The sequence below is a fragment of the Brienomyrus brachyistius genome, unplaced genomic scaffold (genome assembly GCF_023856365.1).
Source record: "Brienomyrus brachyistius isolate T26 unplaced genomic scaffold, BBRACH_0.4 scaffold66, whole genome shotgun sequence".
Taxonomy (NCBI): domain Eukaryota; kingdom Metazoa; phylum Chordata; class Actinopteri; order Osteoglossiformes; family Mormyridae; genus Brienomyrus; species Brienomyrus brachyistius.
In genome coordinates, this window is record NW_026042341.1 from 12005 (window position 1) to 156183 (window position 144179).

Consider the following 144179-nt stretch of genomic DNA (forward strand, 5'->3'; position numbering starts at 1 on the left):
ATACTATTGAAGTAACTGGGGTGAACTTAACAACAGGTAAAAGCAATCGCTTGCGGATTGTTTCCTCAGCATTTCTTTCACGTTATCTAACGGAGATTTTCATCTATGCTGTTACGCTGGAGGAAAGCTATTCTTCTAGCTGCATTTATCAATAATTTTGATGGGATAGCAATATTTGAAAAACTTCTTCTTTTCATTACCTAAGGAAAAGGGTAATTTTGCTGACATGAACAACTTGAAAACACATCTGACTATCTCATTCTTGCTTCCTCAGTTTGTTACCCGAATGGTAATGGATTCCAGTGCAGGTGTGAAGAGCGGTTTGCCTTGTCGTATGACAGCTGTGTTCTGTACACCCATTGTGATGACATCATTCAAGGCACATGCAAATGCATCAACGCAATACCGGCCGATGGACAGTTTTGCCAACCACAACTATGTGAGAACACTTCTTGCTTATTCCTAATATCTTTCTTTCCAAATGTCAGATCAGAGGGAATTGCTGATAATACTTTAATTTCTAATTACATTTAAAAGTATATATGTAGATATCTCCCGTAACATTTAGGATCTTTTATGTTTTCTACATTGCATTCCCTTATATTAAAAAGAAGATTGGAAATGAGTAGGCCTACTAGATGTTCCTTGATGAAATATGAGATGTGACGGCAAACTTAGACTAAAGAGAATTTCAGACCTGAACTATCTTCCTGTCATCTGTAGCGTGGCACATCAAAAACAAGCCTTCATGTCCTCTGCTGTTTAGAATCCCTCATGACATAATAGAGAATGTTACTTATTGGCTTCTGTCTTCAAGTATGATCGACTTTCTGTATGTAGAACCTTTTCGTCTCACCTATCATACAGCTCCCAAAACTGAATTGGACTATGACATTGACATTGAGGTGACCGTGTCAGATATCGCAATGATAAATGATCTGAGGAACCTGCTTGCAACAACATCATTCCCATACCCAATGACTAATGCCATTGAAGTAACTGGAGTGAACTTAACAACAGGTAAAAGCAATCGCTTGCGGATTGTTTCCTCAGCATTTCTTTCACGTTATCTAACGGAGATTTTCATCTATGCTGTTACGCTGGAGGAAAGCTATTCTTCTAGCTGCATTTATCAATAATTTTGATGGGATAGCAATATTTGAAAAACTTCTTCTTTTCATTACTTAAGGAAATGGGTAATTTTGCTGATATGAATAACTTGAAAACACATCTGACTATCTCATTCTTGCTTCCTCAGTTTGTTACCCGAATGGTAATGGATTCCAGTGCAGGTGTGAAGAGCGGTTTGCCTTGTCGTATGACAGCTGTGTTCTGTACACCCATTGTGATGACATCATTCAAGGCACATGCAAATGCATCAACGCAATACCGGCCGATGGACAGTTTTGCCAACCACAACTATGTGAGAACACTTCTTGCTTATTCCTAATATCTTTCTTTCCAAATGTCAGATCAGAGGGAATTGCTGATAATACTTTAATTTCTAATTACATTTAAAAGTATATATGTAGATATCTCCCGTAACATTTAGGATCTTTTATGTTTTCTACATTGCATTCCCTTATATTAAAAAGAAGATTGGAAATGAGTAGGCCTACTAGATGTTCCTTGATGAAATATGAGATGTGACGGCAAATTTAGACTAAAGAGAATTTCAGACCTGAACTATCTTCCTGTCATCTGTAGCGTGGCACATCAAAAACAAGCCTTCATGTCCTCTGCTGTTTAGAATCCCTCATGACATAATAGAGAATGTTACTTATTGGCTTCTGTCTTCAAGTATGATCGACTTTCTGTATGTAGAACCTTTTCGTCTCACCTATCATACAGCTCCCAAAACTGAATTGGACTATGACATTGACATTGAGGTGACCGTGTCAGATATCGCAATGATAAATGATCTGAGGAACCTGCTTGCAACAACATCATTCCCATACCCAATGACTAATGCCATCGAAGTAACTGGAGTGAACTTAACAACAGGTAAAAGCAATCGCTTGCGGATTGTTTCCTCAGCATTTCTTTCACGTTATCTAACGGAGATTTTCATCTATGCTGTTACGCTGGAGGAAAGCTATTCTTCTAGCTGCATTTATCAATAATTTTGATGGGATAGCAATATTTGAAAAACTTCTTCTTTTCATTACTTAAGGAAATGGGTAATTTTGCTGATATGAATAACTTGAAAACACATCTGACTATCTCATTCTTGCTTCCTCAGTTTGTTACCCGAATGGTAATGGATTCCAGTGCAGGTGTGAAGAGCGGTTTGCCTTGTCGTATGACAGCTGTGTTCTGTACACCCATTGTGATGACATCATTCAAGGCACATGCAGATGCATCAACGCAATACCGGCCGATGGACAGTTTTGCCAACCACAACTACGTGAGAACACTTCTTGCTTATTCCTAATATCTTTCTTTCCAAATGTCAGATCAGAGGGAATTGCTGATAATACTTTAATTTCTAATTACATTTAAAAGTATATATATGTAGATATCTCCCGTAACATTTAGGATCTTTTATGTTTTCTACATTGCATTCCCTTATATTAAGAAGAAGATTGGAAATGCGTAGGCCTACTAGATGTTCCTTGATGAAATATGAGATGTGACGGCAAACTTAGACTAAAGAGAATTTCAGACCTGAACTATCTTCCTGTCATCTGTAGCGTGGCACATCAAAAACAAGCCTTCATGTCCTCTGCTGTTTAGAATCCCTCATGACATAATAGAGAATGTTACTTATTGGCTTCTGTCTTCAAGTATGATCGACTTTCTGTATGTAGAACCTTTTCGTCTCACCTATCATACAGCTCCCAAAACTGAATTGGACTACGACATTGACATTGAGGTGACCGTGTCAGATATCGCAATGATAAATGATCTGAGAAACCTGCTTGCAACAACATCATTCCCATACCCAATGACTAATACTATTGAAGTAACTGGGGTGAACTTAACAACAGGTAAAAGCAATCGCTTGCGGATTGTTTCCTCAGCATTTCTTTCACGTTATCTAACGGAGATTTTCATCTATGCTGTTACGCTGGAGGAAAGTTATTCTTCTACCTGCATTTATCAATAATTTTGATGGGATAGCAATATTTGAAAAACTTCTTCTTTTCATTACCTAAGGAAAAGGGTAATTTTGCTGACATGAACAACTTGAAAACACATCTGACTATCTCATTCTTGCTTTCTCAGTTTGTTACCCGAATGGTAATGGATTCCAGTGCAGGTGTGAAGAGCGGTTTGCCTTGTCGTATGACAGCTGTGTTCTGTACACCCATTGTGATGACATCATTCAAGGCACATGCAGATGCATCAACGCAATACCGGCCGATGGACAGTTTTGCCAACCACAACTACGTGAGAACACTTCTTGCTTATTCCTAATATCTTTCTTTCCAAATGTCAGATCAGAGGGAATTGCTGATAATACTTTAATTTCTAATTACATTTAAAAGTATATATATGTAGATATCTCCCGTAACATTTAGGATCTTTTATGTTTTCTACATTGCATTCCCTTATATTAAGAAGAAGATTGGAAATGCGTAGGCCTACTAGATGTTCCTTGATGAAATATGAGATGTGACGGCAAACTTAGACTAAAGAGAATTTCAGACCTGAACTATCTTCCTGTCATCTGTAGCGTGGCACATCAAAAACAAGCCTTCATGTCCTCTGCTGTTTAGAATCCCTCATGACATAATAGAGAATGTTACTTATTGGCTTCTGTCTTCAAGTATGATCGACTTTCTGTATGTAGAACCTTTTCGTCTCACCTATCATACAGCTCCCAAAACTGAATTGGACTACGACATTGACATTGAGGTGACCGTGTCAGATATCGCAATGATAAATGATCTGAGAAACCTGCTTGCAACAACATCATTCCCATACCCAATGACTAATACTATTGAAGTAACTGGGGTGAACTTAACAACAGGTAAAAGCAATCGCTTGCGGATTGTTTCCTCAGCATTTCTTTCACGTTATCTAACGGAGATTTTCATCTATGCTGTTACGCTGGAGGAAAGTTATTCTTCTAGCTGCATTTATCAATAATTTTGATGGGATAGCAATATTTGAAAAACTTCTTCTTTTCATTACCTAAGGAAAAGGGTAATTTTGCTGACATGAACAACTTGAAAACACATCTGACTATCTCATTCTTGCTTTCTCAGTTTGTTACCCGAATGGTAATGGATTCCAGTGCAGGTGTGAAGAGCGGTTTGCCTTGTCGTATGACAGCTGTGTTCTGTACACCCATTGTGATGACATCATTCAAGGCACATGCAGATGCATCAACGCAATACCGGCCGATGGACAGTTTTGCCAACCACAACTACGTGAGAACACTTCTTGCTTATTCCTAATATCTTTCTTTCCAAATGTCAGATCAGAGGGAATTGCTGATAATACTTTAATTTCTAATTACATTTAAAAGTATATATATGTAGATATCTCCCGTAACATTTAGGATCTTTTATGTTTTCTACATTGCATTCCCTTATATTAAGAAGAAGATTGGAAATGCGTAGGCCTACTAGATGTTCCTTGATGAAATATGAGATGTGACGGCAAACTTAGACTAAAGAGAATTTCAGACCTGAACTATCTTCCTGTCATCTGTAGCGTGGCACATCAAAAACAAGCCTTCATGTCCTCTGCTGTTTAGAATCCCTCATGACATAATAGAGAATGTTACTTATTGGCTTCTGTCTTCAAGTATGATCGACTTTCTGTATGTAGAACCTTTTCGTCTCACCTATCATACAGCTCCCAAAACTGAATTGGACTACGACATTGACATTGAGGTGACCGTGTCAGATATCGCAATGATAAATGATCTGAGAAACCTGCTTGCAACAACATCATTCCCATACCCAATGACTAATACTATTGAAGTAACTGGGGTGAACTTAACAACAGGTAAAAGCAATCGCTTGCGGATTGTTTCCTCAGCATTTCTTTCACGTTATCTAACGGAGATTTTCATCTATGCTGTTACGCTGGAGGAAAGCTATTCTTCTAGCTGCATTTATCAATAATTTTGATGGGATAGCAATATTTAAAAAACTTCTTCTTTTCATTACCTAAGGAAAAGGGTAATTTTGCTGACATGAACAACTTGAAAACACATCTGACTATCTCATTCTTGCTTTCTCAGTTTGTTACCCGAATGGTAATGGATTCCAGTGCAGGTGTGAAGAGCGGTTTGCCTTGTCGTATGACAGCTGTGTTCTGTACACCCATTGTGATGACATCATTCAAGGCACATGCAGATGCATCAACGCAATACCGGCCGATGGACAGTTTTGCCAACCACAACTACGTGAGAACACTTCTTGCTTATTCCTAATATCTTTCTTTCCAAATGTCAGATCAGAGGGAATTGCTGATAATACTTTAATTTCTAATTACATTTAAAAGTATATATGTAGATATCTCCCGTAACATTTAGGATCTTTTATGTTTTCTACATTGCATTCCCTACTATTAAGAATAAGATTGGAAATGAGTAGGCCTACTAGATGTTCCTTAATGAAATATGAGATGTGACGGCAAACTTAGACTAAAGAGAATTTCAGACCTGAACTATCTTCCTGTCATCTGTAGCGTGGCACATCAAAAACAAGCCTTCATGTCCTCTGCTGTTTAGAATCCCTCATGACATAATAGAGAATGTTACTTATTGGCTTCTGTCTTCAAGTATGATCGACTCTCTGTATGTAGAACCTTTTCGTCTCACCTATCATACAGCTCCCAAAACTGAATTGGACTATGACATTGACATTGAGGTGACCGTGTCAGATATCGCAATGATAAATGATCTGAGGAACCTGCTTGCAACAACATCATTCCCATACCCAATGACTAATGCCATTGAAGTAACTGGAGTGAACTTAACAACAGGTAAAAGCAATCGCTTGCGGATTGTTTCCTCAGCATTTCTTTCACGTTATCTAACGGAGATTTTCATCTATGCTGTTACGCTGGAGGAAAGCTATTCTTCTAGCTGCATTTATCAATAATTTTGATGGGATAGCAATATTTGAAAAACTTCTTCTTTTCATTACTTAAGGAAATGGGTAATTTTGCTGATATGAATAACTTGAAAACACATCTGACTATCTCATTCTTGCTTCCTCAGTTTGTTACCCGAATGGTAATGGATTCCAGTGCAGGTGTGAAGAGCGGTTTGCCTTGTCGTATGACAGCTGTGTTCTGTACACCCATTGTGATGACATCATTCAAGGCACATGCAGATGCATCAACGCAATACCGGCCGATGGACAGTTTTGCCAACCACAACTACGTGAGAACACTTCTTGCTTATTCCTAATATCTTTCTTTCCAAATGTCAGATCAGAGGGAATTGCTGATAATACTTTAATTTCTAATTACATTTAAAAGTATATATATGTAGATATCTCCCGTAACATTTAGGATCTTTTATGTTTTCTACATTGCATTCCCTTATATTAAGAAGAAGATTGGAAATGCGTAGGCCTACTAGATGTTCCTTGATGAAATATGAGATGTGACGGCAAACTTAGACTAAAGAGAATTTCAGACCTGAACTATCTTCCTGTCATCTGTAGCGTGGCACATCAAAAACAAGCCTTCATGTCCTCTGCTGTTTAGAATCCCTCATGACATAATAGAGAATGTTACTTATTGGCTTCTGTCTTCAAGTATGATCGACTTTCTGTATGTAGAACCTTTTCGTCTCACCTATCATACAGCTCCCAAAACTGAATTGGACTACGACATTGACATTGAGGTGACCGTGTCAGATATCGCAATGATAAATGATCTGAGAAACCTGCTTGCAACAACATCATTCCCATACCCAATGACTAATACTATTGAAGTAACTGGGGTGAACTTAACAACAGGTAAAAGCAATCGCTTGCGGATTGTTTCCTCAGCATTTCTTTCACGTTATCTAACGGAGATTTTCATCTATGCTGTTACGCTGGAGGAAAGTTATTCTTCTAGCTGCATTTATCAATAATTTTGATGGGATAGCAATATTTGAAAAACTTCTTCTTTTCATTACCTAAGGAAAAGGGTAATTTTGCTGACATGAACAACTTGAAAACACATCTGACTATCTCATTCTTGCTTTCTCAGTTTGTTACCCGAATGGTAATGGATTCCAGTGCAGGTGTGAAGAGCGGTTTGCCTTGTCGTATGACAGCTGTGTTCTGTACACCCATTGTGATGACATCATTCAAGGCACATGCAAATGCATCAACGCAATACCGGCCGATGGACAGTTTTGCCAACCACAACTATGTGAGAACACTTCTTGCTTATTCCTAATATCTTTCTTTCCAAATGTCAGATCAGAGGGAATTGCTGATAATACTTTAATTTCTAATTACATTTAAAAGTATATATGTAGATATCTCCCGTAACATTTAGGATCTTTTATGTTTTCAACATTGCATTCCCTTATATTAAAAAGAAGATTGGAAATGAGTAGGCCTACTAGATGTTCCTTGATGAAATATGAGATGTGACGGCAAACTTAGACTAAAGAGAATTTCAGACCTGAACTATCTTCCTGTCATCTGTAGCGTGGCACATCAAAAACAAGCCTTCATGTCCTCTGCTGTTTAGAATCCCTCATGACATAATAGAGAATGTTACTTATTGGCTTCTGTCTTCAAGTATGATCGACTTTCTGTATGTAGAACCTTTTCGTCTCACCTATCATACAGCTCCCAAAACTGAATTGGACTATGACATTGACATTGAGGTGACCGTGTCAGATATCGCAATGATAAATGATCTGAGGAACCTGCTTGCAACAACATCATTCCCATACCCAATGACTAATGCCATTGAAGTAACTGGAGTGAACTTAACAACAGGTAAAAGCAATCGCTTGCGGATTGTTTCCTCAGCATTTCTTTCACGTTATCTAACGGAGATTTTCATCTATGCTGTTACGCTGGAGGAAAGCTATTCTTCTAGCTGCATTTATCAATAATTTTGATGGGATAGCAATATTTGAAAAACTTCTTCTTTTCATTACTTAAGGAAATGGGTAATTTTGCTGATATGAATAACTTGAAAACACATCTGACTATCTCATTCTTGCTTCCTCAGTTTGTTACCCGAATGGTAATGGATTCCAGTGCAGGTGTGAAGAGCGGTTTGCCTTGTCGTATGACAGCTGTGTTCTGTACACCCATTGTGATGACATCATTCAAGGCACATGCAGATGCATCAACGCAATACCGGCCGATGGACAGTTTTGCCAACCACAACTATGTGAGAACATTTCTTGCTTATTCCTAATATCTTTCTTTCCAAATGTCAGATCAGAGGGAATTGCTGATAATACTTTAATTTCTAATTACATTTAAAAGTATATATATGTAGATATCTCCCGTAACATTTAGGATCTTTTATATTTTCTACATTGCATTCCCTTATATTAAGAAGAAGATTGGAAATGAGTAGGCCTACTAGATGTTCCTTGATGAAATATGAGATGTGACGGCAAACTTAGACTAAAGAGAATTTCAGACCTGAACTATCTTCCTGTCATCTGTAGCGTGGCACATCAAAAACAAGCCTTCATGTCCTCTGCTGTTTAGAATCCCTCATGACATAATAGAGAATGTTACTTATTGGCTTCTGTCTTCAAGTATGATCGACTTTCTGTATGTAGAACCTTTTCGTCTCACCTATCATACAGCTCCCAAAACTGAATTGGACTATGACATTGACATTGAGGTGACCGTGTCAGATATCGCAATGATAAATGATCTGAGGAACCTGCTTGCAACAACATCATTCCCATACCCAATGACTAATGCCATTGAAGTAACTGGAGTGAACTTAACAACAGGTAAAAGCAATCGCTTGCGGATTGTTTCCTCAGCATTTCTTTCACGTTATCTACCGGAGATTTTCATCTATGCTGTTACGCTGGAGGAAAGCTATTCTTCTAGCTGCATTTATCAATAATTTTGATGGGATAGCAATATTTGAAAAACTTCTTCTTTTCATTACTTAAGGAAATGGGTAATTTTGCTGATATGAATAACTTGAAAACACATCTGACTATCTCATTCTTGCTTCCTCAGTTTGTTACCCGAATGGTAATGGATTCCAGTGCAGGTGTGAAGAGCGGTTTGCCTTGTCGTATGACAGCTGTGTTCTGTACACCCATTGTGATGACATCATTCAAGGCACATGCAGATGCATCAACGCAATACCGGCCGATGGACAGTTTTGCCAACCACAACTACGTGAGAACACTTCTTGCTTATTCCTAATATCTTTCTTTCCAAATGTCAGATCAGAGGGAATTGCTGATAATACTTTAATTTCTAATTACATTTAAAAGTATATATATGTAGATATCTCCCGTAACATTTAGGATCTTTTATGTTTTCTACATTGCATTCCCTTATATTAAGAAGAAGATTGGAAATGCGTAAGCCTACTAGATGTTCCTTGATGAAATATGAGATGTGACGGCAAACTTAGACTAAAGAGAATTTCAGACCTGAACTATCTTCCTGTCATCTGTAGCGTGGCACATCAAAAACAAGCCTTCATGTCCTCTGCTGTTTAGAATCCCTCATGACATAATAGAGAATGTTACTTATTGGCTTCTGTCTTCAAGTATGATCGACTCTCTGTATGTAGAACCTTTTCGTCTCACCTATCATACAGCTCCCAAAACTGAATTGGACTATGACATTGACATTGAGGTGACCGTGTCAGATATCGCAATGATAAATGATCTGAGGAACCTGCTTGCAACAACATCATTCCCATACCCAATGACTAATGCCATTGAAGTAACTGGAGTGAACTTAACAACAGGTAAAAGCAATCGCTTGCGGATTGTTTCCTCAGCATTTCTTTCACGTTATCTAACGGAGATTTTCATCTATGCTGTTACGCTGGAGGAAAGCTATTCTTCTAGCTGCATTTATCAATAATTTTGATGGGATAGCAATATTTGAAAAACTTCTTCTTTTCATTACCTAAGGAAAAGGGTAATTTTGCTGACATGAACAACTTGAAAACACATCTGACTATCTCATTCTTGCTTTCTCAGTTTGTTACCCGAATGGTAATGGATTCCAGTGCAGGTGTGAAGAGCGGTTTGCCTTGTCGTATGACAGCTGTGTTCTGTACACCCATTGTGATGACATCATTCAAGGCACATGCAAATGCATCAACGCAATACCGGCCGATGGACAGTTTTGCCAACCACAACTATGTGAGAACACTTCTTGCTTATTCCTAATATCTTTCTTTCCAAATGTCAGATCAGAGGGAATTGCTGATAATACTTTAATTTCTAATTACATTTAAAAGTATCTATGTAGATATCTCCCGTAACATTTAGGATCTTTTATGTTTTCTACATTGCATTCCCTTATATTAAAAAGAAGATTGGAAATGAGTAGGCCTACTAGATGTTCCTTGATGAAATATGAGATGTGACGGCAAACTTAGACTAAAGAGAATTTCAGACCTGAACTATCTTCCTGTCATCTGTAGCGTGGCACATCAAAAACAAGCCTTCATGTCCTCTGCTGTTTAGAATCCCTCATGACATAATAGAGAATGTTACTTATTGGCTTCTGTCTTCAAGTATGATCGACTTTCTGTATGTAGAACCTTTTCGTCTCACCTATCATACAGCTCCCAAAACTGAATTGGACTATGACATTGACATTGAGGTGACCGTGTCAGATATCGCAATGATAAATGATCTGAGGAACCTGCTTGCAACAACATCATTCCCATACCCAATGACTAATGCCATTGAAGTAACTGGAGTGAACTTAACAACAGGTAAAAGCAATCGCTTGCGGATTGTTTCCTCAGCATTTCTTTCACGTTATCTAACGGAGATTTTCATCTATGCTGTTACGCTGGAGGAAAGCTATTCTTCTAGCTGCATTTATCAATAATTTTGATGGGATAGCAATATTTGAAAAACTTCTTCTTTTCATTACTTAAGGAAATGGGTAATTTTGCTGATATGAATAACTTGAAAACACATCTGACTATCTCATTCTTGCTTCCTCAGTTTGTTACCCGAATGGTAATGGATTCCAGTGCAGGTGTGAAGAGCGGTTTGCCTTGTCGTATGACAGCTGTGTTCTGTACACCCATTGTGATGACATCATTCAAGGCACATGCAGATGCATCAACGCAATACCGGCCGATGGACAGTTTTGCCAACCACAACTACGTGAGAACACTTCTTGCTTATTCCTAATATCTTTCTTTCCAAATGTCAGATCAGAGGGAATTGCTGATAATACTTTAATTTCTAATTACATTTAAAAGTATATATATGTAGATATCTCCCGTAACATTTAGGATCTTTTATGTTTTCTACATTGCATTCCCTTATATTAAGAAGAAGATTGGAAATGCGTAGGCCTACTAGATGTTCCTTGATGAAATATGAGATGTGACGGCAAACTTAGACTAAAGAGAATTTCAGACCTGAACTATCTTCCTGTCATCTGTAGCGTGGCACATCAAAAACAAGCCTTCATGTCCTCTGCTGTTTAGAATCCCTCATGACATAATAGAGAATGTTACTTATTGGCTTCTGTCTTCAAGTATGATCGACTTTCTGTATGTAGAACCTTTTCGTCTCACCTATCATACAGCTCCCAAAACTGAATTGGACTACGACATTGACATTGAGGTGACCGTGTCAGATATCGCAATGATAAATGATCTGAGAAACCTGCTTGCAACAACATCATTCCCATACCCAATGACTAATACTATTGAAGTAACTGGGGTGAACTTAACAACAGGTAAAAGCAATCGCTTGCGGATTGTTTCCTCAGCATTTCTTTCACGTTATCTAACGGAGATTTTCATCTATGCTGTTACGCTGGAGGAAAGTTATTCTTCTAGGTGCATTTATCAATAATTTTGATGGGATAGCAATATTTGAAAAACTTCTTCTTTTCATTACCTAAGGAAAAGGGTAATTTTGCTGACATGAACAACTTGAAAACACATCTGACTATCTCATTCTTGCTTTCTCAGTTTGTTACCCGAATGGTAATGGATTCCAGTGCAGGTGTGAAGAGCGGTTTGCCTTGTCGTATGACAGCTGTGTTCTGTACACCCATTGTGATGACATCATTCAAGGCACATGCAGATGCATCAACGCAATACCGGCCGATGGACAGTTTTGCCAACCACAACTACGTGAGAACACTTCTTGCTTATTCCTAATATCTTTCTTTCCAAATGTCAGATCAGAGGGAATTGCTGATAATACTTTAATTTCTAATTACATTTAAAAGTATATATGTAGATATCTCCCGTAACATTTAGGATCTTTTATGTTTTCTACATTGCATTCCCTACTATTAAGAATAAGATTGGAAATGAGTAGGCCTACTAGATGTTCCTTAATGAAATATGAGATGTGACGGCAAACTTAGACTAAAGAGAATTTCAGACCTGAACTATCTTCTTGTCATCTGTAGCGTGGCACATCAAAAACAAGCCTTCATGTCCTCTGCTGTTTAGAATCCCTCATGACATAATAGAGAATGTTACTTATTGGCTTCTGTCTTCAAGTATGATCGACTCTCTGTATGTAGAACCTTTTCGTCTCACCTATCATACAGCTCCCAAAACTGAATTGGACTATGACATTGACATTGAGGTGACCGTGTCAGATATCGCAATGATAAATGATCTGAGGAACCTGCTTGCAACAACATCATTCCCATACCCAATGAGTAATACCATTGAAGTAACTGGGGTGAACTTAACAACAGGTAAAAGCAATCGCTTGCGGATTGATTCCTCAGTATTTCTTTCACGTTATCTAACGGAGATTTTCATCTATGCTGTTACGCTGGAGGAAAGCTATTCTTCTAGCTGCATTTATCAATAATTTTGATGGGATAGCAATATTTGAAAAACTTCTTCTTTTCATTACCTAAGGAAAAGGGTAATTTTGCTGACATGAACAACTTGAAAACACATCTGACTATCTCATTCTTGCTTCCTCAGTTTGTTACCCGAATGGTAATGGATTCCAGTGCAGGTGTGAAGAGCGGTTTGCCTTGTCGTATGACAGCTGTGTTCTGTACACCCATTGTGATGAAATCATTCAAGGCACATGCAGATGCATCAACGCAATACCGGCCGATGGACAGTTTTGCCAACCACAACTACGTGAGAACACTTCTTGCTTATTCCTAATATCTTTCTTTCCAAATGTCAGATCAGAGGGAATTGCTGATAATACTTTAATTTCTAATTACATTTAAAAGTATATATATGTAGATATCTCCCGTAACATTTAGGATCTTTTATGTTTTCTACATTGCATTCCCTTATATTAAGAAGAAGATTGGAAATGCGTAGGCCTACTAGATGTTCCTTGATGAAATATGAGATGTGACGGCAAACTTAGACTAAAGAGAATTTCAGACCTGAACTATCTTCCTGTCATCTGTAGCGTGGCACATCAAAAACAAGCCTTCATGTCCTCTGCTGTTTAGAATCCCTCATGACATAATAGAGAATGTTACTTATTGGCTTCTGTCTTCAAGTATGATCGACTTTCTGTATGTAGAACCTTTTCGTCTCACCTATCATACAGCTCCCAAAACTGAATTGGACTACGACATTGACATTGAGGTGACCGTGTCAGATATCGCAATGATAAATGATCTGAGAAACCTGCTTGCAACAACATCATTCCCATACCCAATGACTAATACTATTGAAGTAACTGGGGTGAACTTAACAACAGGTAAAAGCAATCGCTTGCGGATTGTTTCCTCAGCATTTCTTTCACGTTATCTAACGGAGATTTTCATCTATGCTGTTACGCTGGAGGAAAGTTATTCTTCTAGCTGCATTTATCAATAATTTTGATGGGATAGCAATATTTGAAAAACTTCTTCTTTTCATTACCTAAGGAAAAGGGTAATTTTGCTGACATGAACAACTTGAAAACACATCTGACTATCTCATTCTTGCTTTCTCAGTTTGTTACCCGAATGGTAATGGATTCCAGTGCAGGTGTGAAGAGCGGTTTGCCTTGTCGTATGACAGCTGTGTTCTGTACACCCATTGTGATGACATCATTCAAGGCACATGCAGATGCATCAACGCAATACCGGCCGATGGACAGTTTTGCCAACCACAACTACGTGAGAACACTTCTTGCTTATTCCTAATATCTTTCTTTCCAAATGTCAGATCAGAGGGAATTGCTGATAATACTTTAATTTCTAATTACATTTAAAAGTATATATGTAGATATCTCCCGTAACATTTAGGATCTTTTATGTTTTCTACATTGCATTCCCTACTATTAAGAATAAGATTGGAAATGAGTAGGCCTACTAGATGTTCCTTAATGAAATATGAGACGTGACGGCAAACTTAGACTAAAGAGAATTTCAGACCTGAACTATCTTCTTGTCATCTGTAGCGTGGCACATCAAAAACAAGCCTTCATGTCCTCTGCTGTTTAGAATCCCTCATGACATAATAGAGAATGTTACTTATTGGCTTCTGTCTTCAAGTATGATCGACTCTCTGTATGTAGAACCTTTTCGTCTCACCTATCATACAGCTCCCAAAACTGAATTGGACTATGACATTGACATTGAGGTGACCGTGTCAGATATCGCAATGATAAATGATCTGAGGAACCTGCTTGCAACAACATCATTCCCATACCCAATGAGTAATACCATTGAAGTAACTGGGGTGAACTTAACAACAGGTAAAAGCAATAGCTTGCGGATTGATTCCTCAGCATTTCTTTCACGTTATCTAACGGAGATTTTCATCTATGCTGTTACGCTGGAGGAAAGCTATTCTTCTAGCTGCATTTATCAATAATTTTGATGGGATAGCAATATTTGAAAAACTTCTTCTTTTCATTACCTAAGGAAAAGGGTAATTTTGCTGACATGAACAACTTGAAAACACATCTGACTATCTCATTCTTGCTTCCTCAGTTTGTTACCCGAATGGTAATGGATTCCAGTGCAGGTGTGAAGAGCGGTTTGCCTTGTCGTATGACAGCTGTGTTCTGTACACCCATTGTGATGACATCATTCAAGGCACATGCAGATGCATCAACGCAATACCGGCCGATGGACAGTTTTGCCAACCACAACTACGTGAGAACACTTCTTGCTTATTCCTAATATCTTTCTTTCCAAATGTCAGATCAGAGGGAATTGCTGATAATACTTTAATTTCTAATTACATTTAAAAGTATATATGTAGATATCTCCCGTAACATTTAGGATCTTTTATGTTTTCTACATTGCATTCCCTACTATTAAGAATAAGATTGGAAATGAGTAGGCCTACTAGATGTTCCTTAATGAAATATGAGACGTGACGGCAAACTTAGACTAAAGAGAATTTCAGACCTGAACTATCTTCTTGTCATCTGTAGCGTGGCACATCAAAAACAAGCCTTCATGTCCTCTGCTGTTTAGAATCCCTCATGACATAATAGAGAATGTTACTTATTGGCTTCTGTCTTCAAGTATGATCGACTCTCTGTATGTAGAACCTTTTCGTCTCACCTATCATACAGCTCCCAAAACTGAATTGGACTATGACATTGACATTGAGGTGACCGTGTCAGATATCGCAATGATAAATGATCTGAGGAACCTGCTTGCAACAACATCATTCCCATACCCAATGAGTAATACCATTGAAGTAACTGGGGTGAACTTAACAACAGGTAAAAGCAATCGCTTGCGGATTGATTCCTCAGCATTTCTTTCACGTTATCTAACGGAGATTTTCATCTATGCTGTTACGCTGGAGGAAAGCTATTCTTCTAGCTGCATTTATCAATAATTTTGATGGGATAGCAATATTTGAAAAACTTCTTCTTTTCATTACCTAAGGAAAAGGGTAATTTTGCTGACATGAACAACTTGAAAACACATCTGACTATCTCATTCTTGCTTCCTCAGTTTGTTACCCGAATGGTAATGGATTCCAGTGCAGGTGTGAAGAGCGGTTTGCCTTGTCGTATGACAGCTGTGTTCTGTACACCCATTGTGATGAAATCATTCAAGGCACATGCAGATGCATCAACGCAATACCGGCCGATGGACAGTTTTGCCAACCACAACTACGTGAGAACACTTCTTGCTTATTCCTAATATCTTTCTTTCCAAATGTCAGATCAGAGGGAATTGCTGATAATACTTTAATTTCTAATTACATTTAAAAGTATATATATGTAGATATCTCCCGTAACATTTAGGATCTTTTATGTTTTCTACATTGCATTCCCTTATAATAAGAAGAAGATTGGAAATGCGTAGGCCTACTAGATGTTCCTTGATGAAATATGAGATGTGACGGCAAACTTAGACTAAAGAGAATTTCAGACCTGAACTATCTTCCTGTCATCTGTAGCGTGGCACATCAAAAACAAGCCTTCATGTCCTCTGCTGTTTAGAATCCCTCATGACATAATAGAGAATGTTACTTATTGGCTTCTGTCTTCAAGTATGATCGACTTTCTGTATGTAGAACCTTTTCGTCTCACCTATCATACAGCTCCCAAAACTGAATTGGACTACGACATTGACATTGAGGTGACCGTGTCAGATATCGCAATGATAAATGATCTGAGAAACCTGCTTGCAACAACATCATTCCCATACCCAATGACTAATACTATTGAAGTAACTGGGGTGAACTTAACAACAGGTAAAAGCAATCGCTTGCGGATTGTTTCCTCAGCATTTCTTTCACGTTATCTAACGGAGATTTTCATCTATGCTGTTACGCTGGAGGAAAGTTATTCTTCTACCTGCATTTATCAATAATTTTGATGGGATAGCAATATTTGAAAAACTTCTTCTTTTCATTACCTAAGGAAAAGGGTAATTTTGCTGATATGAATAACTTGAAAACACATCTGACTATCTCATTCTTGCTTCCTCAGTTTGTTACCCGAATGGTAATGGATTCCAGTGCAGGTGTGAAGAGCGGTTTGCCTTGTCGTATGACAGCTGTGTTCTGTACACCCATTGTGATGACATCATTCAAGGCACATGCAGATGCATCAACGCAATACCGGCCGATGGACAGTTTTGCCAACCACAACTACGTGAGAACACTTCTTGCTTATTCCTAATATCTTTCTTTCCAAATGTCAGATCAGAGGGAATTGCTGATAATACTTTAATTTCTAATTATATTTAAAAGTATATATGTAGATATCTCCCGTAACATTTAGGATCTTTTATGTTTTCTACATTGCATTCCCTAATATTAAGAATAAGATTGGAAATGAGTAGGCCTACTAGATGTTCCTTAATGAAATATGAGATGTGACGGCAAACTTAGACTAAAGAGAATTTCAGACCTGAACTATCTTCTTGTCATCTGTAGCGTGGCACATCAAAAACAAGCCTTCATGTCCTCTGCTGTTTAGAATCCCTCATGACATAATAGAGAATGTTACTTATTGGCTTCTGTCTTCAAGTATGATCGACTCTCTGTATGTAGAACCTTTTCGTCTCACCTATCATACAGCTCCCAAAACTGAATTGGACTATGACATTGACATTGAGGTGACCGTGTCAGATATCGCAATGATAAATGATCTGAGGAACCTGCTTGCAACAACATCATTCCCATACCCAATGAGTAATACCATTGAAGTAACTGGGGTGAACTTAACAACAGGTAAAAGCAATCGCTTGCGGATTGATTCCTCAGCATTTCTTTCACGTTATCTAACGGAGATTTTCATCTATGCTGTTACGCTGGAGGAAAGCTATTCTTCTAGCTGCATTTATCAATAATTTTGATGGGATAGCAATATTTGAAAAACTTCTTCTTTTCATTACCTAAGGAAAAGGGTAATTTTGCTGACATGAACAACTTGAAAACACATCTGACTATCTCATTCTTGCTTCCTCAGTTTGTTACCCGAATGGTAATGGATTCCAGTGCAGGTGTGAAGAGCGGTTTGCCTTGTCGTATGACAGCTGTGTTCTGTACACCCATTGTGATGACATCATTCAAGGCACATGCAGATGCATCAACGCAATACCGGCCGATGGACAGTTTTGTGAACCTCAGCCACCTAACAGTACATCTTTTTCTTTCCTAATATTCTTCTTTCCAAATGTCAGATCAGAGGGAATTGTTGATAATACTTTGATTTATGATTAAATTAAAAAGTATATATGTAGATATCTCCCTTAACATGTAGAGTCTTTTATGTTTTCTACATTGAATTCCCTTATATTAAGAATAAGATTGGAAATGAGTAGGCCTACTAGATGTTCCTTAATGAAATATGAGATGTGACGGCAAACGTAGACTAAAGAGAATTTCAGACCTGAACTATCTTCCTGTCATCTGTAGCGTGGCACATCAAAAACAAGCCTTTATGTCCTCTGCTGTTTAGAATCCCTCATGACATAATAGAGAATGTTACTTATTGGCTTCTGTCTTCAAGTATGATCGACTCTCTGTATGTAGAACCTTTTCGTCTCACCTATCATACAGCTCCCAAAACTGAATTGGACTATGACATTGACATTGAGGTGACCGTGTCAGATATCGCAATGATAAATGATCTGAGAAACTTGCTTACAACAACATCATTCCCATACCCAATGACTAATACCATTGAAGTAACTGGGGTGAACTTAACAACAGGTAAAAGCAATCGCTTGCGGATTGATTCCTCAGCACTTCTTTCACGTTATCTAACGGAGATTTTCATCTATGCTGTTACGCTGGAGGAAAGCTATTCTTCTAGCTGCATTTATCAATAATTTTGATGGGATAGCAATATTTGAAAAACTTCTTCTTTACATTACCCAAGGAAAAGGGAAATTTTGCTGATATGAATAACTTGAAAACACCGATTACATCTGACTATCTCATTCTTGCTTCCTCAGTTTGTTACCCGAATGGCAATGGATTCCAGTGCAGGTGTGAAGAGTGGTTTTACTTGTCGAATGACAGCTGTGTTTTGTACACCCCTTGTGATGACATCATTCAAGGCACATGCACATGCATCAACGCAATACCGGCCGATGGACAGTTTTGTGAACCTCAGCCACCTAACAGTACATCTTTTTCTTTCCTAATATTCTTCTTTCCAAATGTCAGATCAGAGTGAATTGTTGATAATACTTTAATTTATAATTAAATAAAAAAGTATATATGTAGATATCTCCCTTAACATGTAGAGTCTTTTATGTTTTCTACATTGAATTCCCTTATATTAAGAAGAAGATTGGAAATGAGTAGGCCTACTAGATGTTCCTTAATGAAATATGAGATGTGACGGCAAATTTAGACGAAAGAGAATTTCAGACCTGAACTATCTTCTTGTCATCTGTAGCGTGGCACATCAAAAACAAGCCTTCATGTCCTCTGCTGTTTAGAATCCCTCATGACATAATAGAGAATGTTACTTATTGGCTTCTGTCTTCAAGTATGATCGACTTTCTGTATGTAGAACCTTTTTGTCTTGCCTATCATACAGCTCCCAAAACTGAATTGGACTATGACATTGACATTGAGGTGACCGTGTCAGATATCGCAATGATAAATGATCTGAGGAACCTGCTTGCAACAACATCATTCCCATACCCACTGACTAACACCATTGAAGTAACTGGGGTGAACTTAACAACAGGTAAAAGCAATCGCTTGCAGATTGTTTCCTCAGCATTTTTTTCACGTTATCTAACGGACATTTTCATCTATGCTGTTACCCTGGAGGAAAGCTATTCTTTTAGCTGCATTTATCAATAATTTTGATGGGATAGCAATATTTGAAAAACTTCTTCTTTACATTACCCAAGGAAAAGGGAAATTTTGCTGATATGAATAACTTGAAAACACCGATTACATCTGACTATCTCATTCTTGCTTCCTCAGTTTGTTACCCGAATGGCAATGGATTCCAGTGCAGGTGTGAAGAGTGGTTTTCCTTGTCGAATGACAGCTGTGTTTTGTACACCCCTTGTGATGACATCATTCAAGGCACATGCACATGCATCAACGCAATACCGGCCGATGGACAGTTTTGTGAACCTCAGCCACCTAACAGTACATCTTTTTCTTTCCTAATATTCTTCTTTCCAAATGTCAGATCAGAGGGAATTGTTGATAATACTTTAATTTATAATTAAATAAAAAAGTATATATGTAGATATCTCCCGTAACATGTAGGGTCTTTTATGTTTTCTACATTGCATTCCCTTATATTAAGAAGAAGATTGGAAATGAGTAGGCCTACTAGATGTTCCTTAATGAAACATGAGATGTGACGGCAAACTTAGACTAAAGAGAATTTCAGACCTGAACTATCTTCCTGTCATCTGTAGCGTGGCACATCAAAAACAAGCCTTCATGTCCTCTGCTGTTTAGAATCCCTCATGACATAATAGAGAATGTTACTTATTGGCTTCTGTCTTCAAGTATGAACGACTTTCTGTATGTAGAACCTTTCCGTCTCACCTATCATACAGCTCCCAAAACTGAATTGGACTATGACATTGACATTGAGGTGACCGTGTCAGATATCGCAGTGATAAATGATCTGAGGAACCTGCTTGCAACAACATCATTCCCATACCCACTGACTAACACCATTGAAGTAACTGGGGTGAACTTAACAACAGGTAAAAGCAATCGCTTGCAGATTGTTTCCTCAGCAGTTCTTCCACGTTATCTAACGGACATTTTCATGTATGCTGTTACCCTGGAGGAAAGCTATTCTTTAAGCTGCATTTATCAATAATTTTGATGGGATAGCAATATTTGAAAAGCTTCTTCTTTTCATTACCAAAGGAAAAGGGTAATTTTGCTGATATGAATAACTTGAAAACACCGATTACATCTGACTATCTCATTCTTGCTTCCTCAGTTTGTTACCCGAATGGCAATGGATTCCAGTGCAGGTGTGAAGAGCGGTTTGCCTTGTCGTATGACAGCTGTGTTTTGTACACCCCTTGTGATGACATCATTCAAGGCACATGCACATGCATCAACGCAATACCGGCCGATGGACAGTTTTGCCAATTACAGCCACGTAAGAACACTTCTTGCTTATTCCTAATATTCTTCTTTCTCATGCTTAAATCAGAAGTAATTCCATTTTCTGCTTTAACTTATATTTACTTTACGGAATTTTTTCCCCCTATATCATCTGCATCGTCTGGACTGCGTCATATAATAATTAGGTAAATAATAATTAGTAGTCATACTAGACTTTACTTGATCAAATAGAGCTAACTTACCCTCAATTACTTTCATACCTACCAGAAACATTCATATGCCTTTGCAACACTTTCTCAAAATTTTTGTGGGCGAATTATTCCCTCTATCTGTATGTTCTGCCATTAATGTTCCCCTCATTTTAACATAAAGTAGCACTATTGTTCTTCTTAGTACAATGTGAAATATTTCTTGCCCAGTATCTGAGAATGCTCTTAGTTAGCTAGACTTTTTTTTTTTATTTCCCGCAAAGCATTTAAATTACTTGGGATTTCCTCTGAGCTAACTTTCCAGTTGTTTTTCTGTCTTCTCTAGCTTCAACAATAACAACAACAACTCCAACCACATCAACATCAAGTATGTATGTCATTCTTCACATCCTCGCATTGACTGTAGGATAACTTGGATTATGTACATTTTAAAAAAATCTAAAAATGTGAAGCATACAAAACGTGACACGGTTCCTAACTACACAGACATTTAAGGTTCTGTTCCCTGAAATATGCCTTTGACCTTGACTTCCCTCCAAAACCATTTAAATTATGTTCGCTGATCATTCAGGTCTTCTTTCTGTCTTCGGTATAGAGACGCTCCTCTACTTACGAATAAGGTTGTTCGTAACTTGAAATATTCGTAAGTCGTTATTCAACATTATGTAAGGGTATTTGCCAGTACGAAGAACTAGGATGCTGGGAATACGCAGCAGCAGCGCAGCGTGGTAACGGCCAGAAGTCGTACTAAGCAGAATTTGCGCACAAAAACAAAATTGATGTTGCGGACAGGGAACGGGAACCCAATGAACACGATTTGGACTTACAATCCTCTTCGTTCATATGCCCGAAAGTCCGTAAGTTAAACGTTCGTAAGTAGAAATGCGTCTGTATTCTAAAAGGAACAACAGAATATATTATTTTTATTCCTTCCAACTACAGTTTCTCCCACATCCTCAAGTCAAAAACCCAGTATGTACCATTATTCATCATATTTCTGAGAATTTTTTAAGCTAACCAGACTTTTTATCTTCTCTCCACATCCATTTAATCTAAGTTGAATTTCATCTTAGCTAATCATCCAGTTGTCCTTTCTGTCTTCTGTAGGTCCTGTAACAGACATCACCACTCCAATAGGTAATACAACAGCTGGTATGTATCAGGCGTCATCAGATTCTGTCTGTGGTATTCAAGTCACTATGAATCGTTATATTTCAGAATTGCAAAATTTTTGGTAACTTTTTTAATGTAATTCCATATTCTTTATTAATTCATTAAAGCATTCATAACAAATAATCATGCATTCAAGAAAAATTATGAGGATGGCTATGAATATTTATCAAAAGACATACAATATATTCATGCGAATCAGGCATGAGAAATGCCTTATCCATATATAGTGTATGAATAGACTGGAGCTTCATAATGCACTCTGTTATAATGCATAATTCATGTTTATAATGTGTTATGCCTTTTTATAGAAACTTATAACCGTGTTTGCAATGCTGTATGAATGGAGTATAATGCATTATCTCTGTGTTTATCAACTCGACTTTCTATTTCAAATGCTTTAATTCAGAATCCGAAAAATCACAATAAGTGACCTTTCATCATCCCAAAGGAAATTATTCCTGCCTTCCGCATGTTTTCCCTAAACGGAGCCCTACATATAACATATGATATGTACTATTGTTGTTATTATTACAATGTGACATAATCAGTAGACTGTCTGACTGTGTTCTTAGCCTAACCAGACTTTTTCAATTCCCCCCACAACCATTTAAACTATACAGAATTTTCTTTTCGCTGATCATACAGTTTTCCTTTCTGTCTTTGGTATATTCTAAAACAAACAACTGAATTTGGTATCATTTTCATTCCTTCCTACTACAGTTTCTCCCACATCCTCAAGTTAAAAACCCAGTATATACCATTATTCATCATATTTCTGAGAATGTTTTTAGCTAACCAGACTTTTTATCTTCTCTCCACATCCATTTAGCATAAATTTAATTTCGTCTTAGCTAATCATCCAGTTGTCCTTTCTGTCTTCTGTAGGTCCTGTAACAGACATCACCACTCCAATAGGTAATACAACAGCTGGTATGTATCAGGCTTCATCAGATTCTGTGTCTGGTTTTCAAGTCACTATGAATCGTTATATTTCAGAATAAAAACATTTTTGGTTACATTTTCTGTAAGACCGTATTTTTAATGATATATCAAAACATTTATACCAAAAAATGACGTATTCAAGAACCATTATAAGCATAAATATGAATATTTATCAAAAGGTGTACAATATATCCATGTGAATCATGCCTTATGAATTCTTTATGAATATATAATGCATTATTAACCAGAGCCTTACAAGGCACTCAATCATAATGTATAATACACACGTTTATAATGTGTTATGCCTTTTCATAAAAAATGTATAACCGTGTTTGCAATGTTTTATGAATGGAGTATGATGCATTATCTCTGTGTTTATCAACTCGACTTTCTATTTAAAATGCTTTAAGTCAGAATCTGAAAAATCACAATAAGTGACCTTTCATCATCCCAAAGGAAATTATTCCTGACTTCTGCATGTTTTCCCCAAACGGAGCCATAAATATAACATATGATATGTACTATTGTTGTTATTATTACAATGTGAAATACTCAGTAGACTGTGTCTGACTGTGTTCTTAGCCTAACCAGACTTTTTCAATTCCCCCCACAACCATTTAAACTATATAGAATTTTCTTTTCGCTGATCATGCAGTTTTCCATTCTGTCTTTGGTATATTCTAAAACAAACAACTGAATTTGATATCATTTTTATTCCTTCCAAATACAGTTTCTCCCACATCCTCAAGTCAAAAACCCAGTATGTACCATTATTCATCATATTTCTGAGAATGTTTTTAGCTAACCAGACTTTTTATCTTCTCTCCACATCCATTTAATCTAAGTTGAATTTCATCTTAGCTAATCATCCAGTTGTCCTTTCTGTCTTCTGTAGGTCCTGTAACAGACATCACCACTCCAATAGGTAATACAACAGCTGGTATGTATCAGGCGTCATCAGATTCTGTCTGTGGTTTTCAAGTCACTCTGAATCGTTATATTTCAGAATTGCAAAATTTTTTGTAACTTTTTTAAATGTAATTCCATATTCTTTATTAATTCATTAAAGCATTCATAACAAATAATCATGCATTCAAGAAAAATTATGAGGATGGCTATGAATATTTATCAAAAGACATACAATATATTTATGCGAATCAGGCATGAGAAATGCCTTATCCATATATAGTGTATGAATAGACTGGAGCTTCATAATGCACTCTGTTATAATGCATAATTCATGTTTATAATGTGTTATGCCTTTTTGTAGAAACTTATAATCGTGTTTGCAATGTTGTATGAATGGAGTATAATGCATTATCTCTGTGTTTATCAACTCGACTTTCTATTTCAAATGCTTTAAGTCAGAATCCGAAAAATGACAATAAGTGACCTTTCATCATCCCAAAGGAAATTATTCCTGCCTTCCACATGTTTTCCCCAAACGGAGACCTAAATATAACATATGATATGTACTATTGTTGTTATTATTACAATGTGAAATACTCAGTAGACTGTGTCTGACTGTGCTCTTAGCCTAACCAGACTTTTTCAATTCCCCCCACAACCATTTAAACTATACAGAATTTCATTTTCGCTGATCATGCAGTTTTTCTTTCTGTCTTTGGTATATTCTAAAACAAACAACTGAATTTGGTATCATTTTCATTCCTTCCTACTACAGTTTCGCCCACATCCTCAAGTCAAAAACCCAGTATGTACCATTATTCATCATATTTCTGAGAATGTTTTTAGCTAACCAAACTTTTTATCTTCTCTCCACATCCATTTAATCTAAGTTTAATTTCATTTTAGCTAATCATCTAGTTGTCCTTTCTGTCTTCTGTAGGTCCTGTAACAGACATCACCACTCCAATAGGTAATACAACAGCTGGTATGTATCAGGCATCACCAGATTCTGTCTGTGGTTTTCAAGTCACTCTGAATTGTTATATTTCACAATAAAAACTTTTTTGGTTACATTTTCTGTAAGACCGTGTTTTTAATGATATATCAAAACATTTATACCAAAAAATGACGTATTGAAGAACCATTATAAGCATAACTGAATATTTCCCAAAAGGTGTACAATACATCCATGTGGATCATGCATTATGAATGCTTTATGAATATATAGTGCATTATAGACCGGAGACTTACAAGGCACTCAATCATAATGCATAATACACACGTTTATAATGTGTTATGCCTTTTCATAAAAAATTATAACCGTATTTGCAATGCTTTTTGAATGGAGTATGATGCATTATCTCTGTGTTTATCAACTCGATTTTCTATTTCAAATTCTTTCAATCAGAATCCAAAAAATCACAATAAGTGACCTTTCATCATCCCAAAGGAAATTATTCCTGCCTTCCGCATGTTTCCCCTAAACAGAGCTCTAAATATAACATATGATATGTACTATTGTTGTTATTATTACAATGTGAAATACTCAGTAGACTGTGTCTGACTGTGTTCTTAGCCTAACCAGACTTTTTCAATTCCCCCCACAACCATTTAAACTATATAGAATTTTCTTTTCGCTGATCATACAGTTTTCCTTTCTGTCTTTGGTATATTCTAAAACAAACAACTGAATTTGATATCATTTTCATTCCTTCCTACTACAGTTTCTCCCACATCCTCAAGTCAAAAACCCAGTATGTACCATTATTCATCATATTTCTGAGAATGTTTTTAGCTAACCAGACTTTTTATCTTCTCTCCACATCCATTTAGCATAAATTTAATTTCGTCTTAGCTAATCATCCAGTTGTCCTTTCTGTCTTCTGTAGGTCCTGTAACAGACATCACCACTCCAATAGGTAATACAACAGCTGGTATGTATCAGGCGTCATCAGATTCTGTCTGTGGTATTCAAGTCACTCTGAATCGTTATATTTCAGAATTGCAAAATTTTTGGTAACTTTTTTAATGTAATTCCATATTCTTTATTAATTCATTAAAGCATTCATAACAAATAATCATGCATTCAAGAAAAATTATGAGGATGGCTATGAATATTTATCAAAAGACATACAATATATTCATGCGAATCAGGCATGAGAAATGCCTTATCCATATATAGTGTATGAATAGACTGGAGCTTCATAATGCACTCTGTTATAATGCATAATTCATGTTTATAATGTGTTATGCCTTTTTGTAGAAACTTATAATCGTGTTTGCAATGTTGTATGAATGGAGTATAATGCATTATCTCTGTGTTTATCAACTCGACTTTCTATTTCAAATGCTTTAAGTCAGAATCCGAAAAATGACAATAAGTGACCTTTCATCATCCCAAAGGAAATTATTCCTGCCTTCCACATGTTTTCCCCAAACGGAGACCTAAATATAACATATGATATGTACTATTGTTGTTATTATTACAATGTGAAATACTCAGTAGACTGTGTCTGACTGTGCTCTTAGCCTAACCAGACTTTTTCAATTCCCCCCACAACCATTTAAACTATACAGAATTTCATTTTCGCTGATCATGCAGTTTTCCTTTCTGTCTTTGGTATATTCTAAAACAAACAACTGAATTTGGTATCATTTTCATTCCTTCCTACTACAGTTTCGCCCACATCCTCAAGTCAAAAACCCAGTATGTACCATTATTCATCATATTTCTGAGAATGTTTTTAGCTAACCAAACTTTTTATCTTCTCTCCACATTCATTTAATCTAAGTTTAATTTCATTTTAGCTAATCATCTAGTTGTCCTTTCTGTCTTCTGTAGGTCCTGTAACAGACATCACCACTCCAATAGGCAATACAACAGCTGGTATGTATCAGGCGTCATCAGATTCTGTCTGTGGTATTCAAGTCACTCTGAATTGTTATTTTTCACAATAAAAACTTTTTTGGTTACATTTTCTGTAAGACCGTGTTTTTAATGATATATCAAAACATTTATACCAAAAAATGACGTATTGAAGAACCATTATAAGCATAACTGAATATTTCCCAAAAGACGTACAATACATCCATGTGGATCATGCATTATGAATGCTTTATGAATATATAGTGCATTATAGACCGGAGACTTACAAGGCACTCAATCATAATGCATAATACACACGTTTATAATGTGTTATGCCTTTTCATAAAAAATTATAACCGTATTTGCAATGCTTTTTGAATGGAGTATGATGCATTATCTCTGTGTTTATCAACTCGATTTTCTATTTCAAATTCTTTCAATCAGAATCCAAAAAATCACAATAAGTGACCTTTCATCATCCCAAAGGAAATTATTCCTGCCTTCCGCATGTTTCCCCTAAACAGAGCTCTAAATATAACATATGATATGTACTATTGTTGTTATTATTACAATGTGAAATACTCAGTAGACTGTGTCTGACTGTGTTCTTAGCCTAACCAGACTTTTTCAATTCCCCCCACAACCATTTAAACTATATAGAATTTTCTTTTCGCTGATCATACAGTTTTCCTTTCTGTCTTTGGTATATTCTAAAACAAACAACTGAATTTGATATCATTTTCATTCCTTCCTACTACAGTTTCTCCCAAATCCTCAAGTCAAAAACCCAGTATGTACTATTATTCATCATATTTCTGAGAATGTTTTTAGCTAACCAGACTTTTTATCTTCTCTCCACATCCATTTAGCATAAATTTAATTTCGTCTTAGCTAATCATCCAGTTGTCCTTTCTGTCTTCTGTAGGTCCTGTAACAGACATCACCACTCCAATAGGTAATACAACAGCTGGTATGTATCAGGCGTCATCAGATTCTGTCTGTGGTATTCAAGTCACTCTGAATCGTTATATTTCAGAATTGCAAAATTTTTGGTAACTTTTTTAATGTAATTCCATATTCTTTATTAATTCATTAAAGCATTCATAACAAATAATCATGCATTCAAGAAAAATTATGAGGATGGCTATGAATATTTATCAAAAGACATACAATATATTCATGCGAATCAGGCATGAGAAATGCCTTATCCATATATAGTGTATGAATAGACTGGAGCTTCATAATGCACTCTGTTATAATGCATAATTCATGTTTATAATGTGTTATGCCTTTTTGTAGAAACTTATAATCGTGTTTGCAATGTTGTATGAATGGAGTATAATGCATTATCTCTGTGTTTATCAACTCGACTTTCTATTTCAAATGCTTTAAGTCAGAATCCGAAAAATGACAATAAGTGACCTTTCATCATCCCAAAGGAAATTATTCCTGCCTTCCACATGTTTTCCCCAAACGGAGACCTAAATATAACATATGATATGTACTATTGTTGTTATTATTACAATGTGAAATACTCAGTAGACTGTGTCTGACTGTGCTCTTAGCCTAACCAGACTTTTTCAATTCCCCCCACAACCATTTAAACTATACAGAATTTCATTTTCGCTGATCATGCAGTTTTCCTTTCTGTCTTTGGTATATTCTAAAACAAACAACTGAATTTGGTATCATTTTCATTCCTTCCTACTACAGTTTCGCCCACATCCTCAAGTCAAAAACCCAGTATGTACCATTATTCATCATATTTCTGAGAATGTTTTTAGCTAACCAAACTTTTTATCTTCTCTCCACATTCATTTAATCTAAGTTTAATTTCATTTTAGCTAATCATCTAGTTGTCCTTTCTGTCTTCTGTAGGTCCTGTAACAGACATCACCACTCCAATAGGCAATACAACAGCTGGTATGTATCAGGCGTCATCAGATTCTGTCTGTGGTATTCAAGTCACTCTGAATTGTTATTTTTCACAATAAAAACTTTTTTGGTTACATTTTCTGTAAGACCGTGTTTTTAATGATATATCAAAACATTTATACCAAAAAATGACGTATTGAAGAACCATTATAAGCATAACTGAATATTTCCCAAAAGACGTACAATACATCCATGTGGATCATGCATTATGAATGCTTTATGAATATATAGTGCATTATAGACCGGAGACTTACAAGGCACTCAATCATAATGCATAATACACACGTTTATAATGTGTTATGCATTTTCATAAAAAATTATAACCGTATTTGCAATGCTTTTTGAATGGAGTATGATGCATTATCTCTGTGTTTATCAACTCGACTTTCTATTTCAAATGCTTTAAGTCAGAATCCGAAAAATGACAATAAGTGACCTTTCATTATCCCAAAGGAAATTATTCCTGCCTTCCACATGTTTTCCCCAAACGGAGACCTAAATATAACATATGATATGTACTATTGTTGTTATTATTACAATGTGAAATACTCAGTAGACTGTGTCTGACTGTGCTCTTAGCCTAACCAGACTTTTTCAATTCCCCCCACAACCATTTAAACTATACAGAATTTCATTTTCGCTGATCATGCAGTTTTCCTTTCTGTCTTTGGTATATTCTAAAACAAACAACTGAATTTGGTATCATTTTCATTCCTTCCTACTACAGTTTCGCCCACATCCTCAAGTCAAAAACCCAGTATGTACCATTATTCATCATATTTCTGAGAATGTTTTTAGCTAACCAAACTTTTATCTTCTCTCCACATCCATTTAATCTAAGTTTAATTTCATTTTAGCTAATCATCTAGTTGTCCTTTCTGTCTTCTGTAGGTCCTGTAACAGACATCACCACTCCAATAGGCAATACAACAGCTGGTATGTATCAGGCGTCATCAGATTCTGTCTGTGGTATTCAAGTCACTCTGAATTGTTATTTTTCACAATAAAAACTTTTTTGGTTACATTTTCTGTAAGACCGTGTTTTTAATGATATATCAAAACATTTATACCAAAAAATGACGTATTGAAGAACCATTATAAGCATAACTGAATATTTCCCAAAAGACGTACAATACATCCATGTGGATCATGCATTATGAATGCTTTATGAATATATAGTGCATTATAGACCGGAGACTTACAAGGCACTCAATCATAATGCATAATACACACGTTTATAATGTGTTATGCCTTTTCATAAAAAATTATAACCGTATTTGCAATGCTTTTTGAATGGAGTATGATGCATTATCTCTGTGTTTATCAACTCGATTTTCTATTTCAAATTCTTTCAATCAGAATCCAAAAAATCACAATAAGTGACCTTTCATCATCCCAAAGGAAATTATTCCTGCCTTCCGCATGTTTCCCCTAAACAGAGCTCTAAATATAACATATGATATGTACTATTGTTGTTATTATTACAATGTGAAATACTCAGTAGACTGTGTCTGACTGTGTTCTTAGCCTAACCAGACTTTTTCAATTCCCCCCACAACCATTTAAACTATATAGAATTTTCTTTTCGCTGATCATACAGTTTTCCTTTCTGTCTTTGGTATATTCTAAAACAAACAACTGAATTTGATATCATTTTCATTCCTTCCTACTACAGTTTCTCCCACATCCTCAAGTCAAAAACCCAGTATGTACCATTATTCATCATATTTCTGAGAATTTTTTTAGCTAACCAGACTTTTTATCTTCTCTCCACATCCATTTAGCATAAATTTAATTTCGTCTTAGCTAATCATCCAGTTGTCCTTTCTGTCTTCTGTAGGTCCTGTAACAGACATCACCACTCCAATAGGTAATACAACAGCTGGTATGTATCAGGCGTCATCAGATTCTGTCTGTGGTATTCAAGTCACTATGAATCGTTATATTTCAGAATTGCAAAATTTTTGGTAACTTTTTTAATGTAATTCCATATTCTTTATTAATTCATTAAAGCATTCATAACAAATAATCATGCATTCAAGAAAAATTATGAGGATGGCTATGAATATTTATCAAAAGACATACAATATATTCATGCAATCAGGCATGAGAAATGCCTTATCCATATATAGTGTATGAATAGACTGGAGCTTCATAATGCACTCTGTTATAATGCATAATTCATGTTTATAATGTGTTATGCCTTTTTGTAGAAACTTATAATCGTGTTTGCAATGTTGTATGAATGGAGTATAATGCATTATCTCTGTGTTTATCAACTCGACTTTCTATTTCAAATGCTTTAAGTCAGAATCCGAAAAATGACAATAAGTGACCTTTCATCATCCCAAAGGAAATTATTCCTGCCTTCCACATGTTTTCCCCAAACGGAGACCTAAATATAACATATGATATGTACTATTGTTGTTATTATTACAATGTGAAATACTCAGTAGACTGTGTCTGACTGTGCTCTTAGCCTAACCAGACTTTTTCAATTCCCCCCACAACCATTTAAACTATACAGAATTTCATTTTCGCTGATCATGCAGTTTTCCTTTCTGTCTTTGGTATATTCTAAAACAAACAACTGAATTTGGTATCATTTTCATTCCTTCCTACTACAGTTTCGCCCACATCCTCAAGTCAAAAACCCAGTATGTACCATTATTCATCATATTTCTGAGAATGTTTTTAGCTAACCAAACTTTTTATCTTCTCTCCACATTCATTTAATCTAAGTTTAATTTCATTTTAGCTAATCATCTAGTTGTCCTTTCTGTCTTCTGTAGGTCCTGTAACAGACATCACCACTCCAATAGGCAATACAACAGCTGGTATGTATCAGGCGTCATCAGATTCTGTCTGTGGTATTCAAGTCACTCTGAATTGTTATTTTTCACAATAAAAACTTTTTTGGTTACATTTTCAAAACATTTATACCAAAAAATGACGTATTGAAGAACCATTATAAGCATAACTGAATATTTCCCAAAAGACGTACAATACATCCATGTGGATCATGCATTATGAATGCTTTATGAATATATAGTGCATTATAGACCGGAGACTTACAAGGCACTCAATCATAATGCATAATACACACGTTTATAATGTGTTATGCCTTTTCATAAAAAATTATAACCGTATTTGCAATGCTTTTTGAATGGAGTATGATGCATTATCTCTGTGTTTATCAACTCGATTTTCTATTTCAAATTCTTTCAATCAGAATCCAAAAAATCACAATAAGTGACCTTTCATCATCCCAAAGGAAATTATTTCTGACTTCCGCATGTTTTCCCCAAATGGAGCCATAAATATAACATATGATATGTACTATTGTTGTTATTATTACAATGTGAAATACTCAGTAGACTGTGTCTGACTGTGTTCTTAGCCTAACCAGACTTTTTCAATTCCCCCCACAACCATTTAAACTATATAGAATTTTCTTTTTGCTGATCATACAGTTTTCCATTCTGTCTTTGGTATATTCTAAAACAAAAAACTGAATTTGATATCATTTTTATTTCTTCCAAATACAGTTTCTCCCACATCCTCAAGTCAAAAACCCAGTATTTACCATTATTCATCATATTTCTGAGAATGTTTTTAGCTAACCAGACTTTTTATCTTCTCTCCACATCCATTTAATCTAAGTTGAATTTCATCTTAGCTAATCATCCAGTTGTCCTTTCTGTCTTCTGTAGGTCCTGTAACAGACATCACCACTCCAATAGGTAATACAACAGCTGGTATGTATCAGGCGTCATCAGATTCTGTCTGTGGTTTTCAAGTCACTCTGAATCGTTATATTTCAGAATAAAAACTTTTTTGGTTACATTTTCTGTAAGACCGTGTTTTTAATGACATATCAAAACATTTATACCAAAAAATGACGTATTGAAGAACCATTATAAGCATAACTGAATATTTCCCAAAAGGCGTACAATACATCCATGTGAATCATGCATTATGAATGCTTTATGAATATATAATGCATTATTGACCGGAGACTTACAAGGCACTCAATCATAATGCATAATACACACGTTTATAATGTGTTATGCCTTTTCATAAAAAATTATAACCGTATTTGCAATGTTTTTTGAATGGAGTATGATCCATTATCTCTGTGTTTATCAACTCGACTTTCTATTTCAAATGCTTTAAGTCAGAATCCGAAAAATGACAATAAGTGACCTTTCATCATCCCAAAGGAAATTATTCCCAACTTCCATGTTTTCCCCAAACGGAGCTCTAAATATAACATATGATATGTACTATTGATGTTATTATTACAATGTGAAATACTCAGTAGACTGTGTCTGACTGTGTTCTTAGCCTAACCAGACTTTTTCAATTCCCCCCACAACCATTTAAACTATATAGAATTTTCTTTTCGCTGATCATACAGTTTTCCTTTCTGTCTTTGGTATATTCTAAAACAAACAACTGAATTTGATATCATTTTCATTCCTTCCTACTACAGTTTCTCCCACATCCTCAAGTCAAAAACCCAGTATGTACCATTATTCATCATATTTCTGAGAATTTTTTTAGCTAACCAGACTTTTTATCTTCTCTCCACATCCATTTAGCATAAATTTAATTTCGTCTTAGCTAATCATCCAGTTGTCCTTTCTGTCTTCTGTAGGTCCTGTAACAGACATCACCACTCCAATAGGTAATACAACAGCTGGTATGTATCAGGCGTCATCAGATTCTGTCTGTGGTATTCAAGTCACTCTGAATCGTTATATTTCAGAATTGCAAAATTTTTGGTAACTTTTTTAATGTAATTCCATATTCTTTATTAATTCATTAAAGCATTCATAACAAATAATCATGCATTCAAGAAAAATTATGAGGATGGCTATGAATATTTATCAAAAGACATACAATATATTCATGCGAATCAGGCATGAGAAATGCCTTATCCATATATAGTGTATGAATAGACTGGAGCTTCATAATGCACTCTGTTATAATGCATAATTCATGTTTATAATGTGTTATGCCTTTTTATAGAAACTTATAACCGTGTTTGCAATGTTGTAGGAATGGAGTATAATGCATTATCTCTGTGTTTATCAACTCGACTTTCTATTTCAAATGCTTTAATTTAGAATCCGAAAAATCACAATAAGTGACCTTTCATCATCCCAAAGGAAATTATTCCTGCCTTCCGCATGTTTTCCCTAAACGGAGCCCTACATATAACATATGATATGTACTATTGTTGTTATTATTACAATGTGAAATACTCAGTAGACTGTGTCTGACTGTGTTCTTAGCCTAAGCAAACTTTTTCAATTCCCCGCACAACCATTTAAACTATACAGAATTTCCTTTTCGCTGATCATACAGTTTTCCATTCTGTCTTTGGTATATTCTAAAACAAACAACTGAATTTGGTATCATTTTTATTCCTTTCAAATACAGTTTCTCCCACATCCTCAAGTCAAAAACCCAGTATGTACCATTATTCATCATATTTCTGAGAATGTTTTTAGCTAACCAGACTTTTTATCTTCTCTCCACATCCATTTAATCTAAGTTGAATTTCATCTTAGCTAATCATCTAGTTGTCCTTTCTGTCTTCTGTAGGTCCTTTTAGAAACATCACCACTACAACTGCTATAACAACAGCTTATATGTATCAGGCTTCATCAGAATCTCTCTGTGGTTTTCACGTCACTCTGAATCGTTATATTTCATAATATAAAAATATTTTGGTTACATTTTATGTAAAGCCATATTTTTTATGATGTATCAAAACATTTATAACAAATAATCACTCATTGAAGAACCAATATAAGCATGGCTATGAATATTCATCAATAGGCGTACAATATGTCCATGTGGATCATGCATTATGAATGCTTTATGAATATATAGTGCATTATAGAACAGAGCCTTACAAGGCACTCAATTGTAATGCATAATACACACGTTTATAATGTGTTATGCCTTTTCATAAAAATTATAACCGTGTTTGCAATGTTGTATGAATGGAGTATAATGCATTATCTCTGTGATTATCAACTCGACTTCTATTTCAAATGCTGTAAGTCAGAATCCGAAAAATGACAATAAGTGACCTTTCATCGTCCCAAAGGAAATTATTCCTGCCTTCCGCATGTTTTGCCCAAATGGAGCCGTAAATATAACATATGATATGTACTATTGTTGTTATTATTATAAAGTGAAATACTCAGTAGACTGTGTCTGACTGTTTTTAGCCTAACCAGACTTTTGCAGTTCTCCCCACAACCATTTAAACTATGTAGAATTTCCACTTTCCTGATCATCCAGCTGTTCTTTCTGTCTTCTGTAGGTCGTGATAGAAACATCACCACTACAACTGCTAAGACAACAGCTGGTATGTATCAGGCTTCATCAGAATCTCTCTGTGGTTTTCAGATAATCTGAATCGTTATATTTCAGACTAAAAACTTTTTTGATTACATTTTCTGTAAGGCCATAATTTTATTGATATATCAAAACATTTATAACAAAATATCACGTATTCAAGAACCATTATAAGCATGGCTATGAATATTTATCAAAAGGCGTACAATATATCCATGTGAATCATGCATTATGAATGCTTTATGAATATATAGTGCATTATAGACCGGAGCCTTACAAGGCACTCAATCGTAATGCATAACACACACGTTTATAATGTGTTATGCCTTTTTACAAAAACTTATAACCGTGTTTGCAATGTTGTATGAATGGAGTATAATGCATTATCTCTGTGTTTATCAACTCGACTTTTTATTTAAAATGCTTTAAGTCAGAATCCGAAAAATGACAATAAGTGACCTTTCATCTTCCCAAAGGAAATTATTCCTGCCTTCCGCATGTTTTCCCCAAATGGAGCCGTAAATATAACATATGATATGTACTATTGTTGTTATTATTATAAAGTGAAATACTCAGTAGACTGTGTCTGACTGTGTTTTTAGCCTAACCAGACTTTTGCAATTCTCCCCACAACCATTTGAACTATGTAGAATTTCCACTTTCCTGATCATCCAGCTGTTCTTTCTGTCTTCTGTAGGTCGTGATAGAAACATCACCACTACAACTGCTAAAACAACAGCTGGTATGTATCAGGCTTCATCAGAATCTCTCTGTGGTTTTTAGGTCACTCTGAATCATTATATTTCATAATATAAAAATATTTTGGTTACATTTTATGTAAACCCATATTTTTAATGATGTATCAAAACATTTATAAGAAATAATCACTCATTGAAGAACCAATATAAGCATGGCTATGAATATTTATCAAAAGGCGTACAATATATTCATGTGAATCAGGTATTATAAATGCTTTAGGAATATATACTGCATTATAGACCGGAGCTTCATAAGGCAGTCTGTTATAATGCATAATACACGTTTATAATGTGTTATGCCTTTTTACAAAAACTTATAACCGTGTTTGCAATGTTGTATGAATGGAGTATAATGCATTATCTCTGTGTTTATCAACTCAACTTTTTATTTAAAATGCTTTAAGTCAGAATCCAAAAAATGACAATAAGTGACCTTTCATCATCCCAAAGGAAATTATTCCTGCCTTCCGCATGTTTTCCCCAAATGGAGCCATAAATATAACATATGATATGTAATATTGTTGTTATTATTACAATATGAAATACTCAGTAGACTGTGTCTGACTGTGTTCTTAGCCTAAGCAGACTTTGGAATTCCCCCCACAACCATTTAAACTACGTAAAATTTCCACTTTGCTGATCATCCAGCTGTTCTTTCTGTCTTCTGTAGGTCCTTTTAGAAACATCACCACTACAACCGTTAAGACAACAGCTGGTATGTATCAGGCTTCATCAGAATCTCTCTGTGGTTTTCAGATAATCTGAATCGTTTTTGGTTGTATTTTATGTAAGGCCATATGTTTAGCGATTTATCAAAGCTTTCATGATAAATAATAATCATGCATTCAAGAAACATTATAAGGTTACCCCTTCCTCATTATTCTGAATCATTTTACTTAAGAAGCCTGAATGGTTATTCTTAATGAATTTGACATATTTTTCCTCCCTTATGTAATATGCATACTAGACCTTTCATGATCAAATAAGAGCTACTACACCAAATTAAGCCAAATTAGACTTTCTGACCACAATTTGCATCCTGTTTGCAAGGTATAGCACAGCAAATGGCATATTAAACTATACTTGATGAAATATGAAATACTACAGCAAAATTACCCCAAACAAATTTCAGACTATAACTGGCATCCTGTTATCAACAGTATAGAATATACAACAACAGTCTTTGTTTCTTCTGATCTTTAGAATTTCTGATGATACAATTGACAATGTTACTTAATGGACTGTGACTTTAAGAATGATTGAAACTCATTTTGTATACCTTTTTCCTATTGTAACATTGCATATCTTATAAATAGAAGCAGAATGGTTCTAAAACAGACTTTCTCAACCAATCTAGTATGGTATAGCACAGCAAACAATATATATATATATGTATGTTGTGTCTTCTGATCTTTACACTTTCTGATGATACAACTGGAATATTCCTTCATGGCGTCTGGTTTTAAGAATGAGTGAGGCTTTGTGAATGCAATGTAATATACCATACTGCGAGCAGTCTAGGAAAATTTTATTTAAACGATCTTTCTGTTGAAAGTGTAAAGACTTCCCACTGAAATACACACGTATTTGCTGATTCTTTCTCTTATTAATTTGAATAAATTAGCATGAATGGTTAGTCCTGCCAAGTTTGACATTATTTCTTCCATTTCTAGTTTCTCCCCCGATCCAAAGTTCAAATACCGGTATGTACCATTTTTCACCATATGCAGTATTTTTTCCCTTATATTTTGTTTTGTTTGTGAGTGTTTCTATGGCCTGAAATGTCCATTCGGCTTAGTGTTACTTTCAGAAATGTCAGTTTGAGCTTAATTCCCTGGTCTTCTGCATGATCTCCCCAATGTAAAAGAAAAAATCAATTTAACTTGCAAAAACGTTTCGTTTAAGTGAACAAACTACTACTTTTCTGTTTTTGGAATGAGAAAAAAACACAGGAAATGAACAACAGCTTTGTTTAAGTGTTTTTATTGCATAATCAGTTCTGCTTTTCCCATGAGACTTATGGGTTGTGCCCAGCAAACATCAAAGGTTGTCTGCAATGTTGGGCAGGGGGCTTTCCCAGTTGTCAAAATGTCAAAGTGAATCATGAGGGACCCCTGACCCCCTTTCACTGTCTGGCAAGTTTAAGGAAACCAAACTATTTTTGTAATTTTTCATGGGACGAGAAAACGTATACCCTCGATTTTTTATTTGATTTCATTGCCACTCTCTCCTACATGATTGCATTTCTTAATGACAGGTGATCATGGAAAGCAATTTCTTGATTAAAAAAAAAGTTTTAATTCTCAATGATTTATTATTTCCTTTCATCTTTTAAAGATTTTACAGTGGAAATGTCATTTAAAATTCTACTCCCATTTGACCAAGATTTGGCTAATTCATCAAGCTCAACGTTCAAAAAATTGAAATCACCAATAGAACAAATTGTAAGTATAGGTTCTTAAAATACTTCCAACATTCAGATATACTATACAATACACACATTAGCTTATATATGTTGTGATTGCCTGGGAAGCGGGTGAACGCGCTGGCAGGCGAGCGAGTAGGAAGCAGGCGAGCAGGCAAAAGCAGGGAAAACGGGGATTTATTTAGGTTACGGGGTACGGGAAACATCAGACGCTAACTAACATCAATGACAGACGAAGGACTCAGGCAAGACATGGACTTAAAAAGACAGGACTGGTTGAAAATAATCAGACACAGCTGGGCACGATCAGGGAAGCACACGTGGATAATCAGGGGGGCGTGGCACACACGAGGATCGTAAGAGCTGGGCGTGACAATATATCATTTCTAATGTAATTTATGTTTTGCCAACTATTTTTAAAGCAAACTTTCAGTTTATAATTCTGTGTATTAGATTATTACATTTTGATTAACGTAAAATTTGTTCTTTTACCCAGCTCACTGAACATTACAAAACTTTAAATGGTTTTGTTGCAGTCTATGTCCTTGGCTTCAGGTAAGTTTTCTCCTTTAAACACAGTATATTTAAGTATTCTGCTTGTTCTTGCTGTTTTTTCATCACTATTATTATTAGTAGGAGTGTAGTAGTAATAATAATATTTTCAACAGTAGTACTAATACTCTTAGTACAAATATAGCAGTAGGGGATTTAAGAAAAATAAGACATTTTCTAAATACTCTAAATAATTATTTCTGTAATTTAGACGATATTCCTGTATTTTGTTTGACAGGAGTGGCAGTGTGATTACAGACTTTCGAGTGGAGACAAACAGTGTGAATTCCACTGAGATTGCCATACTGGACAGTAAGGTTGCAGTGGCTCTAAAGACCCAGGGTTACAGTGTTGACCCAATTTCCTTCAGTGGAGTTATTCAAGGTAGGATTAAAATCACAGGCAATAAATGGTTTGTCACTGCAGACAGATATACAAAGTTTCACTTGAAATAATTGAAATTGTGTTGACTAAGTCTTAGTCACCTTAGATAATTTTTTCATTTAGCTGGTCCATCCACACTGAAATGATAATTTAAAAAAAAGTTGTGAATTATGGGTATCACCGTAATTACAGTGATTTAATTTCGTTATTGCTGACAACCAATAAAAAATGTATTGTATTCTGCAGTTGCAAGTTTAAAGTATGTCCTCCTAAAAAGTTTCTACCCAGCAAGATAAAAAATGTTATTACAATGGCAAAGGGGTGAAGTCAATGTTTGGCTGTCAACCTAACCAGCTGACTATCATTTATCAGTCATTTGCCATTTCAAGAATCATGAACTAGTCTAGCCAGGCAATGTACAGTAACCCTTAACATATGCAAACTGGACATTCTCAGTTTCGGTTATTCACAGGGTGGCCGGGAACAGTTAAAGGGAAATATTTCTGCATCTTGCTGGAAGATTGCAGAAACTCACAGACGACGCATAAGCTAAAACATTCCCGAAAATGATGTGGATCGTAGAAAAACTTATAGTATATAAAAATTAGCAATACGTTACATTTGTTGGTATAAGTGCAAACTATGTGTCCTGTAATAACGATCTGAAGTATACAGTGTGACGTGTATAATCCAAGTTCATTTAGGGCGTGGCCAAATACACTTACGCTAGGGGGGAAGCAGTCGCAGTGCCAGGTGCATGGTTCAAAGGGTTGTACTTAGTCTAACTCATTGGTGTGTTTGGGGCATAACATGCTATAAATCAAACACAGTGTCATCTCCCATTCCCTTCAAAAGCCAGGTACACTGGCCCCTTGGCAGACTGATGTTACAATGGCGGATTTTCCAGGTAGCACAAAAAATATTCCTTAGCATAGGAAACGTATCTTCCCCTGTGGAAAATTAAAGCAAACAAGCAGCCTATAATGTTTCTCTTTGTAAAGAACATAATCTCTTACTGCAGGCGAGACTAGCTGTGTTTTACTGTGGCCATCTCACATCAATGTCACTATCTCCAACCCGTTACCTTTCTGTACTCTGTATTTGTAGGATTCCGCCAAAGCTACCAGAGCTTAATAATTAGTGACTGTCACATCTATTTCCTATTAAGGGCACACATCATACTGGGGTGGTATTAACAGTTTCTAACTAATGCAGTTAAACCATTAATGTTCAGGCTCAAGTCAGACAGGCATGCCATGGGCCTGGGCTGGGCTCGAGCTGATATTTCAGACCTGTGCAGGGCTCTAGAATAAAGAATGCCAATGTTTCCCAATCGAGTACTTTTCCCTCCTTCTAGCTCCCAGCCAATCAAGAACTCAAAGTATCTGGTACAGTACAGGTGTGTTAGGAACTGAGAGGGAACAAAAAGACTGAGAAACAGTACACTAATATTTTATGGCAGGTCAATGCTTTTGTCCAGATGGTCGTTGGTTTGGATCCCATGTCCAACAGAGTAACCATATCACTGTCGACCCTTTGAGCAAGGCCATTGACCCCAGCTGCTCCAGGGATGCTGGATGCTGGGGGTTTTGTGCAAAGCACTAGCAGATCTGATTGTTACTGTATGACTGCATGCTAACAGTTTCTTCCCTCCTTATTTCTTTAAGGAAATCAGCCTTTTATTAAGAACTATGATATTATATATCCTGGTACCACTTTGCAGCTGACTTGTGTGGTTCCAGAAACTATGCAAATGGAAACTGGGTCATGGTCTGTGAATGGTCTGCCGGTGTCAAACAATGCAAAGTATTCAATCACCAATTCACCTCCCACACTGACTGTTCAGGGCATGAGCATTGATGACAACGGTAAGTAGATTACCAATTTATGATATTTAGGTTAATATAAATAAGCCATGAGTGAGTGTTAATACACAATAAAGAATGGAAATAGTGATGATATTAGATGATAACGTGGTATACTCTCTCTCTCTTTGGATTTGGTCTATATTATTTTGTGGGGACCAGATGTCCCCCACAATGTAATAAAAACCAGATTTTTTTGATGTTGTGGGACCCATTTTTCATAGTAGAAAATAAAATATACTCAGTGACAAAAAAAAGTTAAGCACATAGATGGAGTGGTGGTAATGAAATGGTCTGCACGTGATGAAAGGTCATGTGACTGTATTGCAATGATTATAATATCTGATCACATGGACGAGATGGCAGTACGGGCACACTGCTGGTCCCATGTCATTAGGGTGCGGCGATATGTTGCAGAAGGGAGTTGTACAGTCGTTGTATCCAGTCCTGTGGCAAGTTGGCCCACAGCTGTTGGAACTGGCCCTCGAGATCATGTGGATTGGCACTCAATTGAGTTTGATCGGGGGACCTAGCTGGGCGTGGGAGGACCTCAACATGACCCAGGCAGACTATCGACACAAGTGCTATGTGTGGACGAGCGTTGTATTATTGAAAAACTGCACCAGGGTGCTGTCTCGGGGGGGTAAGTCATGCAGACTGACGTAGTGCTGTGCCGTCAGAGTCCCCTGAATCACTACCAGAGATGACATGAAGTCATTCTCTATGGCTTCCCACACCATAATGCCTAGAGTATCACCAGGATTTCTCTCCACAACATTGGCAGGATTGATCTGCTGCTCTCAGCACCACCATACGTGCATACAATGCTCATCCATGGTAATGCAGAACCGAGATTCATATGATAGGACGCCACTCATCATCAGTCCATGCCTCCCAGTTATGCCACCACTCCAAACGCAGCCGTCTCTGCGTTGCTGTTAACGGCAGCCTACGTGTGGGACGGCGAACCCATAGTCCGGCTGATACCAATCGTCAACTATGGGATGACATGGGCTGCTGTAGAGAGTCCAATACCTGTGTCTGGATGGCAGGTGCATATGTCATGGGGTTCGGTGTTGCTTGGCGCACAATACGACGATCCTTCCTTGGTGTGGTCTGTCTTGGGGGACTGGAACCTTCACGACGTGTGGGTGGCCTTATGTGCCCCACGTGGGTCCAATGTTGGATGACTGTGACATCTGCATGGCTCACATGGCAGGCAATTGCACGATATGACCTCCCATCTTTATGCAAACCCGCAATGTAACGCATATGAAACTCTGTCAAGTGCTGCTAATGCTGTCTAATGCGTCTACGAGGCAACTTCTGTGTCTCGTTACTAGATGCGCCAGCTCTTTGCAAGTCGAACCATTTACATGCCCATCGCTGGTCTGCCCTTGTACCGTATTACATCCAAATTTGACCATTACTTCTGGGTGCTTTTGTCAATGAGTGTTTATCTATATAAATAAATTAGTAAATATTTCAATGTCATTTTATTTAAAAAATAATTCAAGAAAAAGTATTACATTTCATAATAGCGTGTCTTTATGTACATTTTTTATATAGGCCTACTGTATTTCGCAAAAATTTGATTTTTATTAGTCATATTATTTTACATAATGCAAATGTTTCAAAAATCCTTATCTGAAGGTGTGGTACCTTCTGATTGGAAGCACGCCTTCATAACGCCTATTTTCAAAAAAGGGGATAGAAGTAATTTGTCTAACTATAGGCCAATCAGTCTAACTTGTATAACTGGTAAAGTTATGGAGGCTATAATCAAAGAGAAAATGGTAGATTACCTGAACTCCAATAACATTTTGCGGGATAGCCAGCATGGATTTAGGAGAGGTAGATCCTGTTTAACAAATCTGTTGGAGTTTTTTGAGGAAGCTACTCAGGAAGTTGATGATAAGAAGGCCTATGATGTCATCTACTTAGATTTCCAAAAGGCTTTTGATGTTGTCCCCCACAAGAGGCTCCTACTTAAACTCAAAGCGACAGGTATTTTAGGTACCGTAGCGACCTGGATTGATAACTGGTTAACAGATAGGAAACAGCGAGTAGTTATAAGAGGCACAATGTCACAGTGGGCTTGCGTTCATAGTGGGGTACCGCAGGGTTCGATTTTAGGACCACTATTGTTCCTAATTTACATAAATGATATGGATACCAATATATACAGTAAACTGGTGAAATTTGCAGATGACACCAAGGTGGGTGGTGTAGCAGATACTGAATTAGTGGCTCAGCAGCTACAGCGGGATCTTGATTTAATTACTGACTGGGCCGATACCTGGCAGATGAAATTTAATGTCGATAAATGTAAGGTACTCCATCTAGGGAGCAGAAATATAAAGTACAGGTATTTCATGGGTGTCACTGAAATAAAGGTAGCTGATCATGAGAAAGACCTTGGTGTGTATGTTGATGCTTCCATGTCCCATTCCCATAGTCCGGCTGATACCAATCGTCAACTATGGGATGACATGGGCTGCTGTAGAGAGTCCAATACCTGTGTCTGGATGGCAGGTGCATATGTCATGGGGTTCGGTGTTGCTTGGCGCACAATACGACGATCCTTCCTTGGTGTGGTCTGTCTTGGGGGACTGGAACCTTCACGACGTGTGGGTGGCCTTATGTGCCCCACGTGGGTCCAATGTTGGATGACTGTGACATCTGCATGGCTCACATGGCAGGCAATTGCACGATATGACCTCCCATCTTTATGCAAACCCGCAATGTAACGCATATGAAACTCTGTCAAGTGCTGCTAATGCTGTCTAATGCGTCTACGAGGCAACTTCTGTGTCTCGTTACTAGATGCGCCAGCTCTTTGCAAGTCGAACCATTTACATGCCCATCGCTGGTCTGCCCTTGTACCGTATTACATCCAAATTTGACCATTACTTCTGGGTGCTTTTGTCAATGAGTGTTTATCTATATAAATAAATTAGTAAATATTTCAATGTCATTTTATTTAAAAAATAATTCAAGAAAAAGTATTACATTTCATAATAGCGTGTCTTTATGTACATTTTTTATATAGGCCTACTGTATTTCGCAAAAATTTGATTTTTATTAGTCATATTATTTTACATAATGCAAATGTTTCAAAAATCCTTATCTGAAGGTGTGGTACCTTCTGATTGGAAGCACGCCTTCATAACGCCTATTTTCAAAAAAGGGGATAGAAGTAATTTGTCTAACTATAGGCCAATCAGTCTAACTTGTATAACTGGTAAAGTTATGGAGGCTATAATCAAAGAGAAAATGGTAGATTACCTGAACTCCAATAACATTTTGCGGGATAGCCAGCATGGATTTAGGAGAGGTAGATCCTGTTTAACAAATCTGTTGGAGTTTTTTGAGGAAGCTACTCAGGAAGTTGATGATAAGAAGGCCTATGATGTCATCTACTTAGATTTCCAAAAGGCTTTTGATGTTGTCCCCCACAAGAGGCTCCTACTTAAACTCAAAGCGACAGGTATTTTAGGTACCGTAGCGACCTGGATTGATAACTGGTTAACAGATAGGAAACAGCGAGTAGTTATAAGAGGCACAATGTCACAGTGGGCTTGCGTTCATAGTGGGGTACCGCAGGGTTCGATTTTAGGACCACTATTGTTCCTAATTTACATAAATGATATGGATACCAATATATACAGTAAACTGGTGAAATTTGCAGATGACACCAAGGTGGGTGGTGTAGCAGATACTGAATTAGTGGCTCAGCAGCTACAGCGGGATCTTGATTTAATTACTGACTGGGCCGATACCTGGCAGATGAAATTTAATGTCGATAAATGTAAGGTACTCCATCTAGGGAGCAGAAATATAAAGTACAGGTATTTCATGGGTGTCACTGAAATAAAGGTAGCTGATCATGAGAAAGACCTTGGTGTGTATGTTGATGCTTCCATGTCCCATTCTCGCCAGTGTGGGGAAGCAATAAAAAAGGCCAATAGGATGTTGGGGTATATCTCCAGGTGTGTGGAGTTTAAGTCAAGGGAGGTAATGCTAAGATTATACAATTCCTTGGTGAGACCTCACCTAGAATATTGTGTGCAGGTTTGGTCACCATATCTTAAAAAGGACATTGTGGCCTTAGAAAAGGTGCAGCGTAGGGCCACAAAAATGATTCCTGGTCTTAGAGGAATGTCATACGAGGAACGGTTACTTGAGCTAAATCTGTTCAGTCTCAAGCAAAGGAGATTGAGGGGGGACATGATCCAGTGGCCATAGGTGGAAATTAGCGGGAGAACATTTCAAGCTGGATTTAAGGAAGCACTTCTTTACGCAGCATGTAGTCAGAGTATGGAATAGCCTTCCTGATAATGTAGTGCAAGCTGAATCCTTGGGTTCCTTTAAATCAGAGCTAGATAAGATTTTAACGACTCTGAGCTATTAGTTTAGTTCTCCCCAAGCGAGCTTGATGGGCCGAATGGCCTCCTCTCGTTTGTATAGTTCTTATGTTCTTATGTTCTTACGTTATAAGCATAGAACGTTGAAAATGTAATTGCTTAAATAATTCAAACTATATTTCACAATAAAGTTCAGCTTTTCACATTGATGTGTTTCTGAATGACAGTTCTATGAACCAGCTTTTTATTTCATGATGCCAGAGCGCTCCGTCGATCACTTTGAGGGCGGTGGGACTGAGCCTGTGATTTGGTAATCTTTTGAGATCCATTATTCAGCCAAGCAGACATAGGAAGTAGTTTGAAAAGTCCTGGGAGGCTGTGGAGGATGTAAGGTAGATCAGTAGTTGGATGCATAGAGTAGCGGAGCAAATGCAGGAAAGAGGCTCTGTCAGGCCAAACCTCTTACCCTATGAAACGCTGTCAGGGTATACTCTGCGGGATAGAATACGCCTTCACATGGGATTCCTCTGTGTATGTCTCCACATGACATTTTCCATCTTCTAAACATGGTAAACATTTCCATAAAAAACCTGCCTTTTTTATATTGTGTCAACACAGTAGGAATGTACAAGTTAAGAAAGATCTTTCAGAACTAAGAAATAAATAGCTGGTTTGGAAACCTGACATTCAGGAATACATCAATGTGAAACGTTTTATTAATGAGCTGCCTGGTAATTTATCTGCTGCCAACTGTGAATAATATCCATGTTTTTTGCTGTTGTTTTTCTCTTTATAATCTAGGAATATACAAGTTCACAATGACTCAGTCAATCTTCACATTCACCCGCAATGAATCCATTTCAGTGACAGATGTCGTTCCTCCCATTATTCAGCTGAATAAATTAGCAATTAATGTTCCATGTGGAGCAAATGAAAATATCCCACTGACCTGCTGTGTTACATACTACCTACTTAAAAATGTTACAGCGACATGGATGGACGGTTCTGTTGAAATATCCTCTGGTAATTTTTATTATTTAAAAAAAATATCTAATTGTTTCATTGTGGCAAGTTCCTATAAATTTCTTGATTTGTAATTGGATATGTAATTTACATGGCCATTAATATTATCTTACATTAGTGTATGCATAATTTTATTTAAAGGATGATTAAACTGATTTAATGTCCATGTACTCTGCATGTAAAGCTGGTCTGTTTAGTTAATTTTCAATTAAATTATCCTTTTAAACAGTAATAAATGAACTTTAATAATGTTAATTTAAAAATGACAATGTGTCACTCATAAAGTTTAAAAATTTATGTAAATGTGACAAAAGTATTTGTTTGAATGTTTGAGATGTATAATATTGCAGTTGAATATTATATATTTGATGTTTTTCATTTCACAGTACCGACCACAACAAACATGCTGTGTGTCAGTGTTGCATACCCAGTACCAAAGCAGTGCGATACAAAGCAACTGACATGCCAAGTGATGGTCAGGAAAGCATCTACAACTCAAAGATTCACAGATAATGTAACAATAGCATTTTTCAGGGGAGGTACGATGTTAATGACTGTTTAAAAACAAGTGGCCCTATTCAGTGTGCAGCCCTATTCAAAATGAATTTTCATTCACTTTGATAAAAATGCACAGTGCAATGCATTTTGTACATTGGCAGCATTTCTGAAAAGTACTTACCATGTAATACCAGTAGAAGCATGTGTTTGCTTTTCAACTTAAAGCACTAATCCAACTTTACGTTTATTTATTCTAGCGCCTGCCTGTAATGACATAACATACGGTGCTGGTATGAATGGAAATACATCTACTGTTTCCTGCCCAACCAATTTTACGGGCAGCAGCACTGCAGTTTGTGAAAATGGGAATTGGCACCCTGTGAAGGACAATTGTGTCTTTAGCCTAATAAAGGCACTAGAGCTGTTTTCTCAGGTATCACCTTCTGAATACTAACCATCCATCCACCCACCTGTTATCATACTGCTTACTCAGTATAAGGTGATACAGTACATTAATCATATATACATTGTGTCATTCTGAAGAATTACAATATGTTTCCACACATCATACATGATTATACAGTGATAAGGAGAACATGCAGACTCCACACACACACACACACACACACACACACACACAAACACACACACACAGTCAGGGTGTCAGTGTGGTTTGATTTCCCAGCCCTGTAGATGTGAAGTAGCAGTACAGTACTATTCACTCAACCAGTCATTTCATATAGGTTAAGCTTACATTATGTACATTATTTCAAGAACTATTTACTGTATAGGGAAAGAATCGTGTTTTTTATAAAATTTATTTTAAAGAACCTAATTGCTATATTTTTTGTTTGAATTTTCTGTTATCCATTATAAATTAAAATATTATGGTCATTGAAAATTCCAAGTTTAAATTATGGAAACATTAAAATGTCGTCTTTACCAACAAATTGAGTTATAAACAAGACTGAGTTAGCAATGGGTGAGTCTCTATTTTAATCATACTATTTGTACACACTCAATTAATTGGAAATTATTGACTATTCCAAAGCACTGGTACTTGGTATTTTGCTATGATCATTTGTCTAAAAATCTTCTGTTCTAACCCTAACCCTTCTTTTAAAATTCTTGTTTATCTGTCCGCAGAGTCTGAATCCAGCTAATGTATCATCATTTGTGAATGACCTCAAGACAACTACTATCGATTTTAAATCAAACATAACACAGTCAGCAGCCACCATTTCCTCTATTGTGAACATACTTGGCAATGTTGCAAGTGTTTCACAAAATATAAGCAAAACTTCAATGCAGGTATGTTGAAGCAACAATGTTTTTTGGAGGGGGGTTGTCTTACTTATTTGCTATGTAATGGCTATGCATTATTAATTTCATAATTAACACCATGTTACTTTCATATTTACTCTGTTGTGTAAATATGAAGGAAAGGATGTTTATTTAATACAAATATAATGTCAAATACTGAACTTGAGACCAAGAAAAAAAATGAATGAAAAAGAAGTATACCCTAAAACCTAAAATGATGTATATACTTAATATAATTATTACATTTTATTACAATTTATTTTGTTATTTATTTATTTATTTGCAGGATGTTTTGGAAACCGTATCAGTTTTGGTGTCACCCCAAACTGAGCAATCGTGGGCAGGACTGAACAGTAACAACAGAACCCAAAACACAAGCTCTGCTTTACTGGAGTCAATAGAAAACATCACACACAGTCTATCAAGCAATTCCTTTACAATAAGTACAGCAAACATCGAGCTAATCAAAACAACATTAAACTTCCCTTTCAATGAAACCTTGAATTCATCTCAGATATTCATCCCAAGACAAGGTCTTCCCAACAACACAAGTATCACAACAATCGTCTTTACGACTCTTGAGTTTGTCTTACCTCCTAGGACCACTGAAAACAGTACGAACAACTCTATCAATGGAGTTGTCATGTTAGCCTATGTAACCGAAACCATTAATAATGTTTCAATGACATTTGATAAAACAAACAAAACAAAGGGAAACAACCAGTGCGTGTTTTGGAACTTCAAAGGTTTTAATGGCTCCGGAGGCTGGGACTCTACTGGATGTCAACTGCAATCTGAAACGAATGACAGCGTCACCTGTTCCTGTAACCACCTGACCTCCTTTTCGATATTAATGTCACCTTTCGTACCTGAATCCATTGAGGTTGCTCTGAATTACATCACTTACATTGGAGTCAGCATATCAATGGGATGTCTGGTCTTATGCCTTATAATTGAAGCATTTGTGTGGAGTGTTGTCACAAAGAACAGCACGTCACACATGCGACACGTCGCTATAGTGAACATTGCTCTGTCTCTGCTGATTGCTGACATATGGTTCATCATTGGAGCGGCTGTGTCAAATGTAGGCCAGAGCACACAGAAGAATGCATGCAGTGCTGCAACCTTCTTCATTCACTTCTTTTATCTTGCCCTGTTCTTCTGGATGCTGATCTCGGCTGTCTTCCTCTTCTACCGTACCATGATGGTTTTCTCCCACACGTCAAAGCGCACTATGATGGCCATTTCCTTCACAGTCGGCTACGGGGCTCCACTCATCATTGCCATAATCACCATTGCAGTCACTGCCCCCAAAAATGGCTACTTCAGGCAAGATGATGCATGTTGGTTGAACTGGTACCAGACTAAGGCCCTCCTGGCATTTGTGATTCCAGCCTTGATCATTATCGTTGTGAACCTGCTCATTCTAATCGTGATTCTGGTTAAAGTACTGATGAGGGGTGTTGGTGAGACCCGTCAGTCTGAGGAGAAGAATGCTCTGCTGGTCATCGCAAGGTGTGTCGCTGTTTTGACTCCCATCTTTGGCATCACCTGGGGACTTGGCATAGGGACCATGGTGGCACCTGCAAATCCCGGAGTCCACATTACATTTACAATCCTCAATTCACTTCAGGTATGAGTAAATATTAAGTAATTCCTGCTGTTTCAGTTTTCTGAAATAAAAATAGTATTTTCTTTATAATACATATATAGAACAAAACATATATAACAGCAAAAAGATATAGGAACAAAAAATTGTGGATGATGTCTTCCATTCTCTCACTTCCCAGCTGTCAGATCAAGAATGAACTGCGTAATGTTTAATTATAATTAACAAAAGAAGTTTTATTTTAATAAAGGGAATCCAGTTATTTGGGGGATGAGTGAAGCCAAAACAGCAAACCAAAAATGATAGTAACTAGATGAAAAAAAATTCTCTAAGCAAAACAAAAAGTTTCACACAACCGCAGCTCCCTTTCTAAAGAAAACATGAGAAAAGTTCACTTTAAACGAAAAACATTCACAAGTCTCACAAAATAGTAAGAAATAATTATAAGCAGACATCACGCGCACTGATGCAAACACCTCTGCACCCACAACAGGCAGTGTTGGGTCTGTCACCAGAGAGCACACCCCCCCCCAACACAAAAGCAGCCCTTTTTTTCATTATGACAATTATTTGGACCTACCTTTCATAATTTGCTCATAATTGTAAGGCAAGAGAGAACAATATTGAAATATTGTTATTAAAATAACAAAACATTTCTCAGAATTAAATTAATTTGAAGTTTTGAAGTACATACTGCAAATACTGATTATTATTTTTGCTTTTTTCAAGGGGTTCTTCATTTTAGTATTTGGGACTCTTTTAGACGGCAAAGTAAGTACTGATATTGTATTTGAAATATTGTTGGGTATGTGTTATTATACAGTCGAATGCAAAGACGTTTTATATTGTACCAGTTGCCATCATACACCCCTTTTCATTATACACAGGTTCGATCAGCAGTTGTTGGAAGATTTTCATTTTTGCATTCATTATCTAGCCGAACAAGAGTAAGTTCATATTTGTATTTTGCCTCTCGATTGCAGTTTTCAGCAGACACTTTTTACATATTTTTTTTTCCATTTTAATTAGAAATGTTCCACAGACCCGCAAAACCACTTACACTATGTGTTTTTTTAATGTAAACGGTACATTTTTTCAGGTGATTTAATGTGTCTGTAGCACATACGTTTTTAACCATAAATGACATAATACATTTTTAGGACAACAAAAAGTATTCCATTTAACTGAGAAGTTGTATTACTTTAGGTAAATATAACAAAATGTGTTATTTCGATGATAAGATATAAGATAAATGATGTGTGGTATGTCTCTCTAACAGAGCACAAGTGCTGGTCCATCTTTGTCCTCATTGGCTGAACGTTTTAGGCGAAGGAGACAAAGTAAGTTAAATTGCTCTACTTTATTATTTTATAAATGTTTTTACTGAGATATACACTGCTTCAGGCATGGATGTAGACTGCTCAGGTTGGGGGGGCAATTAGAAATTTTGGGTGGGCAGCTTTTCAAACAATGAACTGTACTACAGTGCCAGACACCAGAGAAGTAGGTGGGGAGCATGTGCATATTCATATTTTATGTTTGAACTATTTATGAACTCTACGTTATCCTCTCATGGTCTTCATGAAAGACAAAGTACTGTAATTATTATGATTATTATTGTTATTATTATTGTTATTATTATTATATGATTTCTCTAAGGTGCTTTGGATAGAAGGGTCTGCTAATGAAACATGAACGTAACATATACATAAGCTTCTCTATTGGCATCTTACAGGCAAATTTGGAGCTCAAACCCATGAACTGGTATATAAGAACATAAGAGCAGAACATGAACAGTAATATAGTGGAAAGATGCTCCTTAAAGATAATTAGCAAACCATAAACAAACCTGCGACCTGCACTGTGCTGGTGTGAAATGGACAGGAAAGGTGTAACATTACTGCCTGAACCGCCCGCAGTAACGGCTCCCTTAGGTCGAAGGCACCGGTTATTCAAAGGCCTGAAGGCTTCAAGGCTTGGTTAATCCAGCTAAGGGCAGCTGCAAATGGATTGCTGGTAGCAAGCTTTCATTTGGGAAGCAAAAATTGCATGTTATATATGGTTGTGTACGACTAATTTAAGTGAATTATAGCATATAATCTATCTAACCAAGTAATTTCATTTATATTGAGCACTGGTAATAAAACTGGTACACAAGTTGTCAACCATGCACTAATATCAACGTTAGCAATCTGTCAATACAGTAGCACATCTGTATCCGCAGGAGATATGTTCCAAGACCTCCCACGGGGATCCGAAACGGTTGATAGTAGTGAATACTATAAATTTCTTGTTCTTCGTAAACCTATGATAAAGTTTAATCTATAAATTACACTGAGATGGTGGCTATCTAATTAGCAGATACGGAGGTTCCACTATACACTATACAGTCTCGTGCCAATAGTAATGTTAGATAGCTAGTTAACTATCTTAGAGTTAACTAAACCACTACTGGAAAAGATCTGTATGCAACACAACATTATAGCAAACTGCAATAAAACATACACTTTAACAAGAAGGAGCTTTGCTAAGAATAACATAAAATCCCTCCTCCATTTTCAGAAGCGACTACAAATGCTCTGCAGAAGAATATCTGATGGAACCAATTAAATAAATGTGATTGGCAGATTCAGAGGGCGTGTGCTAAAGTTGACCAATTGGGTGGTCAGAGCAGAAATTTGGGCGGGCATTGCCCACCCCTGTCCACTTCTTGATCCGGCCGTGCTCTGCTTTCTGATTAGGATGCTTTATAAAGATTTGAGAGACTTGAATAACATCCAATGCTCTTTATTTTTCAGATGTTTCTGCTTCTGAATCTTCAACAAGTCTGAGGGCTTCTGATTCATTAATCAGCGCTTAGCTGTCTGGCTGGTCAACTGATGGTGTGAATTTTTCTCTGAAACAGTAAATAGAGAAGTAATAATAATAATCATAATAGTAACAAGAAATTTGCAAATAACATAAAGGATTTACAAAAAAAATCATACCGTGTTGGCCCGAATACAAGATTTTTTTTGTCTATATGTCTGAAAAAGTGGTGTTATCTTATATTCATGAAATACGATGTATTGTTGCGACTTACTATAGTACAGATTTGCCATATTATTTCTCGCGCGAGAAAAAATAATAATACATTTGGTTTTTGGAACATTGGATGTTTAATACACTTGTAATTCAACTGCCTGTGGTTGCTTTTTAAATTTAATTATTTTGCTTTATAAAGGAAAGATTTGGTATTCCAAAAATGTTTCCATTAAAATTAGTTTAAAAACTATTTAAAAATAGTTGTCAAAAAGTGAGAGTCGTCTTATAATCAGAGTCGTCTTTTATTCAGGCCAATACGGTAATTAGGGTAATTAGGATTTTATAGGGGTTTTGGTTTTTAGTCAGTTTTGAGTCTCTGGATATTTACAGATTCATCTCTTTTATTTCCATGAACACAAACACTGTATTCAATCACTTATGTTTTCAGTAGCAATGTTAGTATCTCTCAATTTTTAATGGAAGTGTAATGAAGTATAATGAAGTATGTATCAATGAAGTATAATGAAATATGTATTCTCTCAGGTTTATCGCATTGTGGTAATTATTCACCCTAATTGAATAATGTAATGTGGTGTCAATAATATTAGCAATTTTCTGTTTCATATTGCGTGCAACATTATCATTAATGAAACTATCACAATGTGTTAAATGTTTCTTTTCAGATTACTAAATGAATAATGAGACGCATCTAAAATATTTTCTTTGTCAATCACTTTTCAGTAACGATGTTAGTCTCTCTCCAATTTTAATGGAAGTATAATGAAGTATAATAAAATATGTACCAATGAAGTACAATGAAATATGTATCATTCTGTCAGATTTATCTCATTGTGGTAATTATTCCGGCTATTTTAATCACGTAATATGGTGTCAATAATATAAACAATTTTCTGTTTAATATTTTGGGCTGTGTAACATTATCTATAATAAAACTATTACCGTGTGTCTGAATGTTTCTTTTTCAGAATAAGGACACAAATCTGGAATATTTAGTTTCTTAGTTTCTAAAGATGTACCACTTTCTCAACCACAAATCAAGGCTCCAGATGATAACATATTACATAAGAACATAAGAAATTTACAAACAAGAGGAGGCCATTCGGCCCATCAAGCTCGTTTGGGGAGAACTTAACTAGTAGCTCACAGTTGTTAAAATATTATTCAGCTCTGATTTAAAGGAGCCCAGGGTTTTAGCTTGCACTACACTAGCAGGAAGACTATTCCATACTCCAACTACACGCTGTGTAAAAAAGTGCTTCCTCAGATTCATTTTAAAATGTTCTTCCGCTAATTTTCACTTATGGTCACAAGTTCTAGTATTTAAACTAATACTGAAATAGCCATTTGGCTGAACAGCATCCCAACCAGTTAGAATCTTATACACTTGGATCATGTCCCCCCTTAGTCTCCTTTCCTCGAGGCTAAACAGATTCAGCTCAGCTAACCTCTCCTCATAAGACTTTCCTCTAAGACCAGGAATCATTCTCGTCGCCCTACGCTGCACCCAATGCAAGGCAGCAATGTCTATGGTGACCAAACCTGCACACAATATTCTAGTTGGGGTCTTACCAATGAATTATATAATCATAGCATCACATCCCTTGACTCCACACACCTAGAGATGTAACTCAACATCCTATTGGCCTTTTTTATTTCTTCCCCACACTGGCGAGAGTGGGACATGGAAGCAACAACATACACGCCGAGGTCTTTCTCGTAATCAGCTACCTTTATTTCCGTGGAACCTATAAATATCTGTACTTTATATTTCTGCTCCCTGCATGGGTTACCTTACATTTATCTATGTTAAATGCCAGGTATCAGCTCAGTCACTAATTAAATCCAGATCCCGTTGTAGCCTCTCTGCTGCTAGATCTGCTACACCACCCACCATGGTGTCATTTGCAAATTTAACCAGTTTACTGTACATATTGGTGTCAATATCATTAATGTAAATTAGGAACAATAGTGGTCCTAAAATTGAACCCTACGGTACCCCATTATGAAAGCAGACCCATTGTGACATTGTGCCTCTAATAACTACTTACTGCTTCCTGTCTGTTAACCAGTTTAATTACCATTTATAAAGTTTTTTATTACATGTTATGAAGTCAAAACTCAATTAAATTATTTTTGTGAAAGAAAATGCCTATAGAATTATACAATAATGCATGATATAGCACATTTTGTCAGAACTCTTATTAGGGAGTAAAATCAAATTAAATTATATTTCGGCAATATTTCCGTGATATATTTAAATTAAAGTAATTTTAATACTAATAATGCTTAGACCCCTTATGATGAGTAATAACATAGATCCATGTTTTCCCTCACCCGGACGCGGGTAACCGGGTCCCCCCCAGAGCCAGGTCTGGGGGTGGGGCTCGATGACGAGCACCTGGTGGCCAAGCTTGCACCCATGGGGCCTGGTCAGCCACAGCCCGAAGAAGGCATGTGGGTCCCCCTTCCAATGGGTTCACCACCTGTAGGAGGGGCCATAGGGGTAGGGTGCATTTTGAGTTAGGCAGTGGCCGAGGGCAGGGACCTTTGCGGTCCGATCCTCGGCTACAGAAGCTAGCTCTAGGGACATGGAATCATCTCTCTGGTGGGGAAGGAGCCTGACCTGGTGTGTGAGGTTGTGAAATTCCGGCTAGATATAGTCGGGCTCAGCTCGATGCACGGCTTGGGCTCTGGAACCAGTCCCCTTCAGGGGGGTTGGACCTTCTTCCCCTCTGGAGTTGCTCATGGGGAAAGGCGCCAAACAGGGGTGGGCATACTTATTGTGCTTTCAGCAAACTTTGTAAGGTTAATTCCAGAATTAATTAAAGTAAACTGCAGAATCATAAGTATTCAAGTGAAAATAAGACAGTGATAGTGTTCATAAAAATCAGAAATATGAAGTGACCATTTATTGCTGTTAATAATTTACAAAATTGGTTTATAACACTTAAACAATACTTAAAATAATAAAAAAAAAAACTACAGTAACTGTTCTACTTAACTCACTGTCACGCCCTGCATGCCTTTTCCCTCTGTGTTCCCTGTGGTGTGGCACTAACGAGCCACACATGTTGCTCGTTTAACCCTGCTTCTCCTTTCGGTCCTCGTGTGGATGATCCCCAGGTGCCTCTCGTCTGCTCCCTCATCTGTGGTGTATATAGTGCCTCCTCGTCCTGAGCTCCCCAGTCCAGTCATTGTATTGTTACGTGTATGATATTGCTGCCTGCCTGTGTTCTCTCCAGATTCACCTTACACCCTTTTGATCTCTCGTGGCCCTTTTCCATTTGCCCTAATTGTTTTGTTTAAATAAAGCCCCTTTGATTTTCCCCACGCCTGCCTTCATTTCCATCTGTCCCATTATGTTAATTGTAATTTTACTGAAATTCTTTGTGAATAACTATGGCCATTTACAGTATGAAGAAGGCCAGACAGGAGTTTAGAATTCTTGATTAAAATGCTCAGTATGTCCAGAGTTAATTAATACTGATTTATATTTACCATTAATAAAAATTATTTAGAGGACTGTAAAACTTCACAACAAATGAAGTGAAACGAGTTAGCCCAGACACAATACATGACCACAGCGGACTTGTGACGGTCATCAACTCTCGAAGGTCTAGACAAGGAAGCATAGGTGTGCCCATACATGCCACCACATACTGTAGAGTTCCCTATGTCAAGATGCCCTAGGTAAGGGGTGAGAGCCAACCATTGTTCTTTTGATATCGGACATGGAAACATACGGTAGGTAGGTTTTGATTTATGGTTTGTTTTTATTTAGGTATTCCATATTTTTTTTTTCATTTCAAAATTTTTGAAAAATCTACATTTGCGAACTAATCGTACAGTATTGATCCTAAGATGCTCAAATTTGGTACATATCATCTACAGAGGGTTCTGATCAAAAATTATTCAAGGAATTTTCTTAGTGCACATGATATGGCTGCTGTCAGTGAATGAATTTCAATAATGAAGCTGGCAAACAGGAAATATACTCATATATCAGAAACACTTTCATGCATCTATGCCAAACTTGGTGGACTAACTGAAGACCCACCCAAAGGAAGTCCAGAAACATTTTCCCGATGGGGGTACCACTTGGGGGTACTATTATTAAAAAAATAACTTGCCAAACAGGAAATAAGCCCACATATCAGCAGCAATTCATCATTCCCTGTTGCACCCCCAATAGACAAGATTACACGAGTACATTTTTGCTCATAGCTTTTGAACCATTTTCTCCTACAGTTGCACCCTTATTTCCCCTGTATCACTGGAGTGGGTGGAATTGAATAAACTAAACTGTATTGAATCTTAAAAAAAAAACATATTTAGAATTTTTCGAAAAATCTACTTTTGCGGACTAGTCCAAGATCATTCATACTATAACTGTCAAAATTGCATGAACCATCTAAGGGACGATTCAGTCTAAAAGAATTTTGATGAATCATCTGATATAACTACAGTGATCAAATGTAATTTGATGGTAAAAGATGACAAAGCAAGAAGTGAGTCACATTTCAGCAATGCTTTCTTGGAATGATGCCAAACTTGGTTCAATTAGTAATACTGGGATTTAGCCACTTGGGGCGCTATACTATTAGGAAAACATTTCAACCCACATTATTCTGGCTTAAAAACAGTTCACTTTCTTCATCCATCTTTGATTGAATCAAAAACACATTTAACCATCTCTTGCAAGATTTATGTCTATACTACCTCTTTAGACCATTTTCTTTAAGAGTTATTAAAGGATAATTACCAGGTTGAAAAATATGGCCACAGTGTACCTACAAAACATACTTAAGGCCATATCTCTGCATTGCTTTTGTTCTTTGGCATACAACCCAGTAGAAATGCTTGCCATGTCGCCTGGGTGGCACACACTGAGATTAGGGAAATTTGGCCACTTTGGGTTGCCATACAAAAAACAGATATAAACACCAGTATATCCATGTACTTAGATTTCAATGACATTTTGTTTCAATGGGCATCACAAGACACAGACCCTACAAGTGAAAACATATTGTCACTGATTTGTTTGTAGATCATTACATTATTACATGCTATGTATAGGTTCTAACTGTGAAATGAACATAACATAGGTCAATGTCTATATAGAATTGTTGTGAATATACAGTTTATAGCACTTACTGTAAAAGATCTCCAAAATATATCAAAATTGTTTTTCCAGTGTGTTTTATGAAATGTTTGTCAAATTAAATTATTTTCTGTTGAATTTAAGATTTTATCTTCAAAATGTCTTTTGCCAAAAAAGTTTTGATAAATCGGGGATGGTTTCCTAATCTGTGACATTTTTATATTAAAGTAATAATGGAATGTTCTCATATTTTTCCACATATTTTGCAAATGCCTAAAAATTCCAGTCCTCCAACAGTGTTGGCACTTCTTATTGCAATATCCCAAGAAGGGACACTGCGTTTTATGGCACTGCTTACAGTGCGTGTTTAAGCTTGATAGATGTGTAACGAGGGAAATGGGTAGCTCTAATGCCTAACAGTGGAGGTGTCAAGTTCGGAGTGTGTCTGCACTCAATTTGCACCTTGCCTTTGTGTTCCTGTAGGTTTCCTCTGGGTACCTGATTTTCTATCACAGTACAAACAGATTGAGTTAGGTTATATTGCCCATAGGTGTGAGTGTAATGGTGGATGTCAATAGGTCTGTACTGGTGTCTTGTTCAGAGGTGGTTCTGATTAGTTGTCCACTCGGTGGCCCAATGATGCTTGGCCGTGCCATACTATTTCAGTATGAGTTTCCAATTTCAGTTGAGGTCCACAAGGTAATAATCCAATTACATATTGCTCTTTATCCATGACCTGTTCATTATATTATTATTCCTAAAATCCACTGAAGTACTTGGCTCAACATTACTACAGTCAGACCTCCCATAGATTAAGACAGATGACTTTAAGACATTTTTTGGTTTTGTTTATATTTTACAGTATCGCTTTGTTATATTAGCCCCTGTTATGGTGACTTAATTGTCTGCTAATCTTAACTGTGCTCTTGTACAAATATAATGACAAACTATTTGAGGCAGAAAATTTTTTCTTGGTGAGTTTCTGATTTTTATAAAATATCTGCTGAAAATGTAATCTCCTGTATAACAAGAAAAGTTATATAGAACAACTTGCCATCTCTAAATCTCTTGAAATGTTAATTATCATAAGAAATGCATACCTTCTCCCTCTAGATCTCTAAACTTGGTCTGGCAGTTCCACTTGTACATATTTACTATCTAATATTATAGCAAGGTTGAATTTCAACATGTTGTTAATTAAAAAAATATCTAGGTTATTCCACTGTATATCAGTCAAACATGTGCTATGAGGAAACATTTTATAATACATCGGTTTGGGTGGTTCTTGCCAAACCCGTATTTCAGATTTCAAGGTAGATTTTTCCCCCACACATTTCTGTGCTTTTCACAGCCTTCAACAGGAGAGATAAGTCAGAAAAGACACTGCACAAAATTAAAATCTAAGCAAGTATGACTTAGGCAAAATTCTAATTTCATTAATAAACTGACTACACTGCAAAAAATGTTCTGTGAAATGTAAGATTAATTGTTTCTGTTTTGAGGCAAGATGGCCTAAAACTAGCAAAATTATTTGCCAGTGCAGTAAGAAATTGTACTTGCTAAGATTTCCTAAAATAGACGATATGCCTAAATGTAAGCAAATTAAATCTTATTCATAAGGTGTGTTTTAGTCATTTATTAATTTAATCATTTCAGTAGTTTATTAATCAAATTAGTGTTTTGTCTAAATATAAGAAAATTACACTTGCTTAAATTTTAATTTTTTTTGCAGTGCAGTAACTATGTGTAACTACTATTTGGGTGAGTTTGTACTTAGAAAGTGATGCTGAGAAAAATGCTTTGAATAGGTGCACACTTTCCTGAAACAACAATTATAGAAATACAAGTAAAATAATTATCCGAGCAAAAACAATAGGTGTCATGACCTGCTCATCCGATCCTCCAGTGTGCCACGCCCCCCTCGTTACCTCGTGTTAATTCCCGATTGTGATCACTTGTTGCCTGTAATTTTCGGCTTGCCCTGTGTATTTAGTCCGCGTCTGAGTTCATATTCCCCAGATCTATCATTAATGTTAGTCGGTTGTTGTTCCCTGTCTTCTCCTAATAAAACCCTGTATCCCACATCCTCGCCTACCAGCCTCATCCTTCCCCGCTTCCTGCTTGTTCGCCGACCAGCAATCATTACAATGGGGACCCCTCAGCTATGCTACTTGGAACCTTGATTAATGGAATTATTCAATTAAAACATGACTAGGCTACACAGCTTTAAATTACAGGTTTGTTTTACATTACATGTGCAACACAAACACACCAGATCAGATTGGAGTCTAATGGTTATTCCTCATTGTCTCATTATGTTTTTGTATCAAAACTCTACTTACGTCAAATTTGGGCATCTTAATTTTCTCATTGTCAGCATGAACAGCACTGAAGCTGCAAAAACGAAAAGCCACAGTCAAATGAGCCCTGGCTTCATCTACTGCTCATTGACTTTTCATTTTCCACTTTGACTTTTCAACTCCCACTTTTTCATTTTCACAACATGCAAATATACGTAAATTGGAGTGTAATGTGCTGTGTGAAACAGTGAGGGAGGTAATGGAGTTGACTGACGATTATATTACTAAGGTGTGCAATCTTAGATAGGAATTCCACACATTGAGGCTATCAATGACAAAGAAATGAATGTTGTTTTATGACAGAATTTACAGGAAGTAGTACATCGCTTACTGTATGTTCCAGACCAGAGAACACGGCTAACCGATCAATGCCAGGTCGGTCTTAATTTTTTCATTCTGTGTAACCAAAAGATCAGAAGCCAGATTTAATAATGAAATATAAACATGTGGGGGTGGCATGGTGGTGCAGTGGTTAGCACTGTTGCCTCACACCTCTGGGACCCAAGTTCAAGTCTCCGCAGGGTCACATGTGTGCAGAGTTTGCATGTTCTCCCCATGTCGTTGTGGGGTTCCCCCCACAGTCTGAAGACTGTGGGCTGAATAAATAAAGCATAACTAAAAGGTTTTGTTTGGTTTTAATCACAATCATCCCCCAATAACTAATGAATTTATATAGGGTTTCTGTTATGGTGAGTGTAGGTAAGCAGGCAATGGGAGCTGTAAATGCGGGCAAAGTCTTCACTCACAGACAACATTAATGACAGACCTAACAAGACAGACTGAACGCGGACTTAAATACAGGACATGACATCAGAATGCATACAGGACAGCTGGTACGTTGGGAGCACACACGAGGGTAACGAGGTGGGCGTGGCACATGAGAGAGCTGGACGAAATGACGTGACGGTTTCCAGCATCAGGTAGCTGGCTGGCGTGTGATTTTCAGTTCGAGACAAGTCCGCACACGCATTTACATATATGTAACAATTTAATTACTTTGAAAATAGTCTTTAGCATTTGCAAACTACCCCAGGACATTTGATGCAGCTTGTTATCATCTTAACAGGATCAAGCATCAAAACTGTCCACTCTCCCCACTGTTGCCCCCTTAATTAATTCAGACTGGTGAATCGTTTTGTGCTTTCCTTAATCCAGAATCGTTTTGTTAGTTTAGTTAGATTCCGTGAACTTGATGTGATGAGACCGGTTGACTAAACTGCTGATTTTCTAGCCATTCTAGCAGTTTGTGCATGCCGACTGGAATGAACTAAGCGAAACCGAAATCAGGTGGGATAGCCGTTTTTTTATCTCCTGATGGTGTAACACAAAGCGTGTTACTGGGAAAGATCAAATCTGCTGTCTAGACATTAAACTGTTCTATCTCCTAACTGAAAACCAGCAGAAGGCAGACAAGTTTAACCTGTTTTAACAACTTTGACATAGAGGCATTAAGCCCAAAAAAAAATCACAGTTAACAATCCATCATACCTTACATGATAAGTTTATGTTGTTCCTTCACCATCAGTCCTGCTTATCGCTGATGGTCAGATTAGTACAGCATTAGAATAGTATTGGCATGAGGAAAAGGCAGCTGACCCCCGCATGCTGAGAGCCAGTGCATATCAGATGGTAGAGAATCTCTCCCTACAAGTACAAAAGGTCCCCCCCATTTGAAAACCATCTAAACAGTACCCAAGCACCCCCAGTGACTTCAGACTAGTAGCACTGATCTTTAGCATTAACTTTATTAACTGGTTCTAAACCCCTCAGACTACACGTATAAGTCTTCCTCGACACTCTATAGTTTGCTTACCGTGCCTAAGTTGGCGTGGAACGTACCGGCCTCTATGCAATTCTACAGAGCATACTTGCATTTGCACATGTCAAGCACTATAGTGAAAAATGTTTTCATTGATTTTCCATTATAATTTTAATTTAATTAATTATTATTATTTTTTATTAGTGTTTTGCTGGCAGCAGTAGCCCACTGGGCTTTGGCGCAGCTATAACTGAGCTTGAAGACCATATCGGTTAACCGTCATTCATATCTCACTTAAATCAGTCTTGGCTGCCCAACACCTTGATAGCAATTTGTGGTTCTTCCCTCCTCAGATCACTCTCAGTAGGTACTGACCATGGCTGACCATGAACACGCCAAATGCTCTGAGCCAGTTTGACCCTAATGATTTAGCCCTTGTCAAAGCCACTCAGATCTTTATCTCTGCCCATTTCTTCAGCATTCATCATGTCAACTATGAGTTACAAATGTTACGGTCTAACACAAGGGTCTCCGGTACTGGTCCTAGAGAGCTAATATCCAATAGGTTTTCTTGGTTAGCTTACAACTAACAAATAGATAAATAATAAATGACCAATATGTATTTTAAATGAACAATATCTACTCAAATAATTAAGATTTAAAGTGGCATTGTACTTTGCTAGAACAGGTGTGTGAAAGGCATTCCGGTGAGACATATGTAGGACAGCAATAATGATGATAGCGTATCAACAATAATAGTAAATTACAAGCAGAATGTGAGTTAATGGATCTTAATTGAAATACACAATGAAATACACAACACTGAAATGCACAATTGACAATGGAGTAGTGTACTGTCCTGTGCAGGTACTAATGAAAGTGTGGATGTCCTGATTGGGGAGCCTTATGACCTGAGGGTAAAAGCTCCTCCTGAGTATCTCTGCCATTTGCCTGAGTTCAGCAGACAGTTACTGGGGTGGGAGGGGTTTTTAATTATCTTGATCAATATGTTCCTGCAACACCCGGTGTTGATGTCCTGCAGGGAGGGTGGATGCTTTGATCACTCTCTGCAGGGCTTTCTGATCTTGGATGGATCAGTTATCAAACCGCGCTGTGATGTCCAAAGTATGAAAAAACGAAAACTAATACTAAAATTAATAAAAACTAACCTACAAATTAAACTAACTAAATTAGAGGGGGAAAAAAGGTCAAAACGAAATAAGTAAAAATCCAAAACTATTATAACCTTGGTTTGTCCTACCCGGAATATATAAAAACGACGAGCTTTCCAACGAGGGAAAATAACATTCTGGATCAGTTCTACACCAACATTCCAGAGGCCTACAAAGCCACCCCTCTGCTACACCTTGGACTTTCAGACCACCTCTCTCTGTCCCTGATACCTGCCTATAAACCTCTAATCTACAGACAAAGACCAACAGTTAAAACAATTCAGGCGTGGACTGAGGAAGCCACCGTAGTCCTACAAGACTGCTTTGACACTACGGATTGGGGAATATTTGCAGAGGGAACAGACCTAGAGGGTCACACCGCTGCTGTGCTCTCTTACATTAACTTATGCACTGAGAGTGTTACCTCAACAAGGACTATTAAAATGTTCCCAAATCAGAAGCCATGGATCAACCGTGAGGTGTTTGCCCTACTGAGAGTACAGGATGCTACCTTTAGCCTGGTATTTATAATAGTTCTGTCATTTTCTGCAGTTTTATTCATACAAATTGATTGCATTTCTAAACAACATACAATTAATGTGAGTGTATTGGATAAAGTCAGCGTCATGATTGTGAGTTTAAAAAGGGAAACTACAGGGAAACTAGCAATGATTTGCCATCGGGTGCCGTCCGTTTACAGGCCGAGCAGAAACATGCACACGCCGTGTCTGGAGCCGCCATGAGAATGTGCGTAGCGATACGCCAAGTTTAGATTTTAAACATCTACATGTGAGTGTGGAAAAGGATGTTTGCAACATTTTCGTGCGTACCACCATTTATACATGAGACCCCAGGTGAGGACGGCACAACAAAGAATGTACTTCCTCAGGCCCACCTCCCCCAAAAGCTTTTGACCAATTTTTACCGCTCGAGCATTGAGAGCCTCCTGACCTACTGCTGCACCGTGTGGTTCAGTAGCGGCACTACTAGTAGGACAGGAAGAACCTGCAGCGGGTGGTAAGGGTGGCAGAGCATGTAATCGGAAAGGCACTACCCTGCCTCAAGGATATTTACACTGGCAGACTCCACCGTAGCGCCAGTAAAATCATCAAAGGCTCCTCACACCCTGGACACTTCCTTTTGTCCCCCCTCCCCTCTGGCAGACGCTACAGGTCAATCAGAGCAAGAACAAAGACACTGAACAAAAGCTTTTACCCACAGAGGGTCAAATGCGCCCACCCCCCACCCCCTGAATGAATGTTTCTGTGAAACAGTATCCACCTCCCTGAATGACTGTCTTCTATGCAGTCTATGCTTTGAGCAGGTCATTAAGCACACACTACCTTGACCGACATATTGTACACATTGTACTCAGACATCCATCCATCCATCCATCCATCCATCCATCATCTTCCGCTTAATCCGGGGTCGGGTCGCGGGGGCAGCAGTCTCAGCAGGGAAGCCCAGACTTCCCTACTCAGACACTCATGCTGTAATAGGACGGCTGTCTCTTTTTGAGTGTTATTCTTATTTCTCTTATTTATTATGTAAACTTATGCTGCTAAACAGAGATCGAGCTGCTAAACTGTTTTTCACTGTTTCTGTAATAGTGACAATAAAGATCTATCTTATATTAGGACATAATATTAGTCACCTTTGCGCTATTACGCATCCGAGTGATTTAAAACTGAGATGAAATTGGTTTTCTTTATTTTTGTTTTTGTGTTAAATGCATATATGCCCATATCACATAAAAAAAATTGTATCTCAAACCCCCTTTGCTACCCATTACGGCTCATTGTAAAACTTGGTTAATTTATTTAGGGAAAAAATGGCTCTTTGCTTTAAAAAGGTTTGCCGACCCCTGCGCTAACTTCTATAGAAAATCTACATTTGTAAGCAGGCAAAAGGAGTTTGTGTTGTACTATGACAATATTCACTGAAGCCTGACAACCTTGGCCTTGAATTATTAAATGTAATTTAGCGCAACTTCTAAAACATGTCAGTCCACAAAATTACAGAAATTTTAGACTTCTGTCTTACAAACACATGGTTTTTAAATATAAATATCTTTAGAACAGCTAATTTCAAAACCAAGAATGCATTAGCTTTTAAAATATAAAACACTGTTTCATACACTCACCAAACCTTAGTTTTATTTTGATAGCAATGAATGTGCAGACCAAACCAACACTGTACAATACATATATTTTATACATTCATGAGTTACTAAACTTTTTGTGCGTCTTCTACTGGCCTTCGCATGTCATTTGTAGCTTTTGCAAAACTCCTGATATGGAATGTTGATTATCTAGATATACAACTTACTGATAATACAGTAAAATTTGAAGGACATACTATATAACAGCCAACTAAAGATGCTCTGAGGTTTAACTTGTGACTCAGCAGGGATTAGATTCAATATATATATTACTAAGGATTTACAGTCATAAGGACGATTAATATTGAGTGCAATTTTTCTTGAAACTGCCAATGTTCATGGAAGAAGAATGAGCATAAAAAATATGAAGAAACAGTTTAAAATAGACCAGTTTGGACGGGTTCCTGACACACACTTATTGTGTTTCAGGAAGTGCAGTTTTTTTTTCACGTCATTCACATCTCTCTGTTGCAGTCACAGGTCTCCTTGTTGTGCTCTTCACTGCCTGCAACAGGTGTCATAAGTGAGAAGGCTACGTGAAGTACAACACAGAGAACAGTGAAGGTAAGCAAAGCTTCTTACGTGCTTTTAATGCTGCACATGTTCTGGTTTCAGTTACTGATAAATAAATGGAAGCATTCTGTGTTTCCTCTAGGAATATTTACATTTTCCTTCAGATTTCAATACATGGTGATCTGTGAGGTAGATTTCATTTGTTTACAATAATCATGGTCACACTTTACTTGAGGGGACATGAATAATGTAGTAGCAGATGCTTACTTAATGCTTACTTACATCCATCCATCCATTGTCTAAACCGCTTATCCTACTGGGCCGTGGGTAATGTTTACTTAAAAATACTATTTAGCTAAAGTACAGATGTGGTTATCTTCGGACCTCTTGTGCAATGCACTTTAACCAAAGAAATAGCCCACGGCAGTACATCGTGACATTTTGCAGTAGCTAGCTTAGTCCTACAAGTTTCTATGTATCCCTAGAAATGAAATGAAGAAAACCTGAGGTAAAATATACAATGGTCACAGAAAGTCTTTGAACGCTTTCATAATTCTGTAAAAATTTATTGCAACATATCTGTACATATCTTCCATACATTTTTTTTATTAAAATGTGAAATTTTTTAAATTCTTTTCATGCAACTGGTCTTTCAGAATAATAAATTTGGGTGTCAGTTTTTACTACTTGATGTCATGCCATGGGGGTGTAAGGCAGGGAAACGTGTATGGAAATCCAAAGGTATGGGGGAAACTGAATTTATTGGGGGTGACACATTCAGGAACCCGGAGAACTAATGACGTTAATGACCAGACTAAGGAAATATTCACAGGGAAGCAATGAAATACACAGAATCATTAGACAAAACTAGAAACAGCTGATAACCAGGAGGATCCCAGACAAGGTAAACGAGGGGGCGTGGCACATAGGAGGAACAGCACGATCAGGGCTGTGAACCTCCCTCCCCGAAAGGCATGCACGGGGGGTCGGTTAAGACCCAGGGACAGATTTGACAACATCACCTAGAGGGAGACAAATGCAAGAACATCAGCAGGAACAGCAATGACTCGCAGAACAGGCATAAAGATGGCAACAATGACACTAACCAGCAAAACATGGGGAACAAAGACAGGCACAAGGGCACCAAAGACGGAAACACAGGACCTGGGGCAACCAAAGGAAAAGAAGACCAGGGGGAACACAACTAGAGGACAGACTAACTGGAGGGACAAAACCAGCAGGGGGCACCCCGAAGCGGACATGAGGACGGACCACTATAGGAGGTGAGAAGGGAGTTGGAGGGACTGCCAGAGAAGGCGAGGAGGTAGTCAGAGCTGCAGCAGACAACTAAGAAGCGACAGCCAGTGGAGGCCCAGGTGACCAATGAGCTGTCACAGGGGAGACAGCAGGCTACCAACGAACCATCAAAGGAGGAGTTCACTTCAAATTTCACTTTTAGCTCTTTAAGAAATTACTGAGGTCCAGACCTCGGTGACTCATATCTGGCTACGACCCTAATTGGGAGTGTTCCCCACATGAAGACATGCCCATTCAAGACGAACTCACAATGACAAGCAAGCATAGGACAACACATACATCCAGATGGAAATTGTAACACAAGGTGGTCGAGTTGCAATCTAATTGAGTGTGAGAGACCTACCAACAAACACATGGACGATCGTGATCTTCCCGCCGACTTTCACATTCATTTTTAAAGGCCCCCTTGCTCAGTATCTCTTCCCGGCCATCCGTGTGCCCTCTGAAGCTGTCCAACAGTGTTATACCGTTGAGGCAGCTAGAAGATGTGGTACATTAAGTAGCTGCTACAAGAGGACAACACAGGAAAATTAATTTCTACTTAGTGAGGGGAAAGAAGCATGTTTGCATATTGATTCAGATACTAAGTTTTGTAATATTTCAAGACTTATAGCTAAGACCAAGGAAAGATCAAGACAAAATGGGCTCAAGTACAAGATTGAGACCAAGACCGGATCAAGTCTGGTATTGATGTTGGGTGATCAGGTCCCTCTCTGTAAGCTTATGTGGCTACCATTTCTCAGCTGATCTTGTTCCCAGGTGGTTCCACTTCACAATCACTTCACTTGCGTTTGACCAGGGCAGCTAGCAGGACAGAAATGAAGAGAACCGACTTGTTGGAAAGGTGTCCAATGGTGTTCAGTGAGTGTGCCAGGTTGACTAACATCTTCTGTATGACCATCCATTCTGCTGCCATTGTTTGATGCTGGAGAATGCATGGCTGTGTGCTTAATTATACACCAGCGTGTCAGCAGTGAGTGGGGCTCATGTACCCGTTTCCTGTACTGTACCCGTTTCCTGCGTGTACCTATACTTTTGTCTGTATAGCATTCATTGAATGTTGCACTTTTATATCAAAAATATGGATTCCTGAAGATAATCTGTATTGTAACTCTATGATTAGAATTACAATTTAGTGATTAATTGTCATTGCTGACACAACACAGCACACAGTGCTCAAGGTACCTCAGCGGTGCCCTGGAGGTCAGGAATTCAAAACGGCAATCTTTAAATTACAAGTGCACTTCCCTAACCATCAAGGCACCACTGCCCACATAACAGATATAACGATCTACACGTCAAGTGAACTAAAACTCAGATTTTCATTAATCCTACCTATCTCTTTATGTATCAGAGAGTTACATTTTACATTACATATCAGACAGCTACATTTACCTTACTCACACATTTAGAATTTTTCTCAAAAGTATGTTTTCCTGGTGTCCTTATGTAACACAGCTTCCTAATAGGTACAACAAGAGTATGCATGCATATCACCTTTTCTGCCACATTTCTCAGTTGAAAGTCCAGTTCCTAATCCACTGTATCATCTGATTTCTGTTGTTCAGTGAATACAGAAAGGATAGTTGTGTAAGAAATATTCAGAAAGCAGCTGTCAAGACAAATACCTTGATAAACATTTATCAGGGGTGTGGTGACCTTATCATCCATTGTCATTCATTCATGCTGAAAGTGAAAATGTTTGAGCAAAGATTAATACAGATAAATAGCTATCTTCCTTACTGTACAGAGATTAAGAGGACAACAAATACTAAATAAATTTAAAAAAAACTCAAACATAATGAGAAAGCTGTATTAAATAAAACTGTTCTGTGAATTTTAATTGCGGAAGATTTAACTTCAAAATCAAGTTTTGAAAAAAAAATGTAACACACATTCTTTCTGTTTTGATCTAGAGATGGCAATACAAAAGCTGTCATTAATCACCATCTTGATGGTAATATGCATTTTTGGATCTGAAGAATTCATGGAAAGCCCACATTATCTTTCCCGGGTAAGTGATCTTTACACTAAAGAATTCTCTCACACTAACACATTCATTTTAGAATTTTCCCTCAGAGTAATAATTAAACTTTAAATAAGAAGTAAATGTGTTGCACTGCCACAGTGAGGTCAAGGCAGAGAACAGCCGCTGCCCTGCAGTGCTATTTGAAAACTGACTCTGCCAACTGGAACTGAGGGCTGCGGCAAACTGTGAGCTGGGTTCTGTCTACAGTCAAGTTTCAGCCACAAGCATAAAAGTGAAGAATCAAGGATCATTATTTTGTTGGTCAGGCTTTAATTCTTAGATACTCATCCTAGATTAGATTATCTTAGAATATCATCCTTTCTTTTTGTTTTCTGGTACTATACAGATGTTGCAATATGTCACTGTTTCATAGGGAACTTGCTGACGACAGTGACATTTAATACTGTATTAATTGGCTAAGTGGGTGACCTCCAGAGCAAACGATTCGATTATTTCCCTCAGGTTCATTAGCAGAGGATCATCCTTTGTTTTCGTTTTCTGGTACTATACAGATGTTATAATCGATGAACAGACATGTTACTTTCTTGAATTTTTGTTGTATCATCAACAGATTCACTGAGGGTTATTACAGATTCGGTCATTTGTGTAGGAGAACAGCAACAAAGGGAGTATGCCTACTTTGACGACTGACAATTATCACAGATCCAGATTCCCCTAACCTCACTTATTGTCTTTTCCCTGTCCAGAAGTTAGTGGTCTTCTGCCAGTTGGAGTTAGGGTAGTTTATAGTGTTGAGGTTCAGGGATGGTGTTAGTAAATGCTGAGCTAAAGTTTAAAAGCAGTGTCCTAACATACCCCAGAGCAGTTGAGGTGTTGAGGGACGTAATGTAGCTGCATTTTGATGGCATCACCCACAGATCTGTTGGCCTAGCAGTGTACTTCAGCCAGGCGAGCACCAGTCTTTCAAGAATGTCATGACTACAGAGGTCATAAAAGAATAACCATTTTACAAAACACAGAAAAGATAAAGGGAAGAAGAATGGTGTTTTAAAAATGTGTTTCCTTCACTGAACCATTATTTGCATAAGTATTAGTTTCCAGACACTAGGCAGTACTAAATAGTATTTCTTCCCAGCTCTTCTGATGCAGTTCTGAAAGATGTAGGATATTTTTGCTTTTCGTAACTTTGTCCAATTTGTCCAATAAAGGTTGAGTGGGGGGCTACTGACTCAGTTCCCTCTAGACGTCTTAATAAACTATGAAGGATCAAAACAACTATGGTGATAATAGATTTCCATGCCATTGAAGAACCCTGTAATAATCATGCCTGGTGCAGCAAATATGTGCAACATAAACGTGTAACGTTGGATTATCATTAAGGAAGGGATCTTGCATTTTTTTAAACATATATTTTTAATATTTATATTTCAGGTAACAAACATTGATGGCAACTTTTCAGCTGTAAAAATCAGGCACAAAAGAGAAGGTAAGGAAATGTGTAATGATTGACCATTATGAATGAGCTCCAATGACAATGTGGATGAATGCTGTCATGTTTGGCTCATTTCATGCTACCAAATACTGTTCTATTTTGAGCAGTCATAAGATGAAAACAAAAAAATGTATAAACAAAATTTCCACAGCATGAATGATTAGGCTAAAAGGGTTGGATATATGTTTTATTCCTTCCTTATGAGGTTTCTCCCAACCCACTAAACAAACAACCCGGTCTTTACAATTATTCCTTGTATGCAATATTTTTCCTAATTAAAAAAAATAAAAAGTGACATTGATTATACAGAATTTCAGAACATTCAACTAAACAGACATTTAGTTTTGTCTATGAATTTCTCTTGCCTGAAATATTCTTACTTATGGTACCACTTTCAGAAAGCCTCAGTATCAGCATAGTTTTTCTTTCTTATGCATGTTCTCCCTCAAAATACTCCTAAATGTAACAATTTTTTTCAGCAGCTAATGTCTGAGAATGATTGTAGCTAACCTGAATTTTTCTCTTCCCTCCACAACCATTGAACCTCCTAGATTTTCCTCTTAGCTAATCATCCAGTTGTCCTTTCTGTCTTCTGTAGGTTATGTAACAAACATCACCACTGCAGGTAATACAACAGTTGGTATATATCGGTCTTCATCAGATCCTGTCACTGATTCCCATATCATCTGAATCTGTACATTTAGGGCCAGATTTGTTACACAGTGTGAATTAACGTGGGGACGCAATCAAAGTAAAACTGGGATTGACCAGTGCTGGCACAAACCGTCAGTAAATCTCGCCTTAAATAATTACCAAATAGTGTGCACATACAATTATGAAATCAATCATCGACCTGTAGCCCCTAGCATGTCCGTACTATCTCCACTTTTGGACACCCTTATGCTCAAACATGGTATTTGTTACGGACAAACCATGCATTGCACAGAAGTCCAGTAACAGAACACCACTCGGGTTCAGATCAGGGAGTCCGTTCCTCCCAATCACCCCCATCCAGGCCACACTGTCATAGCCCATGTGAGCATTGAAGTCCCCCAGCAAAACGATGGAATCCCCTCATGGTGCGCTAACCAGCACACCACTCAGGGAGTCCAAGAAGGTCGAGTACTCCGAACTGTCATTTGGTGCACAAGCGTGAGGGAAACAAGACCTTGCTAGTATTATTTCTCATCAGGGGTCTTGTTGGATTGCTCTTTGTCTGGCTCCTCACCTGGGACCTTTTTGCCTTGGGAGACCCTAGCAGGGGCAATTGCCTCCAACAACATAGCCCACAGGGTCACTGAGGCATGCAACATTCTCTACCACAAAAATGTGGCAATCCAAGGGGGAGTTAATTTATATTTACATTATAACGTATATATGTAGAAATCTCCTGTAGCGATTAGGATCTATTATGTTATAATAATAATAATTCTATTATTATAATAAGAATATTGGAAATGAATAGGGCCACTAGATGTTCCTTAATCAAATATGAGATGTGAGTTCACAATACGATTTTCTCATGATTTTTTAACAGAATGAGTTGCAGACAAATTTCTTCAAAAATATTCCTTTATCTTTCTATCTTTCTGTGCAAAACATGTCCTCTTCTTAACAGTGTAACTGAAATTGAATAAAATACTGTTTACAAAAAAATCTGATATCAAAATAAAAACAAAAAAAAATCTTCAAATAAATAAACAGTAATACTTTGCAGTAACTGCACCTTCGTAATGCTTTTATATCGCATTCATAAAACGTTCAGTACACCTTCATAATGTATTAATTAAGTATTCAGAAATCATTCATAAACATCATGCATGTATACCTATACATCCTAACATCCCTTAACAGCCATAATATACTTTAATAACAAACATTATATAATAATAACAAACATTATAATTGTATAATCATGTAATGTTTCTTATTAATGTATATTAAAGCTGCTAAGGGATGTTAGGATGTTAAAGTGTACTTGCATGCTGCTTATGAATGTTCTATGAATGCATTATGAAAGTTCACTTAATATGAAGCGTTACCAAATAAACTAAGGCTTGCATGTGCAGCTTTTTAGCATGATTTGCCCTTTTAATAATCTTCGCTCTGGAGGTGGTGACTTGAGCTCACTGTGGTGCCAGTGGACATGCTGAGGCATGGTCGTTCTGCTATTTGTGTATGTTATCAGTCTTTTACAATGTTTGCACACGGTTTTTGTCTTGTCTCGCCATTTTTTTAACCGCTGATTTAAGATCGGGGCGGAGGACGGGGGCTGTCCTTAATTACAAATTTGCTTGCCATCTCACGTTTGGTCAAAACCAAACAGTAACGTACGAAATCGACGTGAATACGTCATCGAACTAACATTGTGAAATCAAATGTAATAGTAAATCTATTACTTGTAATATTATTTTCTGTTAAGTAAGGTATCGTGAAGTACTCCTAAAGTAACAATTCATTTTCCACATCAGCCGGTTTGAATCGTCATACATATACTTTCATTCTCCCAAAGGAAATTACCTTTACTCAAGGTAATACTTCAGGCAATATAAGTACTGATAAACAAAATTGTGTTTAATTGACAATACTCACAAATCCTGCATACTCAGTGTTTCAGTTTCTTGACTTTATTGACTATAATTATAGACTAAGGCTTGATTTTTAACCGATTGGCGATTCATCATTACATAACTTAGACTTAAAAGAATATCAGACCTGAACTGCCTTCCTGTTATCAGTAGCATGGCATAACTAAAACTATCCTTAGTGTCCTCTGCTGTTTAGAGTTCCACATGACATGATGGAGAACGTTACTTATTGGCTTCTGTTTTCAAGTATGTTTGACTTTTTGCGTCTAAAATATTTTTGTCTTGCCTATCTTACAGCTCCCATAATTGAATTGGACTATGACATTCAGGTGACCGTGTCAGATATTGCAGTGATAAATTATCTGAGGAACCTTCTTGCAACAATACCATTCCCATATTCTCTGACTAACAACTTTGAAGTAACTGGGGTGAACATAACAACAGGTAAAAGCAATCGCTAGGAGAATGTTTCCTCAGCATTACTTTCAAGTGATCTACAGTAACAAATATTCTAAGATATCTAACTAAGTGTGAGAAAATGTATTACTCTTCAGACTGCATTTCATAGTCATTTTGATGGGTTCCAAAATTTTGAAACAATTCTTCCTTTCATTACCTGAGGAAAAACGTAATCATGCTGATATGAATAAATTGAACCCAGTGATTACATCTATCTCATTCTTGTGTCCTCAGTTTGTTACCTGAATGGTCGTGGATACCAGTGCATGTGTGAAGAACAGTTTTCCTGGTCGTACGACAGTTGTGTTGCGTACACCCCTTGTGATGACATCATTCAAGGCACATGCAGATGCATCAATGGAATACCGTCTGATGGACAGTTTTGCCAACCACAACTATGTATGAACGCATCTTGTTCCATCCTATTATTGACCTTCCCAATCGCAAAATCATACATATTTGTGGATAATATTTAAATTTAGATTTACATTACACGTTGTTTTATCTATAACTCATCTACAAAATTTGGACTGTGTCATATTCACAACATTGCATATATCATTAAAATTAGTTGAACATAAATTAATAGGCAAGCTAGAATTTACTTAATCAAATGTGAAAATACTACAGCAAACTTTCCCTAAACAGAATTTCAGAGCAAAACTTGTATCCTGTTATCAACAGTGTAGCAAAGCCAACAATAGTCTTTGTTTCTTCTATTCTTTTAGTATTTATCATGGTATAATGGACAATGTTATTTCTTGAATTCTGTGTTTAAGAATGATTGAAATTTTCCTTATATACCTTTGTTGTTTCGCAACATTGCACAACTCAAAAACATAAGCAGATTGGAAATGAAAAGGCAGGGTAGATTTGTCTCAATTAAAATATAGGTACTACACTAAATTAAACCAAAACAGACTTTCTGAACCAAACTCACATGCTGTTTCTTGTGGTACAGCATAGCAAACAACATCTGTTGTGTCTTCTGATCTTTGACCTCTTTGGTGATACATCTAGAAGCATAGAAAATTTCAGAACATTCAGAGCTAAACTGTCATTTAGGGTAGTTTGCACACATTTCTGTTCACTGAAATATGCCCTTGATCTCGTGTCACTTTCAAAAATCCTTAGCATCAGCTTACTGTTCATGGTGTTCATCTACCCAATTGACAAGACTTTTTGGAGAAAAGAAGAAATTCTTAGTTTTACTTTTCATATGTTCTAATGCTGACTTGTGTTTTTGCTCTTAGCACAAATACACTGACTACCTAGATAAATAGCTTTAAACTTTTCTTCTGGCTGCCTAAGACCTTTGCACAGTTCTGAATATCTGATGGCTTCAGCTGTCTCTTGTTTCTAACTGAAACTTTTACATGGTAAAACCTTTACTGTACATCACTTTCTAAAGATCTGTGTAAGTTAATTATTTCCTTTATCTGTATGTTCTCCCGCTAAAGTATCCCTCATTATAAATTAAACTAGTACTGTTTTTCGTTTTTGTACAATGTGAAATATTTCTTGCACAGTATCTGAGAATGCTCTTAGTTAGACAGACCTTTTATTTCTTGCCAAGCATTTAAATTACCTACCTGAGCTAACTTTCCAGTTGTTGTTTCTGTCTTCTGTAGCTTCACCAATAGCAACACCGATTCCAACCACATCAGCATCTGGTAAGTATGTCATTCTTCATATCCTCTCATTCACTCTAGGATAATATGGAATATTTACATTTAAGAAATCTAACAAGTGAAGCATACAGAATTTAAGAATTCTCTTAACTAAACAGACATTTAGGTTTGTTTGCAGATATTTCTGTTCACTGAAATATGCCTTTGATCTCATATCACTTTCAGAAATCCTCAGTATCAGCTTATTGTTCATGTCATCTGCATGTTCTTCCCAAAAAGTACCCTTAAATATCTAAGAATGTTCTTAGCTAGCCAAACTTTTTCTCTTCTCTCTACATTCATTTAAACTACCTAGAATTTCCTGCTAATTATTTTCATATAGGCAGAAATGTAGTTTTGTTTGCAAGAATGGCTATAGGCAGAAATATCTCCTTGTATATGTATCACTTTATGATATCTCTGTCTCATTTCAGTCTTCTCCATGTTATCCCACTGAAATACAGACATATTTTCTAATTCTTTCCTTTATTAGTCTCAGTCATTATAATTAAGAAGCATGTATGGATAGTTTTGCAGAAAACAGTGTGAATTAACGTGGGGACACAATCAAAGTAAAAGTTCCAGTGGGATTGACCAGTGCTGGCATAAACTGTTAGTAAATCTCGCCTTAAATAATTACCAAATAGTGTGCACATATAATCCAATAACTTTTTCAGGTAAGCAACAATTTAGTTGTATTTACGGGAATGGGTGCAGCCTGAAATATCCCCTTGTGTTTGTGACATTTTCTGACTTGTTAAATAACACTGACATCTTCCTGTTTTCTCTATCTACTCCCACTGAAGTAAACTCATGTTCTCTGATTCGTTCCCTTATCAGTCTGTTTCATCACATTAAGGCAGCATGACTGATTAGGTTTGCAGAATTTGATTACATTTTTATTTGTTCCTTCTATTTCTCCCTTAAACAAAACTAAAGGAACAACCCAGTCTGTGGAATTATTTCTCATTTCCCATATTATTCCTTAGTCATTAAAATAAAAAAAAAACATTGAAACATACTGTCAGGATCTATGGCGATCTCGCTGGGTGAACGGGTGATCGGACGGGCAGGTGATGCTAGCAGAAAGCAGGCAGGCAGGCAGAATACAGGGAAATTGGGGTTTATTAGGGAGTAGGGTTGAACAGGATGGACTACGGGTACTGACATGGACTAGCATCAAATGATGCTAACTAACATCAATGACAGACAAGGAACAAAGGCAAGACATGGACTGAAATAGACAGGACTGGGCGAAAATAATCAGACACAGCTGGGCTAGATCGGGGAAGCACACGTGGATAATCAGAGGGCGTGGCACACACGAGGATAATCAGGGGGCGTGGCACACACGAGGATCGTAAGAGCTGGGCATATGACACATACATTATACATTATACATTTTCTTACATTTTTAGGATATTTTATGTTTTCAACATTACATTTCCTATAATAAGAAGACGATTGGAAATAAATAGACATATTAGATGTTCCTTAATCAAATATAAGATGTGACAGCAAACTTTGACTGAAAAGAATACGAAACCTGAACTGCCTTCCTGTTATCAGTAGTACAGCATAACAGAAACTAGCCTTAGTGTCCTCTGCTGTTTAGAATTCCTCATGACATGATGGAGAACGTTACTTATTGGCTTCTGTTTTCAAGTATGTTTGACTTTTTGCATCTAAAATATGTTCGTGTTGCCTATCTTACAGCTCCCATAATTGAATTGGACTATGACATTCAGGTGACCGTGTCAGATATTGCAGTGATAAATTATCTGAGGAACCTTCTTGCAACGATACCATTCCCATATTCACTGACTAACACCATTAAAGTAACTGGGGTGAACATAACAACAGGTAAAAGCAATCGCTTGCAGATTGTTTCCTCTTCATTTCTTTCTAAGTGATCCAACAAGAATTCTAAGATATCTAACTAAGTGTGAGAAAATGTATTACTTGTCAGACTGTCATTTTGATGGGTTCCAAAAATATGAAACAATTCTTCCTTTCATTACCTGAGGAAAAATGTGATCATGCTGATATGAATAAATTGAACCCAGTGATTACATCTATCTCATTCTTGTGTCCTCAGTTTGTTACCTGAATGGTCGTGGATACCAGTGCATGTGTGAAGAACAGTTTTCCTGGTCGTACGACAGTTGTGTTGCATACACCCCTTGTGATGACATCATTCAAGGCACATGCAGATGCATCAATGGAATACCGTCTGATGGACAGTTTTGCCAACCACAACTATGTATGAACACATCTTGTTCCATCCTATTATTGACCTTTCCAATCGCTAAATCAGACATATTTGTGGATAATATTTAAATTTAGATTTACATTACACATTGTTTTATCCATAAATCATCTACAACATTTGGACTGTGTCATATTCTCAACATTGCATATATCATTAAAACTAGTTGAACATAAATTAATAGGCATGCCAGAATTTACTTAATCAAATGTGAAAATACTACAGCAAACTTTCCCTAAACAGAATTTCGGAGCAAAACTTGTATCCTGTTATCAACAGTGTAGCAAAGCCAACAATAGTCTTTGTTTATTCTATTCTTTAACATTTATCATGGTATAATGGACAATGTTATTTATTGAATTCTGTGTTTAAGAATGATTGAAATTTGCCTTATATACCTTTGTTGTTTCGCAACATTGCACAACTCAAAAACATAAGCAGATTGGAAATGAAAAGGCAGGTTAGATTTGTCTCAATTAAAATATAGGTACTACACTAAATTAAACCAAAACAGACTTTCTGAACCAAACTCACATGCTGTTTCTTGTGGTACAGCATAGCAAATAACATCTGTTGTGTCTTCTGATCTTTGACCTCTCTGGTGATACATCTAGAAGCATAGAAAATTTCAGAACGTTCAGAGCTAAACTGTCATTTAGGGTAGTTTGCACACATTTCTGTTCCCTGAAATATGCCCTTGATCTCATGTCACTTTCAAAAATCCTTAGCATCAGCTTACTGTTCATGGTGTTCATCTACCCAATTGACAAGACTTTTTGGAGAAAAGAAGAAATTCTTACTTTTACTTTTCATATGTTCTAATGCTGACTTGTGTTTTTGCTCTAAGCACAAATACACTGACTACCTAGATAAATAGCTTTAAACTTTTCTTCTGCCTGCCTAAGACCTTTGCACAGTTCTGAATATCTGATGGCTTCAGCTGTCTCTTGTTTCTAACTGAAACTTTTACATGGTAAAACCTTTACTGTACATCACTTTCTAAAGATCTGTGTAAGTTAATTATTTCCTTTATCTGTATGTTCTCCCGCTAAAGTATCCCTCATTATAAATTAAATTAGTATTGTTTTTCGTTTTTGTACAATGTGAAATATTTCTTGCACAGTACCTGAGAATGCTCTTAGTTAGACAGACCTTTTATTTCTTGCCAAGCATTTAAATTACCTACCTGAGCTAACTTTCCAGTTGTTGTTTCTGTCTTCTGCAGCTTCACCAATAGCAACACCGATTCCAACCACATCAGCATCTGGTATGTATGTCATTCTTCATATCCTCTCATTGACTCTAGGATAATTTTGAATATTTACATTTAAAAAATCTAACAAGTGAAGCATACAGAATTTAAGAATGTTCTTAACTAAACAGACATTTAGGCTTGTTTGCAGATATTTCTGTTCACTGAAATATGCCTTTGATCTCATGTCACTTTCAGAGATCCTCAGTATCAGCTTATTGTTTATGTCATCTGCATGTTCTTCCCAAAAAGTACCCCTCAATATCTGAGAGTGTTCTTAGCTAGCCAGAACTTTTCTCTTCTCTCAACATTTCCTAGAATTTCCTGCTAATCACTGCTAATCAAAATCTCAGTATCAGCTTATAGTTCATAATTGATCATAATGATCATTGTCTTCTATATGTTCTTCCCAATTTAATAAAAAACATTTATCCTGTAAAAAATGTTTCTGTAAAAACAAACTAAATTTTCTGCCATCGGAATGAGAAAAACAACATTGAATGAACAATGAAGAGTAGCTTTGTTTAAATGTCTTCATTGTGTAATCAATTCTGTTTTTCCTGTGAGACTTATGAGTTGTGCCCAGCAAATGTAAAAGGTTGTCTGCAATGTTAAATTGCCCCCCACCCCCAATATCTCTCCTACATGATTGCATGTATGCATTTTTCAATGACAGGCGATCATGGAAAACAATTTCTTGATTAAAAAAAAGTTTTAATTCTCAATTAATTACCATTTGCTTTCATCTTTTAAAGATTTTACATTGGAAATGTCTTTTAAAATTCTACTTGCCTTTGACCAAAATTTGGCTAATTCATCAAGCTCAATGTTCAAAACATTTAAATCAGAAATAGGAGCAACTGTAAGTATACATTTCCGACATTCAGACACATGCAACACACACATAATGGTTAAAAAGTAATTTAACGTATTTTATATGTTTGCCATGTTATATTTTTAAAGCAAAAGTTTCAGTTTATAATTCTGTGTATTACTCTGCTATACAACTGAAGAGTAACATGCTATCAGCATAGTACATATTGATTTACTGCTTTAAGAGGCAAAAAGCAGTTTGCTAATTATGCATTTTGATTAACATGAAATTTGTTCTTTTACCCAGCTTAGAAAAAATTACCAAACTTTAAGTGGTTTTGTTGCAGTCTATGTCCTTGGCTTCAGGTAAGTTTTCTCCTTTAAGCACAAATTTAAGTATTCTGCTTGTTTTTCTGTTCTTTATCATTATTATTAGTAGGAGTGTAGTAGTAATAGTAATATTTTCAATAGTAATACTAATACTAGGGACGGCATGGTGGTGCAGTGGTTAGCACTGTTGCCTCACATCTCTGGGACCTGGGTTCGAGTCTCTGCCTGGGTCGCATGTGTGTGAAGTTTGCATGTTCTCCCCATGTCATCGTGGGGTTTCCTTTGGGTACTCCGGGTTCCCCCCACAGTCCAAAAACATGCTGAGGCTAGTTGGACTAAATTTCCCATAGGAGTGCATGTGTGTGTGAATGGTGTGCATGTGTCTTGCGATGGGCTGGCCCCCCATCCTGGATTGTTCCTTGCCTCGTGCCCATTGCTTCCAGGGTAGGCTCCGGACCCCCTGCGACCCAGTAGGATAAGTGGTTTGGAAAATGGATGGATGGGTTATTACTCATTATTTCGGCAGTTTAAATGATATTCCTGTATTTTGTTTGTCAGGAGTGGCAGTGTGATTACAGACTTTGTACTGCAGACAAACAGTGTGAATTCCACTGCAATTGTCATACTGAACAGTAAGGTTGCAGTGGCTCTTCAGGCCCAGGGTTACAATGTTGACCCAAGTTCCTTCAGTGGAGTTATTCAAGGTAGGATTAAAATCACAGCCACTAAATGGTTTGTCACTGCAGACAGATATACAAAGTTTCACTTAAAACAATTGAAAATGCTTTGACTAAGGTGATCATATTAGACATTTTTTCCATTTAGTTGGTCCATCCACACTGAAATGATCATTTAAATTTTTATTAAGTTTATTATGGGGATCACTGTAATTACAGTACAGTGGTTTAATTTCATTATTGATAACAACCAATAAAAATATATTGCATTTTCCAGCTGCAAGTTAAAAATATTTCCCCTTAAAAAATTTCTACACAGCATAAAATATGAAAAAAAATTACAATGGGAAAGGGGTTAAGTCAATGTTAGGCTGCCTACCGACTGTCATTTATCAATCATGTGCCATTTGGAGAAACACAAACTAGTCTAGCCAGGCAATATACAGTTACCCTTCACATCCATGAACTGGACATTCATGATTTCTGTTATTCATGGGGTGGCTGTGAACAGTTAAACATAAATATTTCTGGAGCTTGTTGAAAGATGGCAAACTACACATAAGCTAAAAACAATAATAAAAACGGATATAGTATTTGGATAGTATATTTGGATATAGTACACAACAATTAGTGATATGTAATATTTGTTGGTATAACTGCAAACTGTTGGTTATGTAATAACGATCTGAAGTGTACGGGTGTGAAGTGTATTGTCCAAGCTCATTTAGTGCACTGCCAAATCCATTTATGCTAGTTCAGAGGTTGGCAACCTTTTTAAAGCAATGGGACATTTTATCCTAAATGTCTGACACAAGATTTACAAAGAGCAATGGATAGAGAAGAGGATTTGAGACATGATTTTTTTAATGCTACGTCGGTACATATGCATTTAACACAAAAAAACAAAACTTACAAATACTTACAAAAAATAACGAGAAACAATTTCGGGGCGGGGAGAGGGGCTCCCAGTTTTAAATCACTCGGACGTGTACAGTAACAGCACAAAGGTGTTACTGTATGCAGATATGACTTCACCCTAACCCCTTCTTTCTGAGTGAAGTTCATTTGGCTCTGCAGTCGTTTGGCCTTCACTCTCTATCCACTTCACTGCTTGTAACTGTGCTGGCTTAGCAGTGCAAAATGTGCTCATCACTCTGAACTCAGCTGGCTATAATATGTAAATTGGGCAAAATATAACAATTTTACGAAGATCTGTGAAGGCGTAGTGACAATTTACTATGAAAAGTGTATGAAAGAATTAGGAATCCCAATAAACTTTGAAGCCTACATCAAATCTCGGACACTGAAGACGAAAGCATATAATTTGACCGGAGATGTACTCTCCTCGTAGCGAATGAATTTGAGGAACATGTGAATTGTGCCCTTGAGAGGTAAAGTGGGCTATCCCACAAAAACAAAGTTTTGAGAAAATGAGCTCCAAAATAATTTTTTTTTCAAAAAATCAGTGTGTCTATACCCTACAATTGATATATATCATAGGTAGCACAGAGGTATGACTTAGATAATTACAACTTATCCAGTTGAAAACATTCAATAAAAAGGGGGTAGGGGTCTAAAATGTGGGATAGCCCACTTTACCTCTCAAGGGCACAAATATGCAGTTAAGACATCACAGAAGCGTGCAACGGACCGCCTCGTTCACATATAACTAAAGAAATATCTAAATAAAAAATTATATTAACCCATAAATAGATTTGTATTTACGAAAGCATTATTATAATACGTTAAGACAAGAAAATGTGAATGTGTCTATCGTTCTGAGAATAACCTCTGCCTCGTGCTCAAAGAACCGCAAAGGCTGCCAATCCCTGTGCTAGTTTAAGGCAGGGGAAGCAGTTGTAGTCCCAGGTGCATGGTTCAAAAGAGTTGTACTTAGTCTCTTAATTACTCATTGGTGTGTTTGGGGCATAACATGCTATAAATCAAACACAGTGTCATCTCCCATTCCCTTCAAAAGCCAGGTACACTTGCCCCTTGGCAGACTGATGTTACAATGGTGGATTTGCCAGATAGCAAAAATAAAAACATTTCTCTGCCATTTAAAATCAAATAAACCAATCCGAAAAGGAACAGGACAACGAGAAACAGGCGGACCAATTAACAAGCTTAGAACTAGGGAATACTACAAACACTAAAAAAAAAAAACTAACACTCTGGAAATACCATATGATAATTTCTAAATAATGCAAAGAAGACCAGAAGTGAACAGGAAAAGAGCAGGGCAACCAAAAACTGGGAAAACAGAAAATAAACCAAGAAACACTGGTAAACAAAACTAATAAATTCAGTGGAAACTGATTATAGTGATCAATATAAGGGGATGGTCATTAAAACTGATGTTCTTTTTCTTTATGTGTCAGACAGATTACCTGTGGGGGCTCTAGAATAAAGTATACCAATGTTTCACAACTGAGTCCTTGGGGACCCCCAGACAGTCCACATTTTTGCTTCCTTCCAGCTCCCAGCCAATCAAGAACTCAAAGTACCTGGTACAGTACAGGTGTGTTAGGTACTGGGAGGGAACAAGAAAATGGACTGAGAAACAGTGCACTAATATTTTACTTATGGCAGATCAATGCTTGCGTTCAGATGGTTGTTGGTTCGTATCCCATATCCAACAGAGTAACCATATCACTGTCGATCCTTTGAGCAAGGCCATTAACCTCACTTACTCGAGGGATGCTGGGGGTTTTGTGCAATGCACTAGCAGATCTGATTGTTACTGCATGATTGCATGCTAACAGCTTGTCCCCTCCTTATTTCTTTAAGGAAATCAGCCTTTTATAAAGAACTATGATATTATATATCCTGGTACCACTTTGCAGCTCACTTGTGTGGTTCCAGTAACTATGCAAATTGGAACTGGATCATGGTCTATGAATGGTCTGCCGGTGTCAAACACTGCAAAGTATTCAATCACCAATTCACCTCCCACACTGACTGTTCAGGACATGGGCGGTGATGACAATGGTGAGCAGATTACCAACTTATTATTTTTAGGTTAAAATTAATCTGATGTTAGTGAGTATTAATGCACAGTAAAGAGTGCAATAATGATGGTATTAAATGGTGAGTAATGTGGTATAATCTGTTTGTGGATTAAGTTTATATTACTTTATATGTTTTGATGTTGTGGGGACCATTTTCCAGGTCCCCGCAAACATCTGTGAATGAAATTTAAAAAGAGAAAATGCCAATGGTTTCGCATTTTGTTTGGTGTTCCCCATAGAAATGAATGGAGAGTCCCCACAAAGATATAATTACACCCCACCCATAAAAGTGATTGACAGAGCACATCATTATTATGAAAAGAAGCATTATGAAATAAAAAGCTGGTTTGCAAACCTGGCATTCAGGAATACATGAATGCAAAAAGTTAAACTTTATACTTTAAAATGAGCTCCCTGACTAAGAGACATGGTAATACTTTCATCTGTTATCCACCGTGAATAATATCTATGTTTCTTGCTGTTGTTTTTTCTCTTTATAATCTAGGAATATACAAGTTCACAATGACTCAGTCAATCTTCACATTCACCCACAACGAATCCATTTCAGTTACAAATGTTATACCTCCCATTATTCAGCTGAACATGTTAGCAACTAATGTTCCATGTGGAGCAAATGAAAATATCCCACTGACCTGCTGTGTTACATACTACCTGATTAAAAATGTTACAGCGACATGGATGGACGGTTCTGTCGAAATATCCTCTGGTAATTTTTATTCTTCAAAATAACAATCTAATTGTTTTATTGTCCTTTGCCAAGTTCCTGTACATTGTCCTACGGATATATAATTTACATAGGCAGTAATTATTTGATATTAGTGTATGCATAATTTTCTTTAAAAGATGATTAAATTGATTTAATGTCCAGTTTGAATATTTGATCTGTTGAATATTACAGTTGAATATTGTACATTTGATGTTTTTCATTTCACAGTACAGACCATAACAAACATGCTGTGTGTCAGTGTTGCATACCCAGTACCAAAGCAGTGTGATACAAAGCAACTGACATGCCAAGTGATGGTCAGGAAAGCATCTACAACTCAAACATTCACAGATGATGTAACAATAGCGTTTTTCAGTGGAGGTATGATGTTAATGAGTATTTAAAAACAGGTAGCCTTATTCATATGCAACCCTATCCATATTGAATTTTGATTACCTTTGTCATAAATTCACAATGCAATGCATTTTGTCCATTGGTAGCATTTCTGAAAAGTACTTGTGTAATCCCAGTAGAAGCATGTGATTGCTTTTCAGTTTGATCCAACTTCACATTTATATATTCCAGCACCTGACTGTAAGGACCCCACAACATATGGTCTTGGGAAGAATGGAAATACATCTACTGTTTCCTGCCCAGCAAATTTTACGGGCAGCAGCACTGCAGTTTGTGAAAATGGGAATTGGACCCTTGTGGAGGACAATTGTGTTTTTAGCCTAATAAAGACACTAGAGCTGTTTTCTCAGGTAGCACCTTCTGAATACTAACCATCCATCCACCCAGCTGTTATCACACTGCTTACCCAGTATAAGGTGATACAGTACATTAATCATATATACATTGTGTCATTCTGAAGAATTGCAGTATGTTTCCACACATCATGCATGATTATACAGTGATAAGGAGAACATGCAGACACACAAACACACAAACACACACACACAGGGCGTCGGTGTGATTTGATTTCCCAGCCCTGTACATGTGAAGTAGCAGTACAGTACTATTCACTCAGCCACTGTGTCATTTCATATAGGTTAAGCTTACATTATGTATTGCATTTCTAGAAGGCAATTTATTGGGAAAGAATGTCATGTTTTGTCTAAAATTCAGTTTTAAGGAATGAGTTGCTCTATTGTTTGACCACTTGATTATCTACTATCTGTTATCAAACACTGAGGTCATTTAAAATTCTAAATTTCAATGTCGTCATTATCAACAAATTCAGTGTGAGTTAGCAGTATGTGAGATTGTGTTGTTTTCTACAAATCTTACTATTTTTACATACTCAATTAATTGGAAGTTACTGATCATTCCAAAGCACTGGTACTTGGTATGAACATCTGCTTTAAAAAATCTTCATTTTTAATTCTTGTTTACCTGTCTGCAGAGTCTGAGTTCAGCTAATGTATCATCATTTGTGCATGACCTTCGGACAACCACTAGCAGTTATACAACAATCATAACACAGTCGCCAGCCACCATTTCCTCTATTGTGAGCATACTTGAAAAAATTGCAAGTGTTTCACAAAATATAAGCAAAACTTCAATGCAGGTATGTTGCGGGGGGGGGGGGGGGGGGGGGGGGGTTGTCTTAGTTATTCGCTTTGTAATGGCTATTCATTACTAATTTAATAATTAGCACCATGTTACTTTCATATATGCTCTGTTGTGTAAATGGGAAGGAAATGATGTTTATTTGATACAAATAGGATTTCAACCCTCTCCTGGAGCTGACACCTTATCGTGGTGGAGGGGTTTGCGTGTTCCAATGATCCCAGGAGCTATGTTGCCCGGGGCTTTATGCCCCTGGTAGGGTCACCCAAGCCAAACAGGTCCTGGGTGAGGAATCAGACGAAGTACGGCTCACAAGACCCCTAATGACGGACAACATTTTGAATCCACGGTTTCCCTTGCTCGGAGGTGGGTCACCGGCCCCCCCCCCCGGAGCCAGGCCTGGGGGTGGGGCTCGATGGCGAACGCCTGGTGGAAAGGCCTACACCCAGGGGGCCTGGTCGGGTACAGCCCGAACAAGGCACGTGGGATCCCCCTCCAATAGGCTCACCACCTATAGGAGGAGCGATAGGGGTCGGGTGCAATGTGAGTTGGGGGGATCATGGCGGTCTGATCCTTGGCTGCAGAAACTAGCTCTAGGGACATGGAATGTCACCTCTCTGATGGGGAAGGAGCCTGAGCTGGTGCGCGAGGTTGTTTTGTTATTGGACTTCTGTGCTCGTCACGGATTGTCCATAATGAACACCATGTTCAAACATAAGGGTGTCCATATGTGCACTTGGCACCAGGACACCCTAGGTCGCAGTTCGATGATCGACTTTGTAGTCGTGTCGTCGGACTTGCGGCCGCATGTCTTGGACACTCAGGTGAAGAGAGGGACGGAGCTGTCAACTGATCACTACCTGGTGGTGGGTTGGCTCCGCTGGTGGGGGAGGAAGCCGGCAAGGCCTGGCAGGCCCAAGCGTATAGTGAGGGTCTGTTGGGAACGTCTGGCGGAATCCCCTGTCTGGAGTAGTTTCAACTCCTACCTCCGGCAGAACTTCTCCCATATCCCGGGGGAGGTGGGGGACACTGAGTCCCAATGGGCCATGTTCCACATTGTGGAGGCAGCTGACCGGAGCTGTGGGCGTAAGGTGGTTGGTGCCTGTCGCGGCGGCAATCCCTGAACCCGCTGGTGTACACCGGTGGTGAGGGATGCCGTTAAGAAGGAGTCCTATCGGGCCTTTTTGGCCTGTGGCCGGAGGCAGCTGATAGGTACCGGCGGGCCAAGCGGGATGCGGCTTTGGCGGTTGCTGAGACAAAAACTCGGGTGTGGGTGGAGTTTGGGGAGGCCATGGAGAACGACTTCCGGACGGCTTCGCGGAGATTCTGGTCCACCATCTGGTGGCTCAGGGTGGGAAAGCGGTGCAGCATCAACACTTTTTATGGTGGGGCTGGGGCTCTGCTGACCTCAACTCACGACGTTTTAGGTCGGTGGAAGGAATAGTTCGAAGGAATACACCGACATGCCTTCCGATATGGAAGCAGAGTGTGGGGACTTGGGGGTGGACCTGCCTATCTCTGGGGCAGAGGTTGCTGAGGTGGTTAAAAAGCTCCTCGGTGGCCGGGCCCCAGGGGTGGATGAGATTCGCCCGGAGTTCCTCAAGGCTCTGGATGTTGCGGGGCTGTCTTGGTTGACACGCATCTTCGGCATCGGCTGGATATCGGGGGCAGTGCCTCTGGACTGGAAGACCGGCGTGGTGGTCCCCCTCTTTAAGAAAGGGGACCGGAGGGTGTGCTCCAACTATAGGGGGATCACACTCCTCAGCCTCCCTGGTAAGGTCTATTCAGGGGTTCTGGAGAGGAGGGTGCGCCAGATTGTCGAACCTCGGATTCAGGAGGAGCAGTGTGGTTTTCGCCCTGGCCGTGGAACAGTGGACCAGCTCTATACTCTCCGCAGGGTTTTGGAGGGTTCATGGGAGTTTGCCCAACCAGTACTCATGTGTTTTGTGGACTTGGAGAAGGTATTCGACCGTGTCCCTCGGGGAGTGCCGGGCTTCCTTTAAGGGCAGTTCGGTCCCTGTATGACCGGTGCCAGAGCCTGGTCCGCATGGGCGGAAATAAGTTGCACTTGTTTCCGTTGAGGGTTGAACTTCATCAGGGCTGCCCTTTGTCACCGATTCTATTCATAGTTTTATGGACAGAATTTCTAGGCACAGCTAGGATGTTGAGGGTGTCCAGTTTGGTGACCTCAGGATTAGGTCTCTGCTTTTTGCAGATGATGTGGTTCTGTTGGCTTCATCGGACCGTGACCTTTGGCGTGACCCGAGTGTGAAGCGGCTGGGATGAGAATCAGCACCTCCAAATCCGAGATCATGGTCCTCAGCCGGAAAAGGGTAGAATGCTCTCTCCGGGTTGCGGATGGGGTCCTCTCCCAAGTGGAGGAGTTTAAGTATCTCGGGGTCTTGTTCACGAGTGAGGGAATGATGGAATGGGAGATCGACAGGCGGATCGGTGCGGCATCAGCAGTGATGCGGGCGCTACGTCGGTCTGTCATGCTGAAGAGAGAGCTGAGCCAAAAGGCGAAGCTCTCGATTTACCAGTCGATCCACGTTCCTACCCTCACCTATGGCCACGAGCTATGGGTAATGACCGAAAAAACGAGATCGCGAGTGCAAGCGGCCAAAATGGGTTTCCTCCGCAGGGTGGCGGGGCTCTCCCTTAGTGATAGGGTGAGGAGCTCAGTCATTCGGAGGGGACTCAGAGTAGAGCCGCTGCTCCTCCGCATTGAGGAGCCAGATAAGGTGGCTCGGGCATCTAATTAGGATGCCTCCTGGATGCCTCCCTGGTGAGGTGTTCCGGGCATGTCCCACTGGGGGGAGGCCCAGGGGAAGACCCAGGACACGCTGGAGGGAATATGTCTCTCGGCTGGCCTGGGAACGCCTCGGGATCCCCCCAGAGGAGCTGTATGAAGTTCCCAGGGAGAGGGAAGTCTGGGCCTCCCTGCTGAGACTGCTGCCCCCGCGACCCGACCTCGGATTAAGCGGGAGATGATGGATGGATGGATGGATGGATGGATGAAGGATTTCAACCATTAATAAAAAATATTGTTTATCAACTATTACAGACCAAGGAAAAAATCCATGAAAAAAGAAGTATACCCTAAACCCTAAATCTATATACATTGCCTGGCCAAAAAAGTGTCGCTATTTGAATTTATATCAGCAAATATTTAACAGCCAATGACTGGATTATTATTACAGCTCAGCAACGTTATACAGCAATAAACTAAAGTCAGCTAAGTACCTGAATCTAACGAATAGCCAGGTTACACCTCTGTCCATCATCAATGGATTTTTTTCTTCCCTGTTGGCATGGACATATTCCATAAGAACAAGAACATAAGAACTATACAAACGAGAGGAGGCCATTCGGCCCATCAAGCTCGCTTGGGGAGAACTAAACTAATAGCTCAGAGTCGTTAAAATCTTATCTAGCTCTGATTTAAAGGAACCCAAGGATTCAGCTTGCACTACATTATCAGGAAGGGTATTCCATACTCTGACTACACGCTGTGTAAAGAAGTGCTTCCTTAAATCCAGCTTGAAGTGTTCTCCCGCTAATTTCCACCTATGGCCACGAGTTCGTGTATTTAAACTAATGCTGAAGTAACTATTTGCTTGAACAGCATCCAAACCTGTTAGAATCTTATATACCTGGATCATGTCCCCCCTCAGTCTCCTTTGCTTGAGACTGAACAGATTTAGCTCAAGTAACCGTTCCTCGTATGACATTCCTCTAAGACCAGGAATCATTTTTGTGGCCCTACGCTGCACCTTTTCTAAGGCCACAATGTCCTTTTTAAGATATGGTGACCAAACCTGCACACAATATTCTAGGTGAGGTCTCACCAAGGAATTGTATAATCTTAGCATTACCTCCCTTGACTTAAACTCCACACACCTGGAGATATACCCCAACATCCTATTGGCCTTTTTTATTGCTTCCCCACACTGGCGAGAATGGGACATGGAAGCATCAACATACACACCAAGGTCTTTCTCATGATCAGCTACCTTTATTTCAGTGACACCCATGAAATACCTGTACTTTATATTTCTGCTCCCTAGATGGAGTACCTTACATTTATCGATGTTAAATTTCATCTGCCAGGTATCGGCCCAGTCACTAATTAAATCAAGATCCCGCTGTAGCTGCTGAGCCACTAATTCAGTATCTGCTACACCACCCACCTTGGTGTCATCTGCAAATTTCACCAGTTTACTGTATATATTGGTATCCATATCATTTATGTAAATTAGGAACAATAGTGGTCCTAAAATCGAACCCTGCGGTACCCCACTATGAACGCAAGCCCACTTTGACATTGTGCCTCTTATAACTACTCGCTGTTTCCTATCTGTTAACTAGTTATCAATCCAGGTCGCTACGGTACCTAAAATGCCTGTCGCTTTGAGTTTAAGTAGGAGCCTCTTGTGGGGGACAACATCAAAAGCCTTTTGGAAATCTAAGTAGATGACATCATAGGCCTTCTTATCATCAACTTCCTGAGTAGCTTCCTCAAAAAACTCCAACAGATTTGTTAAACAGGATCTACCTCTCCTAAATCCATGCTGGCTATCCCGCAAAATGTTATTAGAGTCCAGGTAATCTACCATTTTCTCTTTGATTATAGCCTCCATAACTTTACCAGTTATACAAGTTAGACTGATTGGCCTATAGTTAGACAAATTACTTCTATCCCCTTTTTTAAAAATAGGCGTTATGAAGGCGTGCTTCCAATCAGAAGGTACCACACCTTCAGATAAGGATTTTTGAAACAGTAAAGTTAAGGGTCGGCAAATAATATCCCTCATCTCTTTTAACACTATAGGTAAGATGCCATCAGGACCCTGTGATTTATTTATTTTGAGCTTAGCTAGGCTTCCAGGGCAAATATGCCAAAATTCATTGGGTTCGACTTGTAAAAGAGTGGTTCAGAGAGCATGAGGAATCATTTTCACACGTGACTTGGTCACCACAGAGTTGTGAGCTTCACCTTATTGAAGGTCTTTGGGATGTGCTGAAGGAGGCTTTATGGAGTGGTTCAACTCGTTTGTCAATACAGGATCTCGGTGAGAAATTATTAGGTGAAAAAGGGTGAGATGTTGCATAAGCTTGTGGAAACAATGCCATCCAACGAAAAATTCAAACGGCAATTTTTTTTTGGCCAGGCAGTATATATACAGTATAATCATTACATTTTACCAACTTATTCTGTTTTTTATGTTTTATTTATTTATTTGTAGGATGTTTTGGAAACAGTATCAGTTTTGGTGTCACCCCAAACTCAGCAATCGTGGGCAGCACTGAACAGTAACAACAGAACCCAAAACACAAGCTCTGCTTTACTGGAGTCAATAGAAAACATCACACACAGTCTATCAAGCAATTCCTTTACAATTAATACAACAAACATTGAGCTAATCAAAACAACGTTAACCTTCCCTTTCAATGAAGCCATGAATTCATCTCAGATATTCATCCCAAGTCAAGGTCTTCCCAACAACACGAGTATCACAACAATCGTCTTTACAACTCTTGAGTTTGTCTTACCTGCAAGGACCACTGGAAACACTATGAACAACTCTATCAATGGAGTTGTCATGTTAGCCTATGTAAACGAAACCATTAATAATGTTTCACTGACATTCGATAAAACAAACAAAACAAAGGGAAACAACCAGTGTGTGTTTTGGAACTTCAAAGTCTTCAATGGCATCGGAGGCTGGGACTCTACTGGATGTCAACTGCAATCTGAAACGAATGACAGCGTCACCTGTTCCTGTAACCATCTGACTTCCTTTTCGATATTAATGTCACCTTTCGTACCTGAATCCATTGAGGTTGCTCTAAATTACATCACATACATTGGAGTCAGCATATCAATGGGATGTCTGGTCTTATGCCTTATAATTGAAGCATTTGTGTGGAGCGTCGTCACTAACAACAGCACGGCACACATGCGACACGTCGCTATAGTGAACATTGCTCTGTCTCTGCTGATTGCTAACATATGGTTCATCATTGGAGCGGCTGTGTCAAATGTAGGCCAGTCCACACCGAAGAATGCATGCAGTGCTGCAACCTTCTTCATTCACTTTTTTTATCTTGCCTTGTTCTTCTGGATGCTGATCTCGGCTCTCTTCCTCTTCTACCGTACCATGATGGTTTTCTCCCACATGTCAAAGCGCACTATGATGGCCATTTCCTTCACAGTGGGCTACGGGGCACCACTCATCATTGCCATAATCACCATTGCAGTCACTGCCCCCAAAAATGGCTACTTCAGGCAAGATGATGCATGTTGGTTGAACTGGTACCAGACTAAAGCCCTCCTGGCATTTGTGATTCCGGCCTTGATCATTGTCGTTGTGAACCTGCTCATTCTAATTGTGGTTCTGTATAAACTACTGATGAGGGGAGTTGGTGAGAACCGTCAGTCTGAGGCGAAGAATGCTCTGGTGGTCATCGCAAGGTGTGTCGCTGTTTTGACTCCCATCTTTGGCATCACCTGGGGACTTGGCATAGGGACCATGGTGACACCTGCAAATCCCGGAGTCCACATTGCATTTGCAGTCTTCAATTCACTTCAGGTATGAGTAAATATTAAGTAATTCCTGCTGTTTCTATTTTCTGAAACTGAAATTAGTTTTTTATTTATTGTGGAGATCAGAACAAAAAATTGTGGATGATGTCTTCCATTCACTCACTTCCCAGTTGTCAGACCAAGATGAACCACACAATGTTTAACCATAATTAACAAAAGGAGTTTTATTTTAATAAAGGGAATCCAGGTGTTTTTTTTTGGGGGATGATTGAAGCCAAAACAACAAATTAAAAGCAGTAGTAACTAGATGAAAACAAACTCTCTAAGCGAAACAAAAAGTACAGTATTATACAACTGCAGCTTCCTTTCCTAATCAAAAACAGGGGGAAAAGCATTCATCCTGTTAAGTCTCACCAAATAGTAAGAACAAAATACAAGCAGACATCACACACATTGACGCAAACACCTCTGCACCCACAACAGGAAGTGTTGGGTCTGACAGTGTAGAGCACCCCTTGCCACCAGAACAATAAAACATCCTTTTTTTCATTATGAGAATTCTTTGGATCTACCTTACAGAATTCCCTCCAGTCAAAGGCAAAAAAGAACAATACTGATATAGTGAAATCAGCTGTTAATAGAATAACAAAATATTTCTCAGAATTAAATTAATTTGAAGTTTTGAAGTACATACTGCAAATACTGATTATTATTTTTGCTTTTTTCAAGGGGTTCTTCATTTTAGTATTTGGGACTCTTTTAGACAGCAAAGTAAGTACTAATATTGTATTTGGAATATTGTTGCCTATGTGTTATTATACAGTGGAATGCAAAGACATTTTATATTGTACCAGTTGCCATCATACACCCTTTTCATTATACACAGGTTCGATCAGCAGTTGTGGGAAGATTTTCATTTTTGCATTCATTATCTAGCCGAACAAGGGTAAGTTTATCTTTGAATTTTGCCTATCGATTGCAGTTTTCAGCAGACACTCTTTGTATAATGTTTTTCCATTTTAATTAGCAATGTTCCACAGACCCGCAAAACCACTTACACTATGTGTTTTTTTTTTATGTAAACGGTACATTTTGTCAGGTGATTTAATGTGCCTGTAGCACACACTGTATGTTTTTAACCATAAATGACATAATACATTTTCAGGACAACAAAAAGTATTTCATTTAACTGAGAAGTTGTATTACTTTAGGTAAATATAACAAAATTTGTTATTTCGATTATAAGATATAAGATAAGTGATTGTGTGGTATGTCTCTCTAACAGAGCACAAGTGCTGGTCCATCTTTGTCCTCATTGGCTGAACGTTTTAGGCGAAGGAGACAAAGTAAGTTAAATTGCTCTACTGTATTATTTCATAAATGTTTTTACTAAGATATAACCTGCTTCAGGCATGGATGTAGATTTCTCAGGTTGGGAGGGGCAATTAGAAATTTTGGGAGGGCAGCTTTTCACACAATGGACTATACTACTGTGCAGTAGAAATGGAGGGGGGGGCATGAACGCGATATTATGCTCGCATGGTCATCTCTCTAATCAGGAAAGACAAATTATTAAGGCACTGGTTATTCAATGGCTCGAAGGTTTGAAGGCTCGGTTATTCAAGCTAAGGGCAGCTGCAAATGAATTGCTGGTAGCAAGATTTCATTTGGGAAGCAAAAAAGTCTTGCATGTTATTTATGGTTGTGTATGACTAATTTAAGTGAATTATAGCACATAATCTAACCAGGTAATTTCATTTATGTTGAACACTGGTAAAAAAACTGTTACATACATGTACATGTGCGTGCAGACTTGCCTTGGATTGAAAATCTCACCCCAGCAGCTGACCGAAGTTGTCAACCATGCACTAATATCAACGTTAGCAATCTGTCAATCGTTAAATACAGTAGCGCACCTGTATCCGCAGGAGATATGTTCCAAGACCTCCCACGGAGATCCGAAACTGTTCATTGTAGCGAATACTATAAATTTCTTGTTCTTTGTAAACCTATGATAAAGTGTAATTTATAAATTACACTGAGATGGTGGCTATCAAATCAGCAGATACGGAGGTTCCACTATACACTGTATAATTTCGAACCAACAGTAATATTAACTAGCTAGTTAACTATCTTAGAGTTAGCTAAACTACTACTGACAAAGATCTGTATGCAACACAACATTACAGCAAACTACAGCAACAAAAGATACACTTTAACAAGAAGAAGCTTTGAGAAGAATAAGGTAAAATCCCTCCTCCATTTTCAGAAGCGACTACAAATGCTCTGCAGAAGAATATCTGATGGGACAAATTAAATAAACGTGATTGGTGGATTCAGAGCAATTGAGTGGTCAGAGCAGAAATTTGGGCGGGCACTGCCCACCCCTGTCCACTTCTAGATCCGGCCGTGCTCTGCTTTCTGATTAGGATGCTTTATAAAGATTTGAGAGACTTGAATAACATCCAATGCTCTTTATTTTTCAGATGTTTCTGCTTCTGATTCTTCAACAAGTCTGAGGGCTTCTGATTCATTAATCAACATTTAGCTGTCTGGCTGGTCAACTCATGGTGTGAATTTTTCTCTGAAACAGCTAAATGGTTTTACAAAAAAAGTAAATAGAGAAGTAATAATAATAATAATTAGAAATTTACATATAGCATAAAAGGATTTTTTAATTAAATTTTTTTTATACCGTGTTGACCCAAATATAAGACACTCTTTCTCAAAATACGTCTGAAAAAGTGGTGTTATCTTATATTTGGGGTTTAGACAAAAAAGGTAATAGATGGTGTGAAATGCAGACACCCCTCTACTTGTTAACTTTCAAGTCACAAACTTTCAGACATACGGACGAAGAGGACTGTAAGTCCAAATTGCGTTCATTGTGTACTCCCTTTTCCTGTCCGCAACAGGAGTTTGTAATATTCATTATATACTGTATCTCCCTCCCACAAATAATACATTTGTTTTTTGGAATGTTGGATGTTTAATACACTTGTAATCCAACTGCCTGTGGTTGCTTTTTAAATACAGTTATTTTTCTTTATAAAAGGAAGATTTGGTATTCCAAAAATGTTCCTGTTAAAATTAGTTGCCAAAAAGTGAGAGTCGTCTTATAATCAGAGTCGTCTTTTATTCAGGCCAATACGGTAATTAGGGTAATTAGGATTTTATAGGGGTTTTGGTTTTTAGTCAGTTTTGAGTCTCTGGATATTTACAGCTTCATCTCTTTTATTTCCATGAACACGGACACTGTATTCAATCACTTATGTTTTCAGTAGCAATGTTAGTATCTCTCAATTTTTAATGGAAGTGTAATGAAGTATAATGAAGTATGTATCAATGAAGTATAATGAAATATGTATTCTCTCAGGTTTATCTCATTGTGGTAATTATTCACCCTAATTTAATAATGTAATGTGGTGTCAATAATATTAGCAATTTTCTGTTTCATGCGTGCAACATTATCATTAATAAAACTATCACAATGTGTTGAATGTTTCTTTTCAGATTACTAAATGAATAACGAGACACATCTGAAATATTTTCTTAGTTTCTAAAAATGTACCACTTTCTCAACCACAAATCAAGGCTCCAGATGATAACATATTACCATTTCTTTTTTATTTCATGTTATGAAGGGAAAAATCAATTAAATGATTTTTCTCAAAGAAAGTACCCATAGAGTTATATAATGATGCACGATATAGCCCATTTTGTCGGAACTCTTATGCATTGTACTGTCCAAATATGCTTAGATGGGAAATAATATCTCGTGGCTGCACGCGCAAGCACGACATGGAGAAAGAGCGAGAGTCATTTTAACAAGGATTGCCCACGTTATTCCTTGATTCTTGTTGTCAAAATGCTTAGGATGTTTTTTACTTTAAATATCACATTGGCCGAAAAAACGTTTCATTACTTAAAAAATATTATGATGAAAGGGTCTCATTTGAAATAAAATGGCTACATGTGTCCCCGTTGGTGTGGGGGGAAACCGGAGTACCCGGAGGAAACCCCACGACAACATGGGGTTTAGCGTGTTTACCCTAAATCTCTTGCCACCCCTAGTGCCACCCTAGTTTTGCATGTTAAAATACTATTTATTAAAATATGCTAACATTAATGCTTTGGGCAAGTCTAGCTAACATTGAATGTAGATTCTAAAATTAAAGAAGAGTGAGGTGAGAAGCCCCCGTCCCCCATCCGGCTCTGACAGTTCAAAAGCTGATAACAGCAGCAATTTGGAAAGCCCGTACTTGCCATCTGCGAATGGTCTTAGAGGAAACTCACCATCCACAATGCTATGGCACTGTCTAGAGCAGCAACAACATAGTAATACTTTGTGTCATTCCGCTTGATGCCCAATATGGCGACCTGAACTTCATGCTGTAAGAACCACACAATGGCATTCTCACGCCGGAACTCCGGCAGCTTTAAAGACGAAGCGTTAGCTGTCAGACTGTGAGAAATCTCCTCAAAAATGTACGAAGAGATATCAGGGTCACCAACGTAGCGAGAAGAGAAAGGATTTTTTGCTTAGCCAGATAACTTGTCAGATTTAAGGTAGTTTGAGCTACATTTAAGTGGACGAAGATATAGTCCATTTAGTTCAGACTACCTTAAATCCAACAAGTTATCCGGCTAAACAAGAAATCCTACTTCGTGAAATACTCCCCAGGAGACAGTTTGTTCCTTGAAGAGAAAACACATACGTTTTTCATTATATCAGGCAGAAAAAACAAATTCCGTTTTCCGCCAAGAAAGAAATTGTGACAGACGAAGCCGATAGCTTCCCAACTGGAGTGCAGTGGGTTGCACCAGCTAAGCTTCAACCGTAAAGTCGGTTGTAAAGTCTTAAATCATACTTTGAAAGTAGCCAGTATTAAATTAACTCAGGATTCTTTTTCCATTGCACCACTGCTGCTTAGGTTACATTTTTGTTAGTAACTACTAAATAAAAATTCTATCACACAGAATGACGATTTCACCGTAGACAATATGATTGTCCAACTCGCTGCTCCACATGTCTGTTGAGTTTGGGTTACACATGGCTAGTGAACTGTTTTCTCTGTGTTTGTGAGGACTGTTTAAAACACAGCTGTAATGAAACCTGAAATGTGTCATGTACGGGTGTGATGTATGAAGTATGTTTGCTAGGTAGCTTGCTAGCTATGGTTTAGGGATGTGAGGGATCAAAAAGAAAACCATTGTTTGGCTTGTATCGTGGTATTTGAATCACAGGTCGGATCATTTTTCAGGTCAGCACAAAAGGGAGATAATTTATATAACTTTGCTTTCCATTTATTACTTAAAGAACTTTTAATATGCCCCACTAACACGAACTCAAAACTGCATGTTTTGTCTGGGTTTTCACTGCAACTCTGCATTACGACTTATTTAAAGATGACATAAAAAAAACTAAAACCTGCCAAACAGATAATAAGCCCAAATCTCAGCAACAATTCATCATTCCCTGTTGCACCCACCAACAGACCAAATCTGAGAGTCCATTTTGGCTCATAACTTCTGAACCTTATGCCCTACAGTCACACTTCTTATTTCCCGTTTTGAATTCTTGGAAAAATCTACTTTTTTTCTAGTCCAAGATCAATGTTAAATCCTGCATGAACCATACAGAGAACATTCAGTCCAAATGTTGTCAAAAGAATTCTGATGGATCATCTGATATAGCCACAGTGATAAAATGGAATTTGATGGCAAACGATGCAAAAACAGATAGTAAATCATGTCTCAGTAATGCTTTGTTGGAATGATGCCAAACTTGGCACACTTTGTCTCAATTAGTAATACTGGGATTTGGCCACTTGAGACACTATACTATTAGGAAAACATTTCAATCTCCATTACTCTGGCATAAAAACAGTTCTTTAAATTCACTTCCTTCATCCATCTTTGATTTACTCAAAAACATATTTAACCATCTCTTGCTAGATTTATGTCACAATGGCATTTTGTATACTACCTCTTTAAACCCTTTTCTTTAAGAGTTATTAAAGGATAATTACCAGGTTGAAAAATATGGCCACAGTGTACCTACAAAACATACTAAAGGCCATATCTCTGCATTGCTTTTGTTCTTTGGCATACAACCCAGTAGAAATGCTTGCCATGTCGCCTGGGTGGCACACACTGAGATTAGGGAAATTTGGCCACTTTGGGTTGCCATACTAAAAAACAAATATAAACACCAGTATATCCATGTACTTAGATTTCAATGACATTTTGTTTCAATGGGCATCGCAAGACACAGACCCTACAAGTGAAAGCACATTTTGTGACTGATTTTTTGTTTATCATTACATTATTACATATCAGGTCCTAACTGGGAAATTAATATACTGTAACATAGTTCAATGCAAATAGGATGATTGTGAATATACAGTTTATAGCACTGTATACAGTTTGTATCTACAAAATATATGAGGATACCTTTTTTTTCAGTGTGTTTTATATATTTATTTGTCAGTGGCCCTGAGATGCTTGGCCCTGCCATTGCTGCTTGAAGCTATATTAATTATCCAATAATTACATATTGTTCTTTATCCATGACCTGTTCATTATATTATTATTCCTAAAATCCATTGAAGTACTTGGCTCAACATTACTACAGTCAGACCTCCCATAGATTGTTAAGACAAATGACGCTCCTAGGTTACAGTATCGCTTTGCTATATTGGCCCCTGTTATGATGACTTAATTGTCTGCTAATCTTAATTGTACTGTTAATACAATGACAAACAATTTGAGGCAGAAAGTTTTTTTTTGGTGAGTTTGGTGATTTTTTTTTTTTTTATAAAATATCTACTGTAAAAGTAATCTCCTATATAACAGGAACAGTTTTTTTATTTAACTTGTCATTTTTTTAGGAGGAATAAATATCTTGAAATGTTAATTATCATAGGAAATGCATACCTTCTCCCTCTAGATCTCTAAACTTGGTCTGGCATTTCCACTTGTAAATATTTACTATCTAATATTATAGCAAAGTTGAATTTCAACACAAACCTTCATTAAACATTTTTTCTAGGTTGTTCAACTGTATATCAGTCAAACATGTGCTATGAGGAAACAGTTTAAAATAAACCAGTTTGGCTGGTTCTTACCAAACACATATTTCAGATTTCAAGGAAGATTTCTTTCTTCAGACCATTTTTTCCCACAACATACAACAGAAGAGATAAGTCAGAAAACACACTGAACAAAATTAAAATCTAAGCAAATGTGATTTTCTTATATTTAGACAAAATTCTAATTTCATTGATAAACTGACTACACTGCAAAAAATGTTCTGTGAAATGTAAGATTAATTGTTTCTGTTTTGAGGCAAGATGGCCTAAAACTAGCAAAATTATCTGCCGGTGCAGTAAGAAAATTGTACTTGCTAAGATTTCCTAAAATAGGACGATATGCCTAAATGCAAGAAAATTAAATCTTATTCATAAGGTGTGTTTTAGTCAGTTTATTAATGAAATTAGAATTCTGTCTAAATATAAGAACATTACACTTATGCTTAGATTTACATTTTTTTGCAGTGCAGAAACTATCTGTATCTATTAATTGGATGAGTTTGTACTTAGAAAGTGATGCTGAGAAAAATGCACACTTTCCCGAAATACAATCATTATAGAAATACAAGTAAAATAATTATCCGAGCGAAAACAATAGGGACCCCTAAATAATGGAAGCATTCGATTAAAATATGAGAAGGCTACACAGTTTTACGTTACTGGTTTGTTTTACATTACTTGCACAACATGCGCTAGAGCGGGAAAGCACATACGGAAAATCCCTATAATTTCCTTTGTTGTCAGAGATTTCTCTCTCACCATGTCCCTACCTGCAACCCTGAACAGGACAAGACATAACAGAAGAATGGTGGATGGATGGATCGTATCCATAAATGTCTGCTCCTGTCGACCCATGAATTAACTCGCATCAATCAGCCTTTTCAGAGTCTCACGCTTATTCCTCACTGTTTTGTTATGTTTTTGTGTCAGAAGCCTCTGGTTACATCATATTTGGGTATCTTAAGAAGACAGAAAATCATTGATGACACATCCATTTTGTATGTCTTAAAGCATTTAAATATGGGAGGTTTTTCCTGCCAAACAGAAATTGATAACGATAAAACTGCAATCTCCAATTTCCAGTTTAGTTTTCACTGTATACAGTATGTGCAATGATCTTGCCAAAATGAAAAATAAAATGAAATTACACCTTTTGCATCCCAATTTCCCACTCATGCATGAGTCACTTGTGAAAAATTAAAAGATAAAATAAAAAAAAACTGTTTTCATTATCCCTTTTGAATTTTTCTTATATCATTGTGGTGTGGTGCTACTATCCTTAAAATGTCAAAGTTAATTGTGAAAAGAAAAAACACACACAACTTCACAAAATGCTTAATAGCTGCTAAAAGTAAAATTCAATGTTTACTTCATATTTTCTTTTCTGCAGGCTTGCAGGCACATCTCTGCCAGAATTAAAAAGAAAGCTCTCAATGGATGAATCAGTTAAAACAGTTTAATGAGCCCTGGCTCCATAGTCCGTGTATATTTTGGCAATTCGATTTTCGTTTTGGAATCAACAATTAAAAAACCAAAAACGACAGGTTATTTGTTTCTTAATATAGAGTCCAAAGTCAAAATAGCATAAAACAAACTTAAAAATTTCCTTTAAAATATGCACAATAAAAATTTAAGCTGAACAGAAAGAGAATAGGCAGGTTTTATCGTTTTCTGGCACCAGATGTTATGTACAAACCGTGTGCGTTTGTGCAAAGCACAAGTACCACTACTTTCAACATCCCGGACACACAGGTGCAGCGGAATGAAGCAGGGCAGGTAGTCTTAGCCAACAACACTTTTTTCGGATTTATATTATAATGACTTTGGAGCCATAGACTGACAGCATATTACAAATGGTGAAGCAGGGATTGTCGTCCACTGAAATTTCTACTAGGATGTTACACCAGTTTTGGGAATCAAGGGGTTTTTCTGCAAGGAATATAGAGTGTAGATTTTGTGCTGGAATGCACCTTCTAGCTAAGTATTTTATAGTGTGGTAGAAAAATGATGAATCAACCTCTCTGATAACACAGAGAGTCACTTAGAATAAAAGTCTGGAGCTCTCAGTTTGGTGAGTAAAGAAAATCTCTTTTATTCCAGCAATCCAGCAAAGCACTCCCATCACACTTTGGCATTTGGTACCAAGTCACCCGGAGCACACAGAGTAAGCAGTTGATAAACCATAACTCCCAATTCCCAATAAGGACTTCTAAGTCCTGATTGGTCACAAAACACCAACAAACCGAGTTCAAATGTATAACAAACACAATTCTCCTGCTCTATTGGTTCACCTTGGTAGCAAGGTAAAATCCACCGATCTACCTCAGTTTACTGGAATCTGTCTCAGCTTCTAGGCTCTACTTGAGATAAGAATATAGATACTGATTACGTGACATTGAATCACTATTAATGTTTGGGTGTTCCATTGATTAATAATTAACACATTGGTGTATTGTTATTGAATCACTGCAAATACATAGTTAACATATGATTAGTATGTTTAACATGATTACTTATGCAGTACTTTTGCACTCCCACATAACATGCTATATATTGTCGCTGTGCACCAGTTGGGGCAGCTTCGAATCTCTTCCTGCAGGTGGTTTCTCCCCCCCTTTTGTTCCGCTGTCTGCCTCTCCAAGGCCCGAGCTTTCTTCAGGGTCTGCGGAACTTACTGCAGGCAGCTATCGCGAAGCAAGGTCATACAGTATTCAAAACAATCTCTTCTTGCCTAAGGCCTAAGACAAATACCCAATATGCCTCCCTCCCAGGCCTACCTATGTCCAATTTTACTTCCACAATAGATTTTTTTTAAGAATCTGAATGACTCATCTAGAGATGTTCATTCAGCAGGTGAATCGGAAACATACACCATTTGCACAAACCAGTTTGTTTTTATTTCAGCAATGTATTCACTGCACAATAAGCATGCCACTCTATTGCTTGTCGCAATAGAAAAGTAAATACATATTTGAACTAGGATGCACTATGGGTTAAATGTAAGTCAGTAGAGGCAGTGTGATGCCCTGGGTGATGTTCTGCTGGGGAACATTAGGTCCTGGCATTTATTCATGGCTTGAGGCAGGGGCGTTTCTAGCTATTGAAAACATCAGGGGTTAAGTCAAGCTTGCCTGGGGCTTGTATTTTTTTTGATATAAGTTATTATCAACTCTCATATACAGTAATGTTCAAGGAAAATGTGGAATTTAGCCATTGACTTTTAAATACCACTAGTATAATTTATCATCAGATTATAATTTAATCAAAATAAATAATTTGTCACATCTCAGCTTTAGGACCACTAAGATACAAATTCTACGCTACATTATTATATTACAATATCCAAAATCCGAGATGACATCCCATTTCACAAGATCTAAATGATCATCCCATCCTGGGTTATTCCCTGCCTTGCACCTTTAGCCTCCAGAACGCCCGAGACCCTATACAGAACAAGCAGGTACAAGAAATGGATAGGTGGATCATGATTCAGTTCGATACTGGGGTTAGTAGTCGAAATGATGAAATGTCACACAATTCTTTAGATTTCAATGAATTAAAAAAGGCAAATATAATTAGCATTATCATATTTTATTGGGAACTGCAAACACAGTCTAGTGTAGTTAAATATGTCCCATAAAACAAGCAAAATAAAGTGCAATTAAAAATAAAAAACATTGCATGGACAGGCATGTAGAATGAGGAAGATTAACATGACTGACTTCTGTGGTGAAACAAGTTTGTCAGTAATCTTCTTTGGGAGGTTTTTTTAAGTAAAATTAAAACACAATGCTGTACTAAACACACACTCTGAAGATACGCTAGCTGTCATGACTTGCACGTACGATCCTCCTGCGTGCCACACCTCCTCGTTACCTCATGTGAATTCCCGATTGTGATCACCTGTTTCCTGTTATTTTGGCTTGTCTTGTGCATTTAAGTCACGTCAGAGTGTGTAACCCCAGATCCATCATTGATGTTGTGTCGTGTTTCCTCGTCTGCCCTTAATTAACCCCGTTTGCTCGTATTTACGGCTGTTTTCTGCTCGCTCGTCTGCACAGCGGACGTAACACTAGCTAGCTTGCGAGCTACTTATATATGACCAAGTCAAAATGATCTACCTGGTATAAAAATGCAAAACATATATTTATATATAAAAATATTGCATATCCTTTAATATTATTATTATTACTTCTATTATTATTTTTAATTTCCCTTTGGGATAAATAAAGTATTTTTGAATTGAACTGGGATTTTAGTTCCTTCACCTTTCTATTTCTCAGCTCGCTTTTCGAAAGGAAGTTTTGGATGTCGTAGTTTTTATGAACAGTCTGAAAATGTCACTCCACGTTTCCCTTCTTCGGAATAGCAAAGGTAGACTGACAGATGAGGCAAATGCACTTCGAATATGACATGCTGAAAAAAAACAGTCCTCCTCCCATTCCGTATGGAAGTGGTAGGTTTTTGGCTTCTTACTTGGTCCAGTTCCCCTATTGATTTTTATATCCTTTCTTAAGTTTATTATAAAAAAACTAGAGGCTAAATAGGGGACTTGGTACAGTAGCTTGTTAGAGATTTGCAGCAGCTAGCGTGGTTGAACACGTCATCCATCCTCCATTTTTTATGCCATACGATCTCCCCAGACTACCTTTGCGATCGACCAGTAGATCGTGATCGACATATTGGGCACCCCTGGTGTAGACCATGTATACGTCATTGAAAACAATACAGGAACCGGCGAGGAAAACTAAAAATGCTTGCATCGACACTTGCAGATCGTTTGCCGTTGAATCGATACATCGATACAAATCGATGTTGTTACACCCCTAATGATCATACAAATATTTTTCAATTTTCTCTCTCTCTCTCTCTCTCTCTCTCTCTCTCTCTCTCTCTCTCATACACACACACACACACACAGTGTTAATTTTCACAGTACTTTACCAACTTTGGTCAGCTGGATAGCATGAAATTTTCAATTCGAGGCAAATCTACAGTACATATACATTTACATGTTAGATTTTTATTACTTGGAAATAGTCTCTAGGATTTGTAAACTACCCCAATGCTTTTGATATAGCTAATTCAAGGTCTATAATGGAATAATATAGATTTGCCAATAGATTTCTTGTATGAGAGTCAGAATGCATGCATGCCACACCAGATGTGTGACAGTTGACAACTCTGGATCATGGGGCATCAAAACTGGGGGCAAGGAACCCTACAAATGGGACAGGCTACAAGCAGGATCGACGTTAATGCCAGGACCGGGGAGCTACACTGGAGAGGCAGCTGGAGTGAATCACACAAAGCCAGGAATGAGAGTTACGACAAATATGTAACAGAATCAGAAGCATGTTGGATGACATAGTGGAATGAAGTGAAGCAGGATTCTACCTGATGTGTTGATTTCCTGATGGAAACTGTTATCCAGTTTCAAGCATGCATACGAGTTTTTAAAATGACACCACTGCATTCATACTCTTTATTTGTTGGTGGACTGTAATAAACATCTGCAAAGTGCTGCACATTGCTCATTGTCCAGTTGTCTGTTTGTAAATTTTTCATTTCTTTTTTGTCAACAATGTTTTTAAAAGCATTAATTTCAGTATCCATCATTAAAGGTACCTTTTTATTTAGTTTTTGTTCTGTCTTTGTCACAGAAAAAAAAGTAGTTGACGAGTATTTAGTCTTAGAGTCTTGGATTTTATCAACAAAATTGACATTGCACAGACATACACACATACACCATTTTCTCCAGTGGATCCTGGCTCAGCCAACAGCAGCAGCTCATCATAACCATCACTTCCTACACTGGCTGTGTTCGTGGTCTGTGGACAACAGAACTGTGTATGTAGATATTAAGATTACATCTGTGATCTTTTTTGCCTTAATGACAATCATGGTGTGACCGGAAGGAGTGAACGCTGGTGCTGCTTGCTGCCGCTTCTCACTGGCAACGCACTAACTGCAATCTGACTTTTTGAGTGATCTTTGGACAGTGCATGTTATTTCATCTCGATTCAGCTAGCCAAATAGCTAATCCGCAAGTGTGTGGACACCCTCGTGAATTTTACGAACTGCGGGTAATATCGGCTATCCAGCCTTACCTGGTCTTGCACACCTTGAAGCCTTGCTTGTCTGCTTCCACATTTACAACTTTTACAATGTGGACTGGCAGAATCGACATCTGTTCTGCACTCATCTGGCTCCTCCTGTCGCTGGTCTATCAACCCATGACGGGATTGCTGCAATACTCGGCTGCTGAGGGTCACCGTCTGCGCTTCTACCAAGCTACGCCTCCCCCGCCTGTATTATACCTTCATCCTAACATTGTTTTTCTGCCTCGCCGGAGGTACGTTCACCGTGCATCCCGCTGGAATTTCAGTCAAGACACCACAAACTCAATAAAGTCCATCTGGTCCATCTCCCTTTGTCCCTGACGTAACACCAGCCGGGCTGTTGACCAAAGTGTGCTAGCCAGACTAGCCAAGTCGGCTAATACTTCTGCTAACGCCAGCACTACTTCTGTCAACTTCGGATTACTTAATAACCGCTCACTCTCGACCAAGGGAGCTCTTATCCAGGATCTCCTCATCGATCGTGATTTTGACTTTCTCTGTTTAACAGAGAGTTGGCAACAGCCTAATGACTTTTCTCAACTCAATGAATCTACCCCACAGGGGTTTGTTTACATATGTCAACTATGGGACATAGCTCGGGGAGGAGGTCTCGCGATAATATACCACGAGAAGTGGAAAGTCTCGCCTGTGTCTGTTACTGCATTAAACTCTTTCGAATCCACAATCTGGACCTTCTCCTAACATTATTGCAATTGTTTTTCACCCTCCTAAACAGAATTCTGCCTTTTAAAATGACTTTGCTGCTTTTTGGTCACACCTCTCCACCGTTTCATCAAAAATTATACTGCTGGGAGAGTATCAATATCCACATGCACAAGATTAACAACCCTCTTACCAGAGACTTTACGTGCTACCTTGAGAGCAATGGTCTCCAGCAATACACCCACGTTCCATCTCACTCCAAAGGACATATTCAGGATTTAATCTGCTGTTCTGGCATCTCCACCCTTGACTGCACTGCAGACGAACTTCCTATAACAGACCATTTCCTTCTCATTTTATTTTTCTCTTTCTCTCTCTGCTGCTAAAACTCCTCATTTTATCTCATTCCGCAACATCAGGGACATCAATATGGACTCTCTCTCCACCTACATTGACTCTTTCATGGTTGTTCATAATTTAACTACCTCTGAAGAGCTGGTCACACATCACAACTCAGGCCTGCAGTCCGTTCTTAATTCCCTTGCCCCAGTAAAATCCAGAACAGTTTCTTTTTCTTTTTCAGCCCCCTGGTTTACTTCTGAGCTCGGACTCATGAAAGCCAAAGGCTGGCAACTCGATAGACTTTATAGAAAAACCAATTTAAATGTTCACAAAGACCCATACAAAGGTCATATGCTGCATTATAAGGACTGCATAGCTCAAGCTAAATCCAACTATTATTCCAGTTTAATCTTATAATGTAGGTGATACAAAATCATTGTTTTCGTTATTTAAACATATTTCCCAAGCCTGTATTATTACTAAAACCCCTTCTACTCATCATATTACTCCCATTTTGCAGCAGCGCCACTGGCTCCAGAATTGATTTAAAAATTCTTCTGCTAACATTTAAGGCCATTCATAATATTGCTCCTCCATATCTGTCAGGCCTCCTTCACATTGCCACCCCTTCTCGTTCTCTGAGATCTTCATCTTCCATTCACTTGACTGTCCCCTGTTTCAGATCTTTCAGCCGCTATGCCCCCTGGCTATGGAAATCACTTCCACCTGAGTTCAGTAATATAAATTCGCTTCCAAAATGGCGTTCAAAACCCATCTGTTTAAGATTGCTTTTACCCTGTGACTTTCCTTGTCCTAGGCTGTTTTAATGTGTGTGGTTTTACTTTTTTATATCTTGTTTTATATCTACGTTTATATCTTGTTTTTTAATGTACAGTGTCCTTGAGTGCTGAAAAGGTGTCTTTAAATAAAATATATTATTGTTATTATTATTATTAAAAAAGAAAAAATGGGGCAGCATGGTGGTGCAGTGGTTAGCACTGTTGCCTCACACCTCTGGGACCCAGGTCCGAGTCTCTGCCTGGGTCACATGTGTGTGGAATTTTGGATGTTCTCAGTATGTCGGCATGGGGTTTCCTCCGGATACTCCGGTTTCCCCCCACAGTCCAAAGACATGCTGAGGCTAATTGGACTTGCTAAATTGCCCGTGTGAGAGAATGGTGTGTGAGTGTGCCCTGTGATGGGCTGGCCCCCCATCCTGGGTTGTTCCCTGCCTTGTGCCCATTGCTTCCGGGATAGGCCCATAACCCAGGAGGATAAGCAGTTTGGAAAATGGATGGTGTCACGCCCACGCAGGCGGACACCACCGGCTGCGGCTCATTGCGCAGAATGAGCCTAGAGTTAAAACCAGTCAGACGTCACTTACACGTTGCGAAGTATTGCGCTGATGTATAGAAGCCATACCAAGCACTTTCTTGTCGATTGTCTCTCCCTGATACCCAACCCTGCCTGTTTACCTAGTGTCTTCTCCTTACCCGTCTCTCTCTCCCGTACCAGACCCTTCCCGGTACCTGACCCGTCCTCCCAGCCTGCTCCTGCTCGTCCTGTTCCCGCACCCTTGTGTGTTCCTGTCTTGAGCTTCCTTGTAGGACTGACCCCCTGGCTTACGACCTCCCTGCCTGTCTTTCGACCTTGCCTCTTGCCTGTCCCTTTCAGTGCCTCTGTTTGGTTTATCCAAATCAAGCGCTTAGCGGCTAGCATACCCGGATCCCGATCGCTCGGTCCTGGTTATCGTGACAGATGGATGGAAAGAAAACATTTTTCTCTTATCGCTGTATATCATATATGTAGGCCTATGCATTCCGTGTGTGTGCTTTGGCAATATAGTGTTTCTTACGGTTATGTCAATGGGCACTTTCACACTGCAGGAACTTTTTTCTGAAACCAGAACCTTTCTTCCAGGGCCTTTTGTGGTGTTCACACTGCAGGAACTCGGCCCAATTGTAGTTTCTCTGATGCAGCTTTTTTAGTTCCTTTTCCAGATTAACTGAGTTAAGTGCATTAATTGAAATTTGAATCACTAGGGAGGGACTCAAAGCGATAGTTTGCTGATTGGTTGACCACAAGCACATCTGCTAAAACTTGGAGGTAACACAGAAGTGCTGGGAAAATAAATATAATTAGTGGAGCACAACTTGAGCAGATGGAGTTATTTTTGTACCGCGTAAATTTGTAAATGAATGTTTTTTTTTTTGCTTGCATCTCCATATTTCCGCATTGGAAAATTCAATCACTAACCAATATACTTTTGTCTAATATCACTGCTGTAGCAAACATGAAATGCAACGATTTAAATTGAAAAAAAAATCAGTTAAAATAATATGAACAGGGAGATATTTTTATATTATGTTTAGTCTCTGTCCCGGAAGTCTGTTTAACCTAAACTGAATACCCACGTTCAATGATTTACTGATGAGTAAAGAGTTTTCTTCTTAAAATAGCCAAGAAGACTAGACAGGCTTTTAAAATGGGAGCTTTTCATCTGAGTGTGTCTAGTGCTCTCCATAATTCTAGGATCATTTTGTTAGTTTGCCTGTGATTCAATTAAGTTACTATGTTGACACCAGGTGATGTTTTTCTAGTGATTCTAGCAGTATGTGCATGCCGATCAAAATCAACAAGCCGATATCTGAAATCAGGTGTTGATAGCCATTTTTATTATCTCCTGATGGTATAACACAAAGTGTGTTACTGGGAAAGAACAAATCTGCTGTCTAGACATTAAACTGTTGTTCCTCCTTGATTCTTGAAATCAGCAGAAGGCAGACAAGCTTAACTTGGCAATAATCCATCATACCTTTCACAATAAGTTTATGTTGTTCCTTCACCATCAGTCCTGCTTATCGCTGATGGTCAGATTAGATCAGCATTAGAATAGTGTTGGCATGAGGAAAAGGCAGCTGACCCCCGCATGCTGGGACCCTGTGCATATCAGATGGTGGAGAATCTCTCCCTACAAGTACAAAAGGTCCCTCCCCATTTGAAAACCACCTAAACAGTACCCAAGCACCCCCAGTGACTTTAGACTAGTGGCACTGGTTTTCAATTATCTAGATCAATATGTTCTGGCAACGCCTGGTGTTGATGCCCTGCAGGGAGGGCAGATCAGATCTGCAACAGCACTCTGCTGCTTTGAACACACTCTGCAGGGCTTTGTGATCTTGGATGAAGCTGTTACCAAACCACGCTGTGATGCTCATGGTCAGGATGTTCTCAACAGCACTTCTGTTGAAGGTCTTGAAAATTGCAGAGGTGACTTTAAACCTCTTGTATCCTCAGATGATAAAGTCGGTGCCTCGCCTTAGGCATCTGAGCATGTGTCTGCATGGACCAGGTAACGTCTTCTGTGAGCTGAACCCCAAAGTACTTGATTTTGCTCACCTTCTCCACTGGAGCACCACTGATGTAGAGGGGAGAGTAGCAGCACTGCTGATTCCTGCCGTAGTCCACCTGTCAGGACCGTCGATCGGCGGTAGCGGCGATCGGGCAGGAAATAGGGTCGGCAACAAGGTACGGGAAATAAAGGGGATTTATTAGGGTAACGATGGTTGGGGAACATCTGACAGGGACAAACAGAGAATCCACAATGATGAACACCGGGAACGGGTAAGACCAAGGCTTAAATAAGACAAGACTAATCAAAATAAGAGGACAAAAGCTGGAGACGATCAGGGAATCACACGTGGGTAACCAGGGGTCGTGGCACACACGAGGAGCAGACAAGCCGGGCGTGACACCACCACCATCTCGTTTGTTTTGCTGATGTTTGGCTGGGGGCTGTTCGGTAGGTAGGACAGAAAACCTACTGGACAGTAGTTCTCCTGAAGCGGAGTTGGAGACCCCAATCTAATACATCACAATATTTTTACAAGATAGTCAAAATTATTCATGTTGATAATGTTTTTCTCATGAGTGTATCGCAACTTAAATCTAACATCACACTCCAAACTCACAGTGTGGGTCCAACTCCTACCTAAATTTCAAGTTTTCATTTTTTCTACTTTCTTCATAAATGCTAAGCCTATGAGTCCTACCTAAGTAACAAAAAACAATGAACTAGGGGAACTCAGCCACCTGACTACAAACTTCATAATCTGTTCAGCATTTAAGGATATGTTGGTGGCAACAACAAATGAATGAAAGGCTATTGCTGCCTGAACAAAAGCTGAATAATTTCACTAGTCTGTTTAGAAAATCTACATTTGTAAGCAGGCAAAAGGAGTTTGTGTTGCACTATGACAATATTCACTGAAGCCTGACTACCTTGGCCTTGAATTATTAAATGTAATTTAGCACAACTTCTAAAACAAGCCAGTCCACGAAATTATAGCAATGTTAGACTTTTGTGTTACAAACACAGGGATTTTAAATATAAATATCTTTAGAACAGCTAATTGCAACACCAAGCATGCATTAACTTTTAAAATACAAGACGCTGTTTAAATTCTGAGCTACACTCACCAAACCTTAGTTTTATTTTGATAGCACTGAACGTGCAGAAAGCGGCACAGCGACGCAGTGGTTAGCGCTGCTGCCACAAAGCAAGAAAGTCCTGGGTTCGGTTCAGGGTCCTTTCTGTGTGGAGTTTGCACACTGTTCGCATGCGTTTTCGCCAGGAGTTCCAGTTTCTTCCCACGGTCCAAAGGTGTGCAGGATAGGTTGATTGGTGAGTCTAAATTGGCCCTGTAGTTGTGTGTGCGTGCCCTGTAGTATGTTGGCAACTGCCCAGGGTTGGTTCCCGCCTGTGCCCATTGTTCCATAGATAAGCTCTGTCCCCCTTGGTGACCCCAGTTGGAGTTAAGCAGTTTCAGATTCAGTTTCATGGATGGATGAATGTACAGACCAAACCAGCACTGTACATATATTTAATGCATTCATGAGATACTAAACTCATTGTGTGTCTTCTTCTGGCATTCACATGTCATTGGTGGCTTTGGGACTTTTTTTGGGACTTTCCTCCCAAAATATTCCCATCTGATTTCTTATGCCGACCCCGTGGTGTATTGAAACCGCGATGGGGCAAGTCACGAGACAGAAGGGTCAAATCCGTGAAACACAGGTTAAGCGCGGAATGCCACAGTACTGAATCAGGAGTTTTCTTTTGTTTTGTCACTTGTAAATGGAATGCTGATTATCTGGATATACAACCTACTGATAATACCGTAAAATTTGAAGGACATTCTATGTAACAATCAAGTAAAGATGTAAGGTTTAACTTGTGACTCAGTAAACGTTAGATTTAATATATATTACTAAGGACTGGTCATGGTTAATATTCTGTTTAATTTTCCTTAAAACTGCCAATGTTCAAGTAAGAAGAATGAGTACAAAAAAAGATGAAGAAACAGTTTAAAATAGACCAGTTTGGACGGTTTCCTGACACACACTTATTGTATTTCAGGAAGTGCAGAGTTTTTTTTTTTTTTACGTCATTCACATCTCTCTGTTGCAGTCACAGGTCTCCTTGTTGTGCTCTTCACTGCCTGCAACAGGTGTCATAAGTGAGAAGGCTACGTGAAGTACAACACAGAGAACAGTGAAGGTAAGCAAAGCTTCTTAACATTATTAGTCTTCATCAACACACCATGTCATCTGAGGTCAACTTGTGCCACCAATTCAGTTTCCAGTCAAAAGCTGAAACATTTAATGCTGCACATGTTCTGGTTTCTGTTATTGATGTGATAAATAAATGAAAGCATTCTGTGTTTCCTCTAGGAATATTTACATTTTCCTTCAGATAGGGATCTGTAAGGCAGATTTGATTTGTTATTACAATAATAAATTACATGCTCACACTTTACTTGATGGGACATGAATAATGCAGTAGTACATGCTTACTTAACCCTAATTAATTAACCAATAACTAAATGTTAGTTACCTGCCGATGCCATGCTTGTTCAGTAATCAATCGTGACAGTTCAATAATTCCATTAAATCACCATATTATTTAACCAATTAGGTAATAATGGTAAGACTTCACTTGAGGGAGCAAGAATTACTTATTAACTCATTTAATACCCAACAACAAATAATGAACTAATAGTTTTCCCCCTTTAATACATGAACTGTTATGATTTATTAATGATGAATGAATATGTGATCAATACTTAACAAACACTTAGTTACTGGATAATTAATACATTAAGTAAGCATGTACTACTACAGGCTTTTAGCCTCAGCCAGGGTGGATCCAGTGGTCGTGGTGCATGTTGGCACCAACGACATAGACAAGGGCAGGAGGGAACCAGTGTATTGGAGAGGCGTATGTGTAGAGTAGTTGAGGAATGTTTGAACTAGAGACTGGGGAGGCAGGGAGGTTAGTGAAGAATATAGGTGGTTGGAGACGGAAAGCCCTATTAATGTTAAAAGTGGGCACTGTAAAATTGATTTAGAGGCTTTAATTGCATCAGACTCTTATGATATTATAGGAATAACAGAAACATGGATGAGTGGCATTTATGGAGGAGAATATAATATGCATGGTTACATGTTGTTCCGTAGAGTACGGATAGGTAAGAAGGGAGGTGGTGTTGCAATATAAGTAAACATCCATCCATCCATTTTCCAAACCGCTTATCCTACTGGGTCGCGGGGGGTCCGGAGCCTATCCCGGAAGCAACGGGCACGAGGCAGGGAAAAACCCAGGATGTTGGGCCAGCCCATCGCAGGGCACACTCACACACCATTCACTCACATATGCACACCTACGGGCAATTTAGCAACTCCAATTAGCCTCAGCATGTTTTTGGACTGTGGGGGGAAACCGGGGTACCCTGAGGAAACCCATGGATGGATAACTTCAGTAATAAATTTATGGTTAGCTTAAGGAAAATACAAAAACAGAAAGCAACTAAGCTGTTATGGTTAAACTCAAGTGTTTGAGTAATAAAAATGAAAGCACAAAACTGATATTGAGGGAGTTATTGCTGCTTATTTACAGTTAGTTATTTAATGGACTTTAATCATAGAAATAGCCGAAGGCAGTACATTTTGACATTTTGTAGTAGCTACAAGTTTTGTAGTCCTACAAGTTTCTATGTATCTCTAGAAATAAAATCACAAAAACTTGAACTAAAATACACAATGCTCACAGAAAGTCTTTGGACGCTTTCTTAATCCTGTAAAAAATGTTGTAATTTTATTGGTTTCATAACAAAAGTCCATTGACAAGCAATACTTAACATATCTGTACACATCTTCCACACACACATTTTCTTTTTATTAAGTGTGATAAAATGACTAAGTTTTGAAAAAAATATAAAACACATTGTTTTTATTTTGATATAGAGATGGCAATACAAAAGCTGTCATTAATCACCATCTTGATGGTAATATGCAACATTTTGGGAACTGAGGAATTCATGGAAAGCCCAGATTATCTTTCCCGGGTAAGTAATCCTTACACTAAAAAATTCTCTTTCACTAAAGCAGAGCTATTCAAATCATAATCCTCAAGGACCAAGCCCTCCTGATTTTCCAACCTTCCTTTACCTGTGAAACGTGTGTGAAACCTCTGGCCAATCAGAATCAGTAATCATTAAACTAACTACCTACAGTAGCAGAACTGAAAACAAGGTCTGGATCTGGAATCAAGGGCCAGATTTGAAGAGCTCTGCACTAAAGCTTAGAATTTAAAATTTTAGAATTATTCAACAGAGTAATAATTAAACTTTAAATATGAAGTAAGTACATAAGTAATGTGTAAGTGCCACAGTGAGGTCAAGGCAGAGAACAGCTGCTGCCCTGCAGTGCTATTTGAAAACTGACTCTGCCAACTGGAACTGAGGGCTGTGGCAAACTGTGAGCTGTGTTCTGTCTACAGTCAAGTTTCAGCCACAAGCATAAAATTGAAGAATAAAGGGTCTTTATTTTGTTGGTCAGGTTTTAATTCTTAGATACTCAAAGCATATCACCCTTTTCGTTTTCTATTACTATACAGATGTTATAATCGATGAACAGACATGTTACTTTCTTGGATGTTTGTTGTATCATCAACACATTCACTGAGGGTTATTACAGGTTCAGTCATTTGTGTAGGAGAACAGCAATAAAGGGAATATGCCTACTTTGACGACTGACAATTATCACAGATCCAGATTCCCCTAGCCTCACTTATTGTATTTTCCCTGCCCAGAAGTTAGTGGTCTTCTGCCAGTTGAAGTTAGGCTAGTTTATAGTGTTGAGGTTCAGGGATGGTTTTAGTAAATGCTGAGCTATAGTTTAGAAGCAGTGTCCTAACATACACCAGAGCAGTTGAGGTGTTGAGGGATGTAATGTAGCTGTATTTTGACAGTAGCATACACAGATCTGTTGCTTAACAGTGTTCATTTCCTTTATTTAACCTAAATTTGCATTGGTAACAATTTCCAAGCACTAGACATTTAAGTTACGTTTGAGAAAAACTAACCCGTTATGTCTTCCCAGCTCTTCTGATGCAGTACTGAGAGATGTATAATATTATAGGTTTGCGTCTTTGTTCAGTCTGTCCATTAAAGGTTCAGTGGGGGCTACAGACTCAGTTCCCTCTAGACATCTTAAAAAAAATAAAGGACCAAATCAGCCACAGTCATAATAGATTCCCATTTCAATAAAGAACCCTGTAATAATCATGCTATCATGCTTGTCAAGATTTCTGTGAACCATCAGCAAATATATGCAACATTAACACTGGATTATCATTATATCATTATAAATATATATAAATATATATTTTAGGTAAGAAACACTGGTGCCAGCTTTCCAGCTGTAAAAGTCAGGTACAAAAGAGAAGGTAAGGAAATGTGTAATGATTGACCATTATGAATGAGCTCCAATGACAATGTGGATGAATGCTCTGTCATGTCTGGTTCATTTCATGCTACCAAATTCAGACGCTCCTTTATGTCACGGGTCGAGGTGAGCGATCGCGGGCAGAGCGGCGATCGTGCAGAAAGCAGGCGGAAGTCGGGGTAAACTGGGGTTTATTAAACAGACTGGGAGCAGGAAACATGAAACGTCGACTTACATCAATGACAGACACGGGTTAGTACACATCAGGAACTTAAATACATGAAACAAGGCAGCAGGAAACAAGACACGACTGGGCACGATCAGGAAATCACACGTGGGTAATTAGGGGGCGTGGCACACACGAGGAGCGGACGGAGCGGGCGTCACACTTTACTTACGAACTTTCAATTTAGGAACTTTCAGACATACGAACAAAGAGGACTGCAATTCCAAATTGTGTTCCTTGGGCTCCCGTTTCCTGTCCATAACATCAATTTTTTTTCTGTGAGCCAATTCCGCCTAGTACGACTTCTGGCCGCTACGCCCGCCATGCAGCAGCGTAGCGTGCGTACTCACAGCATCCTAGTTCTTTGTACTTGCGTACACCCTTAAAATGATGTTGAATAATGACTTACGAACATTTCTAGTTACGAATGGCTGTTCAGAACGTAACTCATTTGTAGGAAGAGGAGTGTCTGTGCTGTTCAATTTTAATCTTAAACTTGAAACAGAAAACAAGACTTGCGGAGCATGAACGATTATGTTAAATGAATTTGATGTAATATTTATTGCTTGCTTCTGTAGAATCATCCAACCCCCTAAATAAACAACCCAGTCTGTACAAGTATTCATGTACAAATATGCAATATTTCTCCTTCGTCATTAAATGTAAAAAAGAGAAACATTGGGTATGCAGAATTTCAGAACATTCTCAACTAAACAATCATTTAGATTTATCATTGTACTTCTCTTGTTGAAATATTAACTTTCAGAAAGCCTCAGTATCGGCACAATATTCTCCGCCAAAAATACTCCTAAACGTAACATATTTTTTCAGCAGGTAATATCTCATGATATTCATAGCTGACCTGAACTTCTCTCTTCCCCCCACAAGCATTGAGCTACCAAGAATTTCCTCTTACCTAATCATCCAGTTTTCCTTCTTTTCTTCTGTAGCTCCTGTGACAACCAACACTCCTACAACACCAAGTACGTCAGTTGGTAAGTAGCAGTCTTCATCAGATCCTGTCACTGATTCCCATTACATCTGAAACTGTACCTTTAGCGCCAGAATTGCTAAACAGTGGAAGAAATTGTAAGAGGCACAGTTCTTCTCTTGCAAATGCATCTGAAATATGCTCGGTCACAAAATTACATGTCAATGCATTTCTACCATTAAACTTGTTCAGCATTTGATGTTCATAGCTAACCTGAACTTCTTTCTTCCCCCCACAAGCATTGAACTACCTAGAATATCCTCTTAGCTAATCATCCAGTTGTCCTTTCTGTCTTTTGTAGCTCCTGTGACAACGAGCATCACTACAACACCAAATACAACAGTTGGTAAGTATCAGTTTTCATCAGATCCTGTCACTGATTTCCATAACATCTGAATCTGTATATTCAGAGCCAAATTTGCTAAAGAGTGGAGATTGGCGTGAGGAGGCAATCAAAAGCAAAGCTCCAGTGGGAATGGCCAGTACTACACATAATCTACTAAAATGTGAAATCTGGTGGAGACAGACGCAGGCAGTTCATAAGGAGATGCCCATTCTACCAAGCGGAACGCAAAAGAAGTCATGTTTTATTTGGTGTACAATAAAGGCACACTTTGCAGTAAATTGCTTATAGCTAGCCTTAGTAAATCACATTGCATAATTCATTTAAATACTCTCTACCCCCGAATTTTCAGTTTTGAAAGAGATCTCTTTGAAATGTATCTGCAACATGCCCAGTCATGCTCAGTCAACTTTCTGAAATTCCTCTCTTCCCCCAAATTTTGAGCTTGGCAAGAGAACTCTTGCATCTGCATCTGCAATATACTCGGTCTAAAAATTACATGTTAATGCATTTCTACTACTAAACTTTTTCAGCATTTGATGTCTGATAATGCTCATAGCTAACCTGAACTTCTCTCTTCCCCCACAAGCATTCAACTACCTAGAATTTCCTCTTAGCTAATCATCCAGTTGTCCTTTCCGTCTTTTGTAGCGCTTGTGACAACCAGCACCCCTACGACACCAAATACAACAGTTGGTAAGTGTCAGTCTTCATCAGATTCTCTCACTGATTCCTATAACTCCTGAATCTGTACATTCAGGGCCAGAATTGCTAAAGGGTGGACATTGGTATGAGGATGCAATCAAAATACAAGCTGCAGTGGGAATGGCCAGTACTACACATGATCTACTAAAATGCGCAATCTGATGGAGACAGACGCAGGCAGTTCATAAGGAGATGCCCATTATACCAAGCGGAACGCAAAAGAAGTCAAGTTTTATTTGGTGTTCAATAAAGGCGCACTTTGCTGAAAATTGCCCACGGCAAACCTTAGTAAATCACGTTGCGTAATTCATTTAAATACTCTCTTCCCCCGAATTTTGAGCTTTGCAAGAGAACTCTGGCAAATGCATCTGAAATATGCTCGGTCACAAAAGTACATGTCAATGCCTTTCTAACATTAAACTTTATCAGCATTTCTTGTTCATAGCTAATCTGAACTTCTCTCTACCCCCACAAGCATTCAACTACCTAGAATTTCCTCTTAGCTAATCATCCAGTTGGCCTTTCTGTCTTTTGTAGCGCTTGTGACAACCAGCACCCCTACAACACCAAGTACAACAGTTGGTAAGTGTCAGTCTTCATCAGATCCTCTCACTGATTCTTATAACTCCTGAATCTGAACATTCAGGGCCAGAATTGCTATAGGGTGGACATTGGTATGAGGACGCAATCAAAATACAAGCTCGAGTGTGAATGGCCAGTACTACACATGATCTACTAAAATGCGCAATCTGATGGAGACAGACGCAGGCAGTTCATAAGGAGATGCCCATTCTACCAAGCGGAACGCAAAAGAAGTCATGTTTTATTTGGTGTTCAATAAAGGCGCACTTTGCCGTAAATTTCCCACGGCAAACCTTAGCAAATCACTTGGCGTAATTCATTTAAATACTCTCTTCCCCCGAATTTTGAGCTTTGCAGGAGAACTCTTGCAAATGCATCTGCAAGATGCTCGGTCACAAAAGTACATGTCAATTTCTTTCTAACACTAAACTTTATCAGCATTTCTTGTTCATAGCTAATCTGAACTTCTCTCTTCCCCCACAAGAATTGAACTACCTAGAATTTCCTATTAGCTAATCACCCAGTTGTCCTTTCTGTCTTTTCTAGCTCCTATGACAACGAGCATCACTACAACACCAAGTACAACAGTTGGTAAGTATCAGTTTTCATCAGATCCTGTCACTGATTTCCAGAACTCTTGAATCTGTACATTCAGAGCCAGATTTGCTGAAAAGTGTAGATTGGCGTGAGGAGGCAATCAAAATAGAAGCTGCAGTGGGAATGGCCAGTACTACACATGATCTACTAAAATGCGCAATCTGATGGAGACAGACGCAGGCAGTTCATAAGGAGATGCCCATTCTACCAAGCGGAACGCAAAAGAAGTCGTGTTTTATTTGGTGTTCAATAAAGGCGCACTTTGCAGTAAATTGCGTATAGCTAGACTTAGTAAATCACATTGCATAATTCATTTAAATACTCTCTACCCCCGAATTTTCAGTTTTGAAAGAGACCTCTTTGAAATGTATCTGCAACATGCTCAGTCACAAAGTACTTTCTGAAATTCCTCTCTTCCCCCAAATTTTGAGCTTGGCAAGAGAACTCTTGCATCTGCATCTGCAATATACTCGGTCTAAAAATTACATGTCTATGCATTTCTACTACTAAACTTTTTCAGCATTTGATGTCTGATAATGCTCATAGCTAACCTGAACTTCTCTCTTCCCCCACAAGCATTCAACTACCTAGAATTTCCTCTTAGCTAATCATCCAGTTGTCCTTTCCGTCTTTTGTAGCGCTTGTGACAACCAGCACCCCTACGACACCAAATACAACAGTTGGTAAGTGTCAGTCTTCATCAGATTCTCTCACTGATTCCTAAAACTCCTGAATCTGTACATTCAGGGCCAGAATTGCTAAAGGGTGGACATTGGTATGAGGATGCAATCAAAATACAAGCTGCAGTGGGAATGGCCAGTACTACACATGATCTACTAAAATGCGCAATCTGATGGAGACAGACGCAGGCAGTTCATAAGGAGATGCCCATTATACCAAGCGGAACGCAAAAGAAGTCAAGTTTTATTTGGTGTTCAATAAAGGCGCACTTTGCTGTAAATTGCCCACGGCAAACCTTAGTAAATCACGTTGCGTAATTCATTTAAATACTCTCTTCCCCCGAATTTTGAGCTTTGCAAGAAAACTCTGGCAAATGCATCTGAAATATGCTCGGTCACAAAAGTACATGTCAATGCCTTTCTAACATTAAACTTTATCAGCATTTCTTGTTCATAGCTAATCTGAACTTCTCTCTACCCCCACAAGCATTCAACTACCTAGAATTTCCTCTTAGCTAATCATCCAGTTGGCCTTTCTGTCTTTTGTAGCGCTTGTGACAACCACCACCCCTACAACACCAAGTACAACAGTTGGTAAGTGTCAGTCTTCATCTGATCCTCTCACTGATTCTTATAACTCCTGAATCTGTACATTCAGAGCCAGATTTGCTGAAAAGTGTAGATTGGCGTGAGGAGGCAATCAAAATAGAAGCTCCAGTGGGAATGGCCAGTACTACACATGATCTACTAAAATGCGCAATCTGATGGAGACAGACGCAGGCAGTTCATAAGGAGATGCCCATTCTACCAAGCGGAACGCAAAAGAAGTCATGTTTTATTTGGTGTTCAATAAAGGCGCACTTTTCTGTAAATTACCCACGGCAAACCTTAGTAAATCACGTTGCGCAATTCATTTTAATACTCTCTTCCCCCAAATTTTGAGCTTTGCAAGAGAACTCTTGCAAATGCATCTGCAATATGCTCGGTCAAAAAATTACTTGTCAATGCATTTCTACTACTAAACTTTTTCAGCATTTGATGTCTGATAATGCTCATAGCTAACCTGAACTTCTCTCTTCCCCCACAAGCATTCAACTACCTAGAATTTCCTCTTAGCTAATCATCCAGTTGTCATTTCTGTCTTTTGTAGCGCTTGTGACAACCAGCACCCCTACAACACCAAGTACAACAGTTGGTAAGTGTCAGTCTTCATCTGATCCTCTCACTGATTCCTATAACTCCTGAATCTGTACAATCAGGGCCAGAATTGCTAAAGGGTGGACATTAGTACGAGGATGCAATCAAAATAGAAGCTCCAGTGGGAATGGCCAGTACTACACATGATCTACTAAAATGCGCAATCTGATGGAGACAGACGCAGGCAGTTCATAAGGAGATGCCCATTACACCAAGCGGAACGCAAAAGAAGTCAAGTTTTATTTGGTGTTCAATAAAGGCGCACTTTGCTGTAAATTGCGTATAGCTAGCCTTAGTAAATCACATTGCGTAATTCATTTAAATACTCTCTACCCCCGAATTTTGAACTTTGCAAGAGAACTCTGGCAAATGCATCTGAAATATGCTCGGTCACAAAAGTACATGTCAATGCCTTTCTAACATTAAACTTCATCAGCATTTCTTGTTCATAGCTAATCTGAACTTCTCTATTCCCCCACAAGCATTGAACTACCTAGAATTTCCTATTAGCTAATCATCCAGTTGTCCTTTATGTCTTTTCTAGCTCCTGTGACAACGAGCATCACTACAACACCAAGTACAACAGTTGGTAAGTATCAGTTTTCATCAGATCCTGTCACTGATTTCCAGAACTCTTGAATCTGTACATTCAGAGCCAGATTTGCTGAAAAGTGTAGATTGGCGTGAGGAGGCAATCAAAATAGAAGCTGCAGTGGGAATGGCCAGTACTACACATGATCTACTAAAATGCGCAATCTGATGGAGACAGACGCAGGCAGTTCATAAGGAGATGCCCATTCTACCAAGCGGAACGCAAAAGAAGTCATGTTTTATTTGGTGTTCAATAAAGGCGCACTTTGCAGTAAATTGCGTATAGCTAGCCTTAGTAAATCACATTGCATAATTCATTTAAATACTCTCTACCCCCGAATTTTGAGCTTTGCAGGAGAACTCTTGCAAATGCATCTGCAAGATGCTCGGTCACAAAAGTACATGTCAATTTCTTTCTAACACTAAACTTTATCAGCATTTCTTGTTCATAGCTAATCTGAACTTCTCTCTTCCCCCACAAGCATTGAACTACCTAGAATTTCCTATTAGCTAATCATCCAGTTGTCCTTTCTGTCTTTTGTAGCTCCTGTGACAACGAGCATCACTACAACACCAAGTACAACAGTTGGTAAGTATCAGTTTTCATCAGATCCTGTCACTGATTTCCATAACTCTTGAATCTGTACATTCACAGCCAGATTTTCTGAAAAGTGTAGATTGACGTGAGGAGGCAATCAAAATAGAAGCTCCAGTGGGAATGGCCAGTACTACACATGATCTACTAAAATGCGCAATCTGATGGAGACAGACGCAGGCAGTTCATAAGGAGATGCCCATTCTACCAAGCGGAACGCAAAAGAAGTCATGTTTTATTTGGTGTTCAATAAAGGGGCACTTTTCTGTAAATTACCCACGGCAAACCTTAGTAAATCACGTTGCGCAATTCATTTAAATACTCTCTTCCCCCGAATTTTGAGCTTTGCAAGTGAACTCTTGCAAATGCATCTACAATATACTCGGTCACAAAATTACTTGTCAATGCATTTCTACTACTAAACTTTTTCAGCATTTGATGTCTGATAATGCTCATAGCTAACCTGAACTTCTCCCCCACAAGTATTCAACTACCTAGAATTTCCTCTTAGCTAATCATCCAGTTGGCCTTTCTGTCTTTTGTAGCGCTTGTGACAACCAGCACCCCTACAACACCAAGTACAACAGTTGGTAAGTGTCAGTCTTCATCAGATCCTCTCACTGATTCTTATAACTCCTGAATCTGAACATTCAGGGCCAGAATTGCTATAGGGTGAACATTGGTATGAGGACGCAATCAAAATACAAGCTCAAGTGGGAATGGCCAGTACTACACATGATCTACTAAAATGCGCAATCTGATGGAGACAGACGCAGGCAGTTCATAAGGAGATGCCCATTCTACCAACCGGAACGCAAAAGAAGTCATGTTTTATTTGGTGTTCAATAAAGGCGCACTTCGCAGTTAATTGCCTATAGCTAGCCTTAGTAAATCACATTGCATAATTCATTTAAATACTCTCTACCCCCGAATTTTCAGTGTTGAAAGAGACCTCTTTGAAATGTATCTGCAACATGCTCAGTCATGCTCAGTCAACTTTCTGAAATTCCTCTCTTCCCCCAAATTTTGAGCTTGGCAAGAGAACTCTTGCAACTGCATCTGCAATTTACTCGGTCTAAAAATTACATGTCAATGCCTTTCTACTACTAAACTTTTTCAGCATTTGATGTCTGATAATGCTCATAGCTAACCTGAACTTCTCTCTTCCCCCACAAGCATTCAACTACCTAGAATTTCCTCTTAGCTAATCATCCAGTTGTCCTTTCCGTCTTTTGTAGCTCCTGTGACAACGAGCACCCCTACATCACCAAGTACAACAGTTGGTAAGTATCAGTCTTTATCAGATCCTGTCACTGATTTCCAAAACTCTTGAATCTGTACATTCAGCGCCAGATTTGCTGAAGAGTGTAGATTGGTGTGAGGAGGCAAACAAAATTGAAGCTGCAGTGGGAATGGCCAGTACTACACATGATCTACTAAAATGCGCAATCTGATGGAGAAAGACGCAGGCAGATCATAAGGAGATGCCCATTCTACCAAGCGGAACGCAAAAGAAGTCATGTTTTATTTGGTGTTCAATAAAGGCGCACTTTGCTGTAAATTGGCCACGGCAAACCTTAGTAAATCACGTGGCGTAATTCATTTAAATACTCTCTTCCCCCGAATTTTGAGCTTTGCAAGAGAACTCTTGCAAATGCATCTGCAAGATGCTCGGTCACAAAAGTACATGTCAATTTCTTTCTAACACTAAACTTTATCAGCATTTCTTGTTCATAGCTAATCTGAACTTCTCTCTACCCCCACAAGCATTGAACTACCTAGAATTTCCTATTAGCTAATCATCCAGTTGTCCTTTCTGTCTTTTGTAGCTCCTGTGACAACGAGCATCACTACAACACCAAGTACAACAGTTGGTAAGTATCAGTTTTCATCAGATCCTCTCACTGATTTCCATAACTCCTGAATCTGTACATTCAGAGCCAGATTTGCTGAAAAGTGTAGATTGGCGTGAGGAGGCAATCAAAATAGAAGCTGCAGTGGGAATGGCCAGTACTACACATGATCTACTAAAATGCGCAATCTGATGGAGACAGACGCAGGCAGTTCATAAGGAGATGCCCATTCTACCAAGCGGAACGCAAAAGAAGTCATGTTTTATTTGGTGTTCAATAAAGGCGCACTTTGCAGTAAATTGCGTATAGCTAGCCTTAGTAAATCACATTGCATAATTCATTTAAATACTCTCTACCCCCGAATTTTGAGCTTTGCAGGAGAACTCTTGCAAATGCATCTGCAAGATGCTCGGTCACAAAAGTACATGTCAATTTCTTTCTAACACTAAACTTTATCAGCATTTCTTGTTCATAGCTAATCTGAACTTCTCTCTTCCCCCACAAGCATTGAACTACCTAGAATTTCCTATTAGCTAATCATCCAGTTGTCCTTTCTGTCTTTTGTAGCTCCTGTGACAACGAGCATCACTACAACACCAAGTACAACAGTTGGTAAGTATCAGTTTTCATCAGATCCTGTCACTGATTTCCATAACTCTTGAATCTGTACATTCACAGCCAGATTTTCTGAAAAGTGTAGATTGACGTGAGGAGGCAATCAAAATAGAAGCTCCAGTGGGAATGGCCAGTACTACACATGATCTACTAAAATGCGCAATCTGATGGAGACAGACGCAGGCAGTTCATAAGGAGATGCCCATTCTACCAAGCGGAACGCAAAAGAAGTCATGTTTTATTTGGTGTTCAATAAAGGGGCACTTTTCTGTAAATTACCCACGGCAAACCTTAGTAAATCACGTTGCGCAATTCATTTAAATACTCTCTTCCCCCGAATTTTGAGCTTTGCAAGTGAACTCTTGCAAATGCATCTACAATATACTCGGTCACAAAATTACTTGTCAATGCATTTCTACTACTAAACTTTTTCAGCATTTGATGTCTGATAATGCTCATAGCTAATCTGAACTTCTCTCTACCCCCACAAGCATTGAACTACCTAGAATTTCCTATTAGCTAATCATCCAGTTGTCCTTTCTGTCTTTTGTAGCTCCTGTGACAACGAGCATCACTACAACACCAAGTACAACAGTTGGTAAGTATCAGTTTTCATCAGATCCTCTCACTGATTTCCATAACTCTTGAATCTGTACATTCACAGCCAGATTTGCTGAAAAGTGTAGATTGGCGTGAGGAGGCAATCAAAATAGAAGCTCCAGTGGGAATGGCCAGTACTACACATGATCTACTAAAATGCGCAATCTGATGGAGACAGACGCAGGCAGTTCATAAGGAGATGCCCATTCTACCAAGCGGAACGCAAAAGAAGTCATGTTTTATTTGGTGTTCAATAAAGGCGCACTTGGCCGTAAATTTCCCACGGCAAACCTTAGCAAATCACGTGGCGTAATTCATTTAAATACTCTCTTCCCCCGAATTTTGAGCTTTGCAGGAGAACTCTTGCAAATGCATCTGCAACATGCTCGGTCACAAAAGTACATGTCAATGCCTTTCTAACACTAAACTTTATCAGCATTTCTTGTTCATAGCTAATCTGAACTTCTCTCTTCCCCCACAAGCATTGAACTACCTAGAATTTCCTATTAGCTAATCATCCAGTTGTCCTTTCTGTCTTTTCTAGCTCCTGTGACAACGAGCACCCCTACATCACCAAGTACAACAGTTGGTAAGTATCAGTCTTCATCAGATCCTCTCACTGATTCTTATAACTCCTGAATCTGAACATTCAGGGCCAGAATTGCTATAGGGTGGACATTGGTATGAGGACGCAATCAAAATACAAGCTCAAGTGGGAATGGCCAGTACTACACATGATCTACTAAAATGCGCAATCTGATGGAGACAGACGCAGGCAGTTCATAAGGAGATGCCCATTCTACCAACCGGAACGCAAAAGAAGTCATGTTTTATTTGGTGTTCAATAAAGGCGCATTTTGCCGTAAATTTCCCACGGCAAACCTTAGCAAATCACTTGGCGTAATTCATTTAAATACTCTCTTCCCCCGAATTTTGAGCTTTGCAGGAGAACTCTTGCAAATGCATCTGCAAGATGCTCGGTCACAAAAGTACATGTCAATTTCTTTCTAACACTAAACTTTATCAGCATTTCTTGTTCATAGCTAATCTGAACTTCTCTCTTCCCCCACAAGCATTGAACTACCTAGAATTTCCTATTAGCTAATCATCCAGTTGTCCTTTCTGTCTTTTCTAGCTCCTATGACAACGAGCATCACTACAACACCAAGTACAACAGTTGGTAAGTATCAGTCTTCATCAGATCCTCTCACTGATTCTTATAACTCCTGAATCTGTACATTCAGAGCCAGATTTGCTGAAAAGTGAAGATTGGCGTGAGGAGGCAATCAAAATAGAAGCTCCAGTGTGAATGGCCAGTACTACACATGATCTACTAAAATGCGCAATCTGATGGAGACAGACGCAGGCAGTTCATAAGGAGATGCCCATTCTACCAAGCAGAACGCAAAAGAAGTCATGTTTTATTTGGTGTTCAATAAAGGCGCACTTTGCCGTAAATTTCCCACGGCAAACCTTAGCAAATCACGTGGCGTAATTCATTTAAATACTCTCTTCCCCCGAATTTTGAGCTTTGCAGGAGAACTCTTGCAAATGCATCTGCAAGATGCTCGGTCACAAAAGTACATGTCAATGCCTTTCTAACACTAAACTTTATCAGCATTTCTTGTTCATAGCTAATCTGAACTTCTCTCTTCCCCCACAAGCATTGAACTACCTAGAATTTCCTATTAGCTAATCATCCAGTTGTCCTTTCTGTCTTTTCTAGCTCCTGTGACAACGAGCATCACTACAACACCAAGTACAACAGTTGGTAAGTATCAGTCTTCATCAGATCCTCTCACTGATTCTTATAACTCCTGAATCTGTACATTCAGAGCCAGATTTGCTGAAAAGTGTAGATTGGCGTGAGGAGGCAATCAAAATAGAAGCTCCGGTGGGAATGGCCAGTACTACACATGATCTACTAAAATGCGCAATCTGATGGAGACAGACGCAGGCAGTTCATAAGGAGATGCCCATTCTACCAAGCGGAACGCAAAAGAAGTCATGTTTTATTTGGTGTTCAATAAAGGCGCACTTTTCTGTAAATTACCCACGGCAAACCTTAGTAAATCACGTTGCGCAATTCATTTAAATACTCTCTTCCCCCAAATTTTGAGCTTTGCAAGAGAACTCTTGCAAATGCATCTGCAATATGCTCGGTCACAAAATTACTTGTCAATGCATTTCTACTACTAAACTTTTTCAGCATTTGATGTCTGATAATGCTCATAGCTAACCTGAACTTCTCTCCCACAAGTATTCAACTACCTAGAATTTCCTCTTAGCTAATCATCCAGTTGGCCTTTCTGTCTTTTGTAGCGCTTGTGACAACCAGCACCCCTACAACACCAAGTACAACAGTTGGTAAGTGTCAGTCTTCATCAGATAATCTCACTGATTCCTATAACTCCTGAATCTGTACATTCAGGGCCAGAATTGCTGTAGGGTGGACATTGGTATGAGGACGCAATCAAAATACAAGCTCGAGTGGAAATGGCCAGTACTACACATGATCTACTAAAATGCGCAATCTGATGGAGACAGACGCAGGCAATTTATAAGGAGATGCCCATTCTACCAAGCGGAACGCAAAAGAAGTCATGTTTTATTTGGTGTTCAATAAAGGCGCACTTTTCTGTAAATTACCCACGGCAAACCTTAGTAAATCACGTTGCGCAATTCATTTAAATACTCTCTTCCCCCAAATTTTGAGCTTTGCAAGAGAACTCTTGCAAATGCATCTGCAATATGCTCGGTCACAAAATTACTTGTCAATGCATTTCTACTACTAAACTTTTTCAGCATTTGATGTCTGATAATGCTCATAGCTAACCTGAACTTCTCTCCCACAAGTATTCAACTACCTAGAATTTCCTCTTAGCTAATCATCCAGTTGGCCTTTCTGTCTTTTGTAGCGCTTGTGACAACCAGCACCCCTACAACACCAAGTACAACAGTTGGTAAGTGTCAGTCTTCATCAGATCCTCTCACTGATTCCTATAACTCCTGAATCTGAACATTCAGGGCCAGAATTGCTAAAGGGTGGACATTGGTATGAGGATGCAATCAAAATACAAGCTGCAGTGGGAATGGCCAGTACTACACATGATCTACTAAAATGCGCAATCTGATGGAGACAGACGCAGGCAATTTATAAGGAGATGCCCATTCTACCAAGCGGAACGCAAAAGAAGTCATGTTTTATTTGGTGTTCAATAAAGGCGCACTTTGCTGTAAATTTCCCACGGCAAACCTTAGCAAATCACTTGGCGTAATTCATTTAAATACTCTCTTCCCCCGAATTTTGAGCTTTGCAGGAGAACTCTTGCAAATGCATCTGCAAGATGCTCGGTCACAAAAGTACATGTCAATTTCTTTCTAACACTAAACTTTATCAGCATTTCTTGTTCATAGCTAATCTGAACTTCTCTCTTCCCCCACAAGCATTGAACTACCTAGAATTTCCTATTAGCTAATCATCCAGTTGTCCTTTCTGTCTTTTCTAGCTCCTATGACAACGAGCATCACTACAACACCAAGTACAACAGTTGGTAAGTATCAGTCTTCATCAGATCCTCTCACTGATTCTTATAACTCCTGAATCTGTACATTCAGAGCCAGATTTGCTGAAAAGTGTAGATTGGCGTGAGGAGGCAATCAAAATAGAAGCTCCAGTGGGAATGGCCAGTACTACACATGATCTACTAAAATGCGCAATCTGATGGAGACAGACGCAGGCAGTTCATAAGGAGATGCCCATTCTACCAAGCGGAACGCAAAAGAAGTCATGTTTTATTTGGTGTTCAATAAAGGCGCACTTTGCCGTAAATTACCCACGGCAAACCTTAGTAAATCACGTTGCGCAATTCATTTAAATACTCTCTTCCCCCAAATTTTGAGCTTTGCAAGAGAACTCTTGCAAATGCATCTGCAATATGCTCGGTCAAAAAATTACTTGTCAATGCATTTCTGCTACTAAACTTTTTCAGCATTTGATGTCTGATAATGCTCATAGCTAACCTGAACTTCTCCCCGACAAGCATTCAACTACCTAGAATTTCCTCTTAGCTAATCATCCAGTTGTCATTTCTGTCTTTTGTAGCGCTTGTGACAACCAGCACCCCTACAACACCAAGTACAACAGTTGGTAAGTGTCAGTCTTCATCAGATCCTCTCACTGATTCCTATAAAACCTGAATATGTACAATCAGGGCCAGAATTGCTAAAGGGTGGACATTAGTACGAGGATGCAATCAAATTACAAGCTCGAGTGGGAATGGCCAGTACTACACATGATCTACTAAAATGCGCAATCTGATGGAGACAGACGCAGGCAGTTCATAAGGAGATGCCCATTCTACCAAGCGGAATGCAAAAGAAGTCATGTTTTATTTGGTGTTCAATAAAGGCACACTTTGCAATAAATTGCCTATGGCAAGCCTTAGTAAATCACATTGCATGATATATTTACTTACTCTCTTCCCCCGAATTTTGAGCTTTGCAAGAGAAGTCTTGCAAATGCATCTGCAATATGCTCGGTCACAAAATTACTTGTCAATGCATTTCTACTACTAAACTTTTTCAGCATTTGATGTCTGATAATGCTCATAGTTAACCTGAACTTCTCTCCCACAAGTATTCAACTACCTAGAATTTCCTCTTAGCTAATCATCCAGTTGGCCTTTCTGTCTTTTGTAGCGCTTGTGACAACCAGCACCCCTACAACACCAAATACAACAGTTGGTAAGTGTCAGTCTTCATCAGATCCTCTCACTGATTCCTATAACTCCTGAATCTGTACATTCAGGGTCAGAATTGCTATAGGGTGGACATTGGTATGAGGACGCAATCAAAATACAAGCTCCAGTGGGAATGGCCAGTACTACACATGATCTACTAAAATGCGCAATCTGATGGAGACAGACGCAGGCAGTTCATAAGGAGATGCCCATTCTACCAAGCGGAATGCAAAAGAAGTCCTGTTTTTTTGGTGTTCAATAAAGGCACACTTTGCAATAAATTGCCTATGGCAAGCCTTAGTAAATCACATTGCATGATATATTTACTTACTCTCTACCCCCGAATTTTGAGCTTTGCAAGAGACCTCTTGCAAATGCATCTGCAATATGCTCGGTCATAAAATTACTTGTCAATGCATTTCTACTACTAAACTTTTTCAGCATTTGATGTCTGATAATGCTCATAGCTAACCTGAACTTCTCTCCCACAAGTATTCAACTACCTAGAATTTCCTCTTAGCTAATCATCCAGTTGGCCTTTCTGTCTTTTGTAGCGCTTGTGACAACCAGCACCCCTACAACACCAAGTACAACAGTTGGTAAGTGTCAGTCTTCATCAGATCCTCTCACTGATTCTTATAACTCCTGAATCTGAACATTCAGGGCCAGAATTGCTATAGGGTGGACATTGGTATGAGGACGCAATCAAAATACAAGCTCCAGTGGGAATGGCCAGTACTACACATGATCTACTAAAATGCGAAATCTGATGGAGACAGACGCAGGCAGATCATAAGGAGATGCCCATTCTACCAAGCGGAACGCAAAAGAAGTCGTGTTTTATTTGGTGTTCAATAAAGGCGCACTTTTCTGTAAATTACCCACGGCAAACCTTAGTAAATCACGTTGTGCAATTCATTTAAATACTCTCTCCCCCCGAATTTTGAGCTTTGCAGGAGAACTCTTGCAAATGCATCTGCAAGATGCTCGGTCACAAAAGTACATGTCAATTTCTTTCTAACACTAAATTTTATCAGCATTTCTTGTTCATAGCTAATCTGAACTTCTCTCTTCCCCCACAAGCATTGAACTACCTAGAATTTCCTATTAGCTAATCATCCAGTTGTCCTTTCTGTCTTTTGTAGCTCCTGTGACAACGAGCATCACTACAACACCAAGTACAACAGTTGGTAAGTATCAGTCTTCATCAGATCCTCTCACTGATTCTTATAACTCCTGAATCTGTACATTCAGAGCCAGATTTGCTGAAAAGTGTAGATTGGCGTGAGGAGGCAATCAAAATACAAGCTTGAGTGGGAATGGCCAGTACTACACATGATCTACTAAAATGCGCAATCTGATGGAGACAGACGCAGGCAGTTCATAAGGAGATGCCCATTCTACCAAGCGGAACGCAAAAGAAGTCCTGTTTTTTTGGTGTTCAATAAAGGCACACTTTGCAATAAATTGCCTATGGCAAGCCTTAGTAAATCACATTGCATGATATATTTACTTACTCTCTACCCCCGAATTTTGAGCTTTGCAAGAGAACTCTTGCAAATGCATCTGCAATATGCTCGGTCACAAAAGTACATGTCAATGCCTTTCTAACACTAAACTTTATCAGCATTTCTTGTTCATAGCTAATCTGAACTTCTCTCTTCCCCCACAAGCATTGAACTACCTAGAATTTCCTCTTAGGTAATCATCCAGTTGTCCTTTCTGTCTTTTGTAGCGCTTGTGACAACCAGCACCCCTACAACACCAAATACAACAGTTGGTAAGTGTCAGTCTTCATCAGATCCTCTCACTGATTCCTATAACTACTGAATTTGTACATTCAGAGCCAGATTTTCTGAAAAGTGTAGATTGGCGTGAGGAGACAATCAAAATAGAAGCTCCAGTGGAAATGGCCAGTACTACACATGATCTACTAAAATGCACAATCTGATGGAGACAGACGCAGGCATATAAGAAGGAGATGCCCATTCTACCAAGCGGAACGCAAAAGAAGTCATGTTTTATTTGGTGTTCAATTAAAGCGCACTTTTCTGTAAATTACCCACGGAAAACCTTAGTAAATGACGTTGCGCAATTCATTTAAATACTCTCTTCCCCCGAATTTTGAGCTTTGCAAGAGAACTCTGGCAAATGCATCTGAAATATGCTCGGTCACAAAAGTACATGTCAATGCCTTTCTAACACTAAACTTTATCAGCATTTCTGGTTCATAGCTAATCTGAACTTCTCTATTCCCCCACAAGCATTGAACTACCTAAAATGTCCTCTTAGGTAATCATCCAGTTGTCCTTTCTGTCTTTTGTAGCGCTTGTGACAACCAGCACCCCTACAACACCAAATACAACAGTTGGTAAGTGCCAGTCTTCATCAGATCCTCTCACTGATTCCTATAACACCTGAATCTGTACATTCAGGGCCAGAATTGCTATAGGGTGAACATTGGTATGAGGACGCAATCAAAATACAAGCTCGAGTGGAAATGGCCAGTACAACACATGATCTACTAAAATGCGCAATCTGATGGAGACAGACGCAGGCAGTTCATTTAAATAATGAGACACCCATTCAACCAAGAGGAACGCAAAAGAAATCATGTTTTATTTGGTGTTCAATAAAGGTGCACTTTGCTGTAAATTGCCCATGGCAAACCTTAGTAAATCACGTTGCGTAATTCATTTAAATACTCTCTTCCCCCGAATTTTGAGCTTTGCAAGAGAACTCTTGCAAATGCATCTGAAATATGCTCGGTCACAAAAGTACATGTCAATGCCTTTCTACTACTAAACTTTTTCAGCATTTGATGTCTGATAATGCTCATAGCTAACCTGAACTTCTCTCTTCCCCCACAAGCATTGAACTACCTAGAATTTCCTATTAGCTAATCATCCAGTTGTCCTTTCTGTCTTTTCTAGCTCCTGTGACAACGAGCATCACTACAACACCAAGTACAACAGTTGGTAAGTATCAGTCTTCATCAGATCCTCTCACTGATTCTTATAACTCCTGAATCTGTACATTCAGAGCCAGATTTGCTGAAAAGTGTAGATTGGCGTGAGGAGGCAATCAAAATAGAAGCTCCGGTGGGAATGGCCAGTACTACACATGATCTACTAAAATGCGCAATCTGATGGAGACAGACGCAGGCAGTTCATAAGGAGATGTCCATTCTACCAAGCGGAACGCAAAAGAAGTCATGTTTTATTTGGTGTTCAATAAAGGCGCACTTTTCTGTAAATTACCCACGGCAAACCTTAGTAAATCACGTTGCGCAATTCATTTAAATACTCTCTTCCCCCAAATTTTGAGCTTTGCAAGAGAACTCTTGCAAATGCATCTGCAATATGCTCGGTCACAAAATTACTTGTCAATGCATTTCTACTACTAAACTTTTTCAGCATTTGATGTCTGATAATGCTCATAGCTAACCTGAACTTCTCTCCCACAAGTATTCAACTACCTAGAATTTCCTCTTAGCTAATCATCCAGTTGGCCTTTCTGTCTTTTGTAGCGCTTGTGACAACCAGCACCCCTACAACACCAAGTACAACAGTTGGTAAGTGTCAGTCTTCATCAGATAATCTCACTGATTCCTATAACTCCTGAATCTGTACATTCAGGGCCAGAATTGCTGTAGGGTGGACATTGGTATGAGGACGCAATCAAAATACAAGCTCGAGTGGAAATGGCCAGTACTACACATGATCTACTAAAATGCGCAATCTGATGGAGACAGACAGACGCAGGCAGTTCATAAGGAGATGCCCATTCTACCAAGCGGAACGCAAAAGAAGTCATGTTTTATTTGGTGTTCAATAAAGGCGCACTTTTCTGTAAATTACCCACGGCAAACCTTAGTAAATCACGTTGCGCAATTCATTTAAATACTCTCTTCCCCCAAATTTTGAGCTTTGCAAGAGAACTCTTGCAAATGCATCTGCAATATGCTCGGTCACAAAATTACTTGTCAATGCATTTCTACTACTAAACTTTTTCAGCATTTGATGTCTGATAATGCTCATAGCTAACCTGAACTTCTCTCCCACAAGTATTCAACTACCTAGAATTTCCTCTTAGCTAATCATCCAGTTGGCCTTTCTGTCTTTTGTAGCGCTTGTGACAACCAGCACCCCTACAACACCAAGTACAACAGTTGGTAAGTGTCAGTCTTCATCAGATCCTCTCACTGATTCCTATAACTCCTGAATCTGAACATTCAGGGCCAGAATTGCTAAAGGGTGGACATTGGTATGAGGATGCAATCAAAATACAAGCTGCAGTGGGAATAGCCAGTACTACACATGATCTACTAAAATGCGCAATCTGATGGAGACAGACGCAGGCAGTTTATAAGGAGATGCCCATTCTACCAAGCGGAACGCAAAAGAAGTCATGTTTTATTTGGTGTTCAATAAAGGCGCACTTTGCTGTAAATTTCCCACGGCAAACCTTAGCAAATCACTTGGCGTAATTCATTTAAATACTCTCTTCCCCCGAATTTTGAGCTTTGCAAGAGAACTCTTGCAAATGCATCTGCAATATCCTCGGTCACAAAAGTACATGTCAATGCCTTTCTAACACTAAACTTTATCAGCATTTCTTGTTCATAGCTAACCTGAACTTCTACCCCCCTGCCCACAAGCATTGAACTACCTAGAATTTCCTATTAGCTAATCATCCAGTTGTCCTTTCTGTCTTTTGTAGCGCTTGTGACAACCAGCACCCCTACAACACCAAATACAACAGTTGGTAAGTGTCAGTCTTCATCAGATCCTCTCACTGATTCCTATAACTCCTGAATCTGTACATTCAGGGCCAGAATGGCTATAGGGTGGACATTGGTATGAGGACGCAATCAAAGTACAAGCTCCAATGGGAATGGCTAGTACTACACATGATCTACTAAAATACGCAATCTGATGGAGACAGACGCAGGCAGATCATAAGGAGATGCCCATTCTACCAAGCGGAACGCAAAAGAAGTCATGTTTTATTTGGTGTTCAATAAAGGCGCACTTTTCTGTTAATTTCTCACGGCAAACCTTAGTAAATCACGTTGTGCAATTCATTTAAATACTCTCTTCCCCCGAATTTTGAGCTTTGCAAGAGAAGTCTTGCAAATGCATCTGCAAGATGCTCGGTCACAAAAGTACATGTCAATTTCTTTCTAACACTAAACTTTATCAACATTTCTTGTTCATAGCTAATCTGAACTTCTCTCTTCCCCCACAAGCATTGAACTACCTAGAATTTCCTATTAGCTAATCATCCAGTTGTCCTTTCTGTCTTTTGTAGCTCCTGTGACAACGAGCATCACTACAACACCAAGTACAACAGTTGGTAAGTATCAGTTTTCATCAGATCCTGTCACTGATTTCCATAACTCTTGAATCTGTACATTTAGAGCCAGAATTGCTGAAAAGTGTAGATTGGCGTGAGGAGGCAATCAAAATAGAAGCTCCAGTGGGAATGGCCAGTACTACACATGATCTACTAAAATGCGCAATCTGATGGAGACAGACGCAGGCAGTTCATAAGGAGATGCCCATTCTACCAAGCGGAACGCAAAAGAAGTCGTGTTTTATTTGGTTTTCAATAAAGGCGCACTTTTCTGTAAATTACCCACGGCAAAGCTTAGTAAATCACGTTGTGCAATTCATTTAAATACTCTCTTCCCCCGAATTTTGAGCTTTGCAAGAGAACTCTTGCAAATGCATCTGCAATATGCTCGGTCACAAAAGTACATGTCAATGCCTTTCTAACACTAAATTTTATCAGCATTTCTTGTTCATAGCTAATCTGAACTTCTCTCTTCCCCCCATAAGCATTGAACTACCTAGAATTTCCTCTTAGGTAATCATCCAGTTGTCCTTTCTGTCTTTTGTAGGGCTTGTGACAACCAGCACCCCTACAACACCAAATACAACAGTTGGTAAGTGTCAGTCTTCATCAGATCCTCTCACTGATTCCTATAACTCCTGAATCTGTACATTCAGGGCCAGAATTGCTATAGGGTGGACATTGGTATGAGGACGCAATCAAAATACAAGCTCGAGTGGAAATGGCCAGTACAACACATGATCTACTAAAATGCGCAATCTGATGGAGACAGACGCAGGCAGTTCATTTAAATAATGAGACACCCATTCAACCAAGAGGAACGCAAAAGAAATCATGTTTTATTTGGTGTTCAATAAAGGTGCACTTTGCTGTAAATTGCCCATGGCAAACCTTAGTAAATCACGTTGCGTAATTCATTTAAATACTCTCTTCCCCCGAATTTTGAGCTTTGCAAGAGAACTCTTGCAAATGCATCTGAAATATGCTCGGTCACAAAAGTACATGTCAATGCCTTTCTAACACTAAACTTTATCAGCATTTCTTGTTCATAGCTAACCTGAACTTCTACCCCCCTGCCCACAAGCATTGAACTACCTAGAATTTCCCAATAGCTAATAATCCAGTTGTCCTTTCTGTCTTTTGTAGCGCTTGTGACAACCAGCACCCCTACAACACCAAGTACAACAGTTGGTAAGTGTCAGTCTTCATCAGATCCTCTCACTGATTCCTATAACTCCTGAATCTGTACATTCAGGGCCAGAATGGCTATAGGGTGGACATTGGTATGAGGACGCAATCAAAATACAAGCTCGAGTGTGAATGGCCAGTACTACACATGATCTACTAAAATGCGCAATCTGATGGAGACAGACGCAGGCAGATCATAAGGAGATGCCCATTCTACCAAGCGGAACGCAAAAGAAGTCCTGTTTTTTTGGTGTTCAATAAAGGCACATTTTGCAATAAATTGCCTATGGCAAGCCTTAGTAAATCACATTGCATGATATATTTACATACTCTCTACCCCCGAATTTTGAGCTTTGCAAGAGAACTCTTGCAAATGCATCTGCAATATGCTCGGTCACAAAAGTACATGTCAATGCCTTTCTAACACTAAACTTTATCAGCATTTCGTGTTCATAGCTAATCTGAACTTCTCTCTTCCCCCCATAAGCATTGAACTACCTAGAATTTCCTCTTAGGTAATCATCCAGTTGTCCTTTCTGTCTTTTGTAGGGCTTGTGACAACCAGCACCCCTACAACACCAAATACAACAGTTGGTAAGTGTCAGTCTTCATCAGATCCTCTCACTGATTCCTATAACTCCTGAATCTGTACATTCAGGGCCAGAATTGCTGTAGGGCGGACATTGGTATGAGGACGCAATCAAAATACAAGCTCGAGTGGAAATGGCCAGTACAACACATGATCTACTAAAATGCGCAATCTGATGGAGACAGACGCAGGCAGATCATAAGGAGATGCCCATTATACCAAGCGGAACGCAAAAGAAGTCAAGTTTTATTTGGTGTTCAATAAAGGCGCACTTTGCTGTAAATTGCCCACGGCAAACCTTAGTAAATCACGTTGTGCAATTCATTTAAATACTCTCTTCCCCCGAATTTTGAGCTTTGCAGGAGAACTCTTGCAAATGCATCTGCAAGATGCTCGGTCACAAAAGTACATGTCAATGCCTTTCTAACACTAAACTTTATCAGCATTTCTTGTTCATAGCTAACCTGAACTTCTACCCCACTGCCCACAAGCATTGAACTACCTAGAATTTCCCAATAGCTAATAATCCAGTTGTCCTTTCTGTCTTTTGTAGCGCTTGTGACAACCAGCACCCCTACAACACCAAGTACAACAGTTGGTAAGTGTCAGTCTTCATCAGATCCTCTCACTGATTCCTATAACTCCTGAATCTGTACATTCAGGGCCAGAATGGCTATAGGGTGGACATTGGTATGAGGACGCAATCAAAATACAAGCTCGAGTGTGAATGGCCAGTACTACACATGATCTACTAAAATGCGCAATCTGATGGAGACAGACGCAGGCAGATCATAAGGAGATGCCCATTCTACCAAGCGGAACGCAAAAGAAGTCCTGTTTTTTTGGTGTTCAATAAAGGCACATTTTGCAATAAATTGCCTATGGCAAGCCTTAGTACATCACATTGCATGATATATTTACATACTCTCTACCCCCGAATTTTGAGCTTTGCAAGAGAACTCTTGCAAATGCATCTGCAATATGCTCGGTCACAAAAGTACATGTCAATGCCTTTCTAACACTAAACTTTATCAGCATTTCTTGTTCATAGCTAATCTGAACTTCTCTCTTCCCCCACAAGCATTGAACTACCTAGAATTTCCTATTAGCTAATCATCCAGTTGTCCTTTCTGTCTTTTGTAGCTCCTGTGACAACGAGCATCACTACAACACCAAATACAACAGTTGGTAAGTGTCAGTCTTCATCAGATCCTCTCACTGATTCCTATAACTCCTGAATCTGTACATTCAGGGCCAGAATTGCTAAAGGGTGGACATTGGTATGAGGACGCAATCAAAGTACAAGCTCCAATGGGAATGGCTAGTACTACACATGATCTACTAAAATACGCAATCTGATGGAGACAGACGCAGGCAGTTCATTTAAATAATGAGACACCCATTCAACCAAGAGGAACGCAAAAGAAATCATGTTTTATTTGGTGTTCAATAAAGGTGCACTTTGCTGTAAATTGCCCATGGCAAACCTTAGTAAATCACGTTGCGTAATTCATTTAAATACTCTCTTCCCCCGAATTTTGAGCTTTGCAAGAGAACTCTTGCAAATGCATCTGAAATATGCTCGGTCACAAAAGTACATGTCAATGCCTTTCTAACACTAAACTTTATCAGCATTTCTTGTTCATAGCTAACCTGAACTTCTACCCCCCTGCCCACAAGCATTGAACTACCTAGAATTTCCCAATAGCTAATAATCCAGTTGTCCTTTCTGTCTTTTGTAGCGCTTGTGACAACCAGCACCCCTACAACACCAAGTACAACAGTTGGTAAGTGTCAGTCTTCATCAGATCCTCTCACTGATTCCTATAACTCCTGAATCTGTACATTCAGGGCCAGAATTGCTGTAGGGTGGACATTGGTATGAGGACGCAATCAAAATACAAGCTCGAGTGTGAATGGCCAGTACTACACATGATCTACTAAAATGCGCAATCTGATGGAGACAGACGCAGGCAGATCATAAGGAGATGCCCATTCTACCAAGCGGAACGCAAAAGAAGTCATGTTTTATTTGGTGTTCAATAAAGGCGCACTTGGCCGTAAATTTCCCACGGCAAACCTTAGCAAATCACGTGGCGTAATTCATTTAAATACTCTCTTCCCCCGAATTTTGAGCTTTGCAGGAGAACTCTTGCAAATGCATCTGCAACATGCTCGGTCACAAAAGTACATGTCAATGCCTTTCTAACACTAAACTTTATCAGCATTTCTTGTTCATAGCTAATCTGAACTTCTCTCTTCCCCCACAAGCATTGAACTACCTAGAATTTCCTATTAGCTAATCATCCAGTTGTCCTTTCTGTCTTTTCTAGCTCCTGTGACAACGAGCACCCCTACATCACCAAGTACAACAGTTGGTAAGTATCAGTCTTCATCAGATCCTCTCACTGATTCTTATAACTCCTGAATCTGAACATTCAGGGCCAGAATTGCTATAGGGTGGACATTGGTATGAGGACGCAATCAAAATACAAGCTCAAGTGGGAATGGCCAGTACTACACATGATCTACTAAAATGCGCAATCTGATGGAGACAGACGCAGGCAGTTCATAAGGAGATGCCCATTCTACCAACCGGAACGCAAAAGAAGTCATGTTTTATTTGGTGTTCAATAAAGGCGCATTTTGCCGTAAATTTCCCACGGCAAACCTTAGCAAATCACTTGGCGTAATTCATTTAAATACTCTCTTCCCCCGAATTTTGAGCTTTGCAGGAGAACTCTTGCAAATGCATCTGCAAGATGCTCGGTCACAAAAGTACATGTCAATTTCTTTCTAACACTAAACTTTATCAGCATTTCTTGTTCATAGCTAATCTGAACTTCTCTCTTCCCCCACAAGCATTGAACTACCTAGAATTTCCTATTAGCTAATCATCCAGTTGTCCTTTCTGTCTTTTCTAGCTCCTATGACAACGAGCATCACTACAACACCAAGTACAACAGTTGGTAAGTATCAGTCTTCATCAGATCCTCTCACTGATTCTTATAACTCCTGAATCTGTACATTCAGAGCCAGATTTGCTGAAAAGTGAAGATTGGCGTGAGGAGGCAATCAAAATAGAAGCTCCAGTGTGAATGGCCAGTACTACACATGATCTACTAAAATGCGCAATCTGATGGAGACAGACGCAGGCAGTTCATAAGGAGATGCCCATTCTACCAAGCGGAACGCAAAAGAAGTCATGTTTTATTTGGTGTTCAATAAAGGCGCACTTTGCCGTAAATTTCCCACGGCAAACCTTAGCAAATCACGTGGCGTAATTCATTTAAATACTCTCTTCCCCCGAATTTTGAGCTTTGCAGGAGAACTCTTGCAAATGCATCTGCAAGATGCTCGGTCACAAAAGTACATGTCAATGCCTTTCTAACACTAAACTTTATCAGCATTTCTTGTTCATAGCTAATCTGAACTTCTCTCTTCCCCCACAAGCATTGAACTACCTAGAATTTCCTATTAGCTAATCATCCAGTTGTCCTTTCTGTCTTTTCTAGCTCCTGTGACAACGAGCATCACTACAACACCAAGTACAACAGTTGGTAAGTATCAGTCTTCATCAGATCCTCTCACTGATTCTTATAACTCCTGAATCTGTACATTCAGAGCCAGATTTGCTGAAAAGTGTAGATTGGCGTGAGGAGGCAATCAAAATAGAAGCTCCGGTGGGAATGGCCAGTACTACACATGATCTACTAAAATGCGCAATCTGATGGAGACAGACGCAGGCAGTTCATAAGGAGATGCCCATTCTACCAAGCGGAACGCAAAAGAAGTCATGTTTTATTTGGTGTTCAATAAAGGCGCACTTTTCTGTAAATTACCCACGGCAAACCTTAGTAAATCACGTTGCGCAATTCATTTAAATACTCTCTTCCCCCAAATTTTGAGCTTTGCAAGAGAACTCTTGCAAATGCATCTGCAATATGCTCGGTCACAAAATTACTTGTCAATGCATTTCTACTACTAAACTTTTTCAGCATTTGATGTCTGATAATGCTCATAGCTAACCTGAACTTCTCTCCCACAAGTATTCAACTACCTAGAATTTCCTCTTAGCTAATCATCCAGTTGGCCTTTCTGTCTTTTGTAGCGCTTGTGACAACCAGCACCCCTACAACACCAAGTACAACAGTTGGTAAGTGTCAGTCTTCATCAGATAATCTCACTGATTCCTATAACTCCTGAATCTGTACATTCAGGGCCAGAATTGCTGTAGGGTGGACATTGGTATGAGGACGCAATCAAAATACAAGCTCGAGTGGAAATGGCCAGTACTACACATGATCTACTAAAATGCGCAATCTGATGGAGACAGACGCAGGCAGTTCATAAGGAGATGCCCATTCTACCAAGCGGAACGCAAAAGAAGTCATGTTTTATTTGGTGTTCAATAAAGGCGCACTTTTCTGTAAATTACCCACGGCAAACCTTAGTAAATCACGTTGCGCAATTCATTTAAATACTCTCTTCCCCCAAATTTTGAGCTTTGCAAGAGAACTCTTGCAAATGCATCTGCAATATGCTCGGTCACAAAATTACTTGTCAATGCATTTCTACTACTAAACTTTTTCAGCATTTGATGTCTGATAATGCTCATAGCTAACCTGAACTTCTCTCCCACAAGTATTCAACTACCTAGAATTTCCTCTTAGCTAATCATCCAGTTGGCCTTTCTGTCTTTTGTAGCGCTTGTGACAACCAGCACCCCTACAACACCAAGTACAACAGTTGGTAAGTGTCAGTCTTCATCAGATCCTCTCACTGATTCCTATAACTCCTGAATCTGAACATTCAGGGCCAGAATTGCTAAAGGGTGGACATTGGTATGAGGATGCAATCAAAATACAAGCTGCAGTGGGAATGGCCAGTACTACATATGATCTACTAAAATGCGCAATCTGATGGAGACAGACGCAGGCAATTTATAAGGAGATGCCCATTCTACCAAGCGGAACGCAAAAGAAGTCATGTTTTATTTGGTGTTCAATAAAGGCGCACTTTGCTGTAAATTTCCCACGGCAAACCTTAGCAAATCACGTGGCGTAATTCATTTAAATACTCTCTTCCCCCGAATTTTGAGCTTTGCAGGAGAACTCTTGCAAATGCATCTGCAAGATGCTCGGTCACAAAAGTACATGTCAATTTCTTTCTAACACTAAACTTTATCAGCATTTCTTGTTCATAGCTAATCTGAACTTCTCTCTTCCCCCACAAGCATTGAACTACCTAGAATTTCCTATTAGCTAATCATCCAGTTGTCCTTTCTGTCTTTTCTAGCTCCTGTGACAACGAGCATCACTACAACACCAAGTACAACAGTTGGTAAGTATCAGTCTTCATCAGATCCTCTCACTGATTCTTATAACTCCTGAATCTGTACATTCAGAGCCAGATTTGCTGAAAAGTGTAGATTGGCGTGAGGAGGCAATCAAAATAGAAGCTCCGGTGGGAATGGCCAGTACTACACATGATCTACTAAAATGCGCAATCTGATGGAGACAGACGCAGGCAGTTCATAAGGAGATGCCCATTCTACCAAGCGGAACGCAAAAGAAGTCATGTTTTATTTGGTGTTCAATAAAGGCGCACTTTTCTGTAAATTACCCACGGCAAACCTTAGTAAATCACGTTGCGCAATTCATTTAAATACTCTCTTCCCCCAAATTTTGAGCTTTGCAAGAGAACTCTTGCAAATGCATCTGCAATATGCTCGGTCACAAAATTACTTGTCAATGCATTTCTACTACTAAACTTTTTCAGCATTTGATGTCTGATAATGCTCATAGCTAACCTGAACTTCTCTCCCACAAGTATTCAACTACCTAGAATTTCCTCTTAGCTAATCATCCAGTTGGCCTTTCTGTCTTTTGTAGCGCTTGTGACAACCAGCACCCCTACAACACCAAGTACAACAGTTGGTAAGTGTCAGTCTTCATCAGATCCTCTCACTGATTCCTATAACTCCTGAATCTGAACATTCAGGGCCAGAATTGCTAAAGGGTGGACATTGGTATGAGGATGCAATCAAAATACAAGCTGCAGTGGGAATGGCCAGTACTACACATGATCTACTAAAATGCGCAATCTGATGGAGACAGACGCAGGCAATTTATAAGGAGATGCCCATTCTACCAAGCGGAACGCAAAAGAAGTCATGTTTTATTTGGTGTTCAATAAAGGCGCACTTTGCTGTAAATTTCCCACGGCAAACCTTAGCAAATCACTTGGCGTAATTCATTTAAATACTCTCTTCCCCCGAATTTTGAGCTTTGCAGGAGAACTCTTGCAAATGCATCTGCAAGATGCTCGGTCACAAAAGTACATGTCAATTTCTTTCTAACACTAAACTTTATCAGCATTTCTTGTTCATAGCTAATCTGAACTTCTCTCTTCCCCCACAAGCATTGAACTACCTAGAATTTCCTATTAGCTAATCATCCAGTTGTCCTTTCTGTCTTTTCTAGCTCCTATGACAACGAGCATCACTACAACACCAAGTACAACAGTTGGTAAGTATCAGTCTTCATCAGATCCTCTCACTGATTCTTA

General features: G+C 38.5%; 1 protein-coding gene across 4 annotated transcripts; it reads left to right on the top strand.

Moving 5' to 3' along the window:
- The first annotated feature begins 12692 nt into the window (after positions 1-12692).
- LOC125725390 (adhesion G protein-coupled receptor F5-like) lies at positions 12693-96644 on the top strand. Of its 4 annotated transcripts, XM_049002269.1 has the most exons (49): positions 12693-12842; positions 13081-13245; positions 14660-14812; positions 15051-15215; positions 15644-15796; positions 16035-16199; positions 17021-17185; positions 18005-18175; positions 18598-18750; positions 18996-19166; positions 19589-19741; positions 19987-20157; positions 20580-20732; positions 20978-21142; positions 21643-21684; positions 24328-24372; positions 25117-25146; positions 27184-27228; positions 27968-27997; positions 28133-28177; positions 28921-28950; positions 29086-29130; positions 29870-29899; positions 30034-30078; positions 30818-30847; positions 30983-31027; positions 31770-31799; positions 31935-31979; positions 32856-32900; positions 33638-33667; positions 33803-33847; positions 35486-35530; positions 36218-36262; positions 36949-36993; positions 37952-37981; positions 38616-38722; positions 39200-39258; positions 39494-39639; positions 41307-41507; positions 84809-85030; positions 85259-85411; positions 85616-85794; positions 86436-86600; positions 91849-93195; positions 93879-93920; positions 94036-94095; positions 94435-94495; positions 95339-95394; positions 95636-96644. In XM_049002269.1, the coding sequence occupies exons 1-49, from the start codon at positions 12749-12751 to the stop codon at positions 95666-95668; spliced, it is 5850 nt and encodes a 1949-aa protein (XP_048858226.1). In that variant the 5' UTR covers positions 12693-12748; the 3' UTR covers positions 95669-96644. The 4 variants fall into 4 exon arrangements, with proteins under 4 accessions (XP_048858226.1, XP_048858227.1, XP_048858228.1 ...); XM_049002270.1 differs by lacking the exons at positions 24328-24372; positions 25117-25146; positions 27184-27228; ... (8 more) ...; positions 31770-31799; positions 84809-85030 and adding an exon at positions 46673-46894; XM_049002271.1 differs by lacking the exons at positions 24328-24372; positions 25117-25146; positions 27184-27228; ... (11 more) ...; positions 33803-33847; positions 84809-85030 and adding exons at positions 32691-32720; positions 46673-46894.
- Positions 96645-144179: the final 47535 nt, after the last annotated feature.

Coding starts and splice junctions, on each gene's coding strand:
- LOC125725390 (XM_049002269.1), top strand. CDS start 12,749: ATGATAAATGATCTGAGGAACCTGCTTGCAACAACATCATTCCCATAC. Junction 27,229..27,967: donor AATAGGCAATACAACAGCTG/GTATGTATCAGG, acceptor TTCCTACTACAG/TTTCTCCCAAATCCTCAAGT. Junction 30,848..30,982: donor ATCCTCAAGTCAAAAACCCA/GTATGTACCATT, acceptor TGTCTTCTGTAG/GTCCTGTAACAGACATCACC.